Genomic DNA, 144,179 nt, shown 5'->3' with positions numbered 1-144,179 from the left:
AGATTGTCCAATATATGTCCACTGGCACTAGCTGATTTTGCATGTTCCACCACTCAAGATCTAGCAAAAAAGCTACACTATGTAGAGGAGTATGTAGCTTCAACCAACATTTTCTTGAATAAGAATGTAACAATATTCGTGCAGCTACACTAATGGGTGCATTTCATCCTATGATGTCAAGAAAAGCTTGTTAGCAATCCCAACATATCATGTAATATTTCCCAAAGTAGGCACGTTAGCATCAGAAGCCCGTAGTGCAAGCATAATAGGTTGACTCACAATAACTACATCTTTCACTCCTTTCAAAATATCATGTTTGTATCATAGCCTTCACATGCCTTTCTTTCTCTTATCCTCTAAATTTAGAGCTCTTTCTCCAGGCTAGATAATCTTGTGATTAAACCATCTCTCTAATGATATCTTGATTCTCTAGGACAAATTCCATTGTATAGAAATGAGTACAAATCTTGTGGGCAGCAAGCCTTTTAAGAACTTTGTTGTAGTTTTATCTATATATGCCAAGAACTCTCTATTGTATCATTATGAATATAGTAATTGATCTTGCATCATCCACAATTTCTTGTATCTAGTTGTATCTGGATTTTCATACCAATAATTTAAGACAAGGTATAATCCATGTGCATTATATCCACCAAAGTAAATGTGCTTATACTTTGCTTTCAAATGGCCACTAATACATCTACAATTCTTTGCATTATTCATGATGACTTGTATCCCACCTTGTTAATTATTTTTGCCAAATAAATTTTATATATATTCACCAAATTTAATCTACCACCTGCAACATAAGACTTATAAAAGGCTTATCCTTTGGGAAAGACAACCCGATACATTGATGAGAGGGTGACGAGTAGCATAATTTGTTGAAGTTAAATCATCAATGAGGATGGATTCCTTCACCCATTATTGCCTATTCTCATATGCTTCATCTAACAATGTGATTGCGCATGGCATAATAGGAAGGCACACAAATTTTTTGATGTATCTCCCAATTGATTGCAACTCTCTATGCCATGAAGGATTGTGAAAAAGAGTCAAAGATGACCCAAAGCAATATATTGCACTTGCAATATCATCTTGGAAATTCTGAAGGTTGGTCTCCCTCAGGGCTTTTGTTTCCTATTTCAATTAGAAGAAGATGAGTTCTTAGTAGAAGGATTTGCAAGACCAAGAATCTTGATGATTACAAAATCTACAATTGTTTCCCTTACAAAAGGATCTACCACATCACATCAACAATTTATAGATTTTTTGCTGTAAGTGATCTGATGTATCTCTTTTATGGAGGGTCTTGCACACTTATTAATCTAATGTTTACTATCACCTAAAAAATGACTCACATCCTTTTTCCAAGCCATGTGGATTTCCCCCTCGTAAGTTGTGGGTCATCCTATTCCTTTAGGAATAAAACATAGAAGATAGGCTGAAAGGGAGAGGAAGGAAATATGCAAAAAGTAAAGTTCACTTGGATCAAAAACTGGTCGATCAAAAGATGACTACATGGAGAATTGTGTGTATGGTTGCGTGGTAAACATGTCAAGACTAAACCCTCTGAACATGTCGTAAGTCACCATGGATTGTGCAACTACTCTATAGGAGAGGTATCTAGATGTGAGGTTAGTCGATGTAGCAATGGATATGTCATCTGGTAGGTTGTTACATACAAGAGTGTCACCAACCCAAAAGAACTATCAACAATATGTGAGGTATGTTGTAGTAGAATTAAAATCTGTCCAATGATGTGGGATCATAGAAGACTGCATAGTCGGTGTGGATAGAGTGATCTAGGGGCTGAAAATCTAGGGCCGAAGGTGCAGGTATGATACATTGCTCGGGTGAAGAAGAGGCCCATACAAATGATAAGCCTATGGCAACTTATCAAACCTACATGCTCAACCGTCATGAGCTGAAGGTTGTCTGATGTGTGCATGATTAAACATCCATTGGCATGGGATTTAGTGTCTGTCATAGGCTCAAGGTGGAGCTAATAGTATAAAGACCTAGAAGCTTGAAATATCAATAAAATGGCATAGGAGGTGTCGAATGCTGATGTAGGGATTGATATGAAGTCATGGATCCAACCATTAATCTGCATCAAGTAAGGAATGTATACTACATCCATAAGTGCATGCTAAAACATCGAGTCTCCCTAGGTTGCCCTATGGCTAAACCTAATGATGTCCATTGCACTAGGGTAGGACCACATTGATGCATAAGTATCCTCATGCTAAGGAATGATCTGCTGATCGAAAGAGGTGATAACTAGATCCAAGGGTGGTGCAATGCGGCATGTCTAAGTTGATGCTAGAATATCTTGAAGACTGATCTAATTATCTGTACTACTTGTGGAAACTGTGTCCAGAGATGTGATATCCTCCGTATTAGAGGTGAAAGCATCAGTGATGGATGCTGGAATGGAATCACCTGAAGAGCTGAATGCACTATAACATGTATCTTCACATCATACTGAGGACTTAAACAATGCATGATCATAACTGAGCTCCTATTGCATGTTTGTCCTAATGTCTATATCATATGTGAATATAAATGGAGTCATATCCATGCATGAATGTGATGGTTGTACATCGTTGGAATTGGACTGTGCTGATATGAGTGGGGCAGCCTTGTGTTGAGGGCTTATTTTCAAATGTGCCTCATGCTGAGGTCTTATCAAGAAGTGTGCCTCATATTGAGGGCTTACTGACAACTGTGCATGATCAAAATGTATGGGCTGATCTATGTTAACATTTGCATTAGATCTCTCAAGACCAATGAGGCTTGAGTCAACATCATATAGTGGTATATATCATGTGGCAATGAATGATCAAAGAAGGTTCTCTCACTCATGGATCTCATTTGGAGTCATGGCTGGTGTATCATCAACTATGTGATGTGAAGAGCTCCATGTTAGAGGTGGTCTAGTGCTCTATCCAAGAGGCTTACCCATGTACCAATGAGAGTGTCTACCCATAAGAACACTATGTTAGAGCTGCCACTGGGGGGCTTATGCTCAAGCTGTCACTAGGGGCTTACGCTGAACTATCAAAACTAAGTCATGGTGGAAGAATTGCAATGTGATAAGGATCAAGCCTATAATAAAGTGATGACAACTATATGTCGAGAGTAGCCAAGAGGCTGTACAAGGTTGATGTATGTGTGTAGGAACCAATGCTAAGAAATAGTTATAAAAATGTATGTACATTCATGCCATATGTGTGTGCTAGAAGTATGTAACGATCCTGAATCCAAGAGAGGGATAACTTTGCCAAGTGTCACCAATCATGATGAACTCGAGCAATGTGGCAATGGCTAACATGGCTTGGTGGAGTTGGATATCCTCTATGGCGATGCTAGTCTATAGCTAAACTATACATCGAATCGCAAAATACAACAAATGAGTTTTATCTTAATTCATTTTATGTGTTGGGTATGCTGCAATGGATTAGGATGTGGTTTCGATGAAGAGGATTTAATGATGCTAACCTCTAGAAATGTTAGATCGTAGATCTAATGTGCTCAATGTGTAGAATGTGAGCTAGCAATCATTTTCTCTTTTTGGATCACTGCAAAATTCCTCCTAGATCAAAACTTATGGCTCCTGGAAGGATGGTCAATTTTTATCTCAAGAAGGTGATCCAAATGATGATGTGGTCGACTGAGGATCACATGTTGTGTGCAAAGGTGTGCCTGTGTGGCACTTAGTGCTTAGGAGGCATTACTGATGTGGACTGTGTGTTCACATGAAGTGGTTAGAGTGCCTAGTAGGAGGGTGTGACACATGGCACCGCTAATAAGGCAGCTAAGTTGGCAGACTACTGAGGTGTCCATTGATGATGTGGCAATTCCTTGGTGTCAAATGATGAGACATGCTAGTGTGGTAGGATAAGGAATAAGGTACCACGTGTCACTCAATGGGAGGTATTGATGTGGCACTAGGGTGATGACATGGCACTGTGGGAGATGTGGCATGGATGATTAGAATGATGACATCAACCAATGATGTGGCATTGCATGGCCACTACTAATGTGGCAAATAAGACATTGCTGACGTGTTGATGATATGGTTGATAGACTACCACGTGGCGATTGATTGCCCACAAAATCTCATGGATTTCGTTAATGCCCAAAATTCCGTTGATGTGCTGATGGAGTATGTTCATGATGGTCCGTGGAGGGCGTTGAAGGGCACTCTATTGGTGTCTTTGGCCTCTAAGCTAGTTGCTAGACGTGTTGCAAGACTGTTGTTGCTGAAGCTATTGGCACCACTGCACTTTTGAGAGGCTGCATTGGCAATGAGGAAGATGGCGGAGCTGGAGCTTCGACTGTTTGAGAGGTCGGTTGTTGCATGAATGTTGTGTGGAGGAGCTGGCTATTTGAGCTCATTGGTGCTGGGATAGTGTGGCATGGGAAGGAGCTTGGCTCGTTGAAGCATGGCACAGGAGCTTTGTGATCGATTGGTAGCTCTGGAGATGGCTACATTGAAGGAGTCTCTTCTAAGTTGGTTGTCAACTATGTTGTGTAGTTCGGAGCCACTTCAGTGTTGATCTGCATGGCTCAATTGGAGTTTTTATTGTCCAGGTGTGGAGATGATGAGGCCACTCATTTGTAGCCCATTGGGGTGGAGCATGATGAGGTGTGTGACCACTTGTTGATGGAGTGGCGGCTGAAGTTGTAAAGATTTATGGAGTCAGTCATCATTGAGTTAGACAAACGCTTTAGGCAGTGAATGCCTAGAGCTGAAATTGTAGTAGAGGGAGCCAATCAAAGGAGCCACCTTGGAGAAACCTATTGGAGAAGCAGCCTTGGAGGGAGCTCTAAATTAATTTGTAGATGTTGAGGGCCATGTAGAGGGGTTGAGCAACTAAGAAGCCATTGTCTCCACTGGGTATCAAGGCTTGAAGCTGTTTGATGAAGGATGATGCATGAGGGCATTCAATGCATTCGGGTCCTCACTTGGGCCTTTGGAGCTACTGCGTCTAGAGATGTTGATTGCATAGGCTTGTTTGAGGAAGCTTTTGGCTATGGCGCATCCCACTTCTGAGCATTTTAGTGAGCTCAATGGCATGAATCTTTTAGTTGTGCGCTCAGAGCTTAAGCTTTTTTGAGCTCAAGAGCTTAAAGCTTTGCTTTGCAGGTGGTGAGTCGAGGAGCATGAGCGACTTAGTAGATTCAACTGAGCCACTATATAAGGGACTAGAGATGCCTCAAGGAGTAGCACAAAAAGCAAAGGTTGAGTACAAAGCTTAGAACCTCTGAGAACACCTTACAATAGAACCTTAGTTAACTTCCTCACACAACAATAACAAATTGAGAAATTGAAATGCACATAACTCATTGTCGATAGCTCCAAATGAGGAGCTGTCTAGCTCTAGAAGATGGAAGTCTCAAAGAGAATAAGATTCCTCAAATGGAGGGTTTGCATGCCTTAACAAAGAAGGGCTTACACTCTCTCGAATGGAAAACTCTCTCAATGGAGGATACCTCACAAAGGAGGGCTTGACACTCAAGGGAGTGGGAGCACCATCGACTCTGATACCATAATAGCGAAAGTGAGAGAGGGAGAGAGAGAGGAGTACACATGATATAGCTACTTGTACACTAAGCTTTATTGAACATGAACATGAAGATATACATGTGAACCCCTTAGGGTTAGGGTTAGGTTTTGCCCCTATGCCCTAGAGGTATGGTGCAATTTACACCATCCTTAATAAATGGTTCCCATTGCAAGCCCAAGGTTAACCCCAATGAAATTGTATAAGTTTAAACTAGAGATGGAAGCATTCTAATAGTGCATGAACATGGAAGAAAATATTTTCAAGGATTAGCACAAAGACATCCAAGAAAAAATGTCTACACTCCTTTAGATCATCTTACACAAGGTAGTGTGGATAAATTCTAAAGGGACAAGATAGGTAAAGGAGATGGGAGATGCAAGAATATGTAGGATGTAGAGAGGACATCTTTCATCTTTTTCTAACATACCCTCATGCAAGAGGGTGTGGAATGTTCTTCAAATGGCCAAGGGAGCACCCATTAGGTGGAATACTATTCTCCTATTGGATTCAATTAAAACAAATTGAAAAGAATCATCTTTTTTAAATGCTTTGTGGTACATGGACTTTCAGGAGTAATTTTAAACTTGATTTGTTACCTCTTCACAATGAGGACGTGTTTGTACATTGATTAAACATGAAAAAGCCTTGTTGATGCAATGGATTTAGGTATTTAATGGGCAAATAGCCAAGATAATGTTGAGCTAGATATCCCACATACATTGGAATACTAGATTAGCTAGTTGTGTCTTGTTCATGGGATATCCTCAGCTTTTTAGACACTCACTCTTGGGTGTATACATGTTTGGTTGGTATGCTTTTTTGTTCTTGAAAGCGTCTGCTAAATAAGCACTCTAATAGAACATTTGCAAGCATGCTTGGAGGTGGGATTTACATAGCATAATGGATTGGACACCTTGCATGTTTCAAATGTCTAGTTGGACTGACACTTTCAACACATGATGAAACCAGTCCTTCAGTTGTAATTGCCTACTCACTTCTCATTGGAACGTCATAGCTCTTATCTCTCATAGCTCTAGAATCTCGTCTATCGTGCCTCTCGTCTCTCACAACTCTTGCCTCTCTCAAAGGTCTAGCTCTTTTTGTGTAGCTCAGTTGTTATAGGTCTTGTCCCGCATAGATTTAGCAAGCTCAAGGTCTCATCTCTTACAAAGTCATGCCACAAAAAAGGATAGGGATGGAGATATCAAGGTCTCATCTCTCATAGCTCTTGCAGGTCTCGTCTCTTAGAGTCATGGAGTCATCTATGGGGGTTGTCCCTAAGAGGTTTTGTCGTACTACTCAAGACTTTGATGAGGTTTATGGCTTAGCATTATTGGGTAAAAACCTAGAAGGTGGCTCACTATGTTCAATGAGCCAAGAAAGGTTTACAAAATAAAGTCCAAAAGCATTTGTAACCCCGACCTTCTACAAGAAGCTAATGATTTGTATTTTTAGGTATACCAAGAGGCACCCCCCAATAATCAATTCGGGGTTGCATTTTCGAGGGGTTTGCCCTTGAGCATTGTAGGGCTGCAAGGAATGCCTCCAAGAAGGACGCTTACATTGTCAATTGGGTTGAATTTGCAAAAAGTGTGGCATGCACTGATTGAGTAGCAGGGCAAGATTGTTGACTCTATTCCAACATGGACTTAGGTAGAACAGAATTTGTGTAGAGTAGCGGCAAAGCTCTGCTTGTACTTGCATAAGGCTAGAAATAATCCCTCTTAGAAATCCAACTTGCATGTTCTACATGCAAGTTCTACATACGACTAGTACATGTGACTTCTACATACAACTCCTACATGCGAGTTGTACATGCGAGTTGTACATGGAAGTTCTACATGCGAGTTGTACATGCAAGTTCTACATACGATTTCTACATATGAATTCTACATGCAACTTCTACATACAACTTATACATGTGAGTTCTACATACGACTTGTACATGCGAGTTCTACATGCGAGTTCTACATGCGAGTTCTACATGCGAGTTCTACATGCGAGTTCTACATGTAGAGAGAGAATGTGTTACACTTCCTACATGCAGAGAGAGAAGCTCTCCAACTTGTATAAATACCCCATAATGGAATGAAGCCCACACTCTTTGGGGCATTGTGTTGAGTTCTACTTTGGTATCCCAAGCAATTGTCTCAAGTGTCCATGCTTTCTTGCACTCCACGTCCAAAAGCATGTCCTAACCTTGCAACTCCCCCTCCCCTCTCCTCCAACCTTGCAACCCATCCTCTCCCTTTCCTCTTCCCTCCTCCTGCTCCTCCTCCCTCCTCCTCCTCCTCCTCCCACCTCCTCCTCCTCCCTCCTCTCTCTTCTTTCCCCCATGCTCTTACACCTTCTTCCTCTCCCACTCCTATGCTCCCCCTAAACCCTTTGTTCCTCAACCCTTAAACTCTATGATCTACGAGGGAGACGAGTTCTCCACCATGTACTCCACCCTAAACCTTGGAACCTCCTACTAACCCTGGAACCTCCTTCTAAACCTTGGAACTCCTTCTAACCCTGGAACCTCCTTCTAAACCTTGGAACTCCTTCTAACCCTGGAACCTCCTTCTAAACCTTGGAACTCCTTCTAACCTTAGAACCTCCTTCTAAACCTTGGAACCTCCTTCTAAACCTTGGAACCTCCTTCTAACCCTTAAACTCCACCTAACCCTTAAACTCCACCTAAACCCTGCAACCCCCAATGAAGGCGAAAGCCTTCATTACCTCAATCATGATGATACACGTTCCTTTTACACATGCATGCACTTTGTTTGCTTACCACACCTAAGCCTACGTCTCTCACTGGAACATGATTCAAGGTCCTAATCTACACATATACTACAATCGACAACCTCGATATATTTGTAGGTGACAAAAAGCCTAGAGACCTTGCATGCTGAGAATATCCTACTCCTCCTACGAAAGCCGTAGGAAAGAGCCAACAAAGATTTAGCATAAAATAGATTGATTTCAAAAAAAGTTGTGTCTTTTTATTGATCCCTCGGAAGCCACAGAAGTCGTTGAAGATATGCAGAGTGACCCCAAGATCAAGAAGTTTCCATTATCGACCCAATTCTCAACTGCCCATGGCACATTGTCTATAACGTATATAATGATTGAGGTGCAAGACTCTCATAATATGTTGCATGCTGCAAATTTGAGACTGAACAAGGCGAGTCTGGATGTTGACATGCCATCAATGTACTAGACAAGGCTAAGAAGGACAAGTTGTGCCACGAAAACATGCCAGCAGCTATTGAGACATTGTGGAGAAAGCTACAAGTAGCCCAAATTGAATTGTCCCTTGTGGTTTCGGCAGTTGACTCAAAGCTCTATAGAAAGCTACAGGCGGATATTGTGACATTCACCTCTACACTTGAAATCCTTGGCTTTATTCTTGAAGCTCCAAATTTTGAGGACAACATACCCAAACCAAAGGTGAGCATGGTTGGATCGAAACGCATGCCTTAAGGTTGCAAACATTAGAAACCTTAAAATAGTATTTTTTTTTAATTTGAAAAAAATAGTTTGATATGCTATTTTCACTATTTTCACTTCATCTTGATCCTTCAAGTTATATATGTTAACCTTTTACACTATTATCGTTTGCAGGTAGAGCTACGTCAAAAGTTTGTTGTATTCGTGAGGGTGCAACAACAATATGCTTTTGTGAATGATGCTAGAAAGAGTCCAGTCAAATCAGCCATTGTCCACTTTCCCTATCCCACCTACACTTTTGACTCAAGATGACGAAGAATCCACTAGTCTAATTATTTTGTAGGGTTGTGCTACTTGTGGCTTTGGTATTGACACGGAAGAATTCATTGCTGTGTGTATGTTTGCATGTCGACATCCATACCACTAGTTCTATTTTGCAAAATTGTGTTTAGAAGAATCACATTGCATGTCAATTGGTTGCTTAGAAAGAATCCTCGCTATAGTAAAATCTATGGCATTGGGGTCATCAACTGGTATGTATGGTATTGGGGTCATCAACTATTGTTAAGAATTATACAGTTACAACCTTTCATAGCTAACTTTGCATGTCTCTCTGGGACTAGATTTGTCACTGGATGAACACTTTATGATCAATGCCTACATTGACTCTGCATGAGATTGCTATAGCACTGCTTTCTACTTACGTTGTCACATGCCACTACATTGTGCCTACTTTGTATGTGCTCTATGACTCCCCTTGTGTGTGGAATGCGACTATTTTGTTAATGCTTTGACACTACCTCTTTTTCAATGCTTTAGCAATACTTTTATTTGTGACTGTTTTGTTTGTACTTTGCATGTGCTTTGGCACTTCTTTATCAATGCTTGATCAATAGATGCTTTGACTCTGCATGAGATTGCTATAGCACTGTTTTCTACCTGCTTTGTGACATGCCACTGCATTGTGCCTGCTTTGTATGTGTTCTATGATTCCTGGTGTGTGGAATGTGATTGCTTTGGCACTACTTTGTCTATGCTTTGGCATTGCTTTTTCAATGCTTTGGCACTGCTTTCTATTTATAATTGCTTTGTTTGTTCTTTGCATATGCTTTGGCACTGCTTTCTATTTGTGACTGCTTTGCTTGTGCTTTGGAACTACTTTGTTAAATCTTTGTCAATGCTTTGGCATTGCTTTGCCAATGCTTTGGTACTACATTCACAATGCTTTGGCACTACTTTGTAAATGCTTTGGCACTTCATGTACAATGCTTTGGCACTACATTCACAATGCTTTTGGCACTATTTGTGTTTGCTTTGTTTGTGCTTTTCATGTACTTTGAAAGTTCTCTAGATGTGCTTTGTAGTTGCTTTGAGAGTGTTTGGCGCACGTGTTTTGGCAGTGCTTTGTGACTATATTATTACTGCATGGCTCTACATTTGACTACTTCATCACTTCTTTCTACTTACTTTGTGACATGCCACTGCATTGTGATTGATTTGCTTGCTTTGTATGTGCTTTGTGACTCATTTGCATCTGCTTTCTGACTGCTCCTCGTACTTTGTGTTTTGGCACTACTTTATATGTGGTTTTTCCAATGCTTTATATTTGTTTTGAGCACTACTTCATGTGTTTTGGGCATTTCTTTGTATGTGTTTTTGTGTGGATGCTTAAATCTCCATTTGAAATTTACATGCTTCTTTGGATGAAGTCTTTGTCGAGAATTTGCAAGCTAGGTCATCTGACAAGCCTGAAAGATGCGGACCTGTGCACATGTGTATTGTTGAATCTTCACCTCCAGGTAGCACAGAGCATGAGAAGAATGATGAACTAATCCCATCATGTGGGCTTCTTAAATTAGATGCAATCTTCCACTATACTTTGAAGGCAGGGTCATTAGACAACCTTGGAAGATATACACCTGCACATACGTTTACTGATGAACGTGCAATTGTGTTGGATAGCACACCATAGGGTGAGACCATCAAGATAAGATTGTGATCCCTGCAACAAAGCAAAAAGAAAGCATGGCATCTGCCTATAGGCCACGAGCTTGCAAGAGACTATAACCTATACATTAGAAGTGTGGTTGTACCCTTATGTAATGAGTTGCATATTACTAAAGTTTGGGTTATACCCTCATGTAAGAAGTTATACCCTTATGTAAGAGATTGTAACCTGTACATTAGAAGTGTGGTTGTACCCTTATTTAATGAGTTGCATATTACTAAAGTTTGGGTTATACCCTCATTTAAAAAGTTATGACAGTCAACCCGTTGTTTTTTGGAATCTCTAATTGTAGTCAAAGGTTTTCTTCCATGCACTATGTTCTCCATGTTCTGCCTAAACTTCTTGAGAGAGTGCCTTGTACTGTCATACACATTAAAAATATTTGATCTTTGAAAAGTTTATGTTGTATCTTTTAAAAATATAGGGTTGTATCTTTTATAAATATTTAATCTTCATAGGCTTGTGTCTTTTTAAATTATTGTATCATCAAAGGATCTTTTGGGTGAAACACAATCTTGTATCTTTGAATGTTTATGGGAGAGCAAGAGACAGAGAGGTAGCTTTATGAACAAGAACGTAATCATGTCATGGTGTGTTTAGGTGACAACAAATTGGTGCTGATCATGTATGTAAAAAGTCCTTTCAAACTCTAGCGAGATGAGTGTTGCACAAGCCTTTGGTTCTTCTCCAGATCAACAAAGGAGAGCACATAAAGTTTATGAAGCCAAACTCTAGCAGATTTATCATACTAGCGATATTGTCTACCACTCTTGAATTGCAGGAGTAGTTATGCATTGCCTCCCCCTCCACTTGACTACTAATACATCCCCGAGAGCAAGAATGTGAAACACCGCGCTCTTATTCTTGACATGAATGGTATGTTGGTTCATCCACACAACCATAAAAAGAGTTGTTCTAGCTGCAATGGCATGTCTACGCATGACAGGTACGAGGCTTTAGCATAGGACTAGATCTTGATGTCACATTTCTTGTTTGAGAGGATGTAGAGTGTTTTTTGCATTGGGCGACTCAGTGGCTTGATGTGTATATATGGAGCTCATAGCGTACACACAACTGAAGAAGGAATTTTGCACTATGCTTCCCTGGTGTGGAGTCTCTTATCTCAGGCTGGATGGATCAAGCATATTGTGACTCCATGCATTTCACCATTTTCGATGGAAAGCTTGTGTTTTTCAAGAACCTATGGTATTTTTGGGAGAAATACCCTTTCTACAATGAATCGTGTACTGTACTTATTGAGGACAGCTTTTACAAGTGTACAAGAAATCTGTCAGGGAAATTCTTCATAATTCCAAAGATGACAATATTCCTTGCACACATGTGCTGTAATTTTTTGATCAGACTATTGGCACCATGGTTATGGAAGTGGTGATTGTCAGAGGATCGGATGAGTTTGCTTTTGGGGACCATTTTGGGGCTTGGTTAGATTTGGATAGCCTGCAAGTCACAGAAAGTTTGGTTGTACATCCAAGATGGGTACCAATTGAGATGGCTAATCCTGAGAGGCCTCAGACATATGTCACACCTCGAAACCCCAGCATGAAATAGTACCTTGGCACTACATGTATTGTCATGTATGGATTGTTACTATATGATGTTATAAATGTACTTTCTGAATTGAGCTAGACTCATTTTAGTTTTTGGAAGGCCTGCAAAATGTATTTTTAAGTAATATTATCATCAATCTTGGAACTTCATGCATTAATGATTGTCCTTTGACGAAAGATTTGAATATCATGTTCACATTTGCATGAATTCAACAAAGCATAATGTTGGTAAGATAATAGAATGAATATAGCCTAAAATGTGAATGTCAAAAGAAGAATAATGGCTAAATTTTATAGTGGGGTTGTTCAACCTTCATAGATTCTAGTTTTGTTTACATAGATTGAGCATAGATTCCACCCCTTGATTCCAAATTTGTTCATTTATGAAGTATAGTAGTGTGCATGGGATGTTCTTTAAAAGACTTCTATCAAGATCTCATAATCAAGCACTAGACAGATCTCATAATCAAAGTGTTATTAGCCTTAACAAACATCATGTTCAACACAATAGAATAGGACATCTTGTTGTCCATTATGACTATATTTGACATGAAGTCCAAGTAGTCACAAAGCATTGAATCCAAGAAGTCTCCTAAAAGTTAGAAAGGACAACCAAGAATGGTCATAATAGTCACAAAGCACTAATCAAGCACTCAGAGTAGTCATTGTTATGAGACTGCTTAGTATTCACAAAGCACTACTAAGCAGTCACAAAGCACTCACATAATTGTCACAAAGCTCTACCAAGAAGCCATATAATAGTCACAAAACACTCACATAACTATCACAAAGAACTTCCAAGAAGTCTCATAAAGTTCACAAAGCATTACCAACAAGTAGTGTTATAATAGTCACACAAAGCACTGATCAAGCACTCATAGAGTAGTCACAAGGCATGCACATAGCTTTCACTAAACCAAGACTGCTTGTTTTTCACAAAGCACTACCAAGCAATCACAAATCACTCATATAATTTCACAAAACTCTACCAAGAAATCATATAATAGTCACAAAGCACTTCCAAGAAGTCTCATAACACTCACAGTTCACTACCAAGCAATTTCATAACAATCACAAAGCATTGATCAGGCACTTCCAAGCGCCCATCACAAAGCACTCACATAGCTTTTTTTCTTTTATAAAAGAAACTTCTCATTCACTATTATCATATTTCATATCCACATACAATATATATACCAGCACACAGACCCTTGTCCAAGATATGGCAATAAAGAAACCTTGCTAGAAATGAAAGCAACGTACAGAAATAAATATATTAAAGATCATAAGGCATACTATTATAGAGTGCCTCACACACTTCAAGTGGAAGCGAGTACAAGTTCTCTCCATCCATGGCTTCTAGGGGAAACTTGACTGACCTTACAAGATTGGAGTATAAGAAGACTTCAGGTTGATCATCAAGAAGCTTATAGCGGTGATGACCTTGATGGCCATAGAATAATCCCTTCACAACATAGGAGCTTTTTGCTATTATGTTGCCCCAACCATCTTGCATAGCCTTTTCGCTCCACTCTTTAGCTTTGGTCCACTTCAAAATGTAGTTGGCACCTTCATAATAATTTGTCTACCTCTACATTCACTGCAAAATTATCGCCCCATGCAAAGAGCATCACTAATCACATCATGATGTCCTGTATACATAGGTTCATCAAGGAGCTCATCATCGCCACCCAAATTACCGGCATCATTAGGAACAAAGAGGGTGCCATGCACCTTGTTAAATGAAATAAATAAGCCAAATGTGTTCTCCACCTCACTTCTGATACAAATGTATGTTATGTGCACAAAAATTGTAACTTGGCTGGCATGCCAATGCATGGACTCAATCTTGTTTTGCTCCTTAAAAGAGTAGTTTTTTGCAAAGTCAACCACCAAAACTACCACATCTTTAGAAAGTCTTAGCATGCACTCTTTCACATGTTCAACCGGCCACTTATAAGTGTAATTGTGCTTGATGAATATTTTGAGGTGTTTCTTCATTAACCGTATAAGATCCATGCAACCCATCTCCTTTCTCACAAGGCCTTTTTTTCCCATTCACAGTGGTTCCTGTGTCCACATTCTGGAAGACCTTCACCATCAACTTTTTGGAAACTTGATTCATCTCATGAGGGCAACATGATATGATCTTTGGACCACATTTTTTGTACTCACCCACTAGAAATTGACGATGGTGGAATGTGGCTCCAACAAGTTTTAGGCACACCACAGACTACCAGAGGGGAGTGACACCCTTGTAAGCCTACCCAAAAGCTCTACAACCTTTGCTATTTCCACATATCTAATAGTCACAGTTGCAAGATGCTCTGTGAAGACCAAAACTCTGTATTCTTATCCGATTGATTGCATCCTTGATAAAAATCATCTGCACGTGATAAATGCAGCAGCATGTGTACCTGTCCTTCAGCTTTCACACAAAATAGGGCTTCATGCACTCAAATAAGCATTGTTGAATTTTGATCTATAAAAGGTGTCCTTGAATTGCTAGAAGAGCTCAACCTATGGCAGGGTACAAATCAATGGAGCTCTCATAAGTAGCAACACAGACTATCAATTATTTGCTTTTTTCTTTTATAACATCAGCACTGTGCTCTCATTACATAATAACAATAGTGCTTTCGTCACATAATAACAATAGTGCTCTCATCACAGACTCACCCGCTTTACAACAACCAAGGTTGCAGGCGAGTCCAACAATCATGCCATCCCATAGGTTTCTTTGTGACCAAAATTGACATTTCACTTTGTTCCCCCTTTGTGTATTGTGAGCAATCTCAAAGCAGTTACTCAAAGTAGTCTCAAAGCAACTGTCTGAAAAATGGTTTCTCATGGCAGTTCATGATGTCTCCAAGTAGTCAAGAAGCAATTTGAAACAGCTCTCAAAGTAGTTCATCATGCTATCCCATAGGTTTCTTTGTGGCCAAAACTATCATATCACTTTGTGCCCCCTTGTGCATTGTGAGCAGTATCAAAGCAGTTTACTGAAAGTAGTCACAAAGCAGTTACTCAATGCAGTCTCAAAGCAACTATCTGAAAACACTTTCATAGCAGTTCATGATGTCTCTAACCACTCAAAAGCAATCTGAAAAAACTCTCAAAGTAGTTCATCATGCCATCCCATAGGTTTCTTTGTGGCTAAAACTATCATATCACTTTGTACCCCCTTTTTGCATTGTGAGTAGTCTCAAAGCAGTTACTAAATGAAGTCACAAATTAGTCTCAAAGCAACTGTCTGAAAACACTCTCATAGCAGTTCATGATGTCTCTAGCCACTCAAAAGCAATCGGAAACAGCTCTCAAAGTAGTTCATCATGCCATCCCATAGGTTTCTTTGTGGCTTTAACTATCATATCACTTTGTGCCCCCTTTGTGCATTGTGAGCAGTCTCAAAGTAGTTTTACTGAAAGCAGTAAAAAAAGTAGTTACTCAAAGCAATCTCAAAGCAACTGTCTGATAACACTCTCATAGCAGCTCAAGATGTCTCTAACCACTCAAAATCAATCTAAATCAACTATCAAAGTAGTTCATCATGCCATCCCATAGATTTCTTTGTGGCCAAAACTATCATATCACTTTGTGCCTCCTTTGTGCATTGTGAGTAGTTTCAAAGCAGTCACAAAGCAGTATCAAAGAAATTGTCCGAAAACACTCTCATAGCAGTTCGTGATGTCTCCAACCAATTAAGAAGCCATCTAAAACAACTCTCAAAGCAACTCATCATGCCATACCATAGGCTTCTTTGTCGCCAAAACTATCATAGAGCAGTCTCAAAGCAGTTACTCAAAACAATCTCAAAGCCATTACTCAAAGTAGTCTCAAAGAAATTGTTTGAAAAAACTCTCAAAGAAGTTCATCATGGCTCCAAACAATCGGAAAGCAGTCCAAAAACAATCTCAAAGCAGTTCATCATGGCTCCACAACCAGTCAAAAAGCAGTCTCAATGCATGCTCAAAGTAGTTCATCATGGCTTCACAACCAGTCAAAAAGCATTCAGAAAGCAATATGAAAACTTCATAAAGATCCAAACAATCAGAAAGCAATCTGAAAACACTCTCAGTGCAATTTGTCATGGATCCAATCAGTCACAAAGTAGTTTATCATAGCTCTAGCCACAAAGCATTTTCAAAGTAGCCTCAAATGGTCTCAAAGCAGTTTATCATGGCTCTAGACACAAAGCATTCTCAAAACACTTTATCATGGCTCCAGCCAACACAAAGCATTCTAAAAGCACTCACAAAGCACTTTATCATGGCTCCAGTCACAAAGCATTCTAAAAGCACTCTCAAACAATCAAAAAGCGTTCAAAAAGCAAGTTGAAAACATTCAAAAAGCTCCAAACAATCAGAAAGCAATCTGAAGACACTCAGTGTGCAGTTCATCATGGATCCAATCAGTCACAAAGAAGTTTATCATGGATCCAACCACAAAGCATTTTTGAAGAAGCTTTATCATGGCTCCAGCCACAAAGCATTCTCAAAGCAATCTCAAACAGCCTCAAAGCACTTTATCATGACTTCAGTCACACAAAGCATTCTTAAAGCACTCTCAAACAATCCCAAAAGAAGGTTTAGGATATGGCCCCTAGCTTAGGGGAGTCCACATGACCCCAAGCAATTCAAAAGTAGTCAAAAAACACCAAGAATTGGTAGCTTTATTGCATGTGATATTCATTATGGCCCCTAGTAGCCACACAACATTTTCAAAGTAGTCAAAAAGCATCTCAATCTAAAGCAATCCAAAAATATATAAAATTTATGGGGGGATAGTGAATGTGTAAAGCACTATTGTGTCTATTGGAAGTACCCAATAGCAGTCCCATGAAAGCTACAAAGCAGTGAGTGCACTGACTTGAGGTTCCTTGAGAAGGTGAATAGGATGCTTCATGCAGCTTTTTTGGCCTAACGTCTTTTAACATACATCTTTCTTATTGGGGGAGACCCTTGTTTCTTGAGTCCAAAATGCAAAGACAATATCCTGAACCTCCTATGTAATGCTGCGACATCATTGTTGTTGTCTTTAGCACATGGATAGCAACAATATTCCTTGATCTTTGACCAACAAACGAGATTTTTCAAAGTAAAATTCCTTCTATGGACACCCAAAAGCTTCAAGTCTTTTTAGTGTTAAATTCCTGGTATTTTGGTCCATTAGAATTCATCACCATCATCATGGTAGACCTTTTGAAGAAAACTTCATCAAAGGTTTGTGGCTTCTTGACATGGCTTAGGGTGCTGCGGATGTTGGATACAATTGCGCTCTGCAACTGAAGCTCATCATTGGCATTATGTAAATTCTTGACACGGGGATGAGAAATGATTTTTTTGAAGATATAATTTTTATCTATTGAGTCCATTCTGCTTGATTGTTTCAGCAAAAACGACAAACCTCATTCGCTATCTTTCATCTCTTGTCCAGGTCCACTTCACCACCAGTAGCATGATTTAAAACAGCTTGCTTCATCCTTGTTTTTTGTCGATGCTTTCTTTTCTTTGCAGCCTCATATTCTTTGATAGTGTTTACCTCTTATTCTCAACTTGTCAGATGTGTTAGTGTCCTTGCATTAACATCCTCATTATCCATGGGCACTACTTTTTAGTCCAACCAAACATGCATATAGCTTCCGATCAATGTTTTGAAAAAATTCCAACTTATTAGACTCTTCATTGCTACAACAAGTTTGCTTAAATCTAGGACTAAAGACAATGCTTTGTGATAAAGTAATATATCCAGGTATTCTTTGCTCCAAGTGTAATTGTTGGAAATGTGGTGATGTAGCATAGCTTGATGATTTTCATAAGAATAAAATCTTGAGGTTGGCCTAAACACTAACTACAAGAACGTACTCTCACTATTTGGATGGTTATATGTATGCTTGAGGATGGTCTCCATGATATTGTTGAAAACATCCTAGTATCTCGCAACTCAACTATTTGATGTTGCTACATCAATTAGGAGAAATAAAGAGACCCTACAATCACATGAATCCAAAACATGAGAGCCTAATCATGCATAATGGGGTCTAGATGTGCTTTTTTGTGCATTTCTTAATAAAGACATGCATACATACATACATGCATGCATGTATCTATCCATCCATGTGTGTGTGTGTGTGTTTTCCATAAAAGATTCCTAGAGCAGTTTCCCAAAAGGGAGTTCCCCCTTGCAAAGCCTTTAAAGAAGTTTGATTTTTTAAAGTCAAGTGAAGCATAGGTTAAGCTTCATACCAATCGTTTGTCACTCGACTAGGGTACAAGAAGTTGAAAGATGTTGCAATTGGTTTTCCATTTTAAGGATGAATGCGTGGTTCATGTTGGTGCTTTAAAAAAAAAAACTCCCTTGTTGTTTTGTGCAAGGGCAAGGAGAAGGTACTAAATGATGCTAAGTGGGCAACATTGCCCGTTTTTTGTATTCTTCCTTGAATGTTTGAACTTTATTGAATGCAACTTTTCAGTGTTTGTTGCAAGGTTTTGGTTATTGAGTTGTATATTTTGGTTATGTATTAGGTGCAATATGAAGCTGCTGCATATGGATCCATCACAAATTAGGCAACAATTTTGATTGCCACAAGAAAGATTTGCTCATTTTGACTTCTGGTCGAAGAACCTATTTTGGAAATCCGCTCATGGCTCCATTGGAAGATCAAACCAACAAGCCGAGATGTTTTGTGGAGTTATTTTTAGGAAAAGTGTTGGTTTAGTTAATGTAGAACTTTAGATAATATGTATGAATTCAAGTCTAATTTGAAATGTTCTAACCATTCCACTGTTGACATATTAGTATCAAGTGGTAATGCATTCATTTTTTCTAACACATTCTTTTGTTTTTGCTGAAAATGTTGTCTACTATGTCCCTCTAAAGGTGTCAGTATCATTGTTGTTGGCAATGGTGGATTTGGTTAATGAAATCAACACTTCTTGTTTTTATGTTTAGTGCCTGTAGAGATATGCTTATGTGTTTGAATTTCTTTCATGTTGTTGTTTAGAAAGCTGTTATTAAATTTTATGTGTTGATCTATAAAAGATACAACTTCTTCATCCTTATTATAACTATAAATAGGAGCATTTTTCACCCACATAATCTCATTATCGTGTTGGTTTCCTCTACTTTGGAATTCAATCACAAAGAAGTAATCAATAATGCTCCCTATTATGCTATGGTATTTGTGAATTAGAGTTAGCAAATTTGCATTTTGTGTATGTAGTATCTTGCACACACAAAAGGGTTTTGCCTCACTAGTTGGTTTAATGAGCTTGTATCTAAGGATGAAGACATGTTTGTTTGATTTTGGTTGTATGTCTTTTGAAGATATGTGCACAATGGCTCCCAAATTTCCCAAAGGAGTCTACAATGGTTCTACTTGTTGAGTCTTTTCATCTTGAATCTTGCATAGTATAGCATCTCCAATTTCACCGAAGGTGACATTTCCCATAATGTCTAGATGGCCATAATATGTGTCTATTGATTAGTTGCATGGTTGTTGACATGTCACTATAGATATCATTATCACAATGATAATGGAGAGGAGGCTATGAAGTACACTGCCTTACTTCTTTAATGGTTGGAAATTGCAAATATGAAAATGTAGCTTTTGTTGATGATGTTGGATTTATAAAACATACACACAAAGATATTATTGCCACAATGATGATAGAGAGAAGGCTTGGTTACCAAGTACATCGCCTTGTTTCTTCAGATACTTGGAATTTGCAAGTATGCTAAGTAACTTCCGTTTATGGTGTTGGCTTCGATGAAACTTTGTAACCCAGAGCAATCACTCCAAAAACAACAATGTAACAGGTGCAAGAAAGCACACATTAAAAATCCTCCAATACTTAGAATTTTTCTTTTTTTTTTTAATATTTGTTTTTCCCACATTTGTATATATGCATGCTATAATTTTGAATCCAAAAGTCCCTTTCATACATATACATACCATAATTATATTAGATAAGTACTTTAAAAACCCCCTTTGCATCGTAAATGGCTCGTAGGTCCCCTAAATTAAAAAATCCCATGTATACATGGATTTCCTTGGGTTGTAAATTCCACGTTTACCTTGAATGGGTCTAGATTTCCTAGTTTAAGGATCTATATATCATTGATGTTCAAGATCATGTTGTCAAGTTTGTGAGAAGTTTTTGAGAGTGATAAGAGAAGACATAACTTCAATAAGGGTCTACATTATTGTCTAGTTTAAGGAGCTTTGCATCAGTGAGGTTCAGGTTCATGTTGTCAAATTTGTGAAAGCGAGGAGACGCTAAAATAAATTGTATATAAGTTCAAAATACAAAGTAACAGTGAATTTTATAAGAAACCCTCAACCCTAGAATTAGTTCATGTTTACAAGTATGTTCTTCAGCAAGGGAAAACACATAGCATTGGAGAACTCTTGAGAAGCTAAAATGAATTGCATACAAATTTAAAATACAAAGTAGCAGTCAATTTTGCTAAACTCTAGAACTAGATCAAGTGGCATAGTACCACGTGTATGATGCAAAAATTATTATCGCACCATCCTCTCAAGTACCATAGAGTCCTCATTGAATTGAAATTAGATTCTTGTTGATCTAAGCCTTGTTTACAACACATGAGGTCATTATCCTATCCATGGTGTGCATAATTCTAATAATCCCCCCATAACACAAAATGGCTATAGGATACTTTTTTTTTTTTGTTGCAAAAGCTATAGGATACTTTAGAGGTTGCATTGAATGCATTATCAGTTCTCCAATGCATCCACAATTATGGATTAGTACCCCTTACCCTTCACAAAGAACTTGGTGAAATAAGTAGAAAGGAAGTCTCTAACTTTGGAGATGGATTCTTTGGCTAGAATCAAGTGTTAATCAATCCTAAGGATAGGTAGCATTCACAATTGAATGAGTTGTGTGCTCGTTGTGTTCCTACAATGTGATGTCTTTTGGTCACATGAATGGTCTTGCTATTCTCTAGGGGTTGATATGACTAGCTTTAAGGGCCAACTTGAAAAGTATGTCGTAGGTCTTCATGAATGACGTTTTGTGTACATTCCTCTTAGGAAAGTCACTAGGAAGTCATCTCAAGCTCCGGAGAGAAATCATTGATTAGTGCAAGTTGTATTAGATCTTCCTGAATCGCATGAAATACTAATTCTGGAGAGGCTTTACACGCCAAAGGCTACACTATCATAAATGTGAGAAAATGTCTCTAGAGAGGATTTAGAGTGCATTCCCACAAAAACAGATGCTAGGAAAAAAGTTAGGGAATGCCAAAAAATAAGAATTTGGGTGGTCATGGCACTGACAAAAGCACGCACGAAAATTGCAAAAAACTTGATGTGTATTTGGTGTTGTCCATGGCTCTTTCTGAGCAGCAGCAGCACCACCAGGCTATGGCTGCTGCTTCTTCTTCTCCAGCTCCTTCTCGCAAACGCCCAAGATATCATCCCTCCCCCCCTCACCTTCCCCCCCCTCCCTCCTCCCCTTCCTGCCTCCCCTCTTTCCTCCCCCACCCCCTCCTCCTCTTCTCCTCCTCCTCCTCTTCCACATGCATCCATACCGACCTCGCCGAGTCCCTCCTTCACAAAATGCACCAGCTCATCATGTTCATCGCCCTTCCCTTCACCTCCTCTCCACCTGCTGCTTCTTCTTCTGCTCCCGTTTCGCTCCAGGACCCCCCTCAGCCTTCCCTGTCCTGCAGCATGCGGGCAGCGTCTACTCTTTCCCCAGATCAGGAAATGGACGACGTACGCTCTTCGGAATTGGCGGTCGAGTCCATGGATTGGGAGGCAGAACGATCCAGTCTTCGCCAAAATTCTCTGTAGTGCTTCTATCGACCTGCAGTATCGATTTATCTTCTTTTTGAAACTGGATGAAGCTTGGGATTGCTGCACAGCGTATAAGTTTTTCTTATAGCGTATAGAGTTCCTACAGCGCCTCACTTCGATTGCACGATTTCATGTTCTGCGAAAGCAGCTCCATATGACATCAGGATACATGAGTTTTGGAATTTACGACTTGTCTTCCATACTTCCGGTTTACTCATGATGAAATGTTACCTCAATACCTTGCAAAGCGAAATAGAAACGGCAATCCTCCATTCATCTGTTCTTTCTTAAAGTAATAGGGACGCCAATTGTCTTTCCGAGTGCCGTTTTCAAATTAGCGTTTCCGAAACAAGATAACCTCTCCTCCAAAACAAATACGGTACTGCATTTCCACGGACTGCTGAAGGAAGGTCCATTGCCGTTAATCTCAGAGCAAAATTGGAAAACAGTAACGAAATACTGACTTGCCGGCTCGAGTGTATGTTGCGAAAGGAGTTTCGGGTAGCATGGACACCGTAATCTCCTCCTATCTTCACTAGAGCTTTGAAGATTTGAATCAAGATGCACGATCCGTCCATACAAGGGCTGCCACTCGTGCCGATTCGCATTCTGAGGAGCCGAATCAAGACGAATTATGCAATTTGAAATCTCGTTTGATCCTTCAGAGCGCAAAATCCGTACCGATTAGAAAAGGTCCTGCTAACGTAGCCATCCAGGGGAGATTTTTGCTGCAAGCTTTTGAATCTTCTGTTTGAAGAGGACTTTGCTCTTCGCAGTGTCGTGTTTTCCGATAAAATAAGGGTTTAAACCGGAAGTGATCGAGACGTCTACATTATTCTTTTGAACCTGGTGGCTTTTGCGGAGGATTCTTATCAAAGATCAAGTGCTGCGGGGACAGTTCTTTTGGTGTTGAAGGACATATGTTTGCTCTGTACAATTAGCTTCTTTTCGTTTTCGTAATCTGAAACATCTTCGTCCCGATTTCGTAACCTGGAACATCCAAGTTCAGGTCATCTTAAGGAATGGATTCTTAGTTAATTTTTGTTCAACCGGTTGATCCTGCCTCTATCAGCTCTTAGCTGTGTCTCAAGCTCACTTATCCCGTGAGCAAAACATTGACTGGAACATAGAAATGGCAAAAACAGAGCTGTCTTATTGTTATGTACCTAAATAGATTCAATCCATACTTGTCTCAATGACAAATACTAGTCCAAAAGTTAAAAGGAGGATGCCCTTTAACTCATGCTTGAGTGTGATCCTAAAACAAAAGGAAATAAGAACATGCCCAATACTTAGCCTTAGCATCTCCTACACATCAAGATAACGCTTAACATTACTAAGATAACACTTAATATTACTAGACTTCTAGAGAAATAAATCAAGGCTCGTTTCCTTACATATGATTTTGATCATTTTGAGGTTAACTCCTTGATCTATTTGTTGAGAGCAATCTCTAAAATTGATCCATGTTTTCTCCACTCTTAAGAGCACTTTTGTTCTACCAATTCGAAAAAACTCCACAACAATCTTAGTTTCTAACCTAGTGACGTAATTAACAAGAAGGGAAGCTACTAATATTGTGTTTCCAAAAGGTGAGTAGTATTCTTTTTTTTTAAAGATCACTCAACCATATAAGAAATTCAATTATAGCTTGAGTGTCTTATTAAAATTAAAGAAAGGTGGCACATTGTTTAAGCTAAATTTATCAAAGAATATAAAAGATTTTGCTACCACATTTATAAAGTAAAGCAATTTTTGTGACTTCTCTTATAATCATTTATGGTTAGTTCCCATTTGTAACTTCTCTTATAATCATGTATCATTATTAGTCCAATTGTGTAATAGAATTATCACTATGCTACATTGTAGCTTCTACAAAGAAACGGAAACATTCTCATTTATACAAATAGCATCCCCCTAAGACATATTTGATACAACATATATGATATCGTTGCACTTTGCACATGAACATATAAATTTCATGGATAGTGCCACTGTGTCTCTTATAATCATGTATTATTAATACTCTGATGGTGAAATTAAGGCGCTACTATCTATAATATATTAAGGAGACTAAATGGCTATGACCATCAGAAGAATGTCGATCGTTCGATTAGATAAGATCAATGTGATCCATTAGATCGATATCATTTATGGGAGGATGGTTTTCCATGTCTCACATCACCTCTCTACGAGCGATTGATCCTCCCTCAACACCTTTCCATTCCTTCACTTTGAAATTATCCCTCTCATGTGGAAATGGCCACAAAATCGACAAAGTTTTTGCAAGCCTTAGGGTCGCTTCCGTTGGCGTGGCTCCGGAATTAGAGAACTATACAGTCAAAAGTGCTTTCAAAGCAAGATTTGTCTCAACGTTGTAGATTACCTTTTTCTGTTAGACTGGATCGATTGCCTTGTGTTCTCAAATCTGATATAGTGGATGATAGATGACAAGGGAAATCTAAAGGTTCATCATTCGGAATCTAAATCTATGTTGCGTAGGGGCTTCACACGATACTCTCTAATTAGCAAGCTTAGGCCTGAAAGAGTTCAGCGCTACAATATGTATCAGGGATGTTCCACATGAGTGCTAAAATGTTTATGCTGAACCTCCCAATTCGGTGTTGCCCTTTTGTATTTCTTTTCTTACAAGTAACTAGAGAATTTGTTGTATCTTTATTTGTGTCTTTGTCTAGCATGCAGACATTGTCAATTTGTGGAAATAGCAGGCCATTGACATTGTTGACAGAAAGCGATACGTAAGTGAGGTTGGAGCAGTTATAAATGGATGGAAGAAGCGAGGTTAGAGCAGCTATAAATGGATGCAGGAAGTAGACACGAACGAACGTTTACAAAATTAGAAAATTGGAAAATCACTCTTAACGGTAATGAACGAACGAATGTTGGAGTGGAAGCGGTATCGAAGGAGAAGGCCTGCAGCTCAACCAAATCCACTATCGTTTCTTTGCCACAAGTCTGCAAGCTATCTTGATTTCACAACCTTTCTGTCTCTCTATCTCTTTGTCTAATTAATAGCCCACGAACAACCCACTAACATTTGAAGGCATGTTTAGAGCATCAAAATGTCGAAGAGGACAATTTTGTAAGTGCATTTCATGAATTTGTTGTGTTTGCTTTTGGCATTCCTAATTTCGCTCTTTAATCCATACAACAAGGGACCATGTGAGAAAATTCATGTTTGAACACGGCTACTATACACTTAAAGGATTCCCATACAACGATATCTCCTTTTTTCAATGATTGAAGCAGCACAAGAATGAGAGACATCAGAGAAATCTATCCAGGTAGGATTCGCTAAGATTGCTCATCTTTTGAAAATTTTCAAAGTTGAAAGATTGCTTCTACACACACTGCTTCTAGCAATACGGGAAGAAAATTTGATTGTTGTTTTTTTCAGAAGATGGACTATGTGGATAACATCTGAAACACTTAATTGGAGATAGGGATTATTCTCAAGGACCAAATAAGTGATCTGCAAAGATTATGGCGGAGAGTTGTGCATGCATTTAATTGTGCAACCTACTAATGATATTGAATCATTGTGCAACAAGCGACCAATTGATCCTAAGAAGCCTATGGCTTGCCACAGGTTGACAAGTCTAGTAAGTAGAATGATCACTATGTTACAGTGTAGGTTTTGCAAATAAACAAACGCTTTATCTCACTTATACAATTTGCATCCCTCAAAGATGTAATTTGATACCATTTCACAATTGGCCATGAACATGCCATCTTGTCTTTGCATCCATGCATTTTTCTACAAGGCACTTTGGAAGGGAGATGGTGTCTATTCTATGAAAAATTATAACTACCATCTTGGGTCTCTAAGAAATATGACTTCACCACGTTCTAATGAGACTCATATCAATAGGGAGGATATGGTCTCTTTAATAGATCCCCTTTTAAGCTTGTGAAAATTGATCCATGGTAGACTAGGGGAGGCCTTAGATGCCCTAGGCCTATTCTAGACAAAATAATTCAAGGGTAGCTATTGCACAAAGGCATGGAACTCATGTCTATAATCTAATGTGATTGAACTATGATGTGGTCCCCAAAAAGTCTATATGCATGAGCTAGTAGAAGCATCATTATTTTATTGCATGATCCTCCCAAATGCATTCTTATACCCTAGTCGAGTAACAAATGATTGGTATGAAACTTAACTTACTCTTCACTTGACTTTAAAAAATCAAACTTCTTTAAAGACTTTGCAAGGGGGAACTCCCTTTTGGAAAAATGCTCTAGGATCCTTTTATGGAAAAAAAACACACACACGCACACACATAAGCATGCGCGCGCACACATACATAGATGGATAGATGCATTATGTATGTATGCATGTGTTATTAAGAAATGCACAAAAAAGCAGGTCTAGCCCCCATTATGCATGATTAGGCTCTCATGTTTTGGATTCATGTGATTGTAGGATCTCTTTATTACTCCCAATTGATGTAGCAACATCAAATAGTTGAGTTGCAAGATACTAGGATGTTTTTGACAATATCATGGAGACCATGGATGATTTTTTCCAATTAGTTTCATTAAGAAGAGAAACTTTTATATTGTATGCCTTGATAAAAATAAAGTTTTGAAAAATTCGCCAAGATTTGGAACTTTTATAAGAAAAATTTTAGAGTTTCACCAGGATTTACAAAATTTTCTTTAAAATTCAAAAGAAAATAGATAAAATTGTAATATGTTCTATAGCAGATATTGTGAAACCAAAAAAACTAGCTTGATAAACTTTCACCAAGATTTTATATTAAAATATAAGTATAACTTCGATAAAAACATCCCTGATGGAGACCGTCCTCAAGCATACATATACCCATCCAAATAGTGAGAGTCCCTTCTTGTAGTAGTCAGTGTTAAGGCCAACCTCAAGATTTTATTCTTATGCAAATCATCAAGCTCAAGTAGAGGTAGTATTTGAGCTATGCTACATCACCACATTTCGAACAATTACATTTGGAGCAAAGAATACCTAGATATATTACTTTTTCACAGAGCATTGTCTTTAATCCTACATTCAAGCAAACTTGTTGTAGCAACAAAGAGTCTAATAAGTTGGAATTTTTTCAAAACATTGATACAAAGGTGTATGCATGTTGGCTAGACTAAAAAGTAGTGTCCATGGACAATGCTTTTTGAGTGCCTACCTTGCAAGTGTAGATTTGAAAATGGTAAGTGATACAAAACTAATCCAATGTTCCACGTCCTGTCTCATAACGACCTTATTACTGCCTCTTCTCCCTCAGCCACAATCTTTGGCTACTCTACTCTCCCTCGATTGTGTCTCCCTGCTTTGTCTCATGTCTTATGGCTTGCAATCTCACTCTTGTCTCTCTTGGCCTGCCTGTCTCTTCCAGTACTGCAAGCTCTCTCTCTCTCTCTCTCTCTCTCTCTCTCTCTCTCTATATATATATATCTATATATCTATATATAAACACTTATTTCATTAATTTGGGACTTGTCAATGTACAAATTCATTTTTACATATACTTTTGGACTAGTTTTTGGATAAAATTTAAGAAAAAACCCAATCTTCAAAGCACACATGAAAACATAAAAACAAGCAATTTTTTAAATATTTTTTCGAGAGATGAAACTAAAATTATAAAATTTAACACAGCCTTAGATAATTTGCACCAAAAAATAAGATTCAATAGTTGTTATAAACTCTCTTAATATTTATAATGGTGTTAACAAAGACCTTCAAAAGTTACAGTATTAAGCAAACTCTCACAATATTTATAAAGGTGTTGACATTAAACACCAAAAGTTACAATAAGCCTCAGATAAGTTACACTAAAAAATAAGATTGAGCAATTGTAAACTCTCTTAATATTTATAATGGTGTTAACAAACACCTTCAAAAGTTACAACTGTATTAAGCAAACTCTCACAATATTTATAAAGGTGTTGACAAACACCAAAATTTACAATAAGCCTCTCACTGGAAGGCATTAATATTTTCTTTTGAAATCCTAGATTCAACCCATTCAAGGGCTGAGTTCATCTTATCATCATCGATGTAGTTAAAACTACATAAGAGAAGTAAGGAATTATAAATTTTCTCCTGTATAGCACTTTGTTTATTCCAAATGGCTTGCGCTTCCTAGGGTGGAAATCTTCCATAATGAGCCACACGTGAAGATATCTCACTTAGAAAGTCCATTAGCTCTCTCCTATATGAATGTAATCTATCTATTTTGCTAGCAGACCTACTTATTTTTCCTCTCTCCTCCTTCTCTAAGCTCTTTTAACAAGCAAACTCGTCCTTCTCATACTGGGTTACCGGAGCTAGATGTCTCTTTCTCTCCTCCCTCTTCCCCTCGTTCTCTGTGATCCATTCTTCGCTGGTGCTAATGGCTTCCTCGACGGAATCGATGACTTCAAAAAGATCCATGGAAATGAGAGGAGAAAGGTAACAAGAGTGCGGAAGGTAACGAGAGCAAAGTGGAAGAAGTGTTTTGTTGTAAGGCTGCTGGAAATGTGGAATGAGTAAGCTTGAGGAGAGGACGAAGGTATTGAGAGCAAACTAGAAGAAGTGTTTGGTTGTAAAGCTGCGGGCGAGATGTAGAAGATGAACAACTAGAGAGGGATTTATAGAACTGCACACTCATAATGTGAGATGAAAGATTTATAATAAAGAATTGGGAGAGGCTGAGATGTCGCTAAGATGATGATTGGAGAACGCTAGACTACTAGATTGTGTGAAGTAAAAGATGCAAGATCGTAATGCGAGACATGTGAGATGGTAGATTTTGAGTACATTGAAATCTATAAAATAAAGTGATGGAACACAAGAATGATATAATTATTACATTCTCATCATGAGATATTTATTTTATATAATAAGTTAGACTTACAGATGCAAGACTGTAATGTGAGACATGTGAGATTAATGATTTTGAGTACATTGAAATCTGTAAAATAAAGTGATGGAACACAATCATGATATAATTATTAGATTCTCATAATGAGATATTTATTGAATATAATAAGATAGACTTTGAATAAAGTGAAACTGACTAATAAATTTAGAGAGGTGAGTTGTCGATTGAGTGAAGTAAAAGATGCAAGACCGTAATGTGAGAGACATATGAGATAATAAATTTTGAATACAATTAAATCTATGAAATAAAGTGATTGAATACATGAATAATATTATTATCACACTCCCTTCTTTCATCCATCCTAGTCCTTCTACAAGCACATTCTTCTTTCATCACTCTTAATTTATCATCTCCCCACCTACCATGGATGTCCTTGACATCGTCGCAGACGTTGACAATCTCAAAGAATGGATCGTTGGCCAAGGAGCAAGGAGAGATGCAAGAATTTGACAAGGCTCTCCACTTACACGGATGGAGAGAGAGGAATTTGATGTAGAGAGGCAGGCAGAGAGGGAGGAGATTCAGAAGATAGCAAAGAGCAAAAGACTTTCACAATGTATTATAAAAGCATGACAAGATCTCTTAGACTTCTTAAGCAACCTACGTTATCACAACACTCGGTATGGCCGATTTGATGCAAATGTTGAAAGAACAATAAGGGCCTCCCAAAGAGATTATAAAGAAACAATCTGTGACTACTTGAATTTCTTCCTTCATTGTAATTATGTTGAGGATATAGACTTGGAGTCTGTGGAAGATTGGATTGTTGAGAAGATAAGAGATACTAATGATGAGATCTTCTAGGGCCTGTGTGGCCTATAATAGTCGTTAATCTTTTTTTGTATCCTCTGCAACAACACAATGGAATAGAGTCTTATGAATCCTCTTGAGGCTATGATACTCTAAGAGTACATTGAGTCTCTACTTCTTGACATGTAGATGGTGTACATTGAGTTTCTACTTCTTGTGCAATCTGTAACAAGCCTGCTAGGGCTGAGCTTGGAATAGACTCAATCTCTTCCTCCTTTGCAAGATGTGATGTTGTAGATGCACATTGAGTCTTTACTTCTTGTGTAGGAAGAATGCATTGAGTCTCTAATTCAAGTGGAGACTGTAATGCTTTTGCTATAGACTCATTCTCTACTTGAGGCTGTGATGCACAAGGAGACTAAATTGTCTCTTGATTTTCTTTGGCTCCCTCGGGTTCCTCATTGACATCATGTTGTTTCCCAATGGTAGCAGTTAGGTAGTGTGAACAATCTTAACCATAAAATCTTGTAGCTCAAGCTTTGTATATGATTCTATTGAGACATGTTAAAAATTTTCATTGAGAAACAACATGAAGCTGTAGGCAACCCTCCACCCACTACTAAACTCGTCTTTCTACTCCACTATGAGGTGTGTCTGGAAATTTGGTTGGTCTTGATGCTCCCTGATTTTCATAATCGTAGATACTAACTTGTTTGCAAACCTGTACATCATAACATATGACAAAGTGAATTTGTGTACTAAATAGTAAGATGCATGTTCATAATGATATGATAAAAGAACACTTACTTGAACACCCCATGAAAGCCTCTAAATGAATTGACAAACCAAAAATGGTTGTCATCAAGAACCCATACTATCAGGCTCCAATGTGAGCTACCTCACCAAAAAAGGAAAAAAGATTTATTGACACAATATTAAGTATGAATTGGCACAATATTACAAATAAAAGATTAAAAGAAAGGTTGAGATGATCCTTACTTCTCATAATATGGCATAAAGACGCCATCCAATTCTCAAGGTTGTAGCATTGAACAAACATCATCTATCATTTTCTTGGTATCACTAAGTATAGCTGAAGGGAGAGAATTGAGCATACACACACAATTCTGTATTGATCTAGGAAAGTAAGATATAACCGTACTACAGCAATAAATAAACAAATGTTAGAAGCAAATTAAATCAAATTATTGAAGTATCAAGCCAAGAGAAGTTCAAACCTGAGGATGGCCATCATGACTTTGTCATTAGCCTCTTTCAAAGGGTCGGAGAGGATTGTAACTTCCTCACTCTACCAAATGTCAAAACATGAGGTCACTTGTGCTGATGATAACCCTGACCTCAAAAGAGCTCCCCATTTCGTCCAATACAGCGGTTACATTAGGACAACTTATGGGTGTAGCAGCCAATGTTTCCTCTTGATGCTCCACCACGTTATCAATAAATTCCTTAATGGTAGATGACATAAATGTGTGCAGATGCAAGTCTATATATTTCGACAATGAGGTTTCACCGCCGCTCAAATTAAAAATTTGAGCAAGGAGTAAAAAGCAGTGATATCCGACCCACCCACAAATGTGGCCATCATTCTACTTCATAATGGGGCATGTTACATACTCTATTTGATCTTCTAAGTCACCTTCCAATTGCATAAGTGCATCTATAGCACCCACCAACTTCCAAGCTGATCTACACATCAAAATAGACAAAATAAATGTGTGCATTGCATAGGAGGCATCTCAATGAAGTAATTGTGACACAGGCAGGTTATACTTTGACACACTGCCAGGGATAGATGCTATTAAATTGACAAAGAAACATTGCTTGGTTAAGATGTCCACAATCACCAAGCTCCAATGCGAGACGCATTATCAATTAAGAATAATTATTATTTGACATAATCCTCCACAATGTAAGAGATAAGCTAAGTAAGGATTGATACTCACTCCTCAGGATATGCAGTAAAGATAACTCATGCCTTAGTCAAATCAACATGTTGCAACCACTTAAAAACATCATCTATGGTCTTTTGCTTATTGCTAAGTACATTAGAAACAAGAGGATCGACCATATATGCACGTCTTTGTATATATAGGGGAAGTTGTTCTAAAACCATACTGCAATTTAAAAAAAAGAATATTAGTTCATTTGATCCAATGGAAATACAAAAGCATAAAGTCAAGAAAAAGTTTGTGTCAAACCTGAGGATGGCTATTATGACATTGTCATTAACCTCTTTTTTAGAGTTTAAGAGGATTGAAATGTCCTCTTCATTGAATAGAAAAGTAAGAGGTTGTTGTTGAACTTGAAACCTAACTTGAAATGACTTCTCCATCTCTTGCAATGTATGATTATTTTCTAGACTCATCCAATGGATAGCCATAGCAGCTTTGCTTTCCTAAAATGAGCTTCCGATATTATCTACTCCAGCTGTGTCCTCCTCATCCATGTCCTCCTCCTCCTCCTCCTTTTCCTCCCCCTATAAAAGGATAAAATAATTATGAGATTCAAAATTTTAAATTAATTACAATTAAAAAAAGACTTTTCAATAAATAAGAAAATTAAGGATAAGTTTTCATACCTCTAGATATCTTTGTGGTCTTTTTATGTAACCTTCTGAGGCAAGGTTAATGTCATATCCATCTCCTTCAGCTTCCTCACTATCGCTGGTGTCACTATCATATCCAGAGCTTTCAAAATTTTCATCCTCTTTCTTGCTCTCATCATACATGGCCATCTCTATGTCAGCATCCTCTTCATGTGAGATCGGACCTTCCTTATCATACTTCATTGTAAGAAAAGCCACAGTTCAAGGTATTCCAAGCAAGAAGGGCTCTCAATAATATTTACAGGGTCTTCTTTTTTTATAAGATCTTCAAACAAATGTCCCATTCAACACAATGTAACTTCCCATCTGGGCGGTAGCAAAAATTTCATCATACTAATTAAAAGATCAGCACTTTTTGCTAGCCTTTCATAGTGATTGGCCTTATGATGGAGGGGACTTGGAGCTTCATGCACTTCCAGCATTAGTTGCAATCTCTTTGCATTCCCTCTTATGTTGTTCTATAAGGAGTAATCATTATAAGGGCTCTTCATACACAAGAAAAGATTTCAAGGCTCTATATCTTGAGACCGCATTCTCTCTTGTCCCTCTTTGTTGAATATATACCATTGTAAATCTTAAGCTCATTGCCATATTGTTTTTCTAGGGTAGTAGAAAATTTTTCCTTGTCATCTTTATCAGCAAATATGACAATGTTACACATAGTCCCACTCTACCAATGGTGGTATGTAATATTCTATCAAGGAGTTAACGAATATCATTAGGTGATATTTCATACACAAAGAAAACCCTAAACCCTAACCCCTAAATCCTAGTCTTGGCCTTCTACACCCAAACCATACAAACCCCCAAACCCTAAACCCTACTCCCAAACTCCTAAACCCTAAACCCTAACCCCCTAACCCTAAACTCAAACCCTCAAACCCTAAAACCTAACCCCCAATCCCTAAACCCTACCCCCAAACCCTAAAACCTTAACCCCTAAACCCTAAACCCTAAACCCAAACCCTAAACCCTAACCCCCAAACCCTAAACCCTAAACCCTACAAGCTTGTAGTCAAAAAAAGCTTTGTAGGGGAACTTGCTCCATTGGGATCTACATTAGAGTCCTAAGTAAGAGAATGGAGTTCTTCGGTAGAGGCACCATCATATGATCAAATTTTTAGAGTGCCCATTCATAAATATCGTGACTAGAGCAAGTTATATGGTAAGGCATTTTTAAGTACGTACTTTCCTAGATCAACAACAGGTGATGAGCATCAATTATCGTACTATACAAAATTGGTTCAAAGATTCACTGCACTATATTAGGAGGTGCGTCTTTTAGTAAAGAATAACTACTTTTGCATTTAGGGATTTTTGCATAAAAGATTCCATATACCACTTCATCTCCAATGTTGAAAACATTTTCCCAACCATCCATCACTTGCTCTAAGATTAATGTTCTTTGTTTTGAGCACAGTACCACATAATAGTCCTCATGATCTTCATTTGTAGGGGACATAGTACTGTAAAATGGTCACCCATTTGAAGCATGTCAACCAGTTGGTCTTTATCATTGCATATGTTACATCTTCCTACTGATGCAATCCCTTTGGACACTAATGGGCTCCATCCGGTTCAATGCCCATGGATTTGCATGAGATAAATTAGTGCACCTATCCCATGTTTCATCCATGCAGAATAAACTAAAGCATGATAAATGTCTAATCAAGGCTTGTGTGGGATCTTTGTTACTGAAACCCAATATGCAGTGTTTGAGCGACTTCCTTTGATGGTGTGGTAGCTCCATGCTTTAGACCTGTCAACATCACCATCCTTTACTTTCATGAAGAGCCTTTGTTTAGAATCATCTCCCATCTTCCATGTCAACCATTCCACAACGTCATGTGCATTCTATAGCTTTGCACCATTCATATCCAAATGCTCACTGGTTAGTACATGCTTTAAGACTACACCGGCCCCATCATGTCCCTCCTTGCCATGACCGCTACCGAAAAAGCTCCACATCATCCGAATGCCAGTCAAAGAGAAATACCTAGCATAACAAACAATAGAAAAAGTATGTTATATATTGCAATTTGATGTAGGAAATAAAAAGGGCAATCTCCAATTTCTTACCTTGCAACAAAGCAAAATGGGTGAGCGGCCTTGAACTGAGACGCTACTCCATCTGACCAAACCCAATGTCTTTTAAACTTCAAGCCTTTAGACACCAAACATTGATGGCGGAGGATAAAGAAATGCTGCACAAATAGTGTGTCATGTTCTCTGTCATCTAAAATGTTAAAGATGGCTTGCTTTTTTATCTTGCTCATCTCCTTCCAATAGCAAATATGAACCAAGATGGTGACTTGGTCATTATGCCAATGCAGTGATTGAACCTCATTCTTCACTTTGAATGTATAGTTCTCTATAAAGTGAACAACTGAAAGCACCACATCATCTAGAAAATTTGTGGTGCACTCTTTAAATTGAGAGCATTGTCAATGATTGGAAGTTGTGTGATAAAAAGTTTTAAGTGTTACAAGTATTGTGGGATGATGAGGGAGGGAGGTGTTTCCTTGTATAATAATTTTATTCTCTTCTTTGCATCAACTTTCCCCATATCCTCAGTGACATATTCATATGTATTCCATCTTATCAATGCACCATTTGCATCATTCAACTCACATGGGAAAAAGAATAGTTTTGGGCACTTAGCACATTTGCCCAATAAGCATTCAAGTGTGTGCCATTTAGCATCCTCTTCCTTAGGACATACTACTGAATGCCACATTGTAGACACATAAGAATATGTGCTAGTGTGGGTAGCACACGTTTCTTCCCTTGGGGCCTACAAACCTAGCATAAGCAATCACACATATGTCCGTGCAACGATACGGTTCTATCTCATGGATTTCATTGCTTGTCAGAACAAGTCTATTCTTGTATGGTAAACACAACAAGTATTCATTTCCTTTAGTCTTTTAATAAAATAGGGCTTCAGATTCTGAAAAGAATGGAAACCAATGTCTATGGAAGGATGTTGCTCTTGGAAATTCAGGAAGAATTCTGCCTCCAAAACCAATCATCAACCAAACGTTTGTGTAAAGAATAGAACAAAATAGTACTAAACAATATTAAACTAAAGGCAATATGTTAATTGAGGGTCCCCATTAGGGGCAAGGGCCATATTCCCTATCAATATGGTCCTTGTCCCTAAAGGGGACCCCTCAAGGGCCATACTGACAAGGGCTGTGTTGGAGTCTAGAGATAATTAGTACTGCTTTAGTACTAGTAAATAAAAAACAGTACTCTATTTCAGATAGCAAACAATACTATTTAGTACTAAACAATCATAATTCAGACTAAACAGTACTAATCAGTTATAGACAATACTCTATTTCAAACAGCAAACAATACTATTTAGTACTAAGTGTACAAGTAAGAACAAACAAATCCTAAATATCTAAACTAATTTCAAACAAAAAATAATATTATTACATAGTATTAAGTGCTAAATACGATTAAGTACTAAGTGCTACTAATAGTGCTAAATACTACTAAGTACTAAAATTACTCAGTGCTAAGTGCTACTAATATTGCTAAATACTACTAAGTGCTAAATAGTGCTAAGTGCTAACTAGTTCTAAATGCTAAATAGTACTAAGTGCTAAATAGTAGTAAATACTAAATAGTGATATTTAGTACTAATTAGCTCTGGAATCCAAGACAAATAGTACTAAGTGCTAAAATAAATACTAGCAAGTACTACTAACACAGCTGCAAGGCTATATGTACTAATAGTAGGGTTAGTGTAAGGAAGAGAACAACTACGAAGTCCTATCTCTACTACGAATGATTTCAAGTATCACATACTACTAAATAGTAGTATTTATTAGTAATAAGCAGTATGCTATTTAGTCATAATCACTGGCTTCAAATGGCAAAAAATAATATTCAATACTTGTAGCAGGGCTATAAAGGAAATCCATACAATTTTTGACTCTACCAAGTAGAGCTAGAGTTGAGAGCTCTCCTGGGATAGCTGAAAACAGTATCGATTTCTATTATAAGTACTTCTAAATAGTACTAATAGTTCTTGTGCAAGCTTGTGAATAAGAATTTTGCCTACAAATCAATCATCAACAAAGGGTTATTGCAAGGAAGAGAACAACTATGAAGTCTTATCTCTATCACATAGTAATCAACAATACTATTTAGTCTCTCTATAATAAGCAACTTCAAACAGCACAAATAGTATTATTTAGTACTAAAGAATGTAAGTAATGACAAATAAATCTAAAATATGGTATGTACTATGAACTTATTAAGTACCTGGTGTAGTATTTAGTTGGCTTCATCTAGTATTTAGTACTATGATTCTATTTAGTGCTAAATTGGCTTCATCTAGAGCCTATTATAGTGTTAAATGTTGTCTCACATTTGAAAAATACTAATATTATCCCTTATAGTACTAAATAATTCTAAAGAGTACCAAATAATAGTGTGTAGTGGGCTTCATTGAAAGAAGGAAGATGCACCTCTGTGAGCTCCAAGAAATGGCCGGGATGTTTTGCATACTTTTTTGGGCCAAGCCTATGCCTGGAAACATCCTTCTTGTTTGGAGAAACCCTATTGTTGTCTTTCCAAAACTGGAGAACACATTGAACAACCTCATAACTTAAGGAATCCTACCTGTGCTTTTGACCTCCATTTATCCATTTGAAAAAAGCTTGTTTTAAGTCCATGCGATGTTTCTTCAAATTCCATGCTTGAACTCCAAGAGCTTTAGCTACTTTGCTATCACTATATTTTTAAATGATGATGTGTTGGCAATCATGTGGAGAGTTTATCTCTTCACAGTTAACTTATCAGCCCTTTCTACTCTTTTTAAAATACTCAATGATGTCTTTAAATTATCCACTCTTTCCATTGATATGGACTGGCTTTGAAAATTATTCTCATCCACAACCTCTTTCATATCTAGATGTTCCATGATCCTAGACAAAATGCCATCCTTCGTTCTCCAAGTTTTTTGTGATCTGCTTGAAATGTCACATAGCTATTAATGTCAGGTGTCTCCCATGATTGGCACAAGGTTTTATAGGTATTCTAAGCTGTAGGATTAGTGTACCGATAATCGTGATGCGTTAGTGTAATTATGATTATGTTATATTATTGACATGACTTCTTTGTTGCTTTGATAGTTCATCCTCCCAATTACAAGAAGATGTTAGAAATGCTATATTCAAGATCAGTGGTATTGTGAGGTATGCTTACTATCAAATCACATTGATTGCATTTTCTTCAATTTAAGCTTAATAATCTGTAGACTGATTATGAATATATCTTACATGGGCATGTGAAATAGGTGGATATCTCAAAAAGAGATCTCCGCCTTGACCACTGCATCCTAGCACCCTCATACAACTGTGTTGATTGCAACTCTCACATATTGACCTCAGACTCGAACATCATGTGTACATGTGATATAGTGCCCCTAAAAATAGAATCCATCATGTCCACCATACCCTCATTATCACCTGGCACATCCAGGAGACTATAGTCTTGCTCAAAGTGTGAAGGTATATGCGCACCCTCCTCATCCTGTCTCAAAATTTCGTGTAAATATAAGATCTTGTCTCAAGGTTTCATGTCATAATGGTATGCAATATTAATCACAAACTCAAATAGCATTGACTTACTGATGATCCATCACCATGTGCAACACCAACGGTGGGTACTGGTTCAGGCTCCTCCCCATACATCCGCAAGTGGTGCATGACAATATGACGATGTCGTACTGCTCGCTTGCAATGAGTGCAATGACAATACAATCTCTCCGTAAGCCACTCTCTACGCTCCTGAGCATTGGTGCATCATCAAGCTTCCACTCGTCCCTTTCATCTGCACACCTCCAAAATCACAACATGAGCTGCAAGGAAATCTATTAAGATCCAAAAAATAGGCACCTTGAACCGTCGCTATATAGCGATGCTTAGGATATAAACGTCGCTATATAGCGACAGTTTAGCATCGCTATATAGCAATGCTGGGGAGCTAAAACCCGAAACCCTACGTGATGCCATCTTTCACATCTCTATTGCGGGAAAAGCAAAAATCTCTCCTCCCACCTTATATTCGATGACCTCGCTTTCCTCCTCTCTATTCCCCACACTCCTCAACCCTACCCAACCCCTCTGCCAACACTTGTGCTCCCTCTCTACCCTTCTCAGAATTTTTTCAAGAAGGTGTGTCTCTTTAAGCAATGTAGGTTCATTTTTTGTGAGATTTTGTTTTGTGAGTGTTGAAGCATGTTTCTCCTTATATTGCTAAGCCTATGTGCTAATTTTCATGCTTGATTTTCAGAGGTTAAGGACAAAAAACGAGATTTGGTGAAAGAAATAAGACTCACCTCTTCTCTTTTTGGTATTTCTCTTCCTCCTCTTTTCCCTTGTTCGTAGGCTTATGCTTTCTCCTTGTTTGTAGGCTTATGCTTGTCTCCTCAATCCAATCCCTTTGAAAAGTTGCTTCTCCAAACTCCTCCTTCCTCTAACTAGTTCTCTGAAAAAATGGTATGTTTCCTCTTTTTTGTAGGGCCAGTCCACGAAACACCGAATGGGACTTTTCCAGGTAAGAATGTGCTTTGTCTTTTTCCCTTTTTTTGTTTCTATTATTTGCATTGGTCTGCAGCTAACGCCTTAAGCCCTAGCTGCAATGATGGGCATAGGAACCCTCTCTTTCCCTCTCTTCTCTTATTCCCACTTCTTCCCCTCTTTTCCTCTTTCCTTCTCTTATGCTTATGCTTATGCTTTTCCTTCTCTTATGCTTATGCTTATGATTTTCCTTCTCTTATGCTTATGCTCTTTTCCCCTCTTCTTTTTCTTCCTCTCTTCTCTTTTTTCCTCTTCCTTATCTTCTTTTCATAAGCATATGCCTATGCCTATGCTTATGCTTATGCATGAGCATATGCTCATATGCTCATGCATAAGCATAAGCATATGTCTCCTTCTTTTTCTCCTTCTCCTTTCCTTCTCTTCTTTTTCCCTCTCCTTCAATCTCTTTTTCTCCTCTTTTCATAAGCATATGTATTTGCCCATGCTTATGCTTATGCATGAGCATATGCTCATATGCTCATGCATAAACACAAGCATATGCTTTCTCTCTTATGCTCATATGCTTATGCATAAGCATAAGCATATGCTTTCTTTCTTTTTCTCTTATGCTCTTTTTCCCTCTTCTTTTTTCCCTCTTTCAATCTCTTTTCCCCTCTTCCTTCTCTTATGCTTATGCTCTTTTTCCCTTTTCCTTATCTTCTTTTCATAAGCATATGCCTATGTCTATGCATATGCTTATGCATGAGCATATGCTCATATGCTCATGCATAAGCATAAGCATATGTCTCCTCCTTCTCCTTTCCTTCTCTTCTTTTCCCCTCTCCTTCAATCTCTTTTTCTCCTCTCATGCTCTTTTCCCTTCTTCTTTTTCCCCTCTTTCAATCTCCTTTTTCCCTCTTCCTTCTCTTCTTTTCCCTTGTTCTTTTTCCCCTCTTTTCAATCTCTTTTTCCCCTCTTTCAATCTCTTTTTCCCTCTGCTTTCTCTTATGCTTATGCTCTTTTTTCCTCTTCCTTCTCTTATGCTTATGCTCTTTTCCTCTCGTATTGTTCCCCTCTTTCTCCTTCTCCTTCTCCTTCTCCTTCTCCTTTCTTTCTCTGCTTTTTCCCTCTCCTTCAATCTCTTTTTCTCTTTCATAAGCATATGTATTTCCTATGCTTATGCTTATGCTTATGCATGAGCATATGCTCATATGCTCATGCATAAGCACAAGCATATGCATTCTCTCTTTTTCTCTTATGCTCATATGCTCGTGCATAAGCATAAGCATATGTTTTCTTTCTTTTTCTCTTATGATCTTTTCTCCTCTTTCAATCTCTTTTCCCCTCTTCCTTCTCTTATGCTTATGTTTTTCCTTCTCTTATGCTTATGCTTCTCTTTTCTCTTATGCTTCTCTTATGCTTATGCTTATGCTTATTCTTCTCTTCTTTTCCCCTCTTCTTAGTCGTATTCGGTTCTTTTTTCACATGCTCCTTAGCCATATTTGGTTCTTTTTTTTTCAAATAGATTCTAAATGGAACAACCACACCCTCACCCACTTGTCTATCTTGTGAATACTTTAAAGGTGAGAAGTGCATGTGCGGCATGCAACACTCCTGTGGCACATGAGTTGTATGACATGCTCGGCATTGGCACAACATACTCTTTCAATCCGAGGCTACGTACAATTTAAATGATAAGGAGAGGAATAATTTATTATACAAACGTACATTTCGTATCAATAGTGCCAGCCCATTTTTTGTAACAATAATATTTTCGAATGGTGGACACACAGTTTGCAAGTCAAATTATTATTATGAAAAGGCTGAAGTGCTCCATGTTGTTTAAATTGTTGAATTAATTAACGTGGATGCATTGATTATTAAAAATTATTGAAGTAATTAATGTGGATGCATTATATTGTCATACTTTGAAGTGGAATTGTAAATAATGCAACATCTACTCCACTTAAACAAGGTCCACTCAAGGAAGTTTAATAAGAGATCACAATTTGCAAATGATAATTTTGTAACATCCTTCAGTCAACTTGCAAAACTAGGAATAAGTGCAATTGCTGAAGTAATTATTATGAGCATAATTTGAAGTGAAATAAAAATTCAATGTTAGTTTCACCATATTCATCCTTTGCAAAATCAGTTTCACTATAAGTCAATTCAAAATTAAAAAGGTGATTTACAATGCCTCAAAACAGTAATGTTGGACAACAAGTCCCAAAATGGTAGCAACAAGAGCTTGCAGGGCTCTAATCTCTTAGTCCCTTGCGTTTTGAAATTCTTCCATGCACATCACCCAAGAAATGCAAGTGAGAGCCAATGTATGTCTGATGACAGACATTACATCTCCACCGTCCACCGTCTAGCATCGTAACATTATTCTCCATGTTTGTGATAACTTTGCTTGCATCTGTAGACTCCGTTCTTATGTCAATGTCAATACTAGCAAGTGGCTGTAAGATGGCAGCCACTGTTTGTGCACCATCGCCTCTACATTATGGCATTGTCCTATTAACATCTCCCACAAAGTGCCATAACATCCTCACTGGTGAGCCTTGAAATTCTTGATGGTAGATATCACATCTCCAATGATTTCTTGCTATCATTGTAATGTAGTTGCATGCTGTTCTTGAACCTCCATTCCTCTCTGGAGCCATTGAGTGTGCTGTCGAATTAAGGAGTTCAATTAATTCAATTGCTTTCATAATCATCAAAAACAATTTATCCCTTTGAAATGCATTTTTAACCTAACTTCCAACATGTGAGTACTCCACGCACGCTTGCTAGACCTTGCAAGAGAGAAATCATCCAACTATCTTGCCCCCTCCTGACGTGGTTCGATGATTATTAAAACATGGTAACCTACTTGTTAAAATAGGTGTGGGATGGAAAATCACCTTTTCCCACGGCCCTCTCTCTCCTTAGTAAGCATCTATCTGCACTATGATCATCCACAACATCATGCTCTATTGACGGATGTCGATATTTTACACACACTAGTGCAGCAACTAGCATCACTTACACAGGTACATTAAGGTTGCAAGCAATTGGATAATATGTTCCAAGTTTGAACATTAAAGTAAAACAATTATAATACCATCTAAATACTATAGCAGTACTTCCAATCAGTATGATATCCATCAACAAAATTGATGAGATCAATGTAGGTCAATTTTATTTTAATGGAATGTAAGCATGATTGTAATACCATCTAAATGCTCTAAATGCTCTAAAAGCATGATTGTAATACCATCTAAATGCCCTAGCATAATTTCCAATTGATATGATGTCAATTAACAAAATTGATGTGTATGTCAAACAAAAAAATGCTTTAGCATAATTTTCAATAGGTATGACGTCAATTAACAAAATTGGTATGATGTCAATCAATTAGTACAATATTTAATAAGTCAGAATGTAAGCATGATCAACAGTGTATATAGTATTTCAAGCCTGGGAATGATTGCTCATGAGTGATCACAAAGTTTCCTCATCCTTATCCTCCTCATCGCTAGAGCTTGCTTTGGCTGCTGCAACTTGCAATTGTCCAACAATGGGAGGATCATGCAACAAACCTGGGAGATCACAATGTACCCACTTAGCTAAATCTCCATCATGGCTCTCTCCCTTAACATCATCCAAAACTCTACCATTTGCATAAACATATACCAATTTCTCTGCTCTTTCTATCTTCAAGCGATTTCTTGTGTGACTGAATGAATACTCCAATTTCGTTCACTTGACAAATTGCTACAACGTTGGGATAGCTTTTTCAATGCCAATGTTTGGTAATGAGGTGTCGAAGCTCCACACTCTTTCCATCATCTCCATGCAGGCATCTCCTTTACAAGGTCTCGTATTCTTGTACATGCAAACAACCCTTCCCTATTTCGAAAAGTGGATAATTCCTTGACAGCAGCAGCATATTCAGATCCATCCTCAAAAAATTCATCCCAAGAGATTATGCCAAGGTTGCATTATGTGTTCCAATGTTTTTGGACGATACTCCCACTGTTGGGGATCTAGAATATGGCCAGCATAGTGGAGGTCATTGTGAGCATGATTCCATCGCTTTCAAAACATCTTTTGTAAAGTGGCACGATGAACGGTGCTGTAGCCCATGTTGTCACCTGTGGAGCTTCTATTTTCCTTTAAGAGGTCTCGTTCAGCAATCCACCACACCCTGTAAGCATTGCCCAAACTTGGACATTTCACATCTAATTTCCGAATGACCAATCATACCCGCCTCATTGCATCAGCCGCATCATCTATTCTCTTCCAAAAGCTAGCAGTGCGAGCCATTTGCTCTATCTCTATGAATTCAATGTGAGCGTTTTGTGTGGTTGACTCAACTATCCACTTGCTAGCTTCTACACTGAATAATGTCTCTATTACAACTCCCTGTAGCTTGAGCAAACGGTTCAACATCATATAGTTTGTTCCAAAACGTGTTTTGCCAAGTTTCAAAAAATCTAGTGGATGTTCTGTAGGTTGGTGGCTTCTGAATATGCCCAACAATCTCTCATGGTTGAGAAAGTATAACACCAATCTTTTTCCTTCATCTACAGTGGCTTTGAACCACACAATCTCCGTTGATTTATACCAATCCTCAAGCACAAGGTCAAGGCAATGGCAAGAGCATGGCAATGCCCAAATGGTAGGATATTTCCGATTTATAATTTTTCCAACTTTCCTACAGTTCTTTGCATTGGTGGTGATTATCTAAACAATGTTATGCTCCCCAACATCTAGGTTTGCAGCCTCTAATTGTTCACCAATGTATTCACCTGTCTTGACATTACCACTTGTGTCGATGGATTGACGAAAAGCCTCCCCCTTAAATGTCACTACCATGATATTGATAAGAGGCCTCTTGGTGACATTTTCCCATCCATGACTAACTACATCATGTTCTCTCAATACCATCATATACTACTTGCTCCATCTCTAGTTTCATCCTCTCATAGTATGCATCTAAGTAGTTGTTGCGGATAGCATTGTAACTGGACAACGTAAAGCTTGGACCCGCCTTTGCTATAGATGCCATAGCTCTCTTCCAATGTGGGTTTTGAACCATGCTTAGTGGGTAACTGGTGTGACAAATGGCCTCAAAAACATCTTGTTGCACTTTCTCTATATGTTGTTGTCTAAATGACTCTTCCAAAGATCTTTGATGCGGACACGCATGCGATTGAAAACGAAAAATGTCACTACATTGTCCACTATTCATATACTTCATAGAGCAGTTTGCCGTCTGTGTGAATGAGGCCACACCACTACTTTGAAGTGGCACATCTGTAGATTGACTAGTTGGAGGTGTGAGTAAATCATCAAGCATATGTTCTTGAGGCTGGGATTGGTGACGTGCGACTAAATCATCTACCTGGTTGTCCGTACTTTTAGGCATTTGGCCGCCTAGAGTGGCTATAACTCTCTCAACTCCTGGCCCCTTGCATTTTCCAATCTGTTTGTTGCTATCACCCAAGAAGTGCTTTTGCATTCTTGTGTTGGAGCCTGAGTACTCTTCATGACAAAAGTTGCATTTCCACTTCTTGGTAGGCAATATCGTAACGTAATCGTGAGCCTTTGTTGGATTTCTTCGTCATTTTCTGGAGCCATGCTTCCAATAAAGAGAAACATATAGAAACTTATATAAGTTCTATGTATATTCACATTAGTAATCATGCTCTGGATACTACCATATCATTTAGAATCTAGGATACATCACATTATCTTCAATCATTTGCAATTCTACGTCCAAAATCAATGTGGCTATTTGGAACACTGACTTAGAATACTCCATGCAAGCATGCTAGACCTCGAGAGATAGAAATCATCCAACTATCTTTCCCGCTCTCGATGTAATTGTATGATTGTGAATGTGGTAATCTACCTCTTGAAATAAGCATGGGATGGCAAATTTCCTTTTCCCACATTCTTCTCTCTCTCTCTCTCTCTCTCTCTCTCTCTCTCTCTCTTTCAAGCATCTATCTAAACCATAATCATCCACAACATCATGCTCTATTGACAGATGTCAGTATTTTACACACACTGATGCAGTAGCTAGCATCACTTACACAAGTACTTATAAATAATTTTACTTCTACTTTCTAAGCTATGAGAAATTATTTTACTACTACTTTCTAAGCTAGGAGAAATTGCTAACCCAATATCCTCAATCCTCAATATTGTTTTTTTCTATGTATATCTGTACTATGGTGTTTGAGTTCTAACAAAAGCTACAAATTAAAACGTATGTAATTCACCTAACACTACTACAAAACTAGGTAGAAATGGCAATAGCAAATGGCACACAATTTCCAATTTTGCCATTTCTTATGTACAAAATGGCAATAGCTTCTCAAATTGCCATATTTTTTGCAAAAATGGCAGTTAGAAATGGCAACTAGTTCTTGAACTACCATGGCAACAAAAAATGGCAACCTTTTATTGTCTGCCATTTCTTAGCAATAATTGGTAGCACCAAATGGCAGCCAATTCTTGACTGCCCTTTCTTATAAAGAAATGGCAGCAAATTCTTGATTGCCATTTCTTATGAGGAAATGGCAACAAATTCTTGACTGCCATTTCTTCGTAAGAAATGGCAACAAATTCTTGATTGCCATTTCTTGGTAAGAAATGGCAGCCATTTCTTGACTGCCACTTCGTTTAAAGAAATGGCAAGCACTTCTTGACTACCATTTTCTAAGAAGAAATGGCAACACAAAATGGCAATTATCTCTTGACTGCCATTTCTTATGAAGAAATGGCGACCATTTTTTAACTGCCATTCTTACCAAGAAATGGCAGCACAAAATGCATATGTGGATTAAAATTGCACAATGGTTGACCATTCATGAGTTGCTGCAAAGTATCTTATTATTGCTAAAAATTCAGTACTACCATACATTGGATATTATTGTCACTATTTCTATATTGTCTAAATGTGAAAGATTAATCAAAAGTCTTAAGTGCATCAATACTCATAGTACGCAGTGTGAAGAAGTCATCTAAAATTCTAAGGAATAACTTTTACCTTTTATAACACACGCATTTTACTTGATAACAAAGATTATTTAATAGCTGATTGAGAAATAAATAATACAATTTTTACATAGCAAAATAAATTATAAAATTATAAAGACATTACATGAAGAGTTTTCCAAGAAACATTCAAGCCTATTGGTTTGACCCAATGTGTCTGAATCTCATAATTTTCTTTAGATATGCAAGCATCCTTAATGATTGCATCATCAACACTCCCAATGGGTATGATACCTTTTATAGGCCTTAATGAAAGTAATAGAATTGTTCTTGCAAAAGTTTTATGTGGATCAGGTATCTTTTTCATGGCCAGGAATGTGTATTTCCACAATTCTTACCATGTAACGTGGATGAGTGTTAAAAATATGCATCGGTGTGCTTCTAGCATATGTGTGTGGGTTTGATACTTTATATAAGTCTTAATACCAATAATACCCTTATCCTTGCAAATTTCTTAGTTGATAGGATATCATTTGCATGGTTGGGTAGGCGTATTTTCACAATTCTTAAACATGCATCATGCATGAGTGCTTCTAGCATATCTATGTGTGTCTGATAGGCATGATACTTTACATAGATTCAACAAGATAAAAACCCTTGTGCTTTCAAAGTTTGATGGGGATCAGGCATCAATTTCATGGTTGGGCATGTGTATTTTCAAATTTCTTACTATGCATTGTGCATGAGTGCTAAAATTTATGCTACAAATCAAGCAATGAGTAAAAAGCAACAATGTCAAGCAACAAAGCAATCAAAACAAACAAGAGAAATGAAAGAGCACAAACAAGACAACAAGATACCAAGAAAGCAATGAAGTCAAGCAAGCAAGCAAGCAACAAGATGCAATCATATCAAGCAAGCAAGTAATTGGAAAATTTAGGCAGCATCTCCCCTGGGTCGTAGAAAAATCTCATATTTGCCTTTTCTGCAACCACAAAGACATAAGAAATGTGTAAACACACAATGCAGATTACAAAGAGAGGTGTGGCAAAAAAAGAGGCATTTGGGTTATCTTTTTGAAAGTTTATCTGAGTCTGTATCTAGGCATTGGTATATACTGACACCTATACCGACGAAAACAAAGTTTTCCTTTGTTTTTGCATTTCCTAAAACTTTTAGTACTTATATCACTTCTAGTTTCTTACAAGGTTTAATAAATGATGACTTCTATTGTATTACAAAATCTTGTAGCTTGGGAGGCCCTCTTTTAAGGTGCGTGTTGACTTTTTTTATCATATCTCCTTTTTTACCACACCTTGCACCCTTTAAAATATCATTGTACTTCTAGCCATGCATATGGTATTAGATGTGCATGATATTTTTCAAAAGCCTCAAACCAGGTGATTTTAAGTCCTATGCAAAGAATCATGGCCATTCGATGTCATTTTCATGGATTGGATTGGATATTTCTTAGTTTTGCACCATGCATCATGCATGATCATTGAAAAACATGCATCTATCAACTTCTAGTTCTGCAAATGACATTTGATAAGCATCATACTTTGTGCAAGCAGTTAAATGGGTGAGTTCAAGGCTTGTGCAAAGTATCATGGCCATTTAGTGTCATTTTCATGGCATGGAATGGATATTTCCTAGTTTTTCACCATGCATCATGCATCAATATTCAAAAACATGCATCGATGTGCTTGTAGCCCTAAAAATGGTATTTGATGGACAAAATACTTTGATCAAGCCTTAAACTCGGTAATTTTAATGTCTGCGCAAAGTATCATAGCCATTTGATGTCATTTGCATGGCTTAGAATGGATATTTCCTAGTTTTTCACCATACATCATGCATGAGTGTTGAAAAACATGCATTGATGTGCTTCGAGCAACCATAAATGTGGTATTTTATGGACATGAAACTTTGTAAAAGCTTTAAAATAGGTGATTTCATGGCCTGTGCAAAGTATCATGACCATCTCATGTCATTTTCATGGCTTCGAATGGATATTTCCTAGCTTTTCACCATGCATCATGCATGAGTATTGAAAAACATGCATTGGTGTGCTTCTAACCATAAAAACGGTATTTTCTAGGAATGATACTTTGCACAAGCATTAAACAAGGCAATTTTAATGCATATGCAAAGTATCATGCCCATCTAATGTCAATTGCATGGCTTGGAATGGATATTTCCTAGTTGTTCACCATGCATCATGCATGAGCATTGAAATACATGCATCAGTGTGCTTCTAGCCATGAAATGGTATTCAAAAGACATGATACTTTCTACTAGCCTTAAAATGGTGTATTTTAAGTCCTATTTCAAAGTATCATGGCTACTATGCATGGCTTGGATCAGATATTTCCTAGTTTTCCACCATGCATTATTCATGCCCATTCAAAAATATGCATTTGTCAACTTCTAGCCATGAAAATGACATCCAAAGGTCATGACACTTTGCACAAGCCTTAAACTAGCAAGTTCATGCCTTTGCAAAGTATCATGCCCATTGGATGTTATATTGTTTGTCTTGGCATGGATATTTCTCATGCATGAGCATTGAGAAACATGCATCGATGTGTATTACACAAGGAACTTCTAGCCATTCACTATATAGGGAAAACCTCACAAACTATGAAAAAGGAGGAAATTTCCTAGATATAACTAGGCATTTTGGTATGTATATCTAGGAAAAATCCTTCCCTAGCTAAAATGCATACCTCTATCTAGGAAAAGAGGTTGTCATCTAGGAAATTAGATGAGTGTGTTACATTTCTATATAGGAAGTCGATACCTCTATCTAGGAAAAAGATAAAATGCATACCTCTGTCTAGAAAAAGAGGTTGTCATCTAGAAAAATAGATGAGTGTGTTACATTTTTATATAGGAAATCGATATTTCTGTGTAGGAAATCGATACCTCTATCTAGGAAAAAGAGGTTTTCACCTAGGAAATAAGATGTGTGTGTTGCATTCCTATATAGGAAATCTCATTCTCTAGTTAAGATATATACCTCTATCTAGGAAAATGGGTGGTCACCTAGGAAATTAGAAGAGTGTGTTACATTATTTCTATATATATATATAAGGAAAAGTTATTTTATGTAAGAGATTAATTAGACGACATGGCACATGGGAATTCTTGTTCCTCGGTGGCATATCTGGCATCCAATGAACTTGAGAGTTTGCAAGGACATAAAAAAGATTTAGTTTGAGAATCGTGCAAATTTCAGTGCCGATCCGATCGTGGGACATATGGATCTCCTTGTCTATTGTGTACTTTTCCTTGACATACGTATGATCTGCATGTGGATGTGGACAAACTACCTTCCTAGTAGCACATATAGTACCACATGCACCTAATCCTTTGCAATGACATTAAGACCACTTGTTTTAAGACCCTTGCAAATTTTGGTGCTTATCTAATGGTGGGATATTCGGTGCGGATTTCCATTGCGCATTCTTCCTTCACATGCATAGCATCCACATGCAAATATGGGCATTCTTGCTCCCCGGTGTCACATCTAGCATCCAATGCACCTTACACTTTGCAAGGGCATTAAAACAACTTGTTTTAAGACCCTTGCAAAGTTTGGTGCTGATCCAACGATGGGGTATACGGATATCTATCTCCATTGCACATATCGCATATAGCATCCACGTGCGAATATCCGCCTTCTTGTTCCCCGGAGGCACATACGGCATTCGATTGACTTGATACTTTGGAAGGAAATTATCAAGACCCTTGCAAAGTTTGGTGCTGATTCGATGGTGGGATATACGGATGCAGATGTTTGTTGTGCATTTTTCTTTCACATACATAGCATCCACATGCAAATATGGGCATTCTTGTTCCTTGGTGCCACATCCGACATTCGATGCAGCTTACACTTTGCAAGGAAATTAAAACAACCTGTTTTAAGACAATTGCAAATTTTGGTGTTGATCCGACGGTGGGATATACTGATGTCGGGGTCCATTGCACATTTTTCCTTCATATCGCGTAGCATCCACTTGTGTATATGTGCATTCTTACTCCTCAGTGACACATACAGCATCCAATCCACTTGATACTTTGGAATGAATTTTTTTTTTTCAAAGACCCTTGCAAAGTTTGGAGCTGGTCCGACAGTGGGATATAAGGATGTGGATGTCCATTGTGCATTTTTCCTTCACATACATAGTATCCACATGCAAATATGGGCATTCTAATTCCCCGGTGTCACATCCAGCATCCAATGCACCTTACATTTTTCAAGGACATTAAAAAAATTTGTTTTAAGGCCCTTGCAAAGTTTGTTTCTGATCTGACGGTGTGGTATACGGATGTCGGTGTCCATTGCACTTGTTTCCTTTATATACATAGTATCCACATCCGAATATGTTCCCTAGTGGCACATCCAGCATCCAATGCACCTTACACTTTGCAAGGACATTAAAACTACTTTTCTTAAGACCCTTGCAAAGTTCGATGGTGGAATATATGGATGTTGGTGTCGGTTGCACATTTTTCCTTCATATCGCATACCATCCACGGTGCAAATATGTGCATTCTTGTTCTAAGGTGTCACATACAACATCCGATCCAGCTCATACTTTGGAAGGACATTAACACCAAAATTTCCAAGACCCTTGCAAAGTTTGGTATTGATCCGACAGTGGGATATACGGATGCGGATGTCCATTGTGCATTTTTCCTTCACATACATAGCATCCACATGCAAATATGGGCATTCTTGTTCTCTAGTGTCACATCCAGCATCCAATGCACCTTACACTTTGCAAGGACATCAAAAAAACTTGTTTTAAGACCCTTGAAAAGTTTGGTGCTGATCCGATGGTGTGGTATATAGATCTTGGTGTTCGTTGCACATTTTTCCTTGTAGTATCCACCTGCGAATATGTGCATTTTTGCTCCCCGGTAGCACATATGGCATCCGATCCATGTGATACTTTGGAAGGAAATTAAAACCAATTTTTTTAAGACCCTTGCAAAGTTTGGACCTAATCCGACGGTGGGATATACGGATGCAGTTGTCCATTGTGCATTTTTCCTTCACGCACATAGCATCCAAATGTAAATATGGGCATTCTTGTTCCCCGATGTCACATCCGATATCCAATGCACCTTACACTTTGCAAGGATATTTTTTAAAAAAATTTAAGACCCTTGCAAAGTTGGTTCTGATCCGACGTGTGGTATACGAATGTCGGTGTCCGTTAAGTTGCACTTGTTTCATTCATATACATAGCATCCACATGCGAATATAAGCATTCTTGTTCCTTGGTGGCACATCCAGCATCCGATGCACCTTACACTTTGCAAGGACATTAAAAAATTTTTTTTAAGACCCTTAAAATTTTGGTGTTGATCTGACGGTGGGATATACGGATGCGGATGTCCATTGTGCATTTTTCCTTCACATACATTGCATCCACATGCAAATATGGGCATTCTTGTTCCCAGTGTCACATCCAGCATCCAATGCTCCTTACACTTTGTAACGACATTAAAACAATGGATCTCGATGTCCGTTGTGCTTGTTTCCTTCATATACATAGCATCCACATGCGAATATGAGCATTCATGTTCCCTGGTGGCACATCCGGCATTCGATGCACCTTACACTTTGCAAGGACATTACAACAACTTGTTTTAAGACCCTTGCAAAGTTTGGTGCTGATCCGAAGGTGGGATATACGAATGTCGGTGTCCGTTGCACATTTTTCTTCATATCGCGTAGCATCCGCGTGCAAATATGTGCATTCTTGCTCCCGTTGGCACAAATGGCATCCGATCCACCTAATACTTTGGAAGGACATTTTTAAAAAAATTCTAAGACCCTTGCAAAGTTTGGTGCTGATGTGAAGGTGGGATATACAAATGTCGATGTCCGTTGCACATTTTTCCTTCATATCACGTAGCATCCACGTGCAATTATGTGCATTCTTACTCCCGTTGGCACAAATGGCATCCGATCCACCTGATACTTTGGAAGGACATTAAAACCAAATTTTCTAAGACCCTTGCAAAGTTTGGTGCTGATCCGATAGTGGGATATATGGATGTGGATGTCCATTGTGCATTTTTCCTTCACATACATAGCATCCACATGTAAATATGGGAATTCTTGTTCCCCAGTGTCACATCCGACATCCGATGCACCTTACACTTTGCAAGGACATTAAAACAACTTGTTTTAAAATGCAGGAAAAATTTGGTGCCAATCGGATATTGCACATAAACCACTAGCATGAACTTCTCAAATGATCCCGCTCTTTGCATTGCACACAAGCAACTAACATGAACTCATCAATGCTAAGGCAGTAGATGAAATGTACGGCTGGTTGAAAATTGAGTGGAATTGATTTTGAATGGTTATATTAGGATGTTGCTCTTGTTGTAACTCAAAAGCATTGCATCTCTCATCTATAAAGCTTAAATTATAATTTGTGAGTTAAATACCAAAACATGCCTTGTATCTACTATCAAGTATGTTTAATAAAGAAGACTCAAATTGTTTAATAGGCTCGAGAGACACTATATGATTCTATATATATATCATATATATCTTTTTTGTATCTCATATATACATATATGGTTCTTTCTATATATGATTCATCATTTTCTCTTTGTTGTAACTCTAAAGCTAAAACATATATATATAGCTTATGCACACAACCAACAACCCACTCCATCTACTCTTTTCTATCTATGTATGCCTATGTCTATGTAAGATGAGGCTCAGCTGCCCAAGGACTGGAAGCTGGACTAATTACCTTCTTCTAGAGCATCTCCTGAACAGCTTTATTAATGCACTCAATTTGCTTTGGTGATGACGTCGATGATGAGCCATCTTGATTGGAAAAGCAGCCTCTATTCGGATTGAATGGTATACATGAGTAGTTGTTCGGGAGGGAATTGATGGGTCGGCCACAACATTAGGAAACTGGGCTAGAAGGTTACGTATTTTTTGGACACGGGTTGATACAAACACAACTTCGGCTAATTGAGAGCACACAACAGATTCAAATGTTCCCCAACTTTGCCATGGAATGGACACATTACCACTTACCACTACATTATGATTTTGAAAATCTAGGACAGATGATTTTTCTCAAGCCAATCACAATCTAAGATTAAGGCAAACAATTGTTTAGGAAGTGAATAAACATCGTGATAAAAAGTTTGATTGAGCAAGGAAAAGGAAACGTGTGCTAAGGAACTAGAAGAGTATAGGGTTTGTTTGTCATCAAACACCGAATTCATGTTTGTTGCATATTCATGTTTGTTGTGTGTGTATATGAAGTTAAGTGATGCATGTATGTTGTGTGTGTATATGAAGTTATGTGATGCATGTATGTTATGTTAGGACATAGCTATGCTATGTTTTGTTAGCACTGGCTCTCCTAGAGACAGTGCTTTAGGATTGAGTTGAGGGGAGTTTTGTGATTATTCCTAGTTTTTTTTTTTAATTATGTGGTAGTGTCCACGTGTATGACCACATGTCAATCCATGTGTCGATGGTAGTTCTAACTGTAACCGAAGCTAGGGCATTGCCCATGAATAAATGAAGGGAGGGCGATCTTCTTGGTTAGAGTTGTTCTCCGATCCAGAGCATTCCACATACACTTGGTGGAGACATCGGGCTGTCTTTCCTGAATTCTCCCGATCATCCTCACGTTTTCCAACAGCCGCTCGAGCAGCATATGTTTGAACCACAGGATCTAGTTTACGAGGCTGTCCAAATAGCTCAATAGATCGAGTCCTCTATGAGAGTGCTCTCAACGGAAGCAGAATAGAAGAGGGAAAGAGAGAAACAGAGAGCCACACAAGTTTTTGGTGGGTGCAGAACACCCTAATCTTCTTTTTCATTCATTTATATATGTGTTTGAGTATTGTACATAACCGAGGTAAAGGCATAGTGACCTTTAACCCCCACAACCTCCCACTTAAAGGACAATATGCCTTTAAGGGAGAACAACTAATGAGCATACTATCCAATGCCCATCAATACATGACAATACTCAAACCACTGACTAGGTAAACTCTTTGTCAGCATATCTGCAGGGTTATCATCTGTATGAACCTTGACAAGCTCTATGCACTTGTCCTCAAGTACCTCCCTGATGAAATGATACATGACCTCAATGTGTTTGGCCTTTGCATGAAAGACCGAATTCCGTGCTAGCAAAATAGCACTCATGGAATCACTATGCAATGTCGGTACACTTGTATGAATCCCCAAATCTCCCACTAGCCGATCAAGCCATATAGCCTCCTTGCAACCCTCTGCGGCTGCAACATACTCAGCCTCTGTGGTAGACAAAGCAATGCACTTCTGTGCACGAGACATCCACGACACTGCACCACCTGCAAAGGTGAACACATAACCAGAAGTGGATCTCCTACTATCCACATGCCTTGCATAGTCTGAATCTGTGTACCCAAGTACACGCATATCTCCTCTACCAAAGCAGATGCACATCTCCTTGGTACCCTTCATGTACCTCATGATGCACTTAACTGCCTCCCAATGCCTCTTTCCTAGATTAGCCTTACACCGGCTAACAACTCCGATTGCAAATGCAATGTCTGGTCTAGTAGCTATCATAGCATACATAAGACTCCCAACCGCTGATGCATAAGGAACCTTGGCCATCATGGCCCTCTCCTCATCTGATTTGGGACTATCTGTATGACTGAAGACTCGAGCAGATTTTGGAGGTGAGACAATAGTACACATGGAGGGCAGTGACTCTGTGCAATGCGCAGGTGCTTTGGATTCTTGTATTCAGGAAAAAGGAAATTTGGGGATGTGCTGTGAAGGTTCAGATGGTGGAAACAAGTCTCAAGTACTATCAGGAACATCTAATTCCAAGAGTGGGCAGAAAATACTACTACAGAGAGAGCCAGTGCAGTCAGTGTTCAAAAGTTTCCTTGTAGAATCGTCTGGCTTCTTTCATGAGCTGATCTCGAAGCTTAGGGCCAATTATGGGCTTCCACTTATTTAGCTGATGGGATTTTGATCAGAGAGAACCAGTGCAGGCAGTGTTCAAAAGTTTTCTTCTAGAATCGTCTGGCTTCTATCATGAGCTGATCTCAAAGCTTAGGGCCAAGTATGGGCTTCCACTTATTTAGCTGATGGGATTCCAATCACAAGCCATGATGAAAGAAAAACTTTAGATTTGAGGAGACGTCAACTATGGTGCCATAAGTGCTTGGTTCACCTTGGGGATTTTGCTCGTTATAAAGAACATCTTCTTGGGAGCGATCCTTGAAATATCAATGTTTCAATTGTAGCAGACTTTTATCAAAAGGCAATATCACACTTGCCATCCATTCGCCAATCTCACAATCAGGTCTATCTGCAGGATTTGCCATTATGCTTATAGTAGAAGTCTGAGAAATGAGGATCAACTTACTTTTAACCTTGGAAATAGATTGAGCTTTCTTGAAAAGTTTTTCCATAATCTAAGATTATTAATAGCTTTCATAGTCTCCTTCCTCTGATCCCTCAGATTCTTGTTTCTGCACATGCAGCTGGCAGTGTTGGCTGTATATAGTGGAGATGATCTGCTCGCAGTGTACCACTACTTCCGGAGTTTGGCAGTCAAGAACCCCTTCCCAACAACAAAGGAAAATCTGACTATGATTTTTGAAAAGGTGCTCTGTACTCTTTGCCTTGGATTCCAGATTCCGATCATCATCTAAAATTATTTGCGTTCTCAAGCTTTATGTATAAGATCTGGCTGAGGTCCTTAGTTTGCTCAGGACACACCACCCTTTAAAGTGGCTAACTTGTCCTTGACCTATACAGAACCGGGTGAAGTATCTCCAGCTTCCTCCTAGGATTGAGGCAACGTTGCAGTCATCAAAGTTAAAACCTTGCAAGGCTGCACAAGCGGCCAAAATTATGGGTACTAGAATTCCTAAACTTGCGAAGAGGAATGGTACTCAAGAGCTGCTGGATGAACTGATAAATAGATTTTTCATTTGTTTTGTGCGACTGAAGAGCGTACAAATTCAACTTTTTGTCCGCACCTTGTCTTATAAACTTTTCATGTTTGACAGTAAGTAAAGTTAGCTAATTGCTGCTAGCCACCCATAAAAGCCCATCCGACCTGGGTGGTCTCCATGAAACTAGCTCACTCTGGCTGCCCAATCCAGACCAATTGGTCCATGCAAACTTGTCCATGCCAACTTGTGGCTCATGCCTACTTGAGCTTCCCAAAGGTCGACAAAGCACCCTAACTTAAGTAGCATTCCCTCGCAATGGCCAGAATATGAGTAAATATATCAGAGGCATTGAATGGACATCACATTGAGGTATTTATTCCTCTAAACTTTTAGCGAATAAAGGTTTGATGACACTGAAATTCACTTTCTGTAATCCTTCAAATAATCTAGCAAAAACTAGTACTCACAGAATCAGATCACTGCTGAATGTAATCTAATAGTTTTCATTTCAGCAGTCATGCCAAAACTTTTGAATATAGCTCTTTCTTTTTTAAAATTGCAACCATGCCATTCACTTTCAGATTAGTTTATAAGACTAGAACATATCCAATCGTACAAATTCAACTTTTTGTCCGCACCTTGTCTTACCAAGGAATAAATACCTTGTTTAAAGGAATAAATACCTCAATGTGATGTCCATTCAATGCCTCTGATATATTTACTCATATTCTGGCCATTGCCAGGGAATGCTACTTAAGTTAGGGTACTTTGTCGACCTTTGGGAAGCTCAAGTAGGCGTGAGCCACAAGTTGGCATGGACAAGTTTGCATGGACCAATTGGTCTGGATTGGGCGGCCAGAGTGAGCTAGTTTCATGGAGACTACCCAGGTCGGATGGGCTTTTATGGGTGGCTAGCAGCAATTAGTTAACTTTACTTACTGTCAAACATGAAAAGTTTAGTGCCAACATGTGCACATGTAGAAGGAATTAGATAGTCCAAGAGCTGCATTCAGGATCAATGCCAGTAAAGTCCTGGCATGCTGTCATGAAGAGACCAAAGTGCTGAAATCCATGGCGTCTTTGGGTTGAGCACACCCACCAAATCACATGGCCAGTTAGGTTGACCATGTTAGTGGTCAACAATAAGCAGTGGGCTGGCAAGAATCAGCTCACCAGGGTGTATTGTACAATACTTGAAGTCTACATGCTTGTGGCTGCATCATGGAGAGCATCCAACAGTTGTAGATGAGTTGTGGCAGCCTGATGGTCAAGAACCAAAGTGAGGCTAGAAGTTGGTAGAAGAATCAAAGTTGAGAACCAAGGTCAGTTGGATGGAGAGATCATTGGGTCTATTTTGGTGGACTTGCTGTGGTTGCAGCAAATCATTTTGCTGCGACAAGGCAACCTACCTTTGTCCCAACCTATTTAGCAGTGAGCTCAGTAGCCTACCTTTGTCCCAACCTATTTAGCAGTGAGCTCGATGTATGCCTCTCCTACTGTATCTAGGTAGATCGCCACATCGTCCCTCCCCTTGTGCTGAAGACTCTCCTCAGGATTCTTGAAGGAACTCCGTCATCACTCCCTTGTTGGTAGACTTATCATGTTGTAGTTGTGTTAGAAATATGAGGGGGTGCTTGCTGTAGCTAAACCGTTTCCAATGGATTGCAATACTCTTAGATCTCCCTCACAAACATGTGCAAACAAGTCTAGAGAAATACATGGCAAAGTAGGCAGCCAAAAGAATGGGTATGGCATGCTCAACAATGTGGAACTGCTCATAGTACAAAGCTGACCCAAGGTGCACTCCAGATAGACAATCTAAGTGCTGCTGCTCCTCAGTGCCAAAAGCAGCTAAAGATGCTCCTACTCTTGTTGCATGCCTGTGTGGAAGGGTGTATTGTTGGAAAAGATGAAATTGAGGCGCTTAACTCATTTCTGAAACCAGCTCATGTGGATTGGTTCAAAACCATCGATGGCCCGATCTATGGGGATACTTCACAAAGTTTGCGAGTTCAAACGATGACCCGATCTATGGGGATAGCTCACAAATGCACATCTGTAATGATCAATGATGATTTATGTCATTGTAATTAAGATGAGTGATGACATGATAATATAATGTGTGGTTTACATTGCATATAGTAAGTGTAGAGACTATTTCTGCTGTCCCTATGCATGCTTTTGTCTAGCACATCTTTTTGTTAGTCGAAGAATTGCCATATATTGTCTGAAGAAAGTGTTAAGCATAATGGGGATCTAGCTTCTTACAGTTAAAACCCTATAGCGGGAAACTTTTTAAAACTCTACCAAAGCTCAGGTACATTATGGATGACATATGCGCAAGTAAACTTGAAGCAAAAATGCAGATCAGAAGAGCTATGTATATCATATCAGACAGCCAAAATACCATCTAGTAAACTACATCAAAATGGGTCAGTCTGTGTACAAAAGCTGCACTGTCCTGTGTTGTAACATATCTTCACTTTTCCCATGGACACTGGTACATGCTGTGCCAGTGGAGCAGCATCCGCTGTCCACGTGGTGTAGGTTGTGAGTGCACGTTTGTATCCATATCGTTGTCCTATCTGTGAACCTACCTTGGTTGCTACACATCGTTGTCTACTTCAGTTCTGTGCATGGAATTATTACCTGCTTGTGTGCACATATCTAGATCTGGGTGTGATCTTGTGGATTCATTTTCTTTCCGCTATCGCAAGCAAGGCCCATTCACTGTTAATCTCTAACACCCAGCCCCTCCCTAGTTCAGTGCAACAAGCTGGCCAACCAGCCTGCATAGTGGCCGACCCACCCACCTGCTCATGGGACACACATCCCTATATGAAGGGCACACACAGCCCTTTATGAGGAACTAATATCAACTCTCCTTGATCAAAGATCTTGGATGGGCTTACTGAATACAAACTCAATGATTGTGCCTGACTGCAGGAAATGAATTCCATTGTCTGAAAGAAAACAGCCTGTCTCTAATGGACTCCCAAAACGTTAGTTTATAAACCATGCCTCAACCATGGCCCTTGAGTGTCACGATCAGTGACGTATTCCTTTCTCTATATCTTAGACTTATGGATGGTCTGATGAATTGACACTTGTGGAAGGGTATGCCTTTTTGATGGGACACTTCCTATGAGGCACAACCCTTCACAAGAGACATTTTATTGAAGAGACACTCCCGTTGTAATGTACCCTCTCATCAAGGGTCACACCCTTCACAAGGGGTACACACCTCTTCATGCACATACACTTTGGAGTACACACCTTTTCATGTGTGACTCTTCACTCTCTATATAAGAGAGGCCCAATTGTATGGATGACACTACAGATACTACAGACACTCAAGCGATACAAATATTCCTTGTTCTCTACTATTTCAGTCTCCTTTCTGTTCCTTAGCACATTTCTAAATATAGTAAATCTAGGATTTCCTACAGTGGTATCAGAGCAAATTTCGCTCCTGCCTGTAGGAAATGCCCCCCACCTTCTAGCGCCTATCTGATACATCTTTTTCCGCTAGAAGGATATCCGTGCACATTGTGCATGGAAGAGATGGAGAGAATGAGCGTAAAAAATTTTAGCGCCAACCCTGCCTAAAGTCATCAATGGCCTCTCCATCTCCCACACATCACGAGTTGATGTGAATGGACACGACAAAAATCATGTCTTTTCATGTGCTTGGGTTGTCCCAAAACCAAGGGACGCACCTTCTCCACCATCGGACACACCTTTTGATGAAGAGTTTTGACTCCTCACCCAAGGGGCACACCCCATCGTGGAAAAAAGGACACACCTCTTCATGTGGGGACACCCCTTTTGAAAACAGGGTCACACCCCTTCATGTAAAGGTACACCTATTCCAAGGGTCACACCCCTTAGAATAGGCACACCTTTTGGCACCAAGCACCTTATTAAAGGATACCTAGAGGGGCTAAAAACGAAAACCCAGCCCCATACCTTAGGCCTTACCCTAGACTACCCAAGGGTTAATCAAACCCACACTTTAATTTTTGGCAACCACCCAACCTAGGCAGCCACACACAAAAATGACGATCCACGATTGACGCCCGTACGGATTTTCGTCACGTAGGATTCGCCTCCCTTCCACGCCATACGCAGCACCCCCCCATTAGCCGGTTTGCTGCCCTGGGTTCCTGCCAGTCTTTCAGTGCTAGATCACTGCCCTTGCTGCCGCGATTCAGCCTTGGAAGCACGCAGCCAATTTCACCACAAGCAAGCAGGCTGCCCCTTTTTCGCCACCATACCTGCCTTTGCCCAGCAGCTGTTCTGCCCTCTATCGCGATTCAGACCAGCTTGATTCCTGCTCGCTTATCTCGCCACCTTAGCCTGTGAAAAGCGTCCTTTTGCTGCCTTCCAATCCTGACCAGCCAGGCCCAGATTTGCTCCTTGCACCCCACCGGTACTTGCCTCTGATTCCAACGCAGGAAAAGCGTGATTGGTTGCACGAAATCTGCCTTTTCTGCACCCAGTCTCTGCCAATGTCCCTATCTGCCTCGAAAGTCTACCAGGCACCTATTTCTTGTTCACACATCCACGCGGATTTGCAAGGACAGCAACATGGACCTCCGGACAGTGATCTGCGGGCCTTTTCTACACAACTAATTGGCAGATTAAATCTATGCCAGGTGGATTCTTTCCATTCTATTGCTAAGGATTCTCTTTCATATTGTCATTTGACGCTTATTATCAAATTACAGCAAATGAAAGCCGCTTCCTTAAAGCATGGAAACCCCTGGTAATTCATCCGTCCCTTCAAGGACACCTCAGCATCATCTACCACACAATATCGTGTTGAGATTGCACAACCAGCCCATTTTGGAGCTTTTGCATCGTGGGTCTTCTGTGTCACATGCCCTTCCAGTGATTTGGACCACATCCTATACCTTCTGCGTGCGGCACCTGAATTACATTACTTCCTCAGCACAGTCCAGCTTGTGTTCCACGAGACACGTAGATACCCAAAACCCGATATTCCTCACAAGTTTGCTATCCATCTTTGGAGAGATTTTTAGCCCTCAGCTTCAGCATCTCCAGGGTACTCTCCACCTCCTTTAGCTCCCAAATATCCTCCTATACAGGTTGTACCTTCCCCAAGACAGTATTTACACTCTGAAGGCACTCCTTCTCCTAGATATCCTCCACTTCCGACAGCAGCTCCTTATCCCTTCTCAGATCAGTGGACTCTGCAACCTACCCCTGTACTCTCACGAGCAATAACACCCATTTCGGCATCACCAGTGTTACCTCAGACAGAACCTTCTTTACCAGATTTCCACGGCTGGTTCCATCCTGCTTCTCCTGCCCCCTCCAACATGAGCAACCTCAGGGAGCAGCCCGAATCTTCTTCCAGGGATGGTACAAACTAGAGCGCAAGTTCGTGCTTTTCTCACAGGGACCTCAGATATGTCGCAACGCTCGCGTGCAGCCTCTCCGGAGATCAGCGACTCAAGTCCAAAAAAGACCTCTGAAGTCAACTACCCAAGCGAAGCACTACTTCAACTTCAAATTTCCCAACTTCAGGACAGCATCTCTAACTTGGTTTAGAAAGTCCAACAACTCCAAGATTCTTGCAGTACCACACATACAGAGGATGACGTGACGCAACCAGACGACTATGTGGACTCATTCCCACCAGAGGTAGAAAACACTGAACTCCGTGCTCTCTACCGTTTGCTCCAAGCTTCCAAAACTAAAAGACTTGACATTAAACTTCCGGAAGCCTACACTGGTCAACGAAATCGCCGAACAGTTGACCAATGGCTCGCAAAACTGCGCATGTACTTTGATACTGTTGACCTCACTGAAGGCAAAAGTTGCCTTGGCAGCCTCCCTCCTCAAGGATACAGCTTGTCTATGGTGGCAACGACGCTTAAAGGACGGCAAAAGTGGCAAAAGTGTGTTAACTTAGGAATGTTTTGAACACGTGCTCCGTAAGCAGTTCATACCTGCCAATGCGGACTTCCAAGCACGTTCAAAACTGTGACAATTGGAGCAAACAGGCTCCTTATCTTCCTACATCTCTCAGTTCATCACATTGGTGCTGGAGATTGATGGTTTAATTGAGGATGATCGCCTTCATGCTTTCATCTCAGGCCTAAATCCCTCGTTACACATTGATGTCCTTAAAGCAAACATCACCACCACAGCTGGCGCTATTGCTTATGCAGAGTGCATTACAGATTTTCCAAACACAGGGAAGCAGAGTGTGCTAATCGAACACAGAACTCTACTATGGCCAAAGGTGCTCGCCCTCAAGATAATCCCAGGTTTAGAAAAATTTCAGGTAATCAAGGTCAGCGATAGTCTCAAGATCCCCACAAGTCTCAGAAATCATATGCTGGATTCCAACAGAAGCACCCCTCCAAGGATCGTGCCTCTTCTTCTTCACAAAGTCATTACCATCATCACCAACATAAAGGTGCGACCACTGACAAGAAGAACAACTCCAGCACAAAAGGACTTTGTACCATCTGTACAGGCGACCATAGATGGTTCGATTGTCCCAAGCGACCAAAGCAAAATTCCAATATGGAACCTAGCACTTCCCAAATAGAAGATGCTACCGCAGCACAAGACAAGAAAGGTAAAGCTGTTCGAATGGCAAATACCATCCACATGAGTCTTGCTAGCAACCCCGAACCTTCCCTGGCTACTCAAGTACTTTGTGTTCAAGGATCGATTCGTGGAACAACGGTCACTATCCTCATCGACAATGGCTGCTCTCATAACTTCCTAGCTAGTTCTATGGTCGACAAACTTCGGTTGACCACCAATCCTAGTTCCATGGACTATCAGATTGAACTCGCAAATGGAACTACTTTCTTGTGCAACACCAGGATCAAAAACTTGTCTTTTCACATCCAACATTATACGGACAAGTTGAACTTTGACATCATGTCTCTTTCTCGGTACGATGTCATACTTGGACAACAGTGGCTCTACAACTATGATCCATCAATCAGTTTTTGCAGCCATACTATCCAGTTTGTCCACCAGGGAAAACTTATTGAGCTAACTGGTTCTAGGGACTCTCCTTCAATCCCAGTTGCCTCTGTCCTACAAGTAAAGAAGTGGATTCGTAAACGTCAAGTAAAGACTTCACTTCTGTTGGTTATGGCAGTAGAGGAGACACCAACAAAGGATCCTCCTGAATACCTCAACCAACCTTTTTTCTAGCCCTATTTGGATATTTTTCCACAAGAATTGCCAAAGAAGTTACCACCTCGACGACCAGTGGATCACCCAATTGAAGTTATTCCTGGTAGTAATCCATCGTCGGAACCTCCTTATTAGGTTTCTTACACTCAAAATGAAGAAATCCAAAGACAGGTGACCGAACTACTCGACAAAGGTCACATTCGGCCCAGTCGCAGCCCTTTCGGATCTCCTGTACTACTTATGGAAAAAAAGAATAAGTCAATGCGCCTCTACATCGATTACCGAGCCCTCATAAAGCTCATGCGTTATTTTTTATGTATTAGAGTGTAGCTTTAGTATATGATGATTTTTATGATAAGGAGTGTCTTTTGAATAATAGAAGTGGATGTTTTGAATTCTGAAAGGCTATAATAACATAGAGTAGTTGATAAGGGCACAAGTCCTTGATGAGGTTCTTGTGTAGAATGTTGTCTCCTAGTTTCTATACTGGTCACACGATATGAACAACATTGGCATGGTGAGGAAGCAATATGCTCTCTTGAATGGTTCAACACAAGTCTCTCTGAATGCAGTAAACATTTTTTCACCATGAAAGCCGTTGAGGAGAGCCACCAGCCGCAAGAGCACCAGTCGCCAAACAAGGAAGGAGACAAATGCATTCACCACCTCACAACAAAACAAAAAATGCAAACCCTAAAAAACCCTAACCCACCTCTTAAAGCCATAAGCACTCACTAAACCACACTTACACCCGACTAACACTTGGTCAAACTGACCAAATGAACGCCTCCCCAAACAATGGCTCTAATTTACAAAAACTAACACCACAACCCCATAGGACCCTTACAGGGCCAAAAACATCATCATGAGACATTCATATAATTTTAAAAAACACATGGAGTAACTATCATGAGAACATGCTCCTAAAGCATTCAGACATTTGATACAATTTAAAAAAATATCATTCAAACATTTGATATAATTTTAAAAAACATCATCATGAGACATTTCACACAATTAAAGCTCCACATCTTTTGTTCATGCCTCGTAAGATCCCAAAGCATGTTACTATGGGGACTAGTTCTTTTAATTTCCCAATTACAATCTTCAACTTTCATCTCTCTATAATAGATTTGTAGTTAGGTTCTCTTTTTACCCACAACCCTTTGTGTTGCCACAATTGTATATTTCATGCTCATTCTCTTTAGAGGGGATGCCCATACCCCTTTCCATCTTGCACTAACTAGCTTAGTGAATGGTCTTTCCATCTTTGGAGAGTTTATATTTGCTTCTTGCAATGTAGCCTCTATCAAGTCAACTGCCTTGTTTCTATGTGTTCTTCCAGAACCAGCATCATAAATCTTTTTCTCAACTTTTTCAGATGGATGGTCATGCATGGCCAAGTGAATAGCATATATCATGTGGTATGCCACAAATAGTAGTAAATAAGAGCACCACACTGAAGAGCACATTCAACAATCTTTGAACAAAGTTTAGGTTGCAAAGTTCCCAAGCTAGGATTAATGAATACAAGTAAAGGAGACTTTTAAAGATTCCCTTTCCAAAGTGTATTAATCACTAGACCTTTACGGTCTAAGTAGAGGAAATCCAAATTATTACATCTCAAATATCCCACGTATCTACTCATCCTAACGACACCCAAAAAAAAATCCATGGAACTGGTTGAATATTTCACCCAAAAATGGTCATCTAAGGTTTCATCCATTTCAAACATTTGACTCAAAAGTGACATACCCATTGTATAATGAAGGCAATTCTGACACCCTTGTATGCTAGTAGAAGAACACAACACTACATGTAGTAAACAATGGTCAAAGGTGATTGCCATTACGAAAATAGGGAACTCATTTTGGGGCCTTTTGGCCAAAATGAAAAATTCCTCTCTACCAATCACAAGAGGGCCAACATAATGTTGGGGAAATTTTAAGAAAATAGCATAGTTCCACAAACAAACAATAGTTTAATGGATATACAATTGTAAATAATAAATGAAATGACCTTGCAAGATTCTAAACTTGAAATGTCATCTTTGAAAGAGATCATGTGGCTTACCTCCTAAACTAATTTTCCCCTTGGATTTTCAACCATTAGCATGTTCAATTTTCTTTCATGAATCAAGGATTTAAGGGGGATTTAAGTCTTTTTTCTCTTCTAAATTGGTTTTCTTCTTTCTCTTCTAAATTTGTTTTCTTCTTTCTCTCCTAAACTAGTTTTTCTACTTTTCACCAATTAACATGTTCGAATCTCTTTCATGAACCAAGGAATCTCTGTCCTAAGCTAGTTCTCCCACTTGCTTCTCCCCCATTTTCAAGTTCAATTCTCTTTCACGAATCAAAGTTCATTTCTCTTCAACGAATCATCGATGGCAACAGGCAAATCAAGGAGTCCCAATGCAAAACAATGTGTAAATCATAATGCAAAAGGCCTTGACATAGAGGTGAGAGTTCTTTCTCATCGACCTATAGCTTGCATGTCATTTATAAAGGTTGTCAACTTGGTGAATGCAAATGGTAATGAGCAAATGCTAGTTGTGATGAAAGGTTGATGCAATCAACAAGGAGAAAAAAACCACGGTCAAATAATATGTTTTGGGACTCTTGCAAGGCCAAGGTCAAAGATTTCATATCAATAGATGGTAAGAATGGTGTTGAGGAAATACTAATTGCGCATGTATATATTCACAAAGAGCAGAATCTATGCACTCAGTTCTACTACTCCTTTCCCCAATCCACTCAATTCCCCACTCAACCTTTCAGTAGGTCTATCCCTAACAAGATCTCCAAATGTTGACGACCTTTTCTCTCACCCCAAATTTGACTTGAATTTCCTATGCCCAACTCAGTGTACTTTATAAGAAGATGCTCGCTCTAGCAATTCTTTTTTTTTTTTGATGGGCTTCCTACTCCGTGCAAGGTGTAGATTTTAGAGAATTTTCTAATAAAATATTGCTAACAAATGGGGGATTTTGTGCTACGTCGGCAAACCATATGAGGACGGTTATATCTCATTCAAGTGGAAATGTGAGTGAAATAGGAATATAACACAATTCAATACATAAGAAACTATATTAATTTCCAATAGTCTAAGTATGAATAGCTTGTAGCTATGGGGTAGCTATAAACCAGAACACTTGACTCTCTGCTCAATCATGCTCGCCTCGGCGTAGACTTAGGACTCTATGAGCCAACAGCTCAGACTGTACCTTATTATCCTTTACACACAACAACAAGACGATTGGGATCAAAATCTTGTTACAACTCACACTCTATCATTATATACTTTAAACTCTCTTTTGGGCTAAGCTGGTCAAGCCAGCCGCCTTCTTAACTCCTCGTTGATTGCTAGACTACTCTCGCTGATTGTCATCTCTCTATAAAGTTTTGAGGTGCACTTCTTCTCCTATTGGTGTCAACCAAAACCTTTTCCCTTCTCTCTATATGGTCTCAATTCGAGCCCACTAGACCCAAGCTCTAGTGACCTAACACCAAGTCATTAATTCAATCCAAGCACTCAATGCGACACAAGAACATTTTGGTAAATAGCATGTGAACACACACTACCACATCACCCACATGCCATATAATCAATTTTTACCACATGTTGGATAAAGTTTTTGGTTCAAAGTTCAAATGGACATGTAGCTCTACTCATCTAGTGCAAACTAAGAGCGTGTGTTAAGAGTGTCTAAATTACTCCATAGAGGCATAGGGTCAAGTCCTAAAACTAATCCATATGGTTGAAGATATATATACAACATAGTGTACAATTACTCATCTCTTATCCATTCCACTCTCTAATGTACAATTAGTCATCTCCCACTCTCTACCCCGGTCCCTCCAACAAATTCTAAAACATATTTAATTAACTATGGTGATATAAGCTAATGCCATAAGATCAACTAATGCCCATATGTTTAGTCTTGGAGCCGGGTTTCTTTTATCACAAAGAGAAAAAAAACTAGCTGTAGCATTATTATCAAGTAAAGCAAAACACCAAGGTTGCTCCGTGTCAAGAAATTTAGTTACTTCACAAAAAATGATATTTTTTCAAGGGATTCCACCATCCTTTCTTTGACAACATTAACAATAATGTACTAACCAAGAATCTAACATTAACAATAATGAACAAACAATAAGGAACTAACCGAGAATCTAATTTTACATGCTAGGTGTAAACATAGATGTCCACTACGATTTCATTATAGAAAATCTCCAAACTATTAAGATAAAGGTCCTTCATACCTATTTATTGTCCAACACATTGTAAACACACATCTTCTCCAAGCCCCTTAGCATTAACAAGGGGTATGTTTTTACCAACCTCCTCAACATGGACAAATTCTCAAATTTCAAACACATCTTGGCATACACTAGACTCAACGACTAGGAGAAATGGTTGTGTCCCTCATTTTTCGTGTTTTTCATTCTTACGAAGTGCCTTTTAAAAGGGGATATTGAAGATGTGCATTACACATGTATGTGCATGTGCACAAAATTACCTCATGAGGACTTCAAAAAACCCTCTAGAGACCTAACAACCCTCATGCTTTTTATTTCAATTAATTTAATTGATTCAATGAATGTACATTATGGACTTAAATCACAATTCGTTGCTTCAATAAATGGGCATTTTTTAAATTTGTGCACGTAAAATGTGCATGAAGGGGATATTTGCATGCATTTGTGTGCATATGTGTGTATGTGTGCATCAATACGCACGTGCGTGCGTGCACACACACACATGAGCATGTGCACAGACACACACACACACACACACCATGCACGCACAGACACACATTAATAATTAGGAAAGATAAATCTTAACTCAAAACTGTTAATTTAATTGTTGATTTGTCAAGAAGGTTGTAGTAGCTAACAACACTGCTATAAAATAAAGTATATCATTACAAGTCCATGAAGGAAACAATCTTAGCAATCTTACCATTTTCTAATGATACTCGTCAAACGTCAATCCATCAATAAGTTTTTTACGGCTACCAACAAGGATTTATACTAATGGTATAATCAATGTGTGTCTATCAAAGGTGACATAAAGCTTAGAAGTGTTTGTTTATTTGCATAGTTAAGAATATGACTTCCTCTTGATTAATATGGTTATGCCAACACAATCTCACAACAAAACATAGTCTATATACATACTAATCCCATACCTATACCTTTTAATGCTCCCAATCAAGCCTTTTCTTTGTCATATTTTGCTCTTCTTTTTAGGGCCCCTGTTTGAATGCATGGTTGCTTGCTGAAAAAAGTAGTCACCAAGAATCACATTTTATACTCCTTATATATGAAAAATATTTGATATTTATATACATCTCTAAATGGAGGATACTGTAGCAACCAATCCCAATGCTCTTAATAGCTTCAAATCTAAAATCCTATTTCATAGACTTTTCAGCGCACTACACAAACATGAAAGGCATTACTCATTAACACTTGCCTTTTTGAAGGCCTTCAACTTGAACACCAACACACATGCACAAGTAACATCTAGGCATACACATTTTGTTTTACACTAGTTTGGTAATAGGACAGAATGTCCTAGGACACTTTATCTCCTAATAACTTGGCCACTTTCTAAAATTATTCTAGGGCTTTGATAAGGTATTTTGGGATTTGAGTATTGACCATATTAGCTTATATGATGAAAAAATTATTATGGATTGGAACTCACACTATGACTTTGGATTTATCTAAAGTTTTAAAGTCGAGCTATCAGCCAAAATTTCAAGTTGCTTTTAGATAAAATGGCCATACTTCTTGATTAGAATGAGCTTTTTAATAGTTTCTAAGACCCATAGCGTAATAATAACTATAACACATATGTTTGGATTGCTTTTAGACTTAGATAATCATACTTACTATGATTTATGGACTCGAAATGGATCTTTAGCACATTCTTTGACATGTCTAGCAAGTTCAAAACTCAACCATACTTTGCATATGTCTTCAATATGATATTATGGAGTAGCCTAAGTTTTTAGGAAACCTAATATCATTTTAAACATCAAATTCAAACACTAGTTTGACCATTGGTCACGCCACAATTTATGCTAATTTCAAGATACGAGGATCAAGTGATATGATACGAACCTTCAAAGGTCAAAATTATAGTCATAGAGTGGCTCTAGTCATGAATAAGTGCTACTAACAAAAATACTTATATGTAGAACAATTATGGATAATTCAAAATTATAAAAATGAGACTTGTTGTGAAACCTAGTATCTTGCCCAAGTGAAAAATTATATTACTATACATTTGTGGACACTTGGTAATCATCCATGATGCTTTTTTGTGTTCCTTACATCTGTTAAAAACAGTTTATGAGTCTACTAAAGCTCAATAGAGGGAATCCTAAAAAACATTAGCTAGATCAACTTGTGTATTTTTTACCAAAACGCAAAAGGATAGTTTTAAGTCCTGCTTTGCTACCAAACTAGTGTTAAATATGCCCTATGCTATTAGCATGCAAGCCACCCAAAAACTTGGAATACAAAAATACTTATTTTGAAAAAGAAAAACAGTCCTCACCTACACTGGAAACCATCCCAAGATGCATAAGTGTGCTTGAGGAAACTCTAGGTTACACCTTGCATCGTCTAGACAATAGACTTTCCTTGGCTAAAACTTTGTCTTGTGAGTTATCAAAGTTTTAAAGTAACTGGTCATAAGCACGATGTGAAAACTGTTGTGCATCGACAATTGGCCTTGATGTCATGTACATAAGCACATTGTTATGCTACTCCAAATTTCACAGCTTGATCTCATACATCAAAGCTTATCTACTACAAAAAGTGCATCAATGTCTAGTTGCCCTTGAAACAGAATTGCATCAAGTGCAGCCTTCATTTCAACAAGGAAGATAAAGTAAAATTCAAGTCTTGTTCCACCTCACAAAGCTGATCAACTGAGAAGAAAAATAAAAAGAGGGACAAGAGGCCTCACAAGGACACTTGAGTGGGTGAATATAACATGGGTGTGGTGTGGGTATGAGTTGGCATGTGTGACGAGTGAAGGTTTGGGAAACAAGGTGGTACTATACGTTGGGTACCATATGTAGGGCACGAATACCAATACGTGTGACGTATGGGAAACACTTTTAAGGTACCTCAAGTACCAGCCCTTTGTAAATTATTTTTTTCTTCCCTATAGAAGTAAGAAGTGGGGAGGGGGGGAATATACTAGTAACCATGTCCATGGAATGCAATGATAAATCACCATTTACAAATGAGTACATTCTTCCATATTTTGTATGGATGTATGTACATCATACATGGAACTCAATAATACACAAAGAGATTCAACTAGAAAACCAAAAGCTTAAAGTAGAAACCAATTACAAGATCAAGATTGTAGAACATAATAAAGCAACAAGTCACGACTCAGAGTCTACAATCTACAGTCTACGGGGCTGTGTGAACCGTGGGAACAACCACAACTTGGAGGAGGAGGATGAGCAAAGAGGGCTATGTGCGCTGAAAGAACAGGTAGCAATCAGCCTTGAGATGGAATGAGAATGGAGGCGGCGGCAAGTGCGCACAAACAAGGACCAAATCAAATTAAAGCAGTGAATGGATTTTTAGGTGTGTTGTAATTACAGGTATACATTTAACGAAGGGAGACACATCAGAACTCCCTTTACGACAAAAACAAAAATATTAGTAATAAAATGCAGAAAAGATACCCCCCCAAAAATAAAAACTTTTTGGGTATGCATACCGTACAGTATGGAACATACCGCATTATATCGTATGAAAACTAATTTCCGTATGGTACGCATACCAGAACTACCTTGGAGGGAAAGACAGGGAGAAGAGAGAGAGAGAGAGATCTTCCCCATAGAATCTGCCAAGAATGAAAACATTGCTTCTTGATAATCACATTAGCACTCGTGTCAATAAACTTTCAGTATATTCTGCATTTTCAGCAGACAAGTTAATTAGACAGAGTAATTTTGTATTGACATGATATTGCAAGAGGTGTTGAACATTATCAGCTGCACATTTTTCATCCACATCAATTTATGAGAAGCTGCTGCCATTGTATTAACTGAAGCTCATTATATTAAATATGAACCTTTTCATGGCCGCAATCAGGAAAAATATTATGAAACTACAAAGGGCCACAGTTCAGCTGTGATGTACTGTAAAGGAGAGCGCATGTGCAGCTCCGGGCTCAACAAAACAATTTGTCATAGACTATGTACATCATTGTACTTCTAAATCAAAGGGGTGCCTAGTCCTATGCCAAGTTCTTCAGAAAGCCCATCCCAAAGTGGCAATAATGTCAGAACAACCAGCATAACCGCGAGTGCAAAAGCTCCCTGTCTCCAAGTTCCCACCTCACTCACATCATTCAAGCATGGCTTTTCTGGATCTCTCTGCAGACATTGCAGGATAACATGAAAAGGATCGCATCTCAACTTTCAGTTTCTCTACAATTATGATTTGAAATTCGAATTTACCTGGCAGATCAAAATATAAAGCCCCCATGGAAGAGACAAAGGTCCTCCCAGCTGTAGATATATGCCCCCATAAAAAAGGTGGAAGTTAGCAATTAATAAAAACCTGCTGAAAGCTTGCCGGAAGAATACCCAGAAGACTACCACTTGAGGAAAATGCCAGGTAAGCTAAAAAATATTAACCTGAGAAGCCTAAAATCCCATATAGCAGACCTTATCACTTTAAAACTATTTACGAGTTATTTGTGTTGTGAGCAAGTAAGAAGCACTGACCACTCCGAGTCCAAGTAGGAGATAGGTAATCAATGCGAAGCCAGTCAAAGCAGCTTTCCCAAAGGCTGCCTGCATTGTGAGCACATGCTGAATAATTAGTCCAATGAAAATTCACCACTATCAGCCCATTATTTCTTGGTGCTTTGTTCGTAAAACAGATATTGTCGAATCCAATATCTGTTTATGCTCAATCTAAAAAGAAAGAAAACAGCAATGCAGAACACACATTCTCAAGAAGACTTATCCTCCCCAGATAAATCTGGGAGCATAGTTCTCAATGCCTACCACAAGTCATCATCGTCCATAGTTCCTTCTGTTCAAACACTGCTCTAACAGACAATAAAATGATAACAGGTCAAGATTTATGATTTGTTGGGAGCTGCTCCAACCCACATCTCACCCTGCGTGTTGCCTCCCAAATCTCCTCGTCACCAGTCCTCTCTCTTGAGGCATTCTTGACCACGGGTATAGTTGATGCGGCGCCACAGCTGGAACTAGTTTTGAAGACCCCATCAAAAATTATCTTGGAGAAAATGAGTGGCAGAGAGTTCCTGTAGCGTGTTGAGGTGATAGGTTTGCAACCCAGTGTCTCAGATGCAGAGAGTTTGACCATCTAGCCAAGGCATGCACTTGGTTCATGATCACTCTCCTCAGAGAGCAGATGATAAAGCTCATCATGCACAGTCGGCCCACCCTCATAAAACACCTTAGGAAGATCCAGGCCTTTAGAGGTCTTTGACCAAGGAGACTTGATTATTGGTAAAGCAGTCTGGGTTGAACTTTGGAGTTGAGATTCTTAGGATTTGCATCTTGAATGTCTATGCTCCAGCATATCGACAATAGGAGGAGCCCTTTCGGAGGCATATTACGAGCTGCTTGCTCAAGATGCACTCCGACATTATTGAAGGAGACTTCGACAACCCAAATTCCCCTAAAAAAACTTGAGGGAGACACCTTGTCAAAGATTCTTCCCATGAAGAGAGAACCTAGGGATAATTTTTCTTCTCCACCGCTTCTTTCAATCCATAGGGTCATCACAGACTCCACTCTAGCAACTGAAAGATGGCAACCAATTGCATATGGACCCTCCAGAGGTTCTGGATAGGACCACCATTTTCTCCAACCAGTTATTCAAAGCTAAGCCCTCCATAGAGACTCTACTTTAGTGATCACCAATTGCATATAGACACTCTAGAGGTTCTGCATATGACACTTTCCCTCCAGCCAATTACCAAGCTAATACCTCCAAGCGAAGTGGAGGTAAGAGAGATTTGGTCACAAGTTCCCACAATGCCCACCTAGGATATGATGAGGTGCTTGGAAACCAGTTTTAACATGCACACAGTTGTTGAAGACCTTGAAGGCCTCATCAAGACGCAAATGCCCAGATGGAATATCCTCTTGCCTTCTTCAGGCACTTCTAGGACTTAATATCCACCCATCCCGACCTTCAATTCGAGGATAATTTGACGCTAGGATAATGTCCCCTTCCCTATCTCATGGAGAGATCTGCCTCACCCCCAACAAGAGGAAAAGAGCTAAGATTCTCTAGCGATGCTAGATCATCCTTCTATATACTGCCTATAAGATCTTAGCTAAGGTTTTGCTCCTCAACTTTAGGCCATTACTCCCAGCCTCATTCATCACATGCAAACAACAGGCAATACGCCCGTCAAGAGAGAACCATGACCATACTAGTTTTCTCCAAGCATTGGATCAGAGGCATTTCAGCCCTGTGCCCCATAATTATGAGCAAACTTTCATCAAGAAACACAGGCGATCCCTTCTTCCTCTCCCTCTCAATTCGCCATGACTACCCCTTGGCATACTTTATTTTCTCTTTGTGGTGAAGGCTTTGGAATATTACTTGCAGTTACAAACGCTGGGTAGGTGACAACGCATATGCCAATTCACCACGGGTACGACCTACTTAATGCAACATTCTTAGACAATGGTATTCTTTTTGGAAGGGACCATTGCATGCTTGGTGAGGCTCTACACAATTCTAGAGTGCCATTGCCTAGCCTCAAGTGCTAAAATCAATAAACACAGTCAAGTGGATTTCTCACGGGGGCACTTTTACGAGGAAAGATCCTAAGTTTTAGGTGAATTCCTAGAGCCAAAAGCGTCAGGCAAAGCGATACTTGGAAGTTAGGTAGGAATTAACATCTCAACAGTGCAACAGTTGGCCCCAATCTTGAAGAGAATTAATCATCAGTTTTTACATTAACAACCTCTTGTACATGTTCTACTTGGATGATTGGTCCACAACTTTAGAGCCGAATCTTATGGCACTTGTGATACTCGGGTGGGTTGAGTTGCCTGAGACTCAGTTAGAGGTTATCAATGATCATTAAAAACTCTAACTGAAGCACTCTCAGTTATTAGATTCTCCAATTGTAACTCCTAGAGACATATTCTCAACTCCTCCACGGCAAGCATCTACCTCTTGACTTACAGAAACCTCAAATGGCTTGAAAGACTTTTTTTTTTTCAAAGAAAATGGCTTGAAAGACTTGAAACCACCGATTTGTAATGGGAAAGAAAAAGAACAAAATAAGAATGCTATCGATACATTTTTACAAAAATGGCAAAATTTTCAGACTTAGAAATACACAATCTTGAAAATCAAGTCGTGGAAACCAGTCTTTCCTTAGGTAATATAGCATAGACATGGTGGATGAGCCTTAGAGAGATTGACAAAATCCCAAGGTATTCGCCTGAATTTCAACAAGTATTGCTGAAGGAAATTTGGCTGAAAATGAGCTTGAGAGGGCATGAGAAGCTTGGGATAGTTGTATGGGCAAAACTCGTTAGTGTAATATATAGCTACTTATATAGAAGCAGTCCTCAAACTGAAAGCCATTGAGAAGTTTCAAAACATAAGGGATTTCGTGAGAGGTCTAAGAGAGACTTACAAGATAACCGTGAGAAGAAATTCATCCACAACCTTTGAAGAAGTTATCCAGTATGTCCAAATCTATGATGATACAACGGGAAGGTCTCAAATTGAAACTATGCTTTAATCAAACTAGCTTTGTTCCCAGATTCAATAAATTTCTCAATTTAAAAAGCAAGGGGCAATTAAAAAAGGGACTTTCCTGGGTGCAGCCCAAGAGACTCCAAATGCAAAGGTATCCACTTTTTTAAAAACAAGATTATGAAAAAGCTAAGCAAGAAATTCTTTGCTTTAAATGTTTATGCAAAGACCATTCTGCTTGAACTGCCCAAAAAATCAAACAATAGCAGCTAAAGCTCCAAATAAACCCCCAAAAAACAAGTAGAGTTGGTGCAGGTGTTACAGCTTAAAGGTACTGAAAAGTACATAGAAGTACAGGTTTATCGTGAGGATGGTACCCATATCTGAATGAGAATGCATGAAAATATTAAGGAGTAAAAAGTAAAAATAATGATCGATGATTGTCCCCCACATAATGTTAGAAAATACGGGTGGAGATTGCTTCCTATAGCCAACACTCCCCACAGCAGAAGCTTGTCACAAGTCTTCCCTCATTCCTGTCCTCCTTGCTGCTTTTGTATGCGGCCAATGGTGAGGCACAAGTCTTCCCTCATTCCTGTCCTCCTTGCTGCTGTGAAGGCAGCCTGATGTGAGTATCTGTTGATGTGAGTATCTGTTGCAGGTGTTCTAGACCTCCCTGCTGCTGTGTAGACAGCCCAATCTGAGAAACCAAAAACCCCAAAACCTGAATGGGAACTCCCCTGCCTGGGGCCCTTATATAGGGCTGAATGCCCTGCCAAGTCAGCCAACTCAGACTGCCGACTGGCCAACCAGTCTGCTCCTGACCAGTTCTGCAGACACAAGTCTGCCCAAAGTTGATGCCTGGATGCCCTGTGGCAGCCTTGAAGACTCTCCCTGTCTGCTGCTGGTTTCCTGTCTGCTACAGATCTGCCTGCAGGCCTACGTCAAGGTCCTGACGCCCCATGTTGGCTGTCCTTGCACGGTCTTCTCTGCTCCAGACTGATGCTGCCTCTGTCTCGCAACCCTGTCCAAGCTTCAAGGCCTCCGCACAGCCTTTTGACATCCTCCTTTGGTGTCCACACTGCAGCTTGCATGCTGCCTATGTGACAGTCCTGTCTTGCATCCCAAATATGCCCCTGTGGCAGCTCTCCGGCCCTGACGGTACACCTCCCCCATTTTGGGGGCTCAGTGGGTGGGGAGGTTAGGTGGTTGGTTTAAAAGAAGACGGAGCCGAGGTCAGAATGGCTAATCAGACCAGGAAAGAGGGAAGGTGGCCAAGATTCCTTCAGCTAGGATGAAGATATAAAGGAACCAGCCACAAATCCAGCATATAAAGAAACCAAAGAAGGCAGCTATGCAAGAGGATTTCACCTTGGGACCTGGTATTGCTTCGTTTGATTTAGCAGCAGACTTAAAGGCAAGAACAACTAACCTGGTATCACTAATATGAAGAAATGGCAAGAGGAGATGCAAAACAGATGGACATGTGAGAAAGGTAAAATGATGCAGGACATGACTTGTGTTCTACATGAAAAAAACAGTAATTTGATCTCAAAAATTGAGACACTGGGGACCCATGTTGCTGCCCTCCAAAATGAAAATGATCAATTGAAGGCAAGTGCACATTGGGAAGAAGGGGAGTTTCAGCCACCTCTTAACGAGGAGCTGAACACCATCAAAGAACAATTGCAGCAGCTCACAAATGCAAAGGGGACGTCAGAGGAAGGATGCAAGACCATTGAGATGCTGAAATCAGAGAATGAACAACTCAAAAAGGAAATGGCAGCTTTGCAAACAACAGTACAAGGGAAACATGCGGAGTTTACACAACAAATCACGAAGGGGACAGCAGATATGCTTGCATGGAAAGATGAACTATGGATCGGTACTAGAGAGGGAGATCGGCAGTCACACAAAGGGCCACGGACAGCAGGCACTTGGGCAGGCAGGATTTCAGAGACAGCACTCCACCCTGGATCACATTTTCACCTTGAGGGCTATTATTGAGGAGGCGAAGTCTAGGCATCAGAAAGTCTACACTTGCTTCGTAGACTTTCGTAAGGCATTTGACACTGTCCCACGCTCTCGCCTGATCAGGAGATTACAGGAACTACAGCTCCCTCCCATCATGATTTGGGGGGTCATGAGTTTATATGAGTCTGTCAGACGGAGGATACGTGTCCCAAGAGGCTTATTAGACTGGATTGAGAGCACCATCACAATAAAGAAAGACTGCCCCCTATCACCAACTCTCTTCGGGCTCTATATCGACGAGATCACTTCTTTTGTCAATCGACTAGGCGGACAAGGTTCGCTCCTAGCTGACATGATGGTGCAGATATTGTTGTATGCCGATGACATAGTCCTCATATCATCCTCTGTAGAGGGGCTGCAGAAACATCTAGAGGCTCTGGAGATGTTCTGCAGGGAGAGAAACTTGACAGTGAACCTTGGGAAGACCAAAATTATGATCTTCAACACCTCGCGAGCAGCAATATCCCGTCACCATAGTTTCACATACCGGGGCGAGCCTGTGGAGATAGTGCAGTCCTACACATATTTAGGGATAGTGTTCACTGGACCAAGTTTCACGATGATGCATGCAGGTACGGCACGACTCACACGAGGACCAGGTGCTCTGGTCCTACTAGAGAGACAATGCTTCCAAGCACACTTCCAAGACCCCTCGACGAAGGGCTGGCTCTTTGACACACTGGTGAGACTCACTGCTATGTACGCAGCACCTTTCTGGGGGAGTGACATTTCAGCGACGGAATGGAAGAGATTTGAGAGATTACAAGTGACCATGGGATCCAGGATGATTCGGAGTAAACCCTCAGTCCCTCTTCAAATTATACAAGCAGAGTTCGCCATGACACCCCTCCAGGTTGATGTCATCTTCCAAACGGTGACATTTCTCCGCAGAGTTTGGTCCTTACCCCAGTGGAGACTACCGAGACTAGCATTAGAGTCCTCCAGGCAACTAGCAGAGAGTGGTATCGATACAGCATGGTACGCAAGGGTATCCACATGGTTTGGTAGTCACGGCATTCAGATGGACAGACTTCCTCCCTTTCAATACAGCCTGGATGCACCACCCGAGATGATCCCACGAGATGAGATCAACCGTATCATACAGTTGGACCTCCTCCAGCTCCATACATCTAGGGCTTGGGGGGGAGAGGAGCTCTCCACCAAGCTCCATTTCTACCGTGATCACTTCCTGAGGATATCAGAGCACGGTCTTGTCATCAGACCTCAATATCTTGAGGACTGGAGAGTTTCACATGCACTGAGGATCGCCATTGGTCAGCTACGAGTCTCATCACATCAGCTACGGATTGAGGCAGGGAAAGCTGCAAGCATACCCAGAGAGCAAAGGACTTGCACGCAATGCCAGATGGGGGAGATCAAGACAGAAGAACATTTTCTCTGTGTTTGCCTAGTCTACTATGAGATCCGAGGACAATATCATTGCCTCTTTCAGGAGGGGCAGGGCTTTGGCCCACTCATACGGTTGATACATTTTCACAATCAGGTCTGTGTTGGGCTCTACCTACTTGAGATGCGCCGACAGAGAGACACACTGATGCGACAGCAGGCCAGAGAGCAGCATGGGCTGATGCCACAGGTCACCACCGATAGATCACAGACTTTTGTCACATATTTTTATGCATCTAAGTCAGCTACCAGCATAGCCGAGGGAGAGAAGCTTGATGAGATGAGAGCATCATGGGTCAGCGGTAGAGGTGCACGAGGGACACTCTCCACGTGCGACACAGAGAGAGCCCAGAGTACGCACGATCGAGGTCCGGTCTATCTCATCCCTTCTCAGAGGCGACCGCCAGAGATGAGACATCACCCTTGACATAGCACACCGGATCCAGAGATCGAGGAGACCACGCCCTCCCCCACGTCGCGAGACAGCTCGACGGCCACAGATACGAGAGCTCACACCTCATCAGAGTGACAACAAGTTACCCGGATATATGGAACCTAAGCACGTACTAGGAGTGCTAGCCCTGAGCGCCTGACACACTCCTGTTACTTTGATACTCTACTATTTTGTTCACTAGTTGAGCATGTTAGCATTTTAGCCTTTGCTTTCAGTTTTTCAGCTTTTAGTTTTTAGTTCTCAGCAAGGGTCTTAGTGAACCCTTTGCTTCAGCCCTCAGTGGCTTGTATGAGGTGCTTCTTGGATTCGCGCTTTGTCTCATAGGCCTGCGAGGCCTCTCGCAGACGTTTAACTCTCTCTCTCTCTCTCTCTCTCTCTCTCTCGGATGAGGTGATCCGATGTTTTCATGGAGGGGATCCCACCTTTGCATGGGGGCTCTTATCCGAAGGGAAGCCACCTATATCCATCATAGATCCACATGTCTGGCACACTACACGACATCCCTCTATGAGGTCCTGGCTCAGGAGCCACCTAATATGTCCACTCTCCCCAAGCCTACAACTTGCATTCTATTCATTGCACAGAATGCAAGAGCTGCACTACGTCGGCTCCACAATCGGACAGCCTAGGATCATGAGGGGTTACGACCCGAGCACTTCGCACATGGACACGTCGTCTTGGCCCCGATCCTAGCATAAATGTTCAATCACACCGTATGTCATGGCTTCCTTCTTGCTTGGAGTACCACCACCATTGTGCCGATACACAAAGCGGGAGATCCCATGGATACAGGGAACTACCGCACTCTCATGATTGGTCATACACTGGCCAAGATTTATAGGTCGGTACTAGAGAGAGAGATCAACTCCCACACAAAGGCACATGGGCAGCGAGCTTTGGGACAGGCTAGAGACAACATTCCACTCTGGATCATATCTTCACTTTGTGGGCAGTCATTAAGGAGGCAAGATCGAGATTCCAGAGAGTCTACACCTTCTTTGTAGACTTTTGAAAGTCCTTTGACACAATCCCACGATCTCACATGATCAGACAACTATAGGAGACGCAGATTCCAAATGTCATGATTTGGGGGGTGATGAGCTATATGAAACAATTAGTGGGAGAGTACGTGCTCGTAGAGGCCTGTCAAGTTGGGTCGAGAGCACGATAGGGGTGAAGCGGGACACTATTTGGGCTATATATTGATGAGATCAAGACATTCATTGACTGCCTAGGAGGCGAAGGATCGCAACTGGCCGACCTGATGATACATATATTATTGTACACAGATGTCATAGTCCATCTATCCTCCTCCGCGGCAGGCCTACAAAGACATCTAGATGCCCTAGAGGTGTTTTGCAAAGAGAGGGATCTCACAGTTAATCTTGGCAAGACCAAGGTCATGGTTTTTAACACCTCATGGCCAGCACTTCATTAATACAACTTCTTAACCTACCGAGGAGAGACAGTGGAGAGACAGTGGAGATTGTACAGTTGCTATTGCGCAGATGCAGGTCTCATCCCATCAACTGAGGATGAGTCACATGTACACCTAGGGAGCAACGGATTTGTAGATTGTGCACTTTGGGGGAGCTAGAGATGGACGAGCATTTCCTATGTACCTATCCGGTCTACTATGAGATCCGAGGACGCTATCATTCCCTCTTCCAAGAGGGACATGGCTTCGGACCTCTCTCTCGACTGATTCACTTCAAGGACCAAGTCTGCATTGGGCTCTATCTGATGGAGATCAGACAACATAGAGAGACCTTCTGCATCAGATCACAAAGCAGGAGAGCATGAGAGCAAGGGTAGACCGAGCCTAGCGACACGTCATAGGATTTCTACACACTTGAGTATGCTCCTGGACATGTCGGGGTAGAGGAGGAGGAGATCGACGACATGAGAGCAACATGGATCAATGAGACGAGACGACGACGAGGAGGGATGCAGCCACAGACACAGGAGCCACACATGATTCAAGACGGACTAGAGCACATACGATGGAGACTCAGCCCATCACAGCTCTACTTGGTGGAGACCGTCCGACCAGAGGCGTCACTATCGATATGGCCCACAGAATACAGAGATCTCGAGGACGACGCCCCCCCACCACAACGGAAGACAACCAGACAGACTCGAATACGAGACATTTCGCAGCTCCTAGGAGAGCTACCATGGCACATTGGCTATGTCTTCTGACTCCAACTCTGGGTCCGAATCTTGCTATTTGTCCCTAGTTTTGGACTTTGAGTTTGCTTTCTATATATTTTTGGGTTTAGTTTAGTTTAGTCCAGTACTCGACAAAGGGTCTTACTGATCCCTTTGCCTCGGCCCATAGCGGCTTGTATGAACATGTCGCTCTGATGTTATACTTTGTCTCATAGGCCCGTGAGGCCTCCTGAAGATCTCTCTCTCTCTCTCTCTCTCTCTCTCTCTCTCTCTCTCATTCTCATCAAGATTAAGGCAACTGAATTAGCTAAAGTCGGGGCTGCCAGAAAGGATGGAAAATGGGCAGTTTACTGTGAAGGCGTAGCACTAATCAAAGAGTTTAAATCAAAACCAAAAGACTCGCAGTCTTAAACTGATGTATGGCTGTTTACTCTTCCAAACTATCATGTACGTACTGTGAGGAGGAGGAGGATGATCATTATGATGCCATCATTGATGATATGAATATGTACTTTTTAGGACTTAGAATTCAGCGTGGGTGATGATGCTCGCTTAGTCGCTCCACCCTTTCTACTTGTTGTATCAGGCTTTCTACTAGTCTCATAGACCCATCGGTCTTTAGTAGACTCTAATAAACTTTCTTTCTTTCTCTAGATTCGGTAGGGAAAAGGAGAGAAAGATAAGGACGATGAAAAGGAAAAACACAAGAAGGAAGACAAGAATCACTAGAAACAGCCAAAGCTCAAGGATGTAAATAGGCGACTCAACTGCAATGGACTTAGAGTGGATAGTACTGCTATGCACAAGAACTACCTCAGCTATATCTACCACAAGCAGCTTGATATCGACATCATCCCCTGCCATCACAAATTTAGCACCACATTCGTCACTCATGTCACCATCATCTTCCGAGGTGACCTACCCCGGCCCACTCTACTCCTCGTCCTTTCTCTCACCCCTCCCTCACAGCCAACCACCTCTCCCACCTCAAACTAGTATCACCTCACCTCTACCTCAGTCATCATCTTACCTCACCCACTTTATTCAATCACCACCGACTATTCAACCTCACCCTTCTACTTTTGTACCACGTCCCTTCCAGTTTCAAATCCCTTGACGACCGAAGTTTCCACAAGCCGATCCTCCAGATGCCTGGGAGTCTCTCCTCATCGTGGTGCACAGTATTCGAGCCCGTGAGGTGGAGCTGGCCCGTTTCGCACAGGAGCAGGTCCGCTTCACTCAGGATCAGGCTCGTGTTATACAGGAGCAAGCTCGAGTCATCCAAGAGCAGATGAGGCCCCTTCAAGGGCTCAGACGAGATGTTTCACAGCTTCGAAACGAGGTCACCGCCTTATGTACCACCCTCGGGAGTACACTAGTGGTGGCGGCACAAATTGCTAGCATGCAATCTGTTATCGAGGAGACATCCAGATGGCAACCGTCTCAGCCACTCTCATAGAGCAGCAACAGCAGAGAGCCAGTAAGGCCCTCACGATCGAAGTTCGTGGGATCCCTCGTTCCCACGAACTTTGATGGCGTGATTACTTTTGTGGCTACCACCTTGGGGGTTACAAAGCACGCGGTCAAGAGAGCTTGGCGAGTGGGGAGAAACCCCAACCAAAAGCAGTCCCTCATCATCAAATTTCACGATGCTCAAGCTCGACTGGCAGCATTACAACGTAGGCCAACCCTACGGGACCACCCGTCAATCTCCATGGATGAGGATTTGACACCTTTGTAATTCGAGGAGAGGCGTTCTCTGATACAACAGCAGGATTTGACCCACAAGGAGGGGAAGTGGGCTATGGTACGAGATGGGCGACTCCTCACACGGCCCCATAGGGTACCGCTCCCGCTCACACCTAGGGGGCGGGGTCTGTGAGACTCAGATCACTGAAACCCTGCCAAGCACCATTTGGAACTATAATGGTACCTTATGGTCAGAATCGGGGAGTTTGTCGGAGTCATCTACAAGTCGAGACATAGTCTTTTACACAAAGACACATCAAGAGTCCACAACGCCCACTACTAGTTGTCAACGGGTACACTTGGGAGACTGCTTATACAAATGAGATGATAGATATAGGTGGGGTACAAGGCTCAGGAGGAGTGGCATTATTTTACAGATCATCTCTATTCGGGGCGATTTTGGTGGAGAAGAGAGACATCCATTCAAGATTTCTCTCGATCCGGATTCGCCGCACAGATAGCCAGGACTTGTTCATTGCAGTATGCTACTTCCCACCTAAGACTTCCCATTTTGCTCGAGATATCCAAGATGAGACTGAGATATCACCTTACACATCACTATATTCAGACATTGTGAACTTGTCAAGCCGCAAGAAGTTCTTCTCGTTGGTGACATCAACGCGAGGACAGGGGTGCATCAGGTGCCACTCCTTGATTTCTAAGATGATTCTATCTTACTGTTGGACATTGACTTGGATGGTGTAGGTATGCCACGAGTCTCAGTTGATAGGCAGGCCCCGGTCACATCTTATGGACATGCACTACTAGATTTGGGGAGGATGCATGATCTCATTATCAACAATGGTCTCAGCCAATGGCCCTCCTTGGGTGGGTGGCTTCACTTGCTTTCCCCATGTGGGGGGCTCTAGTGTGGTCGACTACATCATGGGATCCCCTGCCTTTGCTTCTCGCATCGCTGATTTCATGGTTGCACCACCTCTTCCAGAAGCAGACGACATGTACCTTCTCTTTCATATCTCTACTCCCCATCTCGCGGTACCACACACCACCAATCACTCATACCACTTATCACAACATACACTTGACTACAGCCTTTCACCTATCTACTCTGCTTGGCTCTATACATTGCTCACATATATCGATTTCATACCCCTTCTAGAAGACCGTGCAGCTTTGATCACTCGCTCACTTCACGAGGCTATGCTTCATGCCTTTCCGTCCACCACCTCTTGGGTACGTCCCTTGCAATAGCTGCTACGATGATGAGTGTGAAGCGCTTCGCCGTCAACTCAGATTCGAGACCAAACACAATCTTCCGACCGAACTAGTGACAATGCATGAGTATCGCCGCCTCGTCCACTGAAAGAAGCAAGCTTTTATCTGCCGCAATGAGGAGTTACTGAACACCCTGTTTAGCAACAACTCCGAATATTTTTGGAGGAGATTCCTTGAGCGACGATGCCCCTCACCCCTCACAAATACTCAAGTTTGGCACACCTATGCACGCACTTTATATCAATCCCAGACTAGCCCGTCCCTGACCTCCCACACTCAGCTCGTCCCACCTCCTACAGCCTTTTCACTAAGGGTGGTGTTAAGGACGCCATGATGAAGCTTCATAATGGACGAGCAAAAGATCATGAAGTTTTATGCACTGAATTCATTGCATATGGGATTAATATCCTAGCCCCAATCCTAGCAAAGCTCTTTAATGAAGCTATTTGTCTTGACTTTCCACGCAATTGGACCCTTAACACCATTTCACCTATTCACAAGGTAGGGGATCCCATGAATCCAACGAACTACAAGACCATCATGATTGGGCATCTTATGTCCAGGATCTATGCATCAGTACTTGATACCGAGGCTAGCTGGTTTGCAAAGATGTGGGGGTTTAGAGCAAAGGGGCAAGCTGGGTTCCGACGTGACCACGGAACCATAGATCATACACTCACACTCAGATGTATCATCAAGGAGGCCTGGGCACGAAAGCAGACCGTCTATTGCTGCTTTGTGGATTTTCCACAAAGCCTTCGATACCGTACCGCGAGCCTGCCTCATTAGATGATTGCAGGATATGGGTTATGATTAGAAGATCATTTGGGTTGTCATGGCACTTTACAAGCGGGTCTCACGCAAAGTCCGTACAAGGGCTAGATGGACAAATGAGATTATGAGTACTATTGGAGTCAAACAAGGTTGTCCTCTTTCGCTACATAGAAGAGTTGGAGACCTTTATGGCTAGGAGGGGCTGGATGCTCTCTCGCTAGGACCCTGATTCAGATCTCTGTGTATGCAAATGACGTGGTGCTTTTATCCTCCTCTGTAGAGGACCTTCAGAGATATTTAGATGCACTGCAGTCCTTTTGTGGAGGAGTTCACCTTTGATGGATCGCCGGTGAGATTGTCTCATCTTATGCATACATTGGGGTTCTCTTTTCTAGCCCTATTTTTACGATGAGACCAGCTATGCAGGTTCGGATGATATTATGCCTCCTTTCACCTTTGATGGATCGTCAGTTGAGGATGCCTCATCTTATACATGCCTCGGGGTTCTCTTTTCTAGCCCTATTGTTACGATGAGACCAGCTATGCAGGCTCGTCTCAGCAAAGGATATGCCTCCTTAGCCAGGTTTGAGAGGTAGTGCTTCCACTCGCACCTTTAGGACCCCCGGACCAAGGTCCTCCTATTCAACTTCTTGGTCCGACTAGCTAGGATGTATGGCAAGCCTTGCTGGGGGCCGGATCTCTCAGATGCAGAGTGGGCTCAGGTGGAGCATCTCAAGGTGCTCAAGTCGTCACACAGGATTTGCAGTAAGCTGTTAGTTTCCCATCAGATTATCCAGAAAGAGTTTGGATCACCCCTACTACAGCTCAATGCAGCATTCCATGTCCATCGCGTACCTATATCGTGTTAGAGTGTATGGGGACTGTGTTTTAGGATGTCGTAGATTGCCATAGTTAACATTTTCCTCCTCTATGGCCCTAGCAACTAGGGATGACCAAAGAAGCTGGTACACACACACAGAGGCAAGTGGTTTGAGAGATTGGCGCTACACATGGACAAGCTTTTCCCTTTTTAGTACAGCATTGACATGTCGTTTCTCCCACTTAAGTATCACGAGGTCAACCAGGTCATAAGCAAGCACATCCTGCAAATACACACATTCCGGACCTATCCGAGTGAACTTCGGATGAAGCTTGGAGACCATTGCCTACATTGTTCCTCTTGGACATACTCGGATTCACCTCCCCCATTCATTGAGGATCTCTATCGGGCAGTTTCGGGTTTCTTCGCATCGACTTCACATTGAGAATGGATGAGTTGAGGGAGTGCCCAGGAAGAGGTGCATATGTACTTTGTGTGATCTACAGGGGATTGAGTCAGAGGAACATTTCACCTTTAGATGTCCACTATACTACGAGATTTGAGGATGCTTTTACTCTCTCTTTAGAGATAGCTTCGGGCTCCTCTCCCGCTTCCTCGACTTCCAAGACCAACGAAGTTTGGCTGCCTTCATTTAGACACCGGAGCACTTGCTCAAATCATAGAGACAGGGACAAGACTCGCTGCCAAACTCCTCCCAGAGCATGATCACACAATTTTTCCAGGCAAACCGCACAGGTGATCACCCTGCAAGCCCCCGACACAGACGGGATCGTAGTGTGTATTTGTCCAATCTATTATGAGATCCGGGAACGATATCACTACCTCTATTATGAGATCCGAGGACGGTATCACTACCTCTTTTAAGATGGGCATGGCTTTGGTCCGCTTACACGACTAATCCATTTTCCAGACTAGGTTTGCATTGGGCTCTATCTGATTGAGATGCGACAACGCAAAGATACACTGATGCGATAGGCCAAAGAGCAGCAGGGGGTGATGCCATAGGATACTAAGGTCGACAGAGCACAGACTTCTATACATATGAGTTAGCTCCAGGGGAGTTGAGGAAGAGCAGCTAGATGAGATGAGGGCATCATGGATTAGCAATGACAGCCTTCGCCGCGATGCTGTCGGACGAGAGGCGCACAAACCCATGCGGCGCGAAGAGTGACCAGACCACACACAATCAAAGTCCGGTCTATCTTAACCCTCCTCAGAGGAGACCACTAGAGACGAGCCGTCACCCTTGACGTAGCCCATCAGATACAAAGATTAAGAAGACCACCACGTCCTCTGCCACCTTAAGAGACAACTCGACAGACACAAATACGAGAGCTCTTTGCGTCTCATCAGAGAGCCACCATGGTGCTTGGATACATGGAGCTTTGCATGTACTCGGGGCATTAACCTTGAGCACCTGATGCTACTTTGCTATTTTGTTGTTACTAGCTTAGCACTTTAGCATTAAGCAAGGACCTTAGTGAGGCCTTTGGTTCAGCCCACAACGGCTTGTATGAGTTACTTTTTGGTTTTGTACTATCTCATAGGCTCCTGCGAGGCCTCCCGCAGATGTTAATACATCTCTCTCTCTCTCTCTCTCTCTCTCTCTCTTTCTCTTACATCCAAGATAGAGAGCTTGGAAGCTCAGGTGATTAGTCTCCAAGACGAGAATGTAAAATTGAAGGCAAATACACATGGAGATGAAGGGCAGCTTCAGCCATCCCCACACGAGGAGCTGAACATCATTAGGGAACAAATGAAGCAGCTCAAGGGGGCAAAGGGAACTTTCAGAAGAAGGATGCAAGATCATAGATGAACTGAAATCTGAGAATGAAAAACTCAGAAGAGACTTGGCATTTTTGCAAGACACTGAAGGGCAAACATGCTGAATTCACCCAGAAAATCAAGAAAGGAGAGGCTGCAATCTTGGAATGGAGAGATGTGGTCAAGAAAGGTACTGCTGTCCCCAAAAAAGAGTTCCTTTCAGATGCTCTAGAGGAGGATAAAAGGAGAAACAGTAAAGTCCTAAATGTTTTAGTCCGAATGTCTCACAGTAGGAGATACTCCTATGACAGATGCAATTGCTTTGTTCACCAAAAACCTGACATGTAAGACAGCTTGGAGAGTTGGCAAGCCCGATGCACCCACAAGGCCACTTGTGATGAAGCTCTGAACAGCCATGGATAGGAAGACCCTCATGAGCACGAGGGTGACCTTGAACGGAACCCGGATCTACGTGGACGATGACCTCACCCTCCTACGGCAGGAACACCGGAGGGAAGGTATGGTACACGTCATGGCAACGAGAGAAGCAGGGAAATGAGCTGCATACAGCGATGGTAGGGTGATCATCCCCGAGAGGGAGGAGATCAGGACCAGGGGAAGAAGGAAGAAAAGGAAGAGAAAGAAGAGGGTGAATTATGACGGTGTCGGGCCAATGGGACACAAAGTGGACTGAGAATTGCAATGTGGAATTGCAATGGCACACTCTGGTCTGATCCGGGTGGTTTCTTGGAGACATACACTGACAGAGACATACACGGGAGTCCTCTCATAGGAAGGAGACAAGGAGAGACACTGGCATGCAGGGTTTGGGGGGAGTGGCTATCCTCTTTAGATCACACATGAGACCTCTCATATCAATGGCACGGAGAGAGGAGCATGCGCGACACATGTAGATACAAGTCCAGCTACCAAACGCACGACCGATCCTCATAGCAGTGTGTTATTTTCCCCCAAATACTTCATCCTATGCACGTGAGGTCACCACAGAAGGGCGCAACCCGTATGAGTCGATTCAAGATGATATCACTGAATTCTCCAGGAAGGGGGACATCCTCCTTGGTGACTTCAATGCACGCACAGGGAACAGGCAGGTGGGCCTACTGGACTTTGCATCGGATTCCCTCATAGTACCAGAACTAGATGCAGCTGAGCTCGGGATAGTGAGACACTTTGCAAATGCACCACAGGTGAAAGAGTATGAACGACATCTACTTGAGCTAGGGGCTGCTCATGATTTCATCATTTACAATGGTCTACAGAGATGGCCATCATCCGGTGGTCTCACTTGTTTCCCGCATGGCCGGGGACAAGCACAGTGGACTACCTATTGGGTCCCTTGGCCTTTACCTCATGGATATTTAACTTTATTGTGCCCCCTCCCCCACTCGGTGCTGATCACTTGTACTTAGCCTTTTGTATCTCTACCACTATGCGAGTCTCAAGGAGGGTCCCCCCCACGCCCACTTGAGTACAGGTTCACTTTGATCGTGCCCTGGACCCCATCTATGTGAGCAACCTGGCGAAGGGACTTCCAGCCCTACTACTTGGAGATGATGTAGACCTCGCCCACGCCTCAAACACCCTTGCCACAGTAGTCGTGGACGCAGCCACCACGTCTTTCCCCATGACTCGATCTACACGTGCCTCACTAGGGTAGATGCCACAGAATCCTTGGTATGATGATGAGTGCAGACAGATGAGAGCTCACCTCACACGTGACCGAGCCCTTGGCCACTTGACATCACCCGAGGCACAACGGATCTCACGGCGACTGACACGGCATAAGCGGCAAGCCTTCTTCACCCACAGAATGGATGAGGTGACCAGTTCATTTCGAGGGGGGAATCCCACCATTGGCTGGGGGCTTCTATCGAAGGGGAAGTCACCTATACCCATCACAGACCCAGGTGTTTGGCACACTTATGCATGCTCTCTTTATGACGTCCCAATGCAGGCACCACCTGATATGTCCACTATGCCCAAGTCCACCACTTGCCACTTGTTCACTACACAGAATGTGCGGACTGCACTCAGCCAGCTTCATAACCAGAGAGCACAGAACCATGAGGGGCTATGGACTGAACATTTCGATCATGGACAGGAGGTTTTGGCTCCAGTACTAGCACAAATGTTCAACCACACCATATGTCATGGCTTCCCATCCTCATGGAGTATCACCACCATAGTACCGATACACGAGGCACGTGACCCCATGGATATTGGGAAATATCACACTCTCATGATTGGCCACACGCTGGCCAAGATCTATGGATCGATGCTGGAGAGGGAGATCAACAGCCATATAGAGGCACATGGGCAGCGTGCTCTAGGGCAGGCAAGTTTTCGGAGACAGCACTCCACACTAAACCACATCTTCACCTTGAGGACTATCATTGAGAAGGCAAGGTCGAGACGCCAGAAAGTCTACGCTTGTTTTGTAGACTTTCGAAAGGCCTTCGACATTGTCCCACAATCCCGCATAATCAGGAGACTACAGGATATGCAGATTCCAGAGGGTCTGATCTGGGGAGTGGTGAGCCTATACGAGTCTGTCAGAGGGAGAGTTGGTGTCCCAGGAGGCCTATCAGACTGGGTTGAGAGCACGATCAGAGTGAAGCTCTCTCACAGACTCTCTTCGGGCTCTACATTGATGAGATTACATCTTTCATAGACCGTCTAGGAGGCGAGGGAGCACAACTAGCAGACTTGATGATACAAATTCTACTATACACAGATGACATAGTCCTCCTGGCATCTTCGGCAAAGGGACTACAGAGACATCTAGATGCCCTAGAGGTGTTCTGCGGAGTGAGAGACCTAATGGTTAACCTTGGGAAAACAAGGTCATGATCTTCAACACCTCTTACACAATGCTTCACCGACATAGCTTTACATACCAGAGTCAGCCAGTGGAGATTGTTCAATCCTACACATACTTGGGTGCAGTTTTCACAAGGCCAATTTTCACGATGACCCATCCAACCAGAGCATGACTCACACGAGGGCACGGTGCTTTGGCCCGACAAGAGCGACAATGCTTCCAGGCGCACTTCCAAGATCCACCAACGAAGTGTTGGCTTTTCAACAATCTAGTGAGGCCGACTACCATGTATGCGGCACCTTTTTGGGGGTGTGATCTTTAAGCAGCAGAATGGAGGAGATTTGAGCGGCTACAGGTGGTGATTATGGGCTCTAGGATGATTTGGAGTAAGCCCTCGGTCCCCCATCAGATAGTACAAGCAGAGTTTGCCATGACCCATCCCCAGGTTGATGCCATTTTTCAGAGAGTGACTTCCTCCACAGAGTTTGGGACTTACCTCGCGAGAGACTTCCAAGGCTGGCACTAGAGTCCTCAATACGACTAGCAGAGAGTGGGGTAGGTACAGCATGGTTTGCACGCATCACCGCATGGTTTGCCAGTCACGGCATTCAGATGGATCGACTTTCCCCGTTTCAGTATAGCATGGATGCACCGCCCGAGTTGATCCCACGGGATGAGATTAACCGCATCATACAGTTCCAACTCCACACATCTCGCACTTGGGAGTGGGACCAAGAGTTCCCCACCAAGACCCAGCTCTACTATGATCATAATATGAGAGTATCGAAGGATGGGCTCATCATCAGACCTCAGTATCTCGAGGACAAAGGAGTCTCACACGCACTGAGGATTGCCATCGAACAAATGCGGGTCTCATCCTATCAGCTGAGGATCGAAGCAGGGAGAGTAGCACGCATACCCAGAGAGCAACAAACTTGCAAGTTGTGCACAATGGGGGCGGTGGAGACAAAGGAGAACTTTCTATGTGTCTTCCCTGCCTACTATGAGATCCAAGGGCGCTACCATTGCCTTTTTCAGGAGAGGCACGGCTTTGGCCCACTCTCACGGCTGATCCACTTCCGAACCAGGTCTGTATTGGGCGCTACTTGATGGAGATGCAACGACACAGGGAGACACTACTATGACATATCAGAGAGCAACAGGATGGGACCACCGCACCACAAGGTACTGAGGTAGACTGAGCACAAAGACAGGTCATGGATTTCTATGCATTTGACTCAGCTCTAGGGCACTCTGGGGTAGTGGAGGAGGAGGAGGAGCTAGCCGGCATGAGAGATATATGGATCGGTGGAGAGAGCCGACACAGCACTGCTAGGCGAGGGACACAGAGACCGTACACCATGTGACAGGCGACCAGAGCACACACGATTGAGCTTCGACCTATTTCAGCTCTCCTTAGGGGAGATCGACCGAGGCGAGGCATCACCCTTGACATAGCCCATCGGATCCAGAGATCGAGGAGACCATGCCCTCCACCACCACGGGAGACAACCCGACAGATACAGATACGTGAGCTCTTTGCATCTCATCAGAGAGCCACTATGGAGCCTGGATACGTGGAGCCGGTTCATGCACTTGGGACTCTAGCTCTAGGCAATTGATTTTTTCATGCCACCCTCATGCTATTTTGCTACTTTTTTGCTATTTTGTACTAGTATAGCATTTTAGTACTCAGCAAGGGCCTTAGTTAGTGAGCCCTTTTCCTCAGCCCACAGTCGTCTATATGAGTTACTTGATTCCGTACTTTGTCCCATAGGCCCGTGAAGCCTCCTACGGACGTCTCTCTCTCTCTCTCTCTCTCTCTCTCTCTCTCTCTCTCTCTCTATGCGTGCGTGCGTGCGTGGGGCTACGTTCTCTTGGAGATTACACAAACTCTCATGGCTAGCTAAGGCCTTTGCAAAGAGGCGAAACTCTGTATATAACTGGGTCAACAAAAAAAAGGTCAGCAACTTCTAAATATGTACCACAACATAAGAAAATAGCCCTCGTGTAGATTATCTCTGCACTTAAGTCTGTCAATCGTGCAGGAACCATGGAGTCTGATGTTTTCATCACAGTACATTTCCCAGTTCTGTACGTGCATATTCACAAATCACCATACAGCTTTTAGAAGGCTATACCTGGCCAAATTACATTCCCTAGCAAATGGCGTCATTCAAAAGTTAATCAGCTCTTCATTTTGCAGTTTCTTTCACTCCATCAAATAAGAAGCAGGGGAGAGATGGAAAAGGAGGACTCCCACATGCAGGTAGGATCACTGTGACATAACATGTGTACGGAGCCAATGAACAAAATCCTTCATGAGTCAGGCTTGCAAGCCCATTCTGAGGGTAGGCACCAGGAACCATTTGGACATAGATCGTGCAAGATTCACGCCCACTAAAATTTTAAATACCCACCTTTCACCTGAGTATTATACACAAATACAAGATGTGTCTGGCCATCACATCATGGAATTCTGTTTGCAAAGCTTCAAATCATAACTTGAAAATGACTGCTGGCAATGCATCCCATTCAGTGTCAGGGTCCAATCGTTGCTGAATGCCACACACATAAATATACGCCTAATAGAGAGTTTAAAGTAATAGATCAAGAGAGTATCAAGATTGCAGGACAAATGCAAGACATTTCAGGAAGGATCATATGAAAAACATGTGTGTAAAGACTCCGCCATCATTTTTATACCTGCATTGCCCTCCCTCCATCTAAGCAACCAACAGGAAGAAGGTTGAACGCAGTAGTTGTTAAGCCACACCTACAGCATGCCATATCAGACGTGACAAAACAATTCTGGATTTCAGAACTGCATGTACCACGAAAATAAGAAGAATTGCATGTCATGAGACCTTACCAGCCAGCAATTACAAGTGGATGAATAGCAACAGTAGCTGAATGCATAGCACTGCAAAATACAAAGTAAACCTAACTAAGCACCTATCAGAATGTTATAAAGACTACCTTGAACTTTAATCAAGAATACATTGAAGAGAGATCAAAAGGATAAAAAGTACAACTTAAATGGACAAGGACACCTTGCCTAACAGGATTCATACAAGATCATTTCATCGAATACCTTCTCCTACGATTTACATTACGCTGACAACAAGCTCACCTCCTCCACATCTCAACTTTAAAAAGCAATCGGATCCAAGAGTGCATAGCCCATATCTTATGAAAGAATCTCTCCTTTCATAGAATAGGTGACCCCTCCACAACATACGATTCACCATGTCCAAATAGTATAAGTCCTACCGAGTTATTGAATGGTCATAACATAAACAATGCCCTCTCCTCCTTATATAGACATCAGGTCCCAGCTATTTAACTCGAGCTGACTCCACTCAATATATACCTTCAAACTTTGAAGGTTATAGGCAGGCTACAGGCCCATTTCTTTAGATGCTTAAAGTACTGTAGGCCATCCTAGTGTGAATGAGGTACATCCTCTACCTGGGCTTATCCCAAGGGTGTTGGATAAGTCAATGTCCCATGTGTTAGCCCCCAAATGAGGAGTGCATCAGCCTAAAAGTGCCCTTAGAAAATAGGCTCACATCCACCTTCTTTCACCACTTCTATGCCTCAGCTTTTCTCGACTTAGGCTGGCCTTTTAGGACACCTTCAACAACAGGAGCATGCCCTCGTTTTAGACTATATCTTCCCTTTCTAAAAAGCCATGGATTGGGCACAGCAACAGAAGCAGCCTCTCGCCATCCTCCTTTTGAACTTTGAGACGGCCTACGACAGTGTGGATTTGGACTTCTTAGAGGGCACAATGCAAAGGATAGGTTTCTCTTTTCAAGCAGTTTTAGAGCTTTTTGCAGGTGGCTTGAGCCAAGTGCTGAGAGAGAGAGAGAGAGAGAGAGAGAGAGAGAAGAGGTGGGAATAGGGAGATATGATATGATATGGTTGTATTAAAGTCCACTGTGAGACCCTTCGTGATCTATGGGACTGGCGATCACTATCAAGTAATAGTGATCCCTTATTACAACCTTTATGAATTGAGTACCTGTTGGACTAGCTGGTGTGCTAGTCGCGATACCTTATTATGATGTCTCAAGACCTCCTTCAAGTAGCTCCCTAATTTTTTGGCTGGTTGCTCCAGTAGATTGTTCAAACTGTCTATGCTTCCTCCATACCCTTCTCTGATGTGAGCGTAGGCTCTACATCTGAGGAGTACATGCTGCTCAGCTTCGACCTCCCCTGTTGGGCAGATTTCGCAGGTACGTTTCTCTCTAGGGATCCTGGGTCTTGCCCACCTACCCCTCGAGATCATGTGAACTAGTTCTGATTTTGCATATTAGCTTTCTTTTGAATATTGATGTCTTCCCCGATGTATTTTTGCATTTCATAACTTTCCATCGAGCTGATTGTAGAAAGGTTTTTGCCATAGTTTCTGTAGCATTCTCTGCGTCACTATCTCTCTAATTTCACACACACCTTCTGGTATGTCAGCAGCTGTTATACCCCATGATCCCATCCATTTCATGCCCTCTTTATGCCATCCCATGATTTGCGTAGCTTCCATAGCTTTTCGTGGTATCCTACTGGCATCCATCTTCTCAACTTTGTTGTCTATGCCTTTACCCCTAACTCCCCTTTCAGGAAACGTTTGTGCAAAGTTTCTATCCATTCCCAGTACTTCCTAGAGAGCCCGGGTGCCCAGGCTGGGCATCTGTAGAGGATTATTGTCTGCACTAGCATGGTTTTTACAGAAATTTTCTCATTTCCCAAGTCCACAGATGAGACTTTCTGCATTTATTTTGAAAGGTATACAGAGCCTTCAAACCTCCCTGAATCCTCCTTTCCACACATGCATCCCACCTGTAGTTATCTGTAAAATCCAGCCCTAGGTATTTATATGTGTTGACTGTTTCCAGGGGTTTCCCTTCGAAGGTGACGTCCACTTCTTTATTACGTGTTCCGATCACCATTACTTTGCCATATCTATGTTGATCTGCATGCCTGAGTGTTTGATTAGCAAAGCATACCCTACAATCTGAACACCTTCCTTGCTGTATATTCTCATCCAACCCTCCAGATCATCAATAAAGAGACCGAAAAGTGTTGGTGAGAGGGGGGCAGCCTTGCTTAACCCCTATGTCACTGCTTATTACAGCTTTTCCTGTGCAGCATGACCTATCTACTAGTGCTTGTGCTAGCTCTGCTAGAACTTTCTCATAGAGTCGGTATGTGGCTTCTCCAAGTTCTTGAGGGACTTTAAGTTTTCCCAATCTTTTCCATAACTTCCTACGTGGGACTATATCAAAGCCATTCTTGAAGTCTACAAAACAACAGTAGACCGCCTCTTTCCTATGCTTAACTCCTTCAGTTGCAGCCCTTATGGCAACCAGATGATCAACCGTTGAGTGTCTCGGGCAGAACCCTGCTTGGGATGGTGCTCTGACTCCTTGTTCCTCTGCCCATTTGCTGATTCTTTGCTCAAGAATAGTGCCATGGAGCTTTGCCATTAGGCTGCTCACCATAATTGTTCGATAATTCTTTGCCATCTCACTACCGCCCCCTTTATGGATCAGTGCAATCCTACTAAGTTGCCAGTCTGATGGGAATTCTTCTTCTAGTGCCATATTCATTCGCTTGGTAAGCATTTTCTTTGTCTTTTTGCCTCCCCATGTCAACATTTCTGCTCCTAGCCCTTGCGTGTCTTCAGCCTTCCTATTGGCAAGCTTCTTCATGCCTTTTCCTTTATTATGACTCCATTTGTTGCTTTGACAGTAAATTTTTTATTCATCTTTTCTTCCCCATCTCTTTCGTATAGGCTTTTGACAAATTGTATCATGTCCTCCCATTTTGCCTTCATTTCTTGGGGTTTGCTGCCATGCAATTTCTGGAAAAACTCTGGATTTTGTTTCAGTTCATCAAAGCTTTCAAGCTGCTTGCTCTTGAGAAATAGTCGTTTTTTGATCCTTACCACTTGCTTATATATTTGAGCTTTGTCCTCCTTTTCAGTTGTGGTTGCTGTCGTCCATTCTCTATTTGCATCTTTACAATCCTGGTCATACCAGTGATTACATGACATTCCCTTGCTTCTCCCCTTGCCTTTAGTGAAGCATTTATGGGCTGTTAACAGCAGCATATCTGTTACGTACTTACTCATTTCATTGCATATAGAGACATGTTCCCTTTTGACAATGCCTCCTCTATCTCTCTTTCATAAATATGGGCTTTTTTGAAATCCATTCTAAACCTGGGGTGTGCAGTATCCTTCTGTTTGTTTTCCACATCATTACTTGTCCCCTGTCTGCCTATAGATATTGCCCTATGATCCAATTCAAGAGGCTCCTCCTCAATTTTGATATAGTCAATCATGTGCTTTGAATTTGAATTTGTGATCGCATAATCATCCGCACTTGACCCTTGAGCTGTCTTGCATGTGAATCCTCCTGTATTTTGAAAATTTGATGTGCCACAGCATATTTGCAGCCCAAAACATCCACATACCGTGAGGAGTTTCTTTCCCATATGAGTAATTTCCCCGCATCCTTTAGCGTCCTTTTACTTCGCTCTCCTCTTCTACCTCATCCATCCATATGGGATCTTTCCCCTCCATTGTTATGATGCCTTGCATTGACCTTGTTCGTGCATTAAAATCTCCTGCAAGGATAATTGTTTTCTCTTTGGAGAAGTTCATTATGTCATCCCCTAAATGCATGAAGGCGTCTTTCTCGAGATATGTTACTGTTGATTTTATAAATGAGTGATTGTGGTGGGGCAAAATAGCATGCTGAAGCCCATCCTTTGCATAGTGCCCTCCAGAAAGAACCACTACACCATGTCTTAGGCCTTCTCAAAATCCAGAAGAAGGATTGCTATAGGCTGAGACTCCTCCCGAGCCCAATCCACTGCCTCCCAAAAGGTGAAGGTATTGTCTAGGATGCTGCGTTCCTGAAGAAAACCTATATGTGTCATGGATGATATCGGTGAGGTGGATCTTGACCACTGATCATGAACATAAACTGCTCTTGCATAGTCCTCTCCGCTACGGAGTTGAAGTCACCTCCAACAATCCAATAGTCAATGTCGAGGAGGCACTCCATCAACCGCCTCCAAAAGGCCGGGTGGTGCTATCTAAAAGCAAGGACGTATACGCTCAAGATCCACATCCTGGACTCACCCATGCGGAAATCCATCCAAACTAACCATCTAGTGGTAAGCTCTTCCAAATCAAAAACATCTAGGGCCACAACCTAGGAGACTAAAATGTAAACCCCTCCACTCCGGCCTACGGCAGGGGCCACACCTCCAACCCCTCCCGGGAAGCAGGGACGATGGCGGCTAATATCCGATACTGATATCAGGAAGGGGAATAATCCTCATCCGTGCGACAGCGCACCAGAGGCAACGGCGGCCTCAATGCCTACCTTCCAAACCTGGGAGAGCAAGAAGAGGGGACCACTGTAGTGGGAAGGGGAGGAAGGGGAGCCAAAGACGAGGTAGGCAGGGGGCAAGAGGTGAGGGTTACACGAGAGGGTGGAGGTGCAGAGGAGAGTGGACACCAAGGGGGGAGCACGGCTATGGCCTCCCTTGAGGCATGGCAAGGTTCAAAAGACTGAAAACTCTAGGCCTATACCATTGGAGGGTCCGCTAGGAGGTCGAAGAAAACCTCACCCTTAGGAATATGGGGATGTCTTGTGGGGGACCCATTTGCCTCTCCCTCTAAGAAGGGAACGTTGTTGCTCTCTCTATTGTCGCCCAATGTCTGAGACTAGCACGTTGCCTACGGTTCTTCATGGCCTTCTTGCTAGGATTCTTCTTCTCCACCCTAGTCCACGCCTGCTCAGACGGCTCCATCCAAGGGGTCTCAGCATGGGGAGACACTTAGCTTTGTCCGCCCGAGGGGCTCTCTGTTGCTCTAGTTTAGCTTGAGGAAGGGGGGCTCGACAGCCCCCGAGAGCAAGCCTATGCCAAATGATCCATCTATCTCCATCGGAGACACTGGCTTGGAAGTCCATAGACCTCAATCCTCTGACGGAACTCTCCCCCATCCAAGGTCCCAAGGAAAATCTCCACGGGGACGCACTCTGAGCTCTCTACAGTCATCCTGGGTCGAGGCACCCCATCATCTACCTACAACGGAGGCTACTGAGACCGGTGAGGACTCCAATGTTATGCCAAAATCATGTCCAATGGAAGGGAGGATGGGCTTGGTAGGCTCCAGTGGCATAAAACCTATGATAGAGTGCTAGCAACGGTTGGGTATGTATGGTCCGTTGTGGCCTCCTAGCTGTGGGCCTACATAGAATGAGTGCCATTGTCACCGCCATCAGCCATGCCTCCAATCTCATGAATATGTCGGGAAGGCCTGATATGTGCATCAACCCGCTGGCGTGTCTATCATGTCTCTCGCTCTGCCTTGAGGGAGAGAAAGGGGAAGGTTGAGCCTCTCAGCTGAGACTCAGCTGAGAGGGGGGCCATGAGCAGTGAGAGGAGGGAAGACGGGCTGAGAGGAGGGGACTGAGAGTGCGGCCTGAAGCCTGAGAGCCTAGATGGCCAAGGCTGTTTGAGGGACTGGGAGGAGGTGGCTGAGAGGGCTGAGAGGAGGGCACACTCAGGTGGTCTCAGGAAGATGAGGCGGCAACAGATTTTTAGCCCTGCTGCCTCGCAGAGCCGCAGAAGACAAAAAGCCCAGAATGGTGTTGCAGACAGATTGCGGATGGCATTCTGGGAAGACCAGCATTCCCTGGCGTCTCTCACCATGTGCACGTTCCAGGGCCATTCTGGGACGTTCCAGGATCCCTGCCCTTCCTGGAACACCTGTTCCCTCATAATTATGCTCCTAAATAACTCACTACATTCATAAGTAAAGAATAAGAGGAGCAACCAATCTACATGGTTTTCCAAAAATGGGCATTACAAACACATGCTTTATGCCCATGCCATCTACATAGCTTTCCAAACAAAAGAGCAGGAAAAACCTATAGAGACATGCTTAACAAAACGACGACTATCAATTGCTTGTTTAGACAGCATATAGATTAAGTAGTCAAGTACCAGATAGAAAACTCACTCATAACCAAGGGCTGCTCTACTCAGAATCCCAAGGAGCAACGACCCTTGGAACAGCATACTTGGAACTTGTACCAAATCACCAGCTGCTTCAGGACTTGTGGAGAGCAGAAGTCCAACCCCTAGCATGGCAAAAGATAAAAGCCCCCCAGCAAGAGGACCCGCCATTGAAACATCAAACTTTGCAGTTCGATCAGGAAGGACCGATTTGAACTGCAAAATAGAAATTATGACCACTCAAAGATGAGTAACTGAGCTACAATCCTACTTAAATTACAACCACCTCAGTTGGAATATAAAGAAGCGTTAGATTAAATAAAGGAGAATGCAAGAAAGGCAATAGAATGACCAATTTGTTTCCTCAAGCTAACTAGCTACAGTATAATGAGATGAAACATGGCACCCTTGTCTTCATATACATTGGATCTTTGAAATGAAGTTCACATACAGACTGGGCTAAATGTAAAAAAGCGAAAAAAAACCTTCCTGCTAGCAAAGATTCTGTATGTTGAGCTTCAGCTATTGGGAACTTTTAAACAAGAGTTATCAACGCTGACACCGAAAACTTTTCTAGATTAATGGGTGGACAATTCCTTATTTATTACAAAAGTCTGGACTTTTGAGGTGCTGCAAATTGAAGCCTACAGGATGGTTCCCTGCAGTAAAAATCAGTAGTTATTGCATTCCACACACTTTTGACACTTTTATCTTGATGGAACTTGTATATCTGTCACAGTACTAGTTCATAATTTATGAGCTAGTAATTCTTGCTTTGCACACAAAGTCATGGAAGACTTCAACACTGCAGAGTTTATAGCTCACAAGTATAACCATTCATGTGACTTATCAACTGTTGACAGCAGATATTGTTTCCTTTCACAGGCACTGCTGATGTGTGCAAGCATTTTACTCGCTTTACTATAATCATTTATATGAAAGCGTGCCCACTAACTAAAGTATTCCAATTTAAATACCTGAGTAATTGCTCCAAAACTTCCCAGTGTTATATTGGGAATGAAGTAGGGGATCCCCAGCTTTACTTTCTTTGGAGATGCAGCAAGAAAATGTCCTACCTCCTGGTGAAAAAATTGCAAAATTTATGGTAAAGAAACATAATATGAATCTAATGAACCAAGAAGCCTCATGCTTCTGAAATATAAGCAAAAAAGCAATCAACTTTGAACATTGTACTTAAACTACCTGTACAAGCAACCAACCAAAGAAAGTATCATCTCATCATTGTTCATCATGCAGAATTAAGAGCCCAGAAAAATAAGTAATTTGATTATCTATAAAAGTTCATTCAGGCTTATGTCCTTGATATCTGTTATGCAGAGATGCATGAAAGCTCAGAAGTAGTACGATGTTCATTTCAATTGATTACATCCTGTGTTATCTATACAGAGCTGCACGCACAAAGATGGTGGTGTTCCAGGGTGAAAAAAGTGCGCAGCTGCAACAGAGTGCAACTGACATGTCTTATTCATATGTGCACACATGCAATTGTCTAGGCAAAGCAGGAAGGCTGACATGGAAGAGCTGTATGCCAAGAACACCATATGCAAGAGGTAATGCAGCTTCCACATATGGAACCAATGTCTGTACATCTGGAGGTTCCACAACCTCTGGATTTGTAAAATACCGGACCACCTCTGGTGGTAGCTTTGTAAGCTGCACACAAAGAGTACCTTTTACGGTTCCATTTGACAAAGATAAAATTTGCATCAAAACTACCAAAAGGCCCAAAGCAATATCAGATCTGCATAAAGCCAAGAAGCCAAACCCAACACAGGATACAGGAAGTGGCTACCTGTGATGCAATCCCGAGCTCAAGACAAGAGCCAGCTGTAATAACAAATAGCACAAAAGCAATCACAAACTGCCACAATGTTGTTGACTTTGGTTCAGAAACCTCCTTTCGCAGCAACACAAAGCTGACCCGTGGTCCACCTCGTGCATCTAATTCCTCAGAGTTTGGCTCCTCAACCATAAACAAATTATATTTTGAGCCAGTCAATTCTCGCAATTGAAGCTGAAGCTTTGCAAAAACCTCTTCCCGTTTGCCTCTTAGGTTACCTAAAAAAAGTACTCCTGCACCCAAATCCCCAAAAGGCTCCTGCCCTGTCACCCAGAAAGTAGTGTACCCAAATAATCTTTCTTTCAACAGCTTTACATCTGCAGGGTCTACTTTCTCAGGCCCAAGCAGCTCCAACAGTTTAAAAGCATCCACCTGTAAATTAATAGGTTCTGGCAGAGAGCTATGGTCTGACTGCACACAAACAAAAACCACATCAGAAAGCATTCTTCATTCACCTTGCATTCATCCGCCATCTCTCTCCCACCTTGCATGTAGGTCGAAAATAGAAACAAGTACTCTCACGAAGGCGCTCTTCCCCATTGGAGGGCCAATCAGCATTCAAATTCTAATTGCATTGCACACATTTGCATTCTTGAAAAGTCTAGTTCTTCACAAAGCTCTAGTTCCTTTCCATGCACGTGGTTGGTTGGCTGACATTTGGAGAGACACTTGACAGTTTGAAGTGGCTTTTGGTTGGTGGCGGTGGTTCCAGTCTCTTCTTGACACCTACAAAGCTGTAACAATGGCGGTTGAGTCTCTCTTTTTCAGCCTACGCAAGACCGCTCGTTCTGGATTGAATAGCTCACAAGAGTCAACTCTCAATCTAGTCTTGGTATGTTGTGAAGCAAGTCTGCCTTGCTCCCGGCTCCATAGTAGAGTCATTTGTGTCAATACTTTTATGAGCAACAAACACAATCGTCAGTTTGATATAAAGGTTTTATTCGTGTCTTCTCCTACATCGCAACTCTTTCTAGTCACTTGATTCTCAAAAGTGAATTATTGCAATCCATATTTTGTGCTTAGATAATTTAAGAGTGTTGAGATAGTTCAAAGTTAACAGGATCCTAGCCGACCTGCCCTTGTAGGGGCCCAACTAGAAAAGCAAGCCGAGCCCTTTTCTGGAACCAAATGAGCTCCCTCGACCTACTGATCTATATTTCAAGACTGACTGACCCTTTCTTATGCATGACCCCAGGCAGCTGATGGTAAGCATGCTAGACTGTCATGTTAGACTGCCCTCTACAAACAAGTAAGAATTAATGCACGCGCACACATGAATTGCTGCAAACTGAAATCCCTACACTGGCTAGAATGAAAGCATACAGCTAGAGAATGGATGAGTTGAACTGCAAACACACGATGAGCCCCAAACATAGCAAAACCCTCACTGACGAGGAAGAAGCTTCCCAGTGGCTTCTCATAAAAGCCAGGGCTTCAGCCCCATCTATGTGGCACATTGACATAGTGTGCAAATCAGAATGCATCAAACACACACACGCTAAATGCAATACTTGCATCTGATTGGATGCCCTAGGGTGAGTCAGATGTTGAGTGAATGTCGGTATAACATGTGGCAAGGTCACAAAAGATAAACCAATGGAATGGTGCCATGTGGCAGCCATTCCCTTTCATCCATGATGGATGTATGCCCTCATTATCATACTTAAACAAATTATTGTTTACTAAAATACCCAGTGGAGTCTCTTGGGCAAACCCAGTGCTCACTAAAATACGTCAAATAAACAAAAGAGAAAGAAAACAAGAAAGGAAGAAGAAAGGAAGAAGGTGACTAAGCAAAAATAAACAAGCAAGTCAAGAAACAAAATCTTCCAAAAAAAAACAGGAATAAAATCAATCTCTCTCTCTCTCTCTCTCCCTCTTATTTAAAACATAACAAGCTAAATGGACCCTTTACACTTAAGTATCGCTTCCTACAAAGAGGCAAAATTACAATCCTAACTTAGAAAGCACAAGCATACTCAATCAAACTCTCTTTTGAAACTAAAAGAAAACGGGCTATTCAGCTCCCCGCTTTTTGTTTTCAGCTTATGTTCAATCATTCTAAACATACCTAAGGCCAATACACCATAGATAAAAGACTTCATATTTAAGATTGTGCGTACTTTTTTAATTATTTTCCTTGGATTATACCTCTTGTGTAAAAGTAAAGTGATCAAATTACTACAATGAGTGATAAAAGACTCCTTAGTTGTACAAAGGCGGGAAAATCTATGGAATTGGGAAGAAATGACTCCATATTTTGCCAAATCAGAAACATTTGAGTCAATGCGCGGGATTTTTATAAGTGTAAACCACTACGTTCAAGTTGTTCAGGTTTATCATATATATCAACCTCTAATCCTATGGTAGATTGAGAAAGTCTAAGATCTAAGAAAACACAAGAATCCCCTCTTGAAGTGCAGTTCAGTTCACAAGAGGCACGAGGATAGATTCCTTCTCCAAAAGCACAAGTGTCTTTGTACATAAAATCTTGAAAGTCAGGAACATCTGGTACAAATAAATCATCTATAAAACATCTAACTTGGCTAAGCTTATGTAAAATGCTAGGGCAGGTAAATTCAGGATTATCCTCACATGAGGGCTCCTATACACTTGGAAATATGACCACTATCTTTAAATTCTGTATGTACTCTTCTTGAATGCCATGTACTGAAACCGGCCTTCAATAAATTAAAGGGCAGTAAAACTAACAATTAACCAGTCAACATTGTTACACTAACAATTCAGGAAAAGTATTACCAATAGACTGGGAGCTAGAGTGCCCCTGCACCAAGACGAAGACAAAGATTGGCCCAAAACCTTGGTGCCCCTTCCGGTATTTCTTTACTTAAGTGAGAGGCCCTGAAATTCAGGCTACATAAAGGATACATTCCTTCATACAACTGGGGCATTCCACATCCCAGTGGGCAACCACATACCCTGCATAGTCTTTATTGTTCACTGCTCTCACTAAACCTGGCAATCAGCATCCATGTCTATTCCATATTGCTTGCACTCAGCCTGGAACTGATACTAGCAGCCCCCTCAGCCACTCAGTTCCCCACAGTTGTCACTAGTGCCCAATTAGCCAACTATTTGCTCAAAGCAGAAAAAGAAAGCATACAAGAGCTTTCTCCACTGTCCAATACTGCCATGACCAATAGTCTCTCACCCTATTGACAGCATACATCATGAGACATCAACTTGATTTCCATAAGAGAACTGGCATTACAACACAGCAAACACTATGGCAGTCACACCTGTACCATCCCTCTCGGGGTTCCAGGGATACTTCCCATTCCAAGCATGGATTCCCGACCACAGCCTACTCAGCAACGAGGCTGTACTCAAGATGTGCCATCTGCCTGGCAACCACTGCCTGCATGTAACCCATCTCTTAAAGAAACCAAAGCATAATCTCTAATGAAAGTGGCCTCCATCAAGCATAGCTAAAGAGCATCCATTTCAGTTCCAAAAGGCTTACACTCAGCCTGAGATTGTTTCTAGCAGCCAAGACTTGGTCACACAATCCCCTGCAAATGCCTCAAGTGCTCACTTGTACACCCACTGGCTCACTTGGGATTCCTTGCATAGCATAGGCAGCTCATAAAGGAGCAAGGCACCCCATGTGCTCAGCCCGCTCTCCAAGAAAGCTCACAGCATTTGAGTCCAGCCCAAGCCCAAAAGCTCAGCTCAAGCTCCAAGCACATTCAATGCTGGACCTTGTTTTGTCCAATCCTTGACAGAAGGCATCCTTTACTGACCAACAATGGCACTCAGCTTGAAACTATGTCTAGCAACCATTCACCAGCCAAAGAGAAGAGAGACTTGGCCCATACACGAGCCCAAGCACACATGAACAAGCTGCCTCTCGAATGTTGGCACATAGCAATTGATCATACAGTCAATCTCCCCGCTGTACACCCTCCGTACACAGCTGTACATAAACACTCCGTACTTCATTTGTACGGCAGCCATACACAGCCAATCTGTGTACAATCGTACAGTAGCGGCACATAATCAATGGGTGCCTCCGTTGTACGATGCCCTTGTAGGAAATAGGAGAGTGAGAGAGCAAGAGAGCTGAACGCAAGTTTGCAATAGATGAAGTAACTGAATACAAGAAGAGGAAAAGGTTTTGTCTAAGTGACAAAACCTTATCCTTCACTAACCATAGTTAGTGAACTAACTGTGGTTAGGGGGGAAAACCTCTGAGGAGGGAAAAGTGCCCCTAACCTACTTATTACATTACATTGGTCACTACTAGAATATAATAATAATTCTAACACCCCCCTGCAGTGCCAATGTCATGTACAAGGAACTTGTGTCTGAACTCCACAGGCATGTGGGCATATGCAACACAACCAAAAACTTTGAAATGGTCCACTGAAGGCTTTCTCCCATGCCATGCCTCATAGGGAGTGATTGTCTTCAAAGCCTTTGTAGGAGCCCGATTTAAAATATAGTTGGCACACATGAGGCCTTCCAATTAAAACCTGTGAGGCAACTTCTTACTTGTGAGCATGCATCTATCCATTTCCATGGCGATGCGATTCTTCCGCTCAGCTTTGCCATTCTGTTGAGGTGTAAGCCTCACTATAAGCTGATGCATGATGCCTTTTTCTTTCAAAAATGTCTCGAATTCATGAGACATATACTCCCCCCCTCAATCTGTTCGAAGTGTTTGCACCTTGAGTCCTATCTCATTCTCAATCATAGCCACAAAGTGTTTGAAATGCATAAACACTTCTAATTTTGCCTTGAGACCATAGACCCAAGTGTAGTTGATAAAGTCATCTATGAATGTCACAAAATAGAGATAACCCCCAGAAGGTGTCCTCATGGGACCGCAGACATCACTGTGAATAAGCTGTAATTTTCGTGTAGCTTTCACTGCACCATCCTTTTTGAAGGGAAGTCTATGCATTTTGCCAAGAATGCACCCTTCACATGCATGAGGAGGAGGCGACTCCAAAGGAGACAATGCATCAACCATATCATGCCTCTGAAGTGTCATTAAGCTGCCATAGCTCATGTGCCCATACCTGGCATGCCATAACTCCGCATTCTGCATCGCAAAAGTGAAAGTGCTAACTGATAATGCAAGATGGGATCTTTTCTCATATAGATCAAGCTGAAAAAGACCCCGATACAACGTGCCTGACAACATCAAAGCATAGTCATTCTCTTTGTCTCTGATTGCACACTTGTCATCATCAAAAATAACTTGAAATCCTCCTCTATTGAGGGAGGACACTGAAAGCAAATTCTTCTTTATCCCTGGCACATAGAGAACATCTGAAATTCTGAAATCTGTGCCATCAGTGGATGTGAGAAAATTGTCTCCCACTCCACACACTGAATAAGAAGAATTATTCGCACAAGTTACCTTTTTCTTGGTGGGTGAAGAATGCAAAGTTACAAACAAACTCTTCTTGGAAGTGATGTGCTTTTACCACTGTCAAAATACCAAGTATGAAGTGTCTCATCAACGCTAAAAGAGCATTCATCCTTTGAAGGATCATAACTGCAAGTCAAGAAAGCGTGTGGGTCATCATCATTAGTGGCTGTAATATCAGAACTACCCACTGAAAAATCTGTAGTGCATGACAGAATGGCATAGTGCTCTTCAACAAAGTTGGCTGCAACATCTCCTCCATCATGAGAATGTGGAACTGATGCATCTGACACAGCCATACCGGAATTCCTTTTCTTCTCTTTGGCTATCCACTTCTTGCACTCTCCAATATAATGACCTGGCTTCTTGCAATAATGACAGATGCCCTTCTTTTTCTGCTTATTTGTATCACCCTTTGCCTTATAAGAAGGCTATCCAGAATCAGCTTTATGCTGATGTGTGGGCTGATTCGCATGTGACTTCTGCTGTCCTTTACCCTTGGGCTTGAACTTGGAGAGCATAGCATGCTCGTCAGCCCGGGTTGCCATATTTTTGCGAGTTTGTTCCTCCTGCAACAGAAGTCCTACCAACTCGTGAAAGGAGAGAGGATTGCTGCCCCCCCTCAATGACAAATTCAGCGAGGTGTGGAAACCAAGATAGGACTCAGGAAGCTAGTTCAGAGTGGTGGTGATCATCTTTGAATTCGGAATGACTTCATCAATATTCAGCAAGTGTTCCCTCCGGTCCTAAAGCTTTGTGAGGTGAGAATTCATGGAATCTCCCTCCTCCATATGTGTATGGTAAAGTTCTTGCTTCAGAAAGGAAACCCTGGCATCATTTCTTGCTGCAAACATACTCTCTAGTATCTCCCAAGCTGCCATAGATGTCTTGCATGACCGAATATGAGGTATAATGAATCTCTTGACAGAATTACTGAAAGAGCTTGTGCATCTCTAGAGTCCCATCTTTTCTACTCTATTGTGGGAGCTCTTAGAGTGGCTGCTCCAACAACTTGTGCTGCATTTGTACATCTACCCCTACCTCCAGCTGTAGGAGTGACAGGTGTAGTCACTGTATCTGGTCTTGCTTCATCTCCATTGACATAATCCCAAAGATGTCTGCCAACCAAGATATTGTGAACCATGAAACTCCACAAGGAGTAGTTGGTGCCATCCAACTTATCCTCCTATGTGTTGGAAAGGTCACCTCCCCATTTGTAAGCCCCCAAATGAGGAGAGCGTGGGGGAGGGAGACCTGGGCAGGATGTCCCCAAAGAGAGATTACTTGGATGTGTGGATCTGGGACAGATCTGGAGCATTCATGGTTGGCGGGGTATCCCGAGGTACAGAAGCCTACATGGAGAGCTATTGAGCAAGGTTTGTGGGCAGGCACATGGCCTGCGACATGCTCTGCATGTGGCACAATGAAGGCAGGTGTGCAGCAGCAGTGTCGGCCTGTGTAGATAGGCTAATTGGACTGGGTATAGCCAGCCAGACAGGCCTGGTTATGGGCTGGCCAGTGGAATGCCCCCTGCATAAGCAAATAAGGCAGTACCCTGCCCTTTATATAGGGCTAGCAGGCTGGTCGGCTGGCCAATCAAAGTCGGCCAGCACACAGCCCCAAAAGGGCAGCCCACAGCCCCATAAATGGGAAGCTGTGGGGTCGGTTGATGGACAGACAAAGTCGGTCAGTTTTGAGCCCCTTTGGTAGGGCATTTCATATCCAACAGCCAGCAGTTCCAGGGCAGAAAGGAGCAGCAGGAAGCCTACTCTCTGGGCCTATCTACAGGAGACCTTGGCTGTCTTCTAGGGCAGCAAGGTGCTGAGATCATCACTTGCAGCAGCAAACAGCCAGCAGATAGGAGCAGCAAAGGAGCTTCCCTTGGGCCTATGTTCAGAAGGTGAAGGGAGCACAAGGAGCTGCAGACTAAGAGCTGAGAGAGCTGCCCACCTAGGCTGGTGCAAAGACAGCAAGGTGGAAGGGATCTAGACGGATAGTCTACAAACGCTCGAGGTGGAGCACGCGGGCTCGAGTCTAGAGATAGGCGGTAGATAGGAGAAGGACCTTGTGGTAAGATTAGAGGACCACACCATTGGTGGGACTCTAAATCTATCTCTTTTGTATTGTGTCCATAGTTTTGGACGGAAATATATTTTGGTGGTTTCTCTATCTGGCTGGTTCATTGTCTATTGATGAGTCTGCACATCTAATCTATGTGACGCACATTAAGTAAAGAAGTTTGTGATTCCACACCCCACACACACACTGTGTGAGCTCCTGGGCATTACTATAAGTCTTCCGCTGTGTGTACCCTCTGTTGGGTCATTTCTTACACTGTGTGAGAACCCCGAACACTTCATTGGAGTTGTTCTAAGCCATTTTCACCAAATAATCTCAAAAAATACAGGAGACTGACCAAGTGAAATCCCTTCCTGGGATATAAAATGCACAAGTAAAATCTGCAAAGAAAAAATCTGCCCACAGTGACAAATACTGTCACAGCCTGTCAAAGGCTCAGAATGCACTTCAATTATCCTGCAAATGCTCTCCAAAACTGCCAAAAAAACACTGCAAAATTTGCCAATGTCTGCAATGTCACTCAAAATGAGTTCAAAATTGCCTGCAACAGTCCAAAAATGCTTGTACACTGCCAAATTGCATCAGAATGCCAAAAGCCTCAATTTCTTCACGGAAATTGCATCCAAAAGAGGGCAAATTGCTTGAAAGCCCCAAAATGCAAGAAATTGCTGTGTAAAGCCCAAATTTTTGCAAGAAATTGCAAGGGGCAAATTGTCTGAAAGCCTAGATGTTGCAAAATTTGCAGTGCAAAACCAAAAGCCCCAAATTTTGCAAAATGCCTGATGCACAGAATGTGCTCAAATCTGTCCAAAAATCTGCCTAGCCAAACAATGGCTCCTTGCAAAATGCACCTACGTGCATACGCAAACAAAAGAGTCCCAAAATGCACTTTGTGTTTGTCACCTGCAAGAGTAACGTGCAAGTGATTTGTACGGATGCTTGTGTACGGACGGCTGATGCACAACTGTACGGACGACTGACAGTCCATACGATTGTATGACTGATGATTGTACGCGCAACAGAAGCAGGTGGTACGGCGCAGATACCTGTACGGACAGCAAATAGTTGTATGGCCTGTATTACTGAATAGTGCACAGTACGGTCACATGATGCAGGTACGGGCTGCTGCTGTACGGACGTACAGCTACTGCTAACTGACAATACGAAAAGCAGTACAGCTGATGCTGACTGACAGTACAGAAAGCAGTACGGCACTGCAAACTGACAGTATGGAATGCAGTACGGCGCTACAAACTGACAGTACAGAATGCAGTACAGACGACGACACTGATAACTGTTGTACGGACAGATAGTCCATACGTTTTACAAACGGCAGGATCTTGGGCAGGGAGCAAGGGGCTAGGCCAGAAGGATAGGAGCAGGGTCTTGCTGCTCTGATACCAAATGTAGGAAATAGGAGAGTGAGAGAGCAAGAGAGCTGAACATAAGTTTGCAATAGATGAAGTGACTGAATACAAGAAGAGGGAAAGGTTTTGTCTAAGTGACAAAACCTTATCCTTCACTAACCAAGTTAGTGAACTAACTGTGGTTAGGGGGAAAAACCTCTAAGGAAGGAAAAGTGCCCCTAATCTACTTATTACATTACATTGGTCACTGCTAGAATATAATAATAATTCTAACAGCCCTCGCTCAACCGCACGGACTTCCATACGATGTCCGTATTGCTCCGACCGTCCTTCCGTACTCGCATCCGTACACAAACCTCGTCAGTATTCCATACAACATACAGGACCTCTCCATAGGCAGTCGTACGACCAAGCCGTACCCAACCCGTACACACAACTAGCCAACTAGCTCGCCACCCCCTCGCATGATGACCAGCAACCAGCCCACTGTCTCCTTTTGAAATCCTTCTCCTGCCCCATAGCTCATGCTGCCCCCCGTTGCTCGTCGCCTTGCCAAGAGCCTTCCATGGAATTCCTTTCCAAAAACCTTTACATGGGCTAGCCACATGGCAGCCCACGTTTCCATTTCTACCTTGGGCTTTAGTTTCCCCCCAAGCCTTCTATGTGGTCACTCCAATGACCAACTTGAAATGCATTTGCCCCTTGCCTCCTCTATGGGGTCCATTCCAATGGCCTAACCTTGGATCCTTAGGGCTTTTTGCCCCCCCTTGGACCAACCTCCATTTTTACCCCCAAGGCATTAATTGCTAGGGGTTTCTAGCATTCCAAGCAACCTAGGACCTTGCTCCTTGCTTTCCCAAGGTCCTGCCCACATGCAAGCCAACATGCATGCGCTAGAAATCACACCCTCGTGACATGTATCCAATCCAAGTAAATTGTAGAAACTACAGACAACGTGCAAGCCCACATCCTGGACAAAGCATCTGCAACCACATCTTCTTTTCCCTTTCTATACTCAATATCAAAATCATGGACTGCACTAAAGCCAACCATCTCTTTTGCTAAGCTCATAGGTTGGGATGCATAAGGAAAATCTGAGTACTCTATGATTAGTTTTGACTTTGATTTTGCTCCCATACAGTTATATGTAGGATGGCCAATATTTCCTAATCATAAATATGGTAGGTGAGCTATTTGGCATCAAATTTTCTGCTTTCAAAAGCTATCACACCATGCTCTTGCCTTAGAACAACCCCCAAAACTTTGCCATAAGGATCTGCCTCCACAAAGAATTGCCATGAGAAATCAAGGCATACCAACATAGAGGCATGAGTCAATGCAAGTTTCAGGTCTTTAAAACTGATCTACGCTTCTTTTGACCACAAAAAGGCATCCTTCTTAAAGAGGTCCGTAAGAGGAGCTGCCCTCTTTATAAACTTTCGTATAAATTGTTTGTAGGAGACAAGACCCAAAAGACCGCTAAGCTGCACGGGATTTGTGGTTGTGGCCATTCCCTCACGCATTTCACTTGTGTGGGATCCACCCAAGTTCCATCGCTACTCACAATGTGCCCCAAGTATTCAACCTTTTATGCAAGTGCATTTGCTAGCTTTTGCATAGAGTCGATGCAACCTCAAGATTTCCAACGATTGTTTGACATGCTCAATGTGTTCCTGGTTGCTTTTGTTGTAAATGAAGATGTCATCAAGAAAACCAGCACACATTGGAAGACAAGTCACACGTGGCTGCAATACTTTGTTCATGAGCGCCCGAAAGGTGGCCTGTGCATTAGTGAACCCAAATGGCATTCATACAAACCCCTTTCTGCATGACAGGTTGTTTTGTGCTCATCACCCTCTTTCATCCTGATCTCATATCTATATTTGTGGAAAACTGAGCGCCCAACAAATCATCAATCCTAGGAATTGGAAATCTGTTTTTTATAGTGGCCTTGTTGAGATTATTGTAATCAATACGTATGCGGTATGTGCCATCTTACTTTTTCACAAGGAGCACTAGGGAGGCAAAGGGAGAAGTGCTATGAGAAATAAAATTCTTCTCAAGAAACTCCTGCACTCGTCTTGCTACTTCCTCCCCTTCCACTGTAGAAAGACAATATGGAGCCTTGTTGATGGGTTTACTGCCAAGATCCACAACTATTGTATGATGATCATCACTCTTTGGAGGTAACTAACATAGCATATCAATCAATTCCTCACCAGTTCATCAGGATAAGTTTGGATCATCTCCATTGCAGCTCGATGCAGCATTTCAAGTCATCACCTACCTATATCGAGTTAGGGCATATGGGGATTGCACCTCTGGACGCAACAGATTACCATTGCTAGTATTGTCCTCTTCTATGGCACTATCAGCTACAAGTGACTAGAGATGCTGGTTTGCACACACACTGAGGCGGTTTGAGCAACTCTCCACATGGACAAACTTCCTCCCTTCCAGTACAGCATTGATGTGCAGTTCTCCCCACTCCGGTATCGTGAGGTCAACTAGGTCATACGTGAGGATCTTCTACAACTACACACATTCCAAACCTGGTTGGAACCAAATGAGCTTCCAATGAAGCTCAGCTTCTACTGAGATCATTGCCTACATATCTCAGATGAGAGGTTTATTGACCCACCACGATATAAGCGGATTCATCACTGAGGATCTCTATTGGGCAGTTTCCGGGTCTCCACATAGACTCCGTATTGAGAGTGGCCCGGAAGAGGGTTTACCCAAGGAGAGACCCATATGCACCTTATGTGACCTACAGCATTTCATTTTCAGATGCCCACTGTACTATGAGGTTCAGGGGCGCTTCTATTGTCTATTCAGAGTTGTTATCCCACTTCCTCTCTTTTCCATATCAGAGATGCTTGGCCGTGTTAATTCACGAGGCAATCAGATATCGTGAGCGCCTACTTTGATCCCAAAGACGGGAGAGCGTACCTTGGTAGACTCTTCTCAAGGCATGATCACAGAGTTTTTCCAGCCGGACCATACAAGCTCCCACCCTATAGGCCCTAAACACAATCGGGACCCAAAGTCAGTGACACAACAGCTCAGGCACCGGGTTGACGCTCAGATTACACTTGGGGGCATTCCCTCCTTGTTCAGAGTGAGCACGACTGACAGGGGTCACTATCGCCCTTGTTAGACATAGAGCTATGACCAAGAGACAACGCAGGACTTCACCCACAAGCAGCCGGCAGCATTCTATCTCTCATTTCATGCTCTCGCTCCCCCACCCTTGACGAGGGGAGATAGAGTGGACCACAATCGTGACATTTGAAGCATATTTCACTTTGTATTCAGATGACAGATGACAGATGATCTGATGAGGATAATGATGATGATAGTGATGATGTAGAGGACTACTATTCTGATAAGACTATGTAGCATTTAGCTTTTTGCTTTTTGCATGGGTGTTGATGCTCAGTTAGTAGCTCCACCCTTTCAGCTTGCTTGTATCAGGTTTCTCACACTCATAGACTCATTGGTCATCCGAAGACTTTAATAAACTTTCTTTCTTTCTTTCTTTTTTTCTGTGCATGTATGTGTAGATATGGAAAGAGAATACAAAGAGATATCCAGCCAAACAAATCTCATAAATAGAGATACTCTCCAGATACAAAATATAGCCAACAGTGTGAGAACATAATCAGCAAACATACGCTGAGGTAAGGCACCAAGAACACCCTCTGTTTGCTGATGCAACTATTGTAAACCTCTCCTAAATCATTGTGTCCCCAATGACTTCAGTAGCTGCTCTAGGGAGGGCATCCTCTACAAAGTATGCTCTCGTGTGTACTGCAGTCAGCAAACTCCCAATGGTCCTCCACGAGCACAATCATCTTTCTTAGCCTCATGATCACCACCATTGATCAACAACTCAGACTTGTTGTCAAAATCTGTCGCTAATCTCAAGAGTAATCTTGCAACAGGTGTCAAAAGCTTTACAATGAGAAATCTTCCTTTGTTTGTATGGAAGGCCTTCACATTCCTCTCTCCATCCAACTAAGAGTACCTATACAAACATTGGTCCCAAAGCTACTAAAATCTTTGAAAAAAGATAATGAAAATACATATCCTAGAAATTCAATCTCGTGATGCTTGCCATCGGAGCAAGCAAAGTACCTCCCCTTTCGTGCCCTTGTGAAACCCTATAGTCATGCTCCCGTCGTGAGCTCTTGCCCATCAAGCTCCATCTCTAGGTGCGCTCCTCCATTTTTGCAAGTGGTACTAGACTGGTCCTCAGATCCCATGATTGAGTAGCATTCTCCATCCTCCACCACAAAGTCTGAATCTATGCACCACACTATTCAATGTCTGCTATGAACACCATCACCCCTAGGCCCCGCATACTCTGTCTCAATGGGACATGGTGCCGTCACTAAGAAGAGATCCTCCGTTACCACCTTCATAAGTTCCTGTACCCTTCACCGAATCCACAATCGTCCCAATAATCATGGAGCAAGCGACTGTGTTCTTCCAGTTCCACTCTTTCACGCTACGGATCTTCCGGAACTGAGATCCTTCCCGTGGCATCCAACACATCAACAGGATTTGGCTCTATGCCTTCCATCACCTCCCACATTTCCACTCACTAGATGACTATGAACCTTCACTTTCCATAGAGGATAGTTGCTTCCGTCTAGCTTGATCTGTCCAACCTGACCAGGTACATCCTTCCAGACGGGCCCTGCCAGCTGTCCTCTGGTGGCCAACCTGTAGCAGCCAACCAGCGCAACTCTGCTGCCTATAAATGCCCACTGACTCTGCTGGTACTTCTCCAGACCTGCTGCAGCACCTGTTGTCCTATCGTACGTGCTGCCATTTCTGTTCTTCTGCTAGCCCCATCTGGCAGCATTTTGCTCCAGCCTTTGTGCCCTCACCAAGGGTCTATTGCCAGCCACTAATGCTGGCCAAGGTGGCCCTTGAGGCTGGCCTAAACACGATACAAGGAGGAGATCTATGTGATTGTCCATGTGGCAGCCAGTTTGCTGCCCACATGGCAGCCCTTAACCTCTCTCTCTCTCATCCAATACAGTAGTCATCCTCCCCCATGTTCTCCTCACATGGGGGCTCACAAGCGGGGAGGTGACCCTAATATTCCAACGCCTAGCCATTGGCCTTGCCTTTGCCAAAACAATAAAGGCCTTCTCGTCATGTGCCTTTATATCGTCTCGGTAACCCTTTACATTTCTGGAACCCCTTTACATTCACCAACTAAAGGCTCACCTTGTGAAGCCTTCTCTTCATCATCTCATTCCTACTGTGAACTTGTTTCTTCATCTTTGTTTTGGGTGTTATCACATCCTTTGCCTATTATGTTGTTGACCTTGTCGTGGTTGTCCTCGAGGTTGATTGCCCCATTGGCTTAGTAAGTAAACCTTTAATCTGAGCTGGTGTTAGTAAACAGAGATGTAGGCCGACCCTAACTATCTTATGCTTCTTCTGTGCCTTCAAGATTTGATTTTTTATCTTCTGGGTTACTAGCTTGCTCCCTTCACTTGCCTTGATTGCTTTTGCCAAGAGTCACTTGAAAGACTACCATCCAGCCTTTTCATTTACACACGTTCAACCACGAACTTGACAAAGGTTGTATCCTCTTTCTTGTGTGACTGGGTAAGGAAATACCCCTACTCAAACTTGAACGTGCCAATTGGCTGCCTCGAGGATATTGTCATTGTTTTCCTGGGGTGTCACATTCCCTTTGGCTGTCTCAAGGATATTGTCATTGTTTTCCTAGGGCAAGCCCGATTACTCTTTGAGATGAGTGCTCTGCAGTCACAACTTAAAAAAGGGTGTCACATTCCCTTTGGCTGCCTCGAGGACATTGTCATTGTTTTCCTAGGGCAAGCCCTAGTACTCCTTGAGATTAGTGCTCTGCAGCCACTGATCCGCTTGTGGCATTCAACTCTCTTATTCAAGTGCTTTAGTTTGTCTCTGCTGTCTCGCTATTTCTGGATTTGATATTGATCATCTGCTACACCCTCTCCTGCAACTTAATTGGCGAGGGAAGTGGAGAGGGTTGGGTGAAATAGGTAGCCAGATGGTGAGGCCGAGAGAAGAAAATTGAGGGGGTTAGGAGTGAAGGGTGTAATTGAGGGTAAAGGGTAGAGGCAGCTCAAACAAGGATGCGCAATGGACACTAGGTGGGAATGGGATAGAAAGCAACAAAGAAGATGAGCGCAATTTGGGACTTTGAAAGCGTGATAGCTGGAGCAGGGTCTGCAAAAGATAAATGCAAGTGTCAGAATGAAATGGAATGGAAGCAGGTTATATACTTGGAAGTTGGAGATACAAGGGAGTCAGGTTGGTAATGAGGTCAAATGCCAACTGCAAAGTATTAGTATGCAAGATGTCTATAATTTGATTGCCGTGATATTGGACACTTGAACTAGAGTACAAGATTGAAACAACAGTGGCCTCTTTAACTTGATTGTGCTTGAACTGGGCCAGGTTTCGGCATTTATAATTTTAATTAAGCCATATGGTCTTAACTGGATATATCATTGAGCTAAAACAACCAAATCGATTGCTTGTAATGATTAGACTAGTCACTGGCATGAAAGACTACACTTTAATTCCATTCACCGCAATGGAAGCATGAGGTCTTCAAGGAAAAGCATGCCATTGTCACATACATGGAGTACATTGTGCAGCCCCGTCCATCCCAGTTTGGCTTTTTAGGACAAATGCTAGAGTTGTGAAGTAAAACCAGCATTCACTCTTCAACATGCTGACGCTGGATATTACAATTGTGCCATGCCTTTCTGCTTCTCTAAATCACTGCCTGCGACCATTGTGCCCTTAATCTGATTTGATCCGGTGCAAGTAGAATGACTTAAGATGTCATGAACTTCCAATCTACATTCTACTGCAATTCTCGTCTTGAGACGCGGATTTCATTGGTACTACTTCCTCCGACCCAAAGACCAGTTGAAATGGGCTATGATTTGTTGTGACACTAAATACAGTCCTATTGTGACCTATCATGACCTTCATGGGGTATGATTTGCCGTGACTTTAGAGGCTATCCTGTCGTGACCTTAATGGGGTATGCTTCGCCGTGACCTTTTGTATGCCCATAATGCTGTCTGTAGTTTTTCCTGTTGTCATTGGCCATTTTGATAACGATAGACTTTACCACTTTATTTATAGGCTCTGCCTGACCATTAAATCTGGGACAGTAAACAGTCAACTCAATGCCTTGATTTTCATCTAGGCGCCAGGATACATAAACAACAGGCTGTGAGACATGGGCTGCCTACATGGCCCGGCCATGTGGGCTTGCAAGGCCAGGCAAAGGGCTGGAACAGCCCTGCACATGGGTAGGATCATGAGACCTTTGTAAGCAATGGATTGGCAGGACACACCTGACCATGGTCGGGGTCAGAAAGGCCAGTTTAGCCATGGAAAGGCGTCCCCCACAGGAAGGAATCCACGGGAAGATCAGGTCGTCCTGGTTATGGGCCACAGTGGGCCCTTCTACAGACTGGGTCACAGAGGAGGGCATCAGCCGTCATATCCTCATCTACATAAAGGGGCATTGGTCCTTAGTGTTGCCAACAAAGCAAGCCATCGAAACCCCAGTGAGCCACAGTGCAGAGGGAGACACTGGCTGAATACGAGCGTCAGGTCCATGTTCTAGAACTGATCTAGGATCAGCCCCTTGGCTGCAGGAGTCAGGGCAGCTCCTTTATTGATATCTGTCCATTTTGGAGTGTAATTTATACATCATCATTCGGCTGTCTACTTGAGTGTACATCTCCAGATCTGTGTGTTATTAAGTATATACTTGTGTTCACAAGCCACTATTAGTGAAACCTTGAGCGTTAGGTGATCCTGAGAACAGTCCACTGCAGGGTTTAGGCTCTAGAAAGCAAGTCTAACAGCATCTGCATGCAAGTGTGAAAGTAGGCCGGTAGTTGAAATGCGAGTTACATCTTTCATGTATATTAAGATGCAAGTTCCTAACCAGAGTGATCGATCAAACTGCTAACACCGTGCTTGTATATGAGGAACACGACACATAGTTTGTGATAGATCGCACACATAACCTATTCCAAGGAATAAAAGAAGCTTAAAATTTGGTAGTTGTGGTGTGCCATAAATATTTTTAAATACAACTAGCATATCGTTGCACGATGGCAAATTCAAAGGCAACCAATAGTCATGCTGCTCCCGATCCGATGCAGCTCGTGTGAAGGTCGCAAATTTCCCATTCCAGAACTCAAATCGTTACGAAGGATTTTCATAAAATTAGCAGAGTACATGGTACGTGCGGCAAGTATTATCGTAAGCGTGATCACTTTCAATGACATTCGTACTGGTTTCAAGTGGCTGCTTTTGCATATGTGCAATCTCCGAAGCTTTTTCATTAGTGAGAAATACTGAAATGCTCGCTTAGGAAATAACTTATTATAGTGCGCAACTCCACAATAAAACGCATTGCAAACACCCACAGACGGCCCATATCCCTGAGCAGGTTAGCTTACCGCGTCAGATGAAGGTGGGGGAGGTGTTGTCTTAGACTCTTCTGTTTCTTCAGTCACTACGGTTATGGACTTTCCGCTATCCTGTTCGTCTTCTGATCCTGAACTTTTGCACCTAAGCCTGTTTCTGTGGACGCATTTTGGGCAATCCAGCTTCCTTCGAGCACTGCCAAAGCTTCTGCACGAACAAGCAATCCCCTTCACCTTTCTAGATCTGATAGGCCGTGGTTTCCGTTCGCAGACGCAGCTGAAATGCTGCGCACGCGCAAACATTCTCCTCCATGACGACTTCAAGTCCCTCCATGAAGAACGCTGGATAAAAGCTTCAGCTTCCGAAGGGACAGAACCGAAGCTGTCAGCCCATCGTAATGCGTCCCCAACGGCAGTGTGCGTATGTCGTCCATGCGACCACTTTTCAGGTACTCTGGAATTAACCGCTTGAGAATTTCTGAGCAGGTAAGTGGAGGTACAGAGGGAGACACCCGAAGACAAAGGATGGAAGCACAACTCTGCGGAGGGAGAGTCTACGGGCTTAGCGATGGAAAGACCTCGACAAGGAGCTGTGGATAAGGATGGGGAAACCGCCAAGCTAGCGGAAACCATTGAAGCTCAAAGGTGGAGAGCTACTCAGGAAGAGCAAGGATTCATGAAAGGAAAAAGGGAAGAGAGAGTAAGAAATACTGCAGAGAGGATGAGAAACGAGCTACTACAAAACTGGTGGAGATGGAGGGGAAGCAAATTGAAGAAAAATGCATTGAATGGCTTTGTGAGGAGGAAGAAGAACATGAAGAAGAAAAAGGCTTGCTCAAAATTCAATATTTCATTCAATTTGCCTCCCCTCTTTTTGCATCATATGCTCCCTTGTATTGTAGTGTGGTTTATCAGAATTGGTGTACGCTTGCTTTGATCTTTGTTGTTTTGTTGTAGTCTATGTTGAAGTCTTGCCATCCCAACTTTATCCCAAGCACTGCAAACCACTTCAACACCAAAAGAGGTGAACTATAGATTCAGTAGCCTTGTTACACAGAGGGCATAGAGGATTTACATCAAATTTCTTGGCCAGCTTAGCTCGAACAAATAGACACTGGAAAAGGACTTTCCAAGCCATAAATTTCAATTTACCAAGCCTGCAACGAACCTAGATATCTTTCAGTCTTTTATGCCACCATCCCAAAGAACGTCTCAACCCCCATTTACTATATATCACTATGTGAACCTACCCTCCATTCTTTGAGCTAGCTTGTCCGCATAAGTTGGAACAGAACAGGAGCCACCATTACCGTCATGCTTCTCCACATCGACCTCACAGCTGGAGTCGTTTCCAGGACAAGTAGCCCAATTATCATTCGCAGAAAGGACTTTACTGTCAGACATCATGCTTTCCTGAAAGTCTTCTCTCTTAGCATCTCCCACCTCGGGCACTTCACTGCAAGCCTTGGGCTGACAGATGCGCAAGGAAGAACGAATATACACGAGACTCTCGCCTTCTCTCAATTCAAGAAAATAGGAGTTCAATCTTAGTTGTATGCCTCCCTACTCAACCAGCAAACATACACTTGTTCAATGTATTGGTTGTTTTTTACGTGTGTTTCTTTGAAGCAAGTTATTGTTGCTACTAATAAGCTTGTGTTTCATACAATGTCGTCTCTATGACCATGTAGTGATCTTGTGTTTAGAGATTGTATGTTAATTGTGTTTGACGTTGAGAATTGGCGTTATTGTAATGCCCTTTTTGTGGTAAGTTTAAGTCTGTCTATCTCTTGTAAAATTGTTCGGTCCACATTTATATGTTTCTTTTCCAAATTCTTGATGATGTGTAAGTTTAAAGGGTCTCGTATTCTCAAAAGGGCTGTGTATACGAGACCATGAGTAGCAATGTTCGAGGGATCAAATGCTAGGGTGTCGTTGTAGGTGATGGATTGTCCTTCCTGATGTTAGTTGAATCAAGAATTGTGTGCGTGTCCTTCGAGGGATAGATAGTCCTTGTGGGCTATGGATTGTCCTTCCTTATGTTGGTTGAATTGGGAATTGTGTGCAGCATATCGTGTTCAAACTATTTTTCCCAAATTGGAATTCCCTCTCTATTCATGGCAACATTGTCTAGTCTTTTGGAGTCATGGTGTTGTATAGTGTGCTACATATGCACCTTGTTTTCTCTCCTAGATTTTGGTCTTTGAATAGACTCCATACGATGTGTGTTTGATTTTGTTGCTTCGTGTTTATGAAAGTACCCTTTGCCCTGTTTACTAGGCCATTTGAAATGTCTAAGTTTTCTGAGCATATTTGGACTATCATTCTCGATCTTAGTTTGAGTTTGTAGTGTAATCCTCCTGTTAATTTTGGGTTTTCCGACATTTTTATTTTTTTGCTACAGTTTTGTGCCTCCTATCTATTGCTATGATGGTGTGTGGTGTTGTTTTAAGGAGATGGAGGACTTCATTATTGTGCAAGTTTTTGCAATATTAGTGTAGAATAGATGAGCAACCAGTTCTTTGTGTTGTGGTGTCCTAAGGAATTGAGTGTTGAGATATTGGATGTCTTGTTCTGTGTGGGACACCAACTCAAATTCTATTCAAGATTTGCAAGAATGTCTTGTTTTCCTGTCGCATTGGTTTTGGTAGCTCGTAATATCGAACATGTTCCTTCCAAAATGATGGTGGGACACTGCCAAGGCTAATGATTTACTAGAGAATATCCCATTGTCCTTGGTTGTGATCACTTGGCATAAGTCTCCACATAGAATAATATCAATTCCTACATATGGCTCGTTGTGGTTGTGTTTCATCTCTTGTAATCTCATGTCCACCGCTATGAAAGTGTTTTGCCCAATCAAGGATACCTAGTCCAGAACTAGCAATCGCATGTTCTTATATAATGTGCTTAGTTCTTGAAGTTTCTTTGCACAAAGACTAGTGTAATTTGCTGTGATCAATGGCAAATGTAGTGTGGAGTTATTGTATTTCCACCAATGTTTTTTGCTGGTTTCCCTATGTATGCAAGCATTAGTACCATTGGCAAGTCCACGTCTATTGTTTCCTTGTGCAAGTAATATCGAAGAAGAGCTTGCACTACTAGTAGTAAAGTATATGTTTTACATGTCCTTGCATTCCTTGATAGGATGAGCATACATTTTCTTATCGGGGTTCAATCTTTTCTTCAAAATTATATCTTCTATCAAACGATGCTCATTGTTTAATGTGCGAAACATTTCAAAGTATTTGTATTTGTCAATCCTATTGTAAGTGTTAATGTTCATGCTTACGATTTTTTTTATAGTTGATTTGCTCGCATCTCTTTGCCAATGTCATAATTCTCGATCTGATCCACATTGGTCATTTTAGTGTCATTACTTAAAGTTGTGCTCTGAATGTGGTCTTCTGTAGCAACGATCGAGGCTTGCTTGATGAAGTCTTTTTGTTGTTTTCAATGATGTTCATGCCATGTGCTCGACTCTTTTGTCTTTAAGTGAGTGTTCATTTCCAATGAATGGCAGATATAGTAAGCAAAGCTCTCTATAGTGGTTCTTAGAATCTTTTTTGTTACTGTAGTTATTGAAAAGTATGATCGTATCTCTTCTTCTTTTTTTACATCCTATTGATGTGATGTTATATTTACTTTTACAAATCAAGCTAGGCAAATATCATGCAAATTTATGTTTCTTCTCTTATACTTTGTGACATTGTCATCGAAGAAGATGTCATCACTGTCACGGTGTAGTTTCTCTAGCTGCCATCGTCGCTTGAGCAAGTGTGCCCGCTCTTCTATGTTGCTTGTGCTTATATATGCAAATTCCATGTGCCGCTTGTGAGTCGTAGCAATAGTGAAATATAAATTGCTTGTTGTGTGCCAATGTGTGGTGTGTTTAGAATTGTATTTCCAATCCTCCTTACATGTTTGTTTGTTGGAATGTCTCCTTGTGTGCATTGTGTCATTGCAATTTTGATAGCCTCAGTCGTGGCCTTGTCCGCTTTTGTCATGTATGAAGTGCAATAAGCTGCAGTACCATGTGGGTGTATTCTCCCCACATTTTGCGAGGACTTTGTCGAAATTATTTGTGTATATGTCTTTTGGGTCTCTTTTCAATAGTATCAATGGTTGCAATGATGTTGTTCTCAATGCATCAATGTAACTGCCATTCTCGTTCAATCCTACGTAGTCAAGGAATTGTTGGAATGTGAGGGTAATGACAGAGGGTTTATTAGTGCTTCAGATACGTGCTTCATGTGTTTTTTGGTGTATGAATTCAATGTCTCTTTGTCCATTGGTTGGATCAGCATTGTTTTCCTTATTGGTGGTCTCGGAAAGCCAATTCTACATTAGTTTCTATTTTTTTGTGAAAGTTTGTCTATATTTGTGTGTTTGCAACTCTTTCTTTGGCAGGTCTAACTTTGATAGGTTTGGCGTTATGTATGTGTCAAGGAATTGAATGATCTCATCCACATTTGATGTTGCACGGTGGGTGCATATTTAACCCACAAAAGGCCATGGTCATGTTGGCTCCCTCTATTTTGGAGTTCTATGACAAAGAAGTAATCCTGACGGTCTCCCACTATCGAATTTTCATTTTGTAGGAGAGCCTTTAATGCATCTAACCTATGGATGTAGTACTATGTTGTGGTTACCAGGTTTACTCATATCAATTCTCTTATCTATTGTGCAGATAGTTTGGCTTGAACAGGAGTGCCTGGCTTGTTTATCTTGATTGGTGATTGTAGAAGAGGCTCCCACAACGTTTCAGCTCTAATGATAGGTTATGAAGAATATCAGTGGCACTAGTTGTCACACCATATTGAAGAGATTCTTATTTGGTTTGTGCTTGTAGTCCATCAATGTTCTTAAGCATGTGAAGTCCCTATATCCAATGTTTTATTTTAGTAGTTTCTCTATGTTTGTGTCAATTATTGCGTCCCTCGCTTGCAATGTTCTCCTTGCAATTGGCCTTTTTGCATTCTTACCCATGTAGATGATAGTACTTGCCTTACCATGATTTTCATTGACTTGAATAATATGTTATCAATAGACATGGCAATGCGTCTATCTACATTCTTCAGTGGTATGATGTGCGTTCTAGTAAGTCATATTGTCTTTGTTCTCCATATAAATTTTGTGGAATGTTAGCTCTTTGCAATGCCTCTCCTTTAATATACTAAGAGGATTGAAGCCTTTTGATGGAGCAACGATGATGAGATTCTCTTCAAAGTCAACAACTAGTTGTGTAGTGTAAAGCCCGTGCACTAGTGTATCTGTGTGAGGTTCATGGTCATCATGGGAGGAGGTGTTGTTATACAAGTTTATTTATGTACCTTCTTGTTCTTTTTGCAATTATGTCATGTGCTCAAGCCCTAATTCATTCAGCTTGACATTGTTTCTTAGTATAGAAGTGTGCAAATTAATTCTCTTAGTGCTCACATTGTCAATATTGGTCATACCAACCCACTCATGTAGTTGTGTTTGTATTCGATTTTCCTTCTAATCCCAACATGTATTGTGCATGTGTCTATGATGAATCTTGGAAGAACTCATTGAGCCCTGTCTACATCTGCAAACACATTAATTACACTTCCTCACAATCTGTATTATCAGTCATGTGAGCTCTCAAATTTAAGCAAAAGGGATACTAGTGGATATCAATCGTGCCTCAATCTCGTTAAGTGTAAAGGTGAGGTTTAATTTCTAAGGTAATTTCATGTCCTTCTTTGAGAATGTAGGCACTCTTCCTTGGTTGATGCTTTTAAAGAACTGATCACAAAGAAATCTCCGTCCTATGTATTCATATGTCACACTCGTATCCCATTGCCTTATGAAGTACAATGACATTTCCATTAAAACGTCTGAGCTTCTTGTGGAATGTCAGTGTCCCACAACTCACACAACTAAATGATGGGTGTCTTGTATTTTGTCATAGTATATCGATTTCACGGTCATTCTAGCGCATTCATGTTGATTGTCGCATGCCACTACTCCTTCAATCACTTGTGCATATGTTCATGAAATGAAAACAAGCCTTGCCTTTCTTTTGGTTATTGATGTACATGTAGTCCTCTTCGTTGCAAGCTATAAAGTTTTTTCATTATCAATTGTAATGTGTATCTATTATGCTCAGTGTGGCCGTTGTATGTTAACAATTTCTCTTGTAAAAAGATTTTTATTTTACTTCCTCCTCATGCTCTTTTGTCCAAGTGATGTACCTCTCTTCATCTGTTTTTGGAAAAGTGGAACAACTTCAATAGGCCTCCTACTCTCGTTAATCAATATCGGGATTAAATCTTGGTTCTACTGTGTCTGGATTGTGAACACGTGCCTAGTGTTTTGCACATCGAATGAAAGCACATTGAAACTTTTATTTAATGTGTTCTCCAATCTTTTCAAATAGTCCAACAACAACGCCCTTGATGATGAAGACACTACCAATCGTTGTACAATATGTGCTCTTGTTAGATTTTCTTGGTTGTGTGTTGATGGAATTGTTGATAGACTGGCGTGTGGATTTTATGCTCAGAGATGTGAACATTGGATTGCTTATACTCTTGAATAATGCTTCATATGTAGCACCCGAACTAAATTCTAGTGCAAAGTGCAATATGTTTGTGTTATGCAGTTGTAGTCGATGGAATCACTCACTTAAGGACATATCATACTTCTGTAGTGTTGCTTCCATACCCATCGTGATGAGCATCAAAGCTCAAAGGTATTCACTGTTAGTTCTGTGCAAGTGTTGGCTTAACACATTACAAACATGGATTGTGAACTTGATGTTGAAAATAACTTAAGGTGTATTCTTAGGTAAAAGGCACTTAAATTTTTGTCATCGTAAGAACATAAAGCAACATGGGGAAGGTAAATGGGCTTCAAGCCTCTTATTCAAAGCAAAAGCATGAACATAGAACTACCGTATTAGTCCACGTCACATCTCTGCATCAAAAATCTATGACAAAGCCAGGGCTATTGATAGTGAAGCTCCCTGCTAGTTTGGTGTCCAATAGAATGGACTTCGCTCATAGAATACACTCTCTAGGAATGGTGTCTCCATATCAAGAACGTTGTCTACATGATCGCCCTTCACTTGCATGGAAACCTCTCCTCCATCGCATACCACAATGTGTCCTCGAAGAGCAAGTACTTGGGAAATAGCTTGGATAGCAACACATGCATAGCACTCGGGGGTGTGCCGAGTCTCTCTAGATGTGTCAATTTTACGAGCAAAAACCTATGAGCAGGTTTATCTGAGTGTGTTTTTCAAGAGATTTAAAAAATTGTATTTCTTTAGAAAACATGGTTTTTACACTTTTATTTTCACTAGAACTAGATCCCTTTATCATAAAAATATACAGACGTGTCACTCATTCATTTTTACACAACATAAATTTTCTTATTCATAGACATCCCTTTGTACCGCTGTCATTACCTTAAAAAGCTGTTGAAAAATAATTCCTTTAAGAAACATCCCTCATTCTCAATGTATTAATACTATCATATATAATTACTTATTAACACATTTATATCATATGGCAATATCTTTCTAGTATTTTTATAGCATAAATAACAAGATATTTATGGACATGTTTCTACAGAAGGTTAAATTACTATAAATAAGTATTAACTTGGGCTTATATATCACTCTCATAAAATACATGTAATATTTAATACTATATATGCAATATATAACCCCACAAATGTGCTCGAATGGGGTGTTCCGATCAATTTGAGTGGTTGAATGACTATATTTGTACATTGGATGTGAAAGTAATGCCACTGTTGTCCAAGGTAGTTTCGCTAGCGAAACTACCTTGGAAGTCCTACTTCAAAGGGGTTTTGCTAGCGAAACTACCTGGATGGCTTGTTTCAATGAGTTTTCTTTGAAGAAACCCTTTCATGAAGATAGGTTGAGAGAGGTTTTTCAATGTCACCCCCTATTAAGTAAAAGTTGTAAGAAGGATCATGAGGGAATTTTCATAGAGAAGCCTACTCTATATGTGGGTTCTTCAAAAGACATCCCATTATGTTCTCACCATTCCTAAAGATTCGCGTAAAGATTTGTGTATAAAATAGGCATTGCTATAATACTTTGCATATTTCTAAGTGAAACTATGTTTTCTCCTGATCCATTTTGGCCATATTTTTGCATAGTTTGAAGCTTTTTTTTTCCTTCGCTCGGATGCTTGGAAGATTTCGCTCAGAAAATGCTCGTCCCCGGTCTCGACTAACTCTAGTCCCTCCAGTATGGAGCACTGGTGTTGAGAGAGTTGCCGTTCAAATTTGTGAGGTGTAGAATTCCTGATCCCTGTAACCAATCATGCATTGAGGATTACCATAGAGACTCCACAATGGCAAAGTACATTATTAAGAGTTAAGTACTAATCTTGCGCCCATATCCTAACTTTGAAACCTGACTCACGAATGTATCCTTTAGCCTCGCACCTTTGCTACCCTCAGGAAGTTCAACCAAAATTGTGAAGTCATAGAATCCCAATGTGTTGCATGCTTTCATGAAAAAAACATTCTTTAAGGTGTATATGACTATGCCCTTATCATTGTATTCTTGCATCAAACATGCTTGGATGTTCTTACACTCATTCACAAATGAAATCTATTCAATAAAATTAACATTAGGGATACAGGTACATGCATGTTCATGCGTAAGTCAACTCTATGAAAAAGAAGATCTTACTACTGCTCTATCCTCATTATTTGGGCCATTGGTTGTGATGACTTGATCACTTGGGCCACCCTCCATGTCCATTTTAATGACAATGAAAGAGATAGTATGTGTCACTGTCGATATACCACCACTGTTTGAACTAATCTTAGATGAAGCCCAAGGAACATAGGTAGCTATTCAAGTCTCATGAAAGAAGGTTATGGTTCCATTGAAGGGCTCTCCTCTGACATGCTCCCTCAATTCGATAGAAATAGTCAACATTCGACCTCTTTCGGAACTGTTGGACATAAGCATGTGAGACAAGTAATGTAATTATTTGGCAGTTATAACAATTTATAAAATTGGCTCTCAAGCAAGTGGGATACCTTAGCCTTGTATGTGCCATATTTGGCAAGAAGCTTTCCCTTGAAGGCAAATCAGTACCTATTATACTCGCAAATATTCTCTATGTAAAGTATGGGAAGCAAATTCCCACCACCAATGAAATTGTCTCCTAAAGGAATTATGGCTGTAGTATTGTGATAAGGTGCTCGCAAAGGGGGTTCAACACTTTGAGTTTCATTTTGTGCTCCTAAAGAGGTCATATCATCCACAAAATCATTCCTAGTGATAGATTGCTTGCTAGCTAAAATATTGAAAATGACATAATGTCAGAAAATACACTCATGGGAAATTATTTCTATCATAGGGCAAGCAATTCATTTGAGTTCATGTGATACATTCAATTATAGATGTTCTCATAGGCAACCTAAAGACAATAGGTTTAATTAACACGAAATGACATCCTCAACCTATTACAATCCTGAACTTTGATCCTCACTTATGACAAGCACATGTCCATAACCACAAATCATTTGGAACATCATAAATCAAATGTAAACCATGAAGATAGACATGTAGCCATTCAAACACATTAGCACGTGATATATTCTAATATGTATAGATGCCCTTTCCTAGCAAGGGAGTTGGTATGTGATTCAGGTCTATCAGTGAAAGAGTGTATGGGCTCTTTTTTGTCTTTGCAATGCAAGCGCCACCCAAGTCATAGACTCTAGTAAAGATCACGTTGTTTTCCATTGCAGGTACATGATCTAAGTCCCTTGCATACTCTAATTTCTTGACTCTTTGCTACTACATTAATGACGGTTGCACTATATGTAACATCTATAGTTATTGTAATCACCCATATCACAACGACGTGAAAGCACAGATGTAATTGAAAACCCAAGGAAAATGATTGAAAATACAAAAATTATGTCGGTAAGCGGTGTCCAAATAATAAATGATATTGTTATTTAAATGAAATTGTTTTGCTTCAAGTAGTAGTACTTTTTCAAGCTTACAGGGTTTCCTTTGATGTTATTGCAACCCTTTGAGCTCGATGTTGTGTCCATTCATGCAATGTATTGATGTTCTAAGTTATTCACTTCCATTTTATTTAGAGTCGATGCTAGGACCTCCGTGTTGAAGTGTTTCTTAAACGGTGTGTACCTGTGTGGACATCATCGAACATTTTAGATGGTGGGTTAGTTTTGTGTCGTTTCAAACATCTTTGAATGTCTATAGTTTGGCCAATATATTTTTTGCCATTTTGTAGACAAGTGATGCAATAGATAAAATTCATAACCGATGTGCCATTGTTTCTCAAGACGCTATGCTTTGTATCTCCATCGACTGTGCATACAGTTCAGTAAAGTATGAGAGAAAGTCAACGTAATTATATGACAAAATGTAGTTAGAAAGCACTTTTTTTTTGGGCAAGGTATTACCTTGAGTAGTTTGCTTTTTTGGTTTTGGAAAGATTATTGCTGATGTTCCATAGTATTTCTCTATGAATTTTGAGTCCACTTTGTATGCAATCTTGTCAATGGATATTGGCCATTGGTCCTGCTGTAGATTCATATGCATCCTTGAATTGATGTAATATGCTGTCAGCTGCTCGCTTGTCCAAATCGACAAAAGTGCTTCAAGTTTGAAGTTGAAACCAAAGTGCATAATTATTATGCAAAAGATCGATATCACCTTGCTATGTTTATCAAGTATTACTAGTTAATAGAGTTATATCTGGTGATCTCTCTCTTGAAGAAATGGGCAATGAGTTTGATGAGTAAGTAAATGTCTCTCCTTTCTATCATGATTCTTTCCTTGATTTTACATTAATATCTGTATAAAGAAAGTTTCAAGAGAGATTGTTTTTGAAGTGAAAGTAGAATAAATTATACACATGTTTTAATAATGCAAGCATAAAATATATATGAGAATGCAAGAATCAATGATTTGGCAATTGAACATGCAAGATTGGTATTCTATTTTGGAAGAATATCCCAAGAGTAGTAAAATAGAGAGCCTTGCTCCATATTTCAATGTCTTTAAAAGCAAAATTTTTGATGCGTAAAAACATTAAACTATTATTTTGAGTACCGTGATGCCTGCTAGTTTCAAGCAACTCATTGACGGAGCTATCAAAGGAAAAGAGTGTCAAACACAACAACTATCTATCACTCTTAGTGATGATATGTTAGAGTTTGATCGGGGAGAGAATTATCCATCAAATTTTTATCATGTGGTCAATGGTGATTGCAATTAATTGTCAATGATAGTTTCAAAGAATGAGTACACATTGGTCATTATAGATATACCATATGGTTTTAATGATCCAGGCTCTAGACTCAATGAAGTATCTTACAAGGCAAAGGAGCTAATGACTTTGCTTGACCAGTTCATGGCGATAACAATGGCAACACTTTAGTGTGTTATAATTTTTCATTCAGACTTATAGTCTGGCAGTGATGAGTGTCATCAATGATAAATGTGTTGGACATGGCCACCTTTATTGGTGAGTGCTCCCAACATTATGCAAAGATGTTTTTTGGTTAGTTGTTACTGTTATTGCTTTTTCCTTTTGATAAATTTAAAAGTTTATTTTGCTGCATGATTCAGGATGACACCTAATGTGAGGTAGATGAAAGGACATTGATTCACCCCTACTACAGAGAACATTTGAATTGGATATTGGTCTATTGATGGCAAGAAAAGCATAGGTCATATCAAATTCTCTCCGTCTGCTACTTACGCTTTAGATCATTTTATTATTCTGGATGTAACAAAGAAGCTCATGCATGTGACAATGGATAAGAATGGGGAAATAGTAAATCCTCAAAAAACACAACTCCTCATTAATCTCTCATTAACCAACTCGTAGATCTATTCTCAAATGAGAATGAGCAGATATTTTGATCTATTTTCTAGTTTGGGCACATTGACAGCATGTGCCTTGAAAAGGGTCAGAATGTAATTGCAGTTGAGAAAGATCCTATTCAATGTGATTATGTAAAGAAGAGTGTGAAACTCTCTCTCTCTCTCTCTCTCTCTCTCTCTCTCTCTCTCTCTCTCTCTCTCCCCCCCCCCCCACATTGATTGAATTTAGAAACAAGTGAAGTCAAAAACTAAAAGGGACATTCCTTCCACAGTGGTTGACTAGGAAGTTAGTCACTAGGAAAAGTGCACTTGTAGAAATCTTCACTCCTCAAAAGCCTCTGATTATTAAATCTCTCAGCATTATGTCTCCATATTCTAGTGTCTATTGGACTAGGAAAAGACAAATTTACAAGGCAATGGTCAAACATGAAAATAGTATGCTAACATTCATCACTTGCCTGATGAGCATCAATAGCTTGGATTGAAACGTGGAAAGTTTAACCTAGATTCAACGGTAGTCTCCTCACGTGAGCCCCAACCTCCAGAGATAATTCAAGCTCGGTTTGATGGAGGCAGGTGAGCTAGCTTACACTTGGGAGAAGGAGGTTGAGAAAGAGAAAGATTGAGAAACCCATACAGCAAGTCCATACTATAGAGGGTCCTACAAATGATTTAGATGATACATATCGAAGATATTACTAGACTCTAGTCATGGATTTGTGTAAACAGTTTTATGAATATGCATGGCTTGAATAAATAAGTGTTCCCAAGACATTTGACAATCCTTATGCTTTGCACATTTTGAAGAAAAGAGGCATTTAGTTTATTTTATTAATTTGGTGACACTTTTATCTTCTTTCGGTAGTTTTGTGATAGTGCAAAGTTTAATTTGAACATTAATAATAAGGTCATGCTACTATGCATAACAATCTAAGTTGTATCATGTAGTTTTCCAAGAAAATACTAGTTTTTCAAGAAAATACTAGGTCAAAGAAAATACTAAGTTGTATATGTAGTTTTTCAAGAAAATACTAGGTTAGAGAAAAGAGAAAACCCGTGGAATTCTTGATTATGCAAAATATGACATTTTTAAAAAGTAGCTGTATTTTTAATAAAATTTTGAGGGAATCTTAAACGGGTACCAATGTTATGTACCCAAAATAGATGTTACATTGTTTTTTAACAAAAACCTATAGTTTAGTGGTGCATATTGTGGCACTCATCAAGGAAGCCTACATCAATCAAATAAGTTCACGTTGCGATGTGATGTTTCAAGCTACACTCTATTTCTCATCTTCATAGGATTTCCTTGAATAGATCCTCACATCGCAAGCCGTGCATGTTTTTCTATAATAAGTGACATGTCAAATGTTTGTGTGTTCATTCGAGCACTTATGGTAACAAGGAGGTATACCCTGCTATGACTGGAAGAATCAACAAGGAGGCCCAAAATGTCCTCAAAAGAGTGTTACATCTTGACCTATAATTAAGCTGCATCATATCCCATACCATTCCTGGTAGGCCTAATGAATTATATTCATCTTTTTTTCTACCTCCTTCATGACGATGGCAAGCGGGGAGAGCTCTCCTCACAGTTGTACATAGGATGGGTTCATACGAGCTCGGTAGCCAACTTGGTGACTACCATGTTGGTGTTTAGATGAGCCCAATAGCCAACTCAGTGATGAGAATACTCCTGACATGGCAGGGGGAAGTAGCTATGGTAGGTTGAGTGATTGTCTCAAATCCTCCCCATGTAGGTTGATGTCTCACCTAGCTTTGGCATTTCTAGATGGCCATGTTGTATTTTGGCTCTAAAGGCCCAACAAGATTTTTGTAAAAGCCTTCGGTCACATGGTCCTCTTGTCCCATAACTTTCTTTTATTTGTTTGAGGCAGCCTCTATCTGGTCTAAACCCTCGCTCATGATACCATTGGGGTGGTATCCCCCTCTAAATAATTGTTGATTAGCCAAGCACCACTACCATCGACATATGACATAGCCTCCAAAACAAAATGTTAGATGTGCACCAATCAGAGCATCATGGTTGTAGAGGTTTGATGTCAAAATCTAGTGTCAGTTGGGAGCTCAAAGGCTATAATTGAAGGCATAAGGAGCTTGGAACTTGGAAGTCATTAGGTAATTACCATAAGTCAAGCTGGATGAGATAAAACCTTGCACAATTATCCTTAGAAGATCTATCGTATGGGCATGGCTATGTACAAGTGTCCACATAGCTTGCAACACAAAGCTACATTACACAATAGGTGTCCATTGGGACTTGAACCCATAATTGAATGGACTTAGCTAGGTTCACTGAACTGAGTAAGTTAGGCTAACAAGATCAAACAAAATAGTTACTCAACTAATAGTTAGGTTAACTAAGCCCAAGTTCCATTCACACTTGACCTTTAAAGTCTAAGACTATTCACACACAAACTTAAAGACCAAGGGACCCTACAACATTTCGAGAGATCCCTGCGAGAGCCTAAGGATGACTTGCAAGTTCTTGTCCAAGTTCATCAGGCTAAAGAAGAGTATGGGCTATCTCCCATGATAATATTTGGTGTGGATGCTGACAATGGTGGAGGATTACTCGTGGATTGGTTTAGATGCAAGGCTAGTTTCATTTGGACAGACATCAAATGGCCTCTTCTTCAGACTACAATGTGTGCATATGCCATGAATTCAACACAATCTCCGTTTGGACAGCGGCGACAAAGACCTTAGGGTACCAAACTTGGTCTCCCTTACAACACATGCCAAGGATTTGGGTGGCTTGTAGACTACACGTTCATTTGTAAGACATGGGCACATATCTCCATGGAGCAATGCTCCAGCTTCGGCCAAGCTAGATCAAAGTCTATGTGTGTTTTACAACAACAAACATTTCTATCTTTGTGTTTCCAAATGGGCTTACAATGCTAAAAGCTCCTTTGGCTAATCAAAAGGTTAGAGTTCTAAGATATAAACTTGAAACACAACTCTGTCTACTCGTGCAACATGCCTAAAATAAAAATTTAGGAAAATAAACACTATGTTTTTTGCATTACTATGAGGAAAACAAACACATGTACATGAGAAACATAGTCTAATCAAGATAATTAAACTAATCAAGCCACTAGAAAAAAAAATAATTTCACTACTACAAAACAAAGCAATTTTAATCATGGGGCTAGTTTAGGATAGTCACATATAACTAGTGTCTGATGTGTACTAGCTAGGTGACATATAACTCGTGCAACACAAACACATCTCCACTCTTGACAACAAGGTGCTGGTAGTCGGAGTATAATCGGAAAGTAATCGGACAACAAAGCTATCACGAGATGTATAAAAAGAATAGAGAAAACCTAGTATGTTTCTTGTATATCATGTTTTAGCAAAGAATACATCAACTCAACAACTCTCTCTTCAACAGGAGCTAATACAAGGTTTATATAGCCATTCGAGATCAGTCCAACTGTTGTAAGGCAACAATAAGTTTCAAAATGTAATAGTCATAGTCCAAAACATTGTGGTGGATCAGCCATTAAGGAGTGCTGTTTAGGGACAATTACAAAATGATTCCACTACTTTGTTCTAGTAACTCCCTCTTACTAGAGGTGTATTTATCCTCCCCCATGGTAAGTTTCCACGTGGGTGGAGGCTATGCCTTCAGCACCTGGCACTTTTGGTGGAGAGGTTTTTTTACAAAAAGTCGGGGATACGAACCCCTTTCTACTAGAAATACTCATTCAAGTGAACCTTGAAGGTATGTGAAGTATTGAGGTCAATCACTGTCCCCCTAGTGACAACTGGATTTGTAGTGTCAATTTCCTCTTTCTCTCCTTGAGTCTTTTCTATTGCTGCAACTCATTCTGGCTCCTCATTTGTTCTACTGGGGCTTGCACACATGGAATGGCTGGGGGTACTCTTGACTTCAGTGCTAGCATCTTCTTCAGGTAGTACTGTTGTATGCTAAGCATCCCGTGTCATGAATTCTGTAGGCATATTGAAATTTGCAAGAGTCTCTACTTTTCCTGTTTCAAAGAGTGTGAGAGTGTCATCCAATGGTATTTGCTTCCTCTGGGCATCCTTTGTTCTTAACCTTAGAGTCTCTAGCTCATAGGCCATGGCCTCATAGGCATATGTAGCTGATGCGAAAGCATCATATGGTCGCTTGGCAATAGCAAAGAGTCTTCCTTTCAAGTGATTCCACATCTCCTGAGATGTCCTGACCAGTTGATTCTTTAACTCGGTAAATTCATACTACTAAAGAATATGTCATCTACTTTGTCGGCCATTTTCCTGAGTTGTTGTTCTACATTTTTTAGTGCATGAATCTATTGCTTCAACAAAGTATTCTCGATTTGAAGGTCACTGTGATCCGCCGCTCCCATACGGTCGAGCTGGACAAAGAATTCATCCATTTCTTGGAGCCAGCCTGTTACAGTAGGCATGCAGTCTTATTATACCTTAACCTGGGTTGTTAGCTTTGCAATATGTTTGTTCTATTGTTCCTTAGACTTTGCATAATCTTTCTCAAGTGCTGCAAGTTTGGCGTGTGCAGTGGCAAGCTGTTGTTGCATTTCAGACTATTTGAGCATGAATTCATGTACTACCTCTTTGTCTTTCTGCAAAGTGTTGGACCTATTGCTGTAGCTTTGCTTATTTATTCCTTTGGTGTTCAAAGTACTATTGGAGGTGTGGTCAGCCTGCATGCTTGACACTTCTGTCGGTGCTGCCAATGCTTGTGTTTCCTTGACAGGTTTCCTACAAGTCTAGCTTGTGGATTGGAGACAAATTTTCAAATGGGGTCTTAGGGGGTGAGTTGAGGAATAACTGGGCCACGTCTTTCTCAGGCTTCAGCCATGTTTCCTTTGGCATCATTGCTTTAGCTCATTGGTTGAGCTTGATCTTTTTGGCTGATTTCTATTCTACTTGTTGTTGAGGAGGCATCTCCTCCTTGGTTAGTGGCGTGCCCCAAAGTGTGTCTACTAAGGACTTACCATATACCACTTGCAATGCTTCATCTTGAGAATACTATGCCTCTTGGAAGTCTTGCACTATTGCATCCTTCAATTGGTCGGATTCTTTGCTGTCTTGTAGCTCTGTTCTGTCATGCATTTGTTTTCTTCTATCCTCTTGATATTGTATATGCTGAGATATCGAGCTCCACTCGCGATATGCCAGGGTGACCGTTGTGCATTTATGTCACCGACTTGTTAGCTGCAGATGCGGTTGGTACACCGCCCATGAATAATAGCTGGATGATAGCTATCCTTATCTACTCTAGTTCATGGCTCAGTTAGTATGCCACCTTAGTTAGTTGAGTTTGGTTTGAGACCCACATATAGGGTTCTTCTATTTCTTTGTACTAGAGTTCTTTTGGCTTTCACAACTAAGAAGAGGAAAACTGTTTTTAGCCTCCACCTTTGTGTGTGTATTCCCCCATTGTGTATGTGAGAAAGCCGCAAGTGAGACTCCTTCCCTCTCTCCCACTATCTTCACATGGTATCAGAGCCTTGTTCGTGGTAAGGAGCTCAAGAAAGCAAACCAAGTTCGCGGTGTCCTAGTAAGAGGACTAGTGGTGCCTTCCTTTTTCGAGTTTGGGAGCAAATCTCTGTAAGTAGCATAGGCAGAAGTGCAAGAGTGCACTGTCTTAGATTGAGACGCTCTTCGCGGTGTGGCGAGAGGGTAGTATATGTTGTGGGAGATGGGGGAAGCCCTCGGTGACTTTATTTTTTTGATTTGAGGCCATTTCGAGGCCCGTTTTGAAGGCGGAAGTTCTTCGTAGCCACTCAGAAAAAGGCCCTGTTTTTGCTGTGCGACCACTGCTCTGTTGGTTAGTGAAAAATTGCCGCAGAAATTGCATCGTATGCCTGTGTGCAGAGATATTGGGAGTTGCAGAATCATGCTTGTCGCCTGTTGATGCAAAATCGTCACTAGGAAGTGACTGTGTGGTTAAATACCACTTTCGTCAGTTTTGCAGATCTGCCCATGTGAGGCAAAAGCTGTGTCTTTTTGCAGTGACAGAATATTTTACAGTGTTCTATAATGGCATCTGATTCTCTTTCACAGATTGTCACTGAAAAGCTTGACAAGAACAACTTCCAGGCATGGAAGTTTAGAATGACGAATTTCCTTATGGGAAAAGGCTATTGGGAGTTCATTACAGGAAATGAAGAAGAACCAGTTCTTCCTAATGTTCCCAATCAACAAGAAATCCAGGCATTTAAAGGATGGCATGAGAGAGCCAGAAAAGTTATGTACTGGCTATCTATCACTATTTCGGATTCTATGATTGTGCATATTCAGGATGCAAGTATGCCAAAGGAGGCATGGGATACTTTGGCAAAAATGTACAGCACAAATACGCAAGCCAGGAAAATGCAGCTCAAACAGGAGTTGCATAATGTGCAGAGAGAAAATTTGAGCATCAATGACTACCATATGAAGGTGAAGAAAATTGCAGATGCACTTGCTTCCATTGGGTCGCCAGTGGAAGATGATGATCTAGTTTCCGTGACCTTGAATGGTCTAGGAAAGGATTATGCACAGTTCCGGACATCCATTGCCGTCCGTGAAAAATTTCCTGATTTTGAAGAGTTGTTTGCTCTTCTAATTTCTGAAGAGCAGAGAAATGGGGGTGCATCTTCTTCAGGAGGAACTTCAAAAGACACTGTCTTCTACTCAAATGCTGGAAGAGGTAGAGGCAGAGGTAGAGGAGGCCGATCTGCAGGCCATGGTAGAAATCAAAATATGCAACAAACTCAAGAAAACTAGTCCTATGGAGGAGGACATGGTAACTCTAGAGGCAGGGGGAGCCAAAGAGGCCATGGTGGATGGCAGAGAGGCCAAAATGCAAACAACAATGTTGAATGCTACTACTGTGTAAAATGGGTCATATGGCTAAGGACTGCTACAAAAAGCAGAATGACATTATGAATGGAAAATTGCAGCAAGGCAATTATGCATCTTCTAGTAGACAGGGTGATGACAGAAATGAGCATCTATTTATGGTGCAACACATGACCAATTCTGTGACAAGTGCAGAAGAACGAAATGATGTGTGGTATGTTGACTCAGGTGCATCAAACCACATGACAGGTCATGTAGAGTGGATGCAGGATGCAAGGAAAATGGAAAAACCAGGATTTGTGGAGACTGGTAATGATACTGCACATCCTATTGTGCAGATTGGTAAAATTCCTTTGTCTATGCAGGATGGGAAAAAGAAATACCTGTCTGATGTATTTCATGTCCCGAACATTACCAAGAACCTAGTTTTTGTTGGTCAAATGGTTGAGCAGGGCTTGCAGGTCAGATTTAATCCTCATGGATGCTTTGTTGAGGATATGAAAAATAACGGTCACTTGATAGCAAAAGGAAAGAAGAAGGGCAGGATGTTTACATTGGATGCGGACATGCTTGAATTGAGTGCAGCAATGTTTGCACATGGGACCGGTGTATTTGCAGATATTGATATCTGGCATAAACGCATTGGTCATGTTAATATACAATGAATTAAATCAATGCAAGCCCAAAATATTGTTGCAGGATTGCATAAATTCAAGGTTGCAGAAATGCATAAGGTTTGTGAAACCTGTCAATTTGGAAAATAGGCAAGGAAACCATTTCCTAGGCATGTTCAAGAGAGTAAGAAGCCATTGAACCGCATTTGGATGTAGCTAGACGCATACTCAAGTATGTAAAGTCCACATTGCAGTATGGACTATTTTATGAGGATGGGGTTCAGATACAATTGTATGGATACACTGATGCTGATTGGGCTGGTAGTACTTCTGATAGACGATCTACCAGTGGATATGTGTTCTCTTTTGGGAGTGCTGCAGTCACCTGGAGTAGCAAGAAACAGCCTACAGTTGCCTTGTCAAGCACAGAGGCTGAGTACAGGGGTGCAGCAATGGCTGCATGTGAGGTAGCTTGGTTGCATAAGCTACTTTATGATATGCATCAGTCTACAGATGGGCCAGTTGTCATTTATTGTGACAACATGAGCAGTATACACTTGACAAATAACCCAGTCTATCATGCTAGAACAAAGCACATTGAGGTGCATTATCACTATGTGCAGGAGAAGGTTTACTAGGTCTTATTGATCTAGTTTATGTCAGCACAGAGGATCAGGTAGCTGACATATTCATGAAGGCATTGGGCGCAGAGAAGATGCGCAAGTTCAGAGACCTGCTTGGTGTGTAAGGATTGGGATTGAGCTCGAGGGGGAGTGTTGAGATATCGAGCTCCACTCGTGATATGCCAGGGTGACCGTTGTGCATTTATGTCACCAACTTGTTAGTTGCAGATGCGGTTGGTACACCGCCCACGAATAATAGCTGGATGATAGCTGTCCTTATCTACTCTAGTTCGTGGCTCAGTTAGTATGCCACCTTAGTTAGTTGAGTTTGGTTTGAGACCCACATATAGGTTTCTTCTATTTCTTTGTACTAGAGTTCTTTTGGCTTTCACAACTAAGAAGAGGAAAACTGTTTTCAGCCTCCACCTTTGTGTGTGTATTCCCCCATTGTGTATGTGAGAAAGCCGCAAGTGAGACTCCTTCCCTCTCTCCCACTATCTTCACAGTATAATCACGTTTGGCATCTCTTCTTTGCTATGTGCTGCAAATTTGAACAACGTTGCAATGAAGGGTGCAATCTTGGAATGTGCATTAGAGAGTCAAATCCTTCTTTGCAATCTTGCTCATCAGATGTGAGCGCAATAGGTGAGCCCAACTTATGCATGTGCCCTTCTCAACTGCGCAGAGTACTGCGTAGGAATCCTAGCTCATTGTGTTTGGCTTTACCAAAAGTTGCATCCTTTCGAGATACCACACTAGCTATTGGCGGCGGCCTGTATCTTGCACATTACTAACAAAGAAATATTTTTTTTGCATTTTAGGTGGTCTGAATTCCTTGTGCATCTCACTATCTACATCCTTTTTGTATGCAACTTCCTCCTTAATCAAAGGCAATTGAAAAACCTCCGAGATCTCGGGTGTCACCATGAAATTGTTGCTTAACATACCTCCAGATTTCTGGAAAGCTTCATAAAAGGTGAGAGGATCTTGTGGAGCCTTCCAGGATGTCCATGGAAGACTCGCATACTGAAACAAGCCAATTGTCTTCAACCATTTTTGGTTTTTGCTGAGGTCCAAAGAGACCTTGAAGTTGGTGAAACTGGCCATTGCTATCTGTTTCTTGAGCGGTGGCTGGGGGGTTTTGTCATCCGACTTTGTCTCTTCTCTTTCTGTAATAACGATCGTCTTCTCCTTGTTTGGGCTCTTTCGGGGGCTCTTTCTTGCCAAAGTCAGGGACTTCTTGTTGTGACCCATGTCGTCATCTAGAAGAGTGGCTCTATGAAGGAGCTCTAGTGACGACTCTTGCGGTTCAGAAGGCAATGGATTTGTGAGCCTCAAACTATGCTTCAGAGCCATTTAAAAAGAAGTTTGTGTGGAGAAGCTGTCGTTCACTAGGCTTGTGTGGAGATTCCCTGGTTGTCTCGCATGTGTCGGACTGGCAGTTTGAAGTGGCGATTGGGGGTGTGTATTATCCACCTCCCATCCCTCCTTGCTTATATGCATCTTCATCATGGAGTCGGTATGGCGTGCGTTGGTGATGATGCTGTTTCTCATGGTGAGGGCATTGCTTGTGCGAACGGCCTTGTCGAATTTAACACCATGGAATCTATGTACACACGGGCGTTGATGAGTTGGTACAGTGAATCTAGTATCCTCTGTGTCCTTTGCCCAGTTTTTGGTGAGTCGACGGACTTTGGGCGGAATGAGGTCGGATAGGCGGAAGGCTGTTGGATTGCTTTTGCGTAGGTAGAGCGTAGTCAAACTTTGTTTGCGATTCATTTTGAGGATTGGAGTCGGATTGAATGGTCAGACCATGGGCAAACACTAGAGTCGGATGAAAGTTGGACTGGAGTGGGCGGATTGGGTGCAAAATTGAATACGCAAACAAGGCATCAGACCTCAGTCAAAATTCATAAAGTTACAAAAGACACGTGCGGCACGTGTGAGGTGAACCGTAGTCAGATTTGTTTAGTTTGGTCCCCATCAGAACCTTGGCGAGTTCTCAGTTGATTTTGTCGGACTATTCAAACTTCTGTCAGAAACACATTGGACCATTGTTAGAGTGGAGCTTGTCGTAGTGTCATCTTATTATTGCCTCCTCTCACATGCATTATCACTTTTGTTTATTGTAGAGTAAGTTGAGCATACCTGAACTGGATGGGAAGTGTGGCAACATCATCTGTGTTGTTGGCAAAATCTGCATGGAATGTAATTGTAGCCACTTTTTATGTGATTGCTAAAAAGTAGTTGCTTGCTATGATGTTGTGCAGAGCTGTCACTAAGCTCCCCTAGATTTCTCTTTGAAGGTGTTCTTGACGGGGCATGGAACTCCCGTTGTATTTGTGCCGATTTTTGAAAAGCCTCTTCATCGGTCTTTGTCAATAGAAGTGTTATCTTGCAACTATGCACATTGGGTGTGCTATCTTTTGTGTTGTCTCGGTCTTGTTGTTGAATTAAGATGGAGATCCCTCGAAGCTTCGGTAGGGATACATCTTTATGATAGTTGCTTCTTTTCAAGATATAAGTCTGCTTTGAAATGTTGCATGATACCCCATTAGTTAGTTGATTGATTCAAACAGAGATTGTAGAACTGTGTATCTCAAAAGGGTTTTGCAGTGAAATTGTGTTGATCTTAGCCTGTGTGAGACTAGGACCATTGTAAGGCTTAAGTCTAAAACCATTGACTAGTTTCTCAAAGGAGTTGCCATGTAGGTCTGCCAAGAGAAATGTCCCTTGCTCATATGTATCAATCACCTTGAATGGACCATCATACCTTAGTTTGAATTTACTTGGCATTTTGCCCAGTTTAGTGTTGAACATCAACACCAAGTCTCGTTTTTTGAAAAGCTTGAACTTTATATTTCTATTGATCCATGCTGCCCTCTAACACAGCTTTTTGCTCATGGTCTCGGACACACCTTCTGATGACCTGGTCAATGCCTCTTCTGTACAACACTCCAGCAATAATAAGGAAAGGTTTGCTTTGCAATACTAACTTCTTTCTTTGATCCCTATTCAATGTTTTTGGGATTAGTCCATTAGTAAGGAAAAATAACATCTTGTCATACCAGTTTGGTGGTTCTTCTATCCTTACCATAAATATACCTACATCAGGGAGCTCATCTGGGATGCCAAACGGAGCTTCTCCTAACTGTAGTCTACTCAAATAATCAACTATGGTGTTTTGTTTTCTTGGTCTATGTACCACAGTGTAATCAAACTCCCATAACCAAAGCATCCATCTTGCAAGCCTTCCTGTTAGTTGCTGTTTATTGACCAAATAAATCAAAGCCTGGTGGTCAACATGAAAATTTACCTTATTAGTAAATAATGCCTAAACTTATCCAATGCATAAATCATACCAAGTGCCTCTCTTTCTGTGACTGCATAGTTTCTCTCATGTTTGGTTAAGATCCTGCTTGCATAGTAGATAGGTCTAAACCATTTTGGTGTTTTCTGTTGCATTAGGACTGCACCAACTGTTGAATCTGAAACATCCACAAATACTTCAAAAGGAAGAGACCAATCAGGGGGTTGTAGCATAGGTGCCACCATAAGCATCTTTTTCAAAATGTTGAATGCATATTCTTGAGGATTTCCCTAGATGAATGGTTTGGTATCTCTAGTCAGCTTTGTGAGAGGATAACAAATATCTGCAAGGTATCTTAGAAATTTGCAATGCCATTTGATTTGGCCTATAAATCTTTGAAGTTGTTTGATGTTTTTTGGGGCTTTTGCATTTTGAATTGTTGAAACCTTGTTAGGATCAATCTCCATACCTTGTTGGGAGATAATATGTCCTAGTAGTATTCCCCTACTAAACAGCAAAAGCACACTTTGCTGGATTTAAACTGAGACCAGCAAATCTGCATCTAGCAAAGCATAATGCTAAGTGATTCAAGTGTTCCACCATCTTTTCATAAACTGAGAAATTGTCCTAAAATTCCTTCATGAAGGATGTCAGGTACTCTACAAATACCTCTTGTATATATTTTTGAAAAGTAGGTGGGGCATTGTTTAGTCTAAAAGTCATCACATTGGATGCAAACACACCCCATTCTATGACAAAAGCCATTTTATCTCTATCTTCTGGAGCCATTCTGATTTGGTTGTACCCTGTTGAGATATGATGCCATGAGCACATAATTAAAGGCTAAGGTATGGTATAGGAAAGAATTAAAGTAGCCACCCTAGGATGTGGACTACATGATGTGGAGATGTGGATCAAGGATATCCATAAGGAGAGATGTGGATCAGAGGATCCCAGTGCCCACATGGTTGACTATTCAAAGGGCACTCTCTTTATAAGAGGCCTCTCATGTATTGTTGAATATACATTGCAAGAGATATAGATTTGCTATCTCCCTCTCATGTCTTATTTAGTGTGCTTTGACCCCCTTAGTTCTTCTGCTGATCTTGTGTGCACCAGATCCGCACTTTGACATGGTATTAGAGCTTAGGTGTTTCACAAGCTTAGGTAGATTAGTGAGTTTTTTCTTTCCCATGCTTTGTGTATAGAGAAGATAAAATTTGGCACACTCATAGTATCTTTAGGGAGAGTTGTTATGTGTGAAACTATGTCCATGGAAGACATTTCAAGATTGATGCTGCTATGAAGAAAGTGTTGTCGCAAAAGGTGTTCCTACAAAGATGTTGCTTTGCAAATGAAGACTTGCAAGTCTGCTCAGGCTCTAAATAGCCTCCTTTAATTGCCTCTCTCCATCAAAGGCTTCCAAAATCCATATGAGGCTCTAGCTCCTTACCTTAGGATAGGGCTAACTCTCGAAAGCAGTGCTCTCCAATGATCCACGTCTCCAAAGCTAATGGCTACTTCATCGGCTTCACAAGGGAATGGCTTCCACTAGCTTCTCGGCTGAAGCACGGCCCCCGTTGGCTCAAGAAATAGCAGTGCTCAAGGGTGTCGCTTATAGCCCACGATCACCATCCATAATCAGCTTTCAACCCACTTCCGCCTTGACGGTCGATGAAATAGATTTGTAGTCAGTAACGACCGTGTCAGAGCCTTAGACAAGGTGTAGCAGAGAGATGTATGGCTCCAGCCAGCATGTTCAAGTGCTCCAAAACTCCAAAGCGGCTGCTCCCGACACACACTTAGCTTCAAAGCTCTCTGTCATTCAACCAAGATGATATGCTCTAGCCTCAGCTAAGGATGACACGCTCTCTGTGATTCTCCATGGTAGAAGACCTGCAGCGCATCACTAATGAGCATTAGCCACCAAGTGCAACTACAATGGCTACTCCATCTACCTCACGAGATGCCTCCAGTTGCTTCTCTATAGCCGGCCCTCCTGTAACCAAGTTCACCTACAAATTTAAGGCGAACAATGATTCTCAAGACTGCTCCACTGACTTCAGTAGTGACTAAACAAGCTGCCACCAAGAGCCTCGAGTGCTCACTATGCTCCAATGCCATCCCCCAAAGGGGTGCCTTTAGAACCTTCCAAATCTCCTATACCTCCAAAATGCTACTCGTAGGCAGTAACCAACTAGCCAGCCGTAGACCAAAGAGAAGCATATACTCACGCGACCTCCTACAACAA

At 41.3% G+C, this 144,179-nt stretch overlaps 1 protein-coding gene and 1 long non-coding RNA gene across 2 annotated transcripts; one reads left to right on the top strand and one right to left on the bottom strand.

Moving 5' to 3' along the window:
• Positions 1–54,968: 54,968 nt before the first annotated feature.
• On the top strand, positions 54,969–56,261 carry LOC147890819 (uncharacterized). The gene is made up of 3 exons (XR_015542639.1): positions 54,969–55,615; positions 55,797–55,919; positions 56,074–56,261. It is a non-coding gene; the product is annotated as an uncharacterized LOC147890819 (long non-coding RNA).
• A 15,188-nt stretch (positions 56,262–71,449) lies between these two features.
• On the bottom strand, positions 71,450–119,500 carry EGY1 (Peptidase M50 family protein). The gene is made up of 10 exons (XM_087389871.1): positions 118,685–119,500; positions 101,286–101,744; positions 101,006–101,146; positions 100,450–100,551; positions 99,477–99,688; positions 93,303–93,353; positions 93,137–93,206; positions 72,178–72,246; positions 71,908–71,958; positions 71,450–71,823 (listed from the first exon to the last, which is right to left on the bottom strand). Exons 1-10 carry the CDS (start codon positions 119,282–119,284, stop codon positions 71,662–71,664), a joined length of 1,917 nt encoding a protein of 638 aa, XP_087245997.1. The 5' UTR covers positions 119,285–119,500; the 3' UTR covers positions 71,450–71,661.
• Between the last annotated feature and the right edge of the window lie 24,679 nt (positions 119,501–144,179).

Source organism: Dipteris shenzhenensis, chromosome 18 (genome assembly GCF_047967505.1).
Source record: "Dipteris shenzhenensis isolate YYH24624 ecotype China chromosome 18, Dip_SZ_1.0, whole genome shotgun sequence".
NCBI classification, from domain to species: domain Eukaryota; kingdom Viridiplantae; phylum Streptophyta; class Polypodiopsida; order Gleicheniales; family Dipteridaceae; genus Dipteris; species Dipteris shenzhenensis.
The sequence above is the reverse complement of the archived record's forward strand: the minus strand, read 5'-3'. Positions and strand labels throughout refer to the sequence as shown.

Coding starts and splice junctions, on each gene's coding strand:
- EGY1 (XM_087389871.1), bottom strand. CDS start 119,284: ATGGTTTCCGCTAGCTTGGCGGTTTCCCCATCCTTATCCACAGCTCCT. Junction 100,552..101,005: donor TTGGCATACAGCTCTTCCAT/GTCAGCCTTCCT, acceptor TTTTTTCACCAG/GAGGTAGGACATTTTCTTGC. Junction 71,959..72,177: donor TCCTACTTGGACTCGGAGTG/GTCAGTGCTTCT, acceptor ATATATCTACAG/CTGGGAGGACCTTTGTCTCT.